General features: G+C 35.2%; 2 protein-coding genes across 3 annotated transcripts; one reads left to right on the plus strand and one right to left on the minus strand.

Moving 5' to 3' along the window:
• Positions 1–8845: 8845 nt before the first annotated feature.
• On the minus strand, positions 8846–48033 carry LOC136029029 (probable methylmalonate-semialdehyde/malonate-semialdehyde dehydrogenase [acylating], mitochondrial). Its single transcript, XM_065707062.1, has 11 exons — positions 47933–48033; positions 37370–37504; positions 36803–36952; positions 34611–34689; positions 30852–31006; positions 28570–28782; positions 26838–27084; positions 24315–24496; positions 22572–22751; positions 21105–21203; positions 8846–9014 (listed from the first exon to the last, which is right to left on the minus strand). Exons 1-11 carry the CDS (start codon positions 48023–48025, stop codon positions 8913–8915), a joined length of 1635 nt encoding a protein of 544 aa, XP_065563134.1. The 5' UTR covers positions 48026–48033; the 3' UTR covers positions 8846–8912.
• Positions 48034–59816: 11783 nt separating this feature from the next.
• On the plus strand, positions 59817–112969 carry LOC136028614 (pancreatic lipase-related protein 2-like). 2 transcript variants are annotated; one of them, XM_065706443.1, is made up of 7 exons: positions 59817–59951; positions 62457–62679; positions 81693–81841; positions 85496–85729; positions 107125–107343; positions 108524–108665; positions 112802–112969. In XM_065706443.1, the coding sequence occupies exons 1-7, from the start codon at positions 59849–59851 to the stop codon at positions 112920–112922; spliced, it is 1191 nt and encodes a 396-aa protein (XP_065562515.1). In that variant the 5' UTR covers positions 59817–59848; the 3' UTR covers positions 112923–112969. The 2 variants fall into 2 exon arrangements, with proteins under 2 accessions (XP_065562515.1, XP_065562516.1); XM_065706444.1 differs by lacking the exon at positions 107125–107343.
• The last annotated feature ends 7449 nt before the right edge of the window (positions 112970–120418 follow it).

The raw sequence follows: 120418 nt of genomic DNA on the forward strand, positions 1-120418 counted from the left end.
ATTTTCTTTTAAGATTAAATGCATAAAAATTAAACATATTATTGATTAAATAAAGTGATGCCTTTGCCAGGAACCCTTGCTGTTTAAAATTTACTCTATTTTGTTTCATTTTGCAAGCAATTTCACTGCTCTTTTTATTTGAGTTTTTTCCTAAAAGTATTTATATATAAACTTATTCCTAAAAAAAATTCCTGAAATATATTTCCTTTCAACCAACTACGTCTGCTATTTTGGCGTCTGGCCCCCAACCCCTAGAAAATTTCGTATCAGCGCCCTTGGTCTTTATCAACATCAGTATATCACGTGAAGCTTTGAAAATCTGAAGCTTGGATATGACCAACAAATTTATTCTTTATTGAGGAATCGATTCTAAAATCAGTAATTCATTTTTAATGACAGTTTTGGATGCAGTAGATAGGTGTGTTCGAAGCACAAGGGTGCAAGGTCTGTTTTTGCTCAAACAAAAACTTAACAAAAAGGATGCATAGCACCCACTGGCATTGTAAGTCCTCACGGGGGAAGGAAAAACTGACTGATAAAGTATTTTGTGTTTTTGTCTGATGGGTAGACAGAAACCGCAATTTATTGAGTCCTCCAAAAAAATTTAGACTAGCTTGTCTAATGGATGTTTCCTACCAAGTAGGTAAAACACACTAGCACTGTTATTGTGATGTGCAAGGAAGAAAGGTTCAAAAACAGGGAATCAAGATAGCCTGTAGTCCAGGTACCAATTGACAAGAATACGCTTATTTTCCGGTCCTCTGTCGTCATGACAAATCTGTTTTATGCAATCTGAAAGATATTTCTAGTTATATTGAATCTGCTAATTGCGATTATACACAGGAGTAGGTAGCTCCAAGGGGTGCTTGGCCCTTAAAAATGACTTGAAGGGTTAGAAAATACTACCGCGAGACTTTTCTATGGTCTTTTTTAAGTTCGCAATGCTACCTGTAACATGGCTCCTGCAATTTTAAGAACGGAAAGAAATCACTGGCAATAATTAATAAGTTTTTAACTTATTGCCAAAAATTTGTATTGGAAACAGTTAATATATACTACAGGTGCCTCACGTGTTTACCTTAGGCTGTGTGGAAATAATTTTTGTCTTGACGGCAATTTCTTGTGTTTGGGGCACCAAAACCTACCAATAGTAATAAACTACAGTCTACTCAGATAGTAAATTGCTGGGTAATTTACAGAGAAGCACAAAGCAAGAGAAGGATCGATACATTTGAGGTTCTTGAGCGCTTCATTGGTGCCGGGACAGCATCCCCTCGAGAGATGGCAAGAAAAGCCTCCAAGTAAAAACAAGGCTTACTAGGCGGGTTGTAGCTAGCAATTCGTTTCTGGTAGAATCGTTTCTCCCAACAAGATACTGCAAAAGTGGTGAAACAACTGTCGACCTTTTGATTTCACTTTTTGTAGGCACAAACGGACAACTGTTGCTCGACTCGGTCAAGTCTGCAAGAAAGGATTTGAACAAACAAGACAAGTTTGAGAAGTCAAAGCAGGTTGTTGTTTCCCCTTCTCCGACTGCCGTGACCGACCTCAATTGAACGAAAACCGTCTAGTAAGAGACTTAAGAAGGAGTTATGAAAAAGAGACCCTTCAAGGTGGAGTTTGCTTCAGTACTGTGCAAGCCCGCTCCTAACCTCAACCAATCAGAAGTAGCTCCATACTTTTTAGGGAAAAGAAATATTCCACTTCCCGTAACTCCAACGAATCGATGTTGTCAGCGTGTGCAGGGACATCTGTAGTTTCAATTAAAAGAAATAAATAAAATTCGAGAGACAAGTGACAGCAGTAGGTTTATTTGAATGAAAACGAACGGAAATAGAAATTGACAGAAAACAAAAAAAAAAGAAAAGAGAAAAAGAATGTGTAAATCCTAGCGATTATCCTCCTATAGTAAAAATTGACGCTTGACGGTACGCGTGCAAAATTTTTTTTTGAGCATTTAGTGAACAGATAGGATTTAGTAAGCTTTTCCTCTCAGATTTAGTAAATTCTTCCAGGCCAGGGTGACCACACTGGGTGTAGTTCCCAATTTTCTAATGTTGGTACCAAGCTGCCGAATAACTTGTTAGGATGACAGACTGGAATTATTTTAACAATTGCGAGCGAGGTAGAAAAATTCTTATTTTGAAGCCAAATTTCTCAACAATTTACCAAATCTCATATTTCTTTATTTTGTAAAATTAAAAAAAATCTGATCTCAAAGTCTGAAATTCATGATCACTAGCCTTGTAAATGGGTGCACAGAAGGCAAATTCAAAGCTTCCTATGCAATCAAGAAAAACTACCAAAACAGCCCATCAAAACATAATGTTTAACAAAGCAGCTAATTTTATGTCTCCTGAAGATAGTGACTCAAGTAAACAGCCGTATTGCACAAAATAAATTTTAGTGTAGGGGCTTTGACTTAGCTCTCAGAGTAACTTGAATTAAAAAAAGAAAAAACTAACCATAGGAAATACAAGAGTGACATACAACAATAGAATGAGAAAAGAACTTTAATAACACACAATTTTTCAGCACCAGAGAAAACAGCCGTGTGTACAGGGCAAGTTTTTTGGCTCGTTCCTTTCAACTCTTAATTTTTTACCTTTTCTAAGAATTTGCTTGTTCTTTTTTTTTATCTTAAATTCATCCATTTCACAAATATGTTAATGTATACGCTATCGAACTACAACAAGCCCACTCGCAGATATTTCCTTTTCATCTCGTTTCTTCATCACTAGTCAATTTAGTCCTCTTTAGAATCTACAAAGATGAAATTTGAAAAGGGCCTAGCTATTGTAATATATTATACTAGTTATCTTACATGATAGCCTGCAAATCCAGAACCCAGGGTTGCCAAAACCTTTTGGGACTCAAGTGTCATATTCAGCAAAAAAGGAACACTTTTAATGTCCTCCTAGAAAATTAGCCAATATACTTCAAAAGTTGACAGGAAAAGGCTTTAAATGGTTTTCTCGCAACTCCAGGGCCAGATTTACGTTCTTCTTTTTCAAGTAAGAGCAAAGCGGTTCTTCAAATAATTAAATCCCATGTAAAACCTCAAATCGCCTAACACGCGAAGAAGAAAAAGAATTCAGTACGAATTCTCGGGTTCTCTTGAACCTTTGGTTGTACTAGTTATTCTTCTTCCAAAAACTCAGTAAAGCCCTGTTTTTATTATGGCGTTTTCCGGCACCAGAGCCGGCTTTGCCGCTTTTTGGACGATAGTTTTCATTTTCGTCGTTTTTGGCAAAAAATCGAAAGTGCAGTCTTATTTCAGGAACTGCAGAAGATTCTGAATCGCTTGTGCTGCGTTTGAAGTGTTACAGGAACGAAAAGAAAAGTTGGAGTACAACTAAGATGAATGACAAAATGTGTTGTTTAAGGGCCCAAAAAGCATACAGAGGACCCCTAGAATGGTCCCAAGACCCACTAGAGCGGTCCCAGGGGTACCAGGAATTGCTCTAGGGCCTTGGGGTTGCTTTAGGGGAAACTAAGACCCCTCTAGGGGGACCCTACTGCGGTCCTAGGGTACTCAAAGGGCCCTAGAGCGGGGATGCCTTCTAGGCCTCCTATTCCTAGTGTCCCTAGTTCTAGTGCCAGGGGAACCCAGGACCACTCCTAGTCCAGTGCCCCTAGTCCTAGTGCTAGGGGCATCTAATACCACTGTAGGAGCACTTGAGCAGTCTCAGGGCACCCAAGAATTCCCTAAAGCGGTCCCAGGGGGGCCTGGAATGGCTCTAGGGCCCTGTGGTTGCTTTAGGGGAAACTAGGACAATTCTAGAGGAACCCTACTGCAGTTCCAGGTCACTCAAAAGGGCCCTAGAGTGGTCCCAGGGATGCCTAGGATCGCTCTAGGGTCCTGGGGATGATTTAAGGGAACAGCTTTAGGGGCCCCTGGTGCGGTCCCTGGCCACCCAAAAAGGTCCTAGACCATTCTCAGGGCGACCTAAGAAAACCTAGAGCGATCGTAGGTGCCCAAAAGCATCCAGAGGGCACTCCAAGAGGCTCCAGGGCCCGGCAACCCGGGTCGTTTTGCTACCGTGAGAACCTGTTCATATTTCTAGTATATTTGAAAATTTGGATAGGTCCCCCCAAGCCAAACGGCGTGAGAACCTCATTTCTCCAGTATATTTGAAAGTTTAGATAGGTCCCCGGTCACACGGCATGAGAAACTGCCCCCTTTTCCAGTAGCCTATATTTTAAAGTTTATATAGGTTCCCCAGTCACACGGCATGAGAACCTGAGTGGGATTTTCAAGTATACTTAAAAATTCTCAAGTATACTTGAAAATTTCGTGAAGTTGATCTAAAAAACACAAAAAAAAACACATAGTTTTTTGGTAAAATTGGTGCAAACAGTGTTACTGGCTTTCATATAAAGTGAATATACCACTTGATGCCTTTTTTTATGCTCTTTACAAATATAATAATCACTTCTACCGCAAATTTTGATTTAAGCACTTTTTGACCTCTTAAAAATCACCTATATATGGGGTCACTACAAATCTGTAATATTTTAGAAACAAATTTGGGCTATATATTTGCACATCAGGGGGGTGGGGGTAACGCATAGCATATATTAAATACGTAAACTAACCATTGCTGTATTTTTTATTTTTTTATGTGTTTGTGCACATCAAATTCTAATGAGAAGAGAAATCAACAGTGCAACAGCACAAACACATAAAAAAAAAAAAAAATAAAAATACAGCAATGGTTAGTTTACGTATTTAATATATGCTATGCTTTAACCCCACTCCCCTGATGTGCGAATATATAGCCCAAATTTGTTTCAAAACTGTTACAGATTTGTAATGACCCCATATATAGGTCATTTTTAAGATGTCAAAAAGTGATTAAATCTGAATTTGCGGTAGAAGCAATTATTATATTTGTAAACAGCATTAAAAAAGGCGTCGAGTGGTATATTCACTTTATATGAAAGCCAGTAATACTGTTTGCACCAACTTTACCAGTTTTTTTATTGCGTGTTTTGATCGGGTCCCTTGGCACCCCCCTCCCCAAGCACGCAAAAAAAGAAAATCGTGTTTCCATTAGGTTGTCTTTGGGAAGAACCTGTTGAGGTTCACCATCGTCAAAAAAATGATTAAGCAGCAACAAATCAGATCAGGATCAGATAGTTTGCTATTAACTACTATCCAAGCCGCACCTCTGCACACTCCTGTAGACTACAAATTATAAAACACCTTAAGCTTTTACTTACCAGTAGTTATATGCTTGCTTCAGTTTTTTATCAAAAAAAAAACCTTTTCTAAACTCCCTTAAGCGCGTCACATGTTTCACCACGTTTGAATTTTCGCTCTTTTGAAAAGGAAAGTAGTGCGGATACGATAAAAAAAAATCCATAAGACGAAAACGAACCTGAAAAGCACAAAGCACAAATTAAAAGCAGTTGCAGTTAAGCAGAAAATAAATGCATTTGGTATTGATTTTGAAAAAATGCCAAAAAACGTCCTTTTTTTCAAAAAGTTGCCTTTTTTCACCCAATAGTGGCACGGTGTCAACCAGAGTGAAAAAGTGTCAAAAAAGCGCTAAAAGTGTCCCTTTGGTAATCCTGTCCGAATCCTTATTTTAACTCAAATGGAACATGTCTGTGAACTCTAAAGCGAAGGCTTCGACTATCTAGTAAAACACCAAATTCTGAGTGTTTTTCAAGAAGGATCACAGATGCGTCTTTTTTTTTTTTGGCTCTTTTTTTCCAAGATGGAGCTGAAATTTGAATGTAAAGTAGTCTCTACCTAGGAGATACCAATACACAGAAAATCGTTAAAGGAAATCTGTGAGGGAGATATCTTGATTACAGAAATCTGAAAATATATAAAAATTACACAAAAACAGAAGTATGATGTAATGATAATTTAAAAGCGTGCAAAGGTTGAATTCTACAGCTTCTGGTTGTAGCAAGGAGAGTTAAAAGGTAAAGGATACGGCACTTGACTTCGAAGTCATTACCGGCAATTCTGAACGGCGTTTCTTGGCCCTTTGGCCAGGAAGTGAATGGGGGCTGAGAGCCAGCCATCCTCTGCTTCTTCATAGCCTGTTCACCTTACCATGATTTCTCATGGTAATCATTTGGAGTAGAGTTAACTCTAGCTAAGTTCACATGAGTCACACCACTAACCCCCGTACCAAAGCAAATAATCAGTGACACCATGAATCAAATTACCACCTGAAGCATATACAACGAGCAGATAGAGGCAACAACAAAAATTTTAATCTTTATACCAGTAATTTTTCTAATTTTTATTCCAGTAATTTTGTCTGTTCTAATCTATGCCATTCACAATTTCAGTTTATATTCAGTTAATTTGGTCAATTTCAAATTTTCGTTGGTGCAATTTTAACTTTTTTGATTTTTTTTTTGTTCAAGTAATTTCGCATTTTTTCCAATTTTTGTTTAAAAAGTTGGTTGTTTCTTCATTTTTTTTTTGTCCCAAAGGTTTCACCACTTCAATTTTCAGTCAATTAGTTTTGCCATATTAATTTTTTTTTTAATGGATTACGGTGTTAGTTTTCTCGTTTTGACTACACTACGATGTGCATTATTAGTTTCCCATTGTCAACCTTTCTAACTGTTTAGTCTTCCTTTAACCCATTCCGTCTATCTTAACCCCTTCCAAAGTCCTTCAGCCATTCCGATTTTCTTAGTCCCTTCTGACTATATCTACACCGTTTGGAATTCCTTTAGTCCTCTTAGCGGTTCGTAATTCCTTCCAACTTCTTCAGAATAATTTAGCCCCTAAGGTCATTCTTAGTCCCTTCTGAATTCCTTTACTCCATTTCGGCTTCCTTTAGTCCATACTGACCTTGCCAACTATGTCGAAACCCTTTGAGTTTCCTTCAGTGCCGTCCGACATTCTTCGTCCCTTGTACATTCATTTAGTCCCTTTGACTTCCTTTCGTCCATTTTGATAATCATACTTTTTACCGACATTTATGGTCTTCTCCAGCCTCGTTTAGTCCCTTCCAACTTTCTTAATCCGTTCCAACTTCCTTTAATTGCTTAGCACTTTTTTTTAGCCTCTTCTAACTTTCTTAGTCTTTTCTAACTTTATTCACTCCGTTTGGACTTGCTTCATTTTTCCTGACCCTCTCAAGTTTGTTTGGTCACTATTATTTAATTAAGCCATTTCCAAATTCCTTTCGTTTCTTTGCATTCCTTTCGTGCCTTCCGACATTTAATGCCCAAAATTATTATTTCAGGGTGGGGCAGCCACCAAGTACCCCCGGATTTTTTTCAAAAAACTAAATCTTATTTTTTCTAGCACCAATAATTCCGAGATTACACGACCCCAACATGGTAATATCATCCTACTTATATAATTATAATTAAATAGAAACTAAAATAAGACTTTCAATAAAAACTAAAAGTTATTTTTCCTAGTACCCAGAATTTTGTGATCGCACAATCACAACATAGTAATATCCTCCCACTCGCCTAATTACAATTAAATAAAGATAAAAAAGAAAAATTTCACAATAAGCGAAAAAAATACGCGAGCTTTGAAAGAGGGGATAAAATTGTGGTGAATAAATACCAAAGGACTTTAAAATATAAGTTTTTTTCTAAAAAGCTCAATTTTCTAAGCTTTTCTCGAGTATGTGGGACTAATTATTGCATAGAGTTAAACGAAAAGTTTAAAGTTTTAGATATGATAAAATAGAGTTTACAGAAAAAAATCAGCCTATTTGAGAGAGAAAGGGGGGGGGGCTTTTCAAATATGACAGTATTCTTAGTATAAAGAATTAAATAATGACAAAAGAAATGTAAAAATCAATGCCAGTAAATAAGACGATGAAGAGGGTGCGGTCTCCGTGTGAGCTTTACCTGCGGTAAAATAAAACTCCCCCCTATTTTATTTTCTGAACAAGTTCAAACATAGGTTAGTTGCATCATGAAACTAAATTCTTAGATAGGAGGGAAACAACACGTGTTTTACATTTTGATCTGTCAGCTGGGTTTAGTGCAAGTGCGTGGAAACCCATAGCTTTAGCATAGGTGGTATTAGAACCAGATATAGACATGTGTTGGAAAGTGATAGGGTCCTATAACTTTGTTTTAAGTTGATAAGGTCCTATAGCCGGAGTTTGAAGTATTGAAAAGTGTAGCATTTGTCATGTCCCCAAATCACCCAGTTCCCTAGCCAGTGAAATCCACCCATTTGTCACCTCCTACCACCAGGCAATTACAAATTAGCTGGTGTCATGAATGAAGTACAAGAGGTAGGGTAAGGCTTTATTCAGGCATGCCAAAAAAGCTTCAGTTTTGGCAAATAATGATGACTGTAACTGTTTTAAATGACCGTTTTTCAACTAGAAAAAGTCATCGTTTCTTATGTCAGAACCATTGCTCTAGGGATACTCTTTAGTTTCATTTCTAATTAAAGAAGTTTATTGTCATGTACATTTGGTCTCCTTATTTTAGTTCATAGTTCTATTTTCTGATTGATAGACTTAACCACCATTTTAAATCTTGAAACCACTATTACGATGAATATAAAAAAAAAGTCTAAAGTGGTTGGAAAATGGCTTCAATAATACCAGCAATACTGCGAAACAAATTGGCGTCTGTTATGACCAAGGACATCAGAAGCAGCTTTCTGCTGTAAAACAATAGTCAGCAACAAACAGCGTTCCTACCTGCGTTAAGCAAAAGTAAAGAAAATGGATTTGTAATAAGATCTTTTACAAAGCACAATTGTAATATATATATATATATATATATATATATATATATATATATATATATATATATATATATATATATATATATATATATATATATATATATACCTACAAAATAACTTCAATGTATTCACACACTGGTTTCAGTTCCACTTTGTGAGGTTAAATAGGGTGAAATTCGTCAATATTTTCAAAATAAATTTATTATTGCATAACAGGCATGGAAACGGCAGCTCTTGTGTCAGTCGCATCTTGTTCACGCCACATCTGGGTTACAGTCTTGATTTGAGTGTAGAAGTTTATCCCCTAAAATAAGATAGAAATATAGTTAAACATATCCCATAGTAAAAAGAGTAAAAGTTCTTGTCCTGGAACATCTGGTATTCTAAGCGAATTCAAACTGAATTTCTACAGCCAAAATTGTTCCAGCAAAAATTCTAGTGATAAGGCTACTTGGTCAAATAGAGTTATAGTCACTTTAACTTCAGAAAACAATCATCCTCAGAACACAGTTATACGCAAAAGTTTCAAATGGCTCCCACTAACTATTGGTTACTAAAAATATATTGATAATAAAAAAGAAAAGAAAAATAAATCACATCGTTAAACCAGATTTTATAAATACCATACGTTTTTGCTTATACCTACTGCATCCCCGGAGCTGCTTATAATGACGGGAGGCTTTCATGGTCAAAAAGTGAGATGGCCAAATCATCGATATCATCATTTTTTATGTTAAAATATGAGATAAATCATTCAGGAGTATATAAAGATATTTACTGGGAGGATCCTTCCAAATAATAAAAAAACATTGTTTTCCGCGGAGGTATTTTCGGGGGAGTAAACACCAACCACCATAAAAAACCTATGGCATAATATAGTCAAATTGTGCCGTAGACCCTTTACCCTCGTTTCTGCACGAGTCCAGCTATATTCGAGTCCGTCCGTTCTACTTTTTTGTACCTAGCTCATCTGTCACAATCTTTCAAAATGTTAAGAACGTGCAGTTTATTTTTATTTATTTTTTTTTTTGCACATAACACGCACCTTTCCAAAGTAAATTGTAGACCCAGAAATCTTGCAAACATAATTCAATGAGGTTAAATTTAATTTAGGCGATTAAGACATGATAGAGCCATAAGTTAGAAGAGTCATTTATCTTTTGATTTCAATAAAGACAACATAAATTTGAATTAATAAGGCGTAAACACTTTCATTTTTCATTATTTTGATTAAAACCTAATTGGTGCATGAAACGGATACACATCCATAATCAAAAAATTATTAGAGAGAAATGATAATAAAACCAAGCACAGGACCACATACTGGATGTGATATCATAAATAAAATATTATAAGAAAAGGTTAAAGAGAAAGAGAGTAAAAGGAAACAAAAGAATAATAGCGGTGAATAATGTTGCAGGACTAATACCACCAGCTGGGTCCTCTGCGCGATTATGGAACATATCATTGGCAAAACAAAACATTTTATTTTAATAAATACAAAAAGTCTGAATTAAAAAAAACTATAATAACTAAATCAAAACCTTGAATTAAAGTTAGATTTGAATGCAAAACAAATCCCAAACAAATGCCAGAAGATATCTTTAAAAAAAAGACCTTAAGAGCCATGTTACAAAATCGCTCGAAAGTAATTATTGTTCTCTCAATACAAGCCCCTTTGGTTTTCCTAGTAAAATTTAGGTTCAGGCTTCTTAAATTTCTAGCATCGAGGGAAATGAAAAACTCACTTTCCTTCCTTTACCTTTTTAAAAAGCACCAACAGATGAGTTGGATGTACCACCAGCATTGGTGGATCTTCAATAATACTTGTGAATATTTACGTATGGTACGTAAATATTCAGGAAGCTGATTTTCAGGAAGGTAAAAAGTTCTTGCCGGTCGGGATTTAAAATAAGAGCTCTGAGTCACGAGGTCCTTCTAAATATCAAAATTCATTAAGATCCGATCACCCACTTGCAAGTTAAAAATACCTCAATTTTTCTTCTCCCTTCAGCCCCCCTGATGTTAGAATCGGGAAAAACGACTTTATCAAGTCAATTTGTACAGCTCCCTGACACGCCTACCAATTTACATCGTCCTAGCACGTCTAGAAGCATCAAACTCGCCAAAGCACTGAACCCCACCATCTAACTCCCCCAAAGAGAGCGGATCCAGTCCGGTTACGTCAGTCACGTATCTACGACATTTATAAGTATTTTCCAAGATTTCTGGTTTCCCCCTCCTGCTCCCCCCAAGGTCAACAGATCCGTTCGGGATTTAAAATAAGAGCTCTGAGAGATGAGTTCCTTCTAAATATAAAATTTCATTAAGATCCGGTCGCCCTTTCTTAAGTAAAAAATACCTCAATTTTTCTAATTTTTCCAAATTAACAACCCCCAGCTCCCCCACAGAGAACGGATCCGTACCAATTATATCAATCTCGTATCTATAACTTGTGCTTTATTAAGTTTCATCCCGATATCTCCACTCTAAGCGTTTTCCAAGATTTCCGGTTTCCAAGATTTCTGTTTCCCCCCTCCAACCCTCTATGTCCCCGGATCCGATTCGAATTGAAAATGGGGCATCTGAGAAATAAGATTCTTGTATATATCAAGTTTCATTGAGATCCGATCACCCATTCGTAAGATACCTCAATTTCACGTTTTCGAAGAAATCTGGCTTCCCCCTCCAACTCCCTTCAATGTCACCGGATCTGGTCGGGATTTAAAATGAGAGTTTTAAGCACAAGATCCTTCTCAATATCAAATTTCGTTAAGATCTGATCACCCGTTCGTAAGTTACAAATACCTCATTTTTTCTAATTTTTCCAAATTACTCGCCCCCACCCCCCAACTCCACCAAAGAGAGCGGACCCGGCCTGGTTATGTCAGTCACCTATCTTGGACTTGTGCTTATTTTTTGCACCAAGTTTCGTCCTGATCTCTCCGCTTTAAGCGTTTTCCAAGATTTTCGGTCCCCCCCCCCCCCTAATGACACTGGACCCGGTCAGGATAAAAAAAATAAGAGATCTAAGTTTCGATGTCTTTCTAAATATGAAATTTCATTAAGATATGATCATTCTTTCGCAAGTTAAAAATACCTCATTTTTCCTAATTTTTTAGAATTATCCTTCCCCCAACTCCCCCAAAGAGAGCAGATCCGTTCAAGCTGTCAATCCAGTATCTAGGACTTGTGCTTATTTTTTCCACAAAGTTTCATCCCGATCCCTCCTCTCTAAGCATTTTCCAAGAGTTTAGATTCTGTCCCCCTTAGCATCCCCTTCACCAGATAAGGTTGAAATATAATATGAAAGCTCTGAGACATGATATCCTTCCAAAAATCAAATTTCATTAAGATGTGACCACTCCTTCGTAAGTTAAAAATACCTCATTTTTCTAATTTTTCTGAATTAATCCTCCCCCCCACTCCCTCAAAGTGAGCAGATCCGTCCCGGTTATCTCAATCACGTATCTAGGACTTGTGTTTATTTTTCCCACCAAGTTTCTTCTCGATCCCTCCACTCTAAGCGTTTTCCAAGATTTTAGGTTCCCCCCCCCCCACAATTCCCCACAATTTCACCGGATCCAGTCGGAATTTAAAATAAGAGCTCTGAGACACGATATCCTTCCAAAATTCAAATTTCATTAAGATCCGATCACTCCTTCGTAAGTTAAAAATACCTCATTTTTCTAATTTGTTCAGAATTACCCCCCCCCCCCCAACTCCCCCAAATAGAGCAGATCTATCCCGGTTATGTCAATCACGTATCTAGGACTTGTGCTTATTTTTCCCACCAAGTTTCATCCCGATCCCTCCACTCTAAGCTTTTTCCAAGATTTTAGGCCCCCCCCTCAATTCCCCCCAATGTCACCGGATCCAGTCGGTATTTAAAACAAGAGCTCTGAGACACGATATCCTTCCAAACTTCAAATTTCATTAAGTTCCGATCACTCCTTCGTAAGTCAAAAATACCTCATTTTTTCTATTATTTCCGAATTAACCGGCCCCCACTCCCCCCCATATGGTCAATTCGGGAAAACGACTATTTCTAATTTAATCCAGTCCGGTCCTTGATACGCCTGCCAAGTTTTATCGTCCTAGCTTGCCTGGAAGTGCCTGAAGTAGCAAAACCGGGAACGACAGACAGACAGACCGACAGAATTTACGATCGCTATATGTCACTTGGTTAATACCAAGTGCCATAAAAAGCTAAGAAGCCCATGAATAGAAACAACGGTAAAATTGAATGTCGTTAGTGAAAAATATAGACTGTTTACTGCGCCCTGTTTTACGACAATTACACCTTCTGTTTGAAACTGGTCATTTCGAAATCTTTGAGCTCCAGATTTGGCGAAATCAAAACACCAATTGCTAAATAATGTGAGATAGTATAATAATGATAATTTACTTGTACAAAAGCCATCAAAAGGCCGTGACAAAAAGAATAAGACACCAACCAACAAGTGACATCACTAAGCGTCAGGGGTATCGTTTCAAGGGGGCAAGGGGCGAGGACTATATAAGAATTTTATATAGCCAATGCCCTTGACTATCCAGATCCTTCTGCCCCCCATAAAATGTTGGAGCTAGGGCCCTGCTTAACGTCAAACATGCAACTGCACAAATGCGACCGAGTGTAAACCAACAGAAAAGACCCCTATAGTCCAGCCCTAGCCTTAGGGATTTCCAAAGCTTCTGAATTTCTCTGGCATCATTTTCCTCATCATTCTTATGCAATAATTCCTGTTTAATAAAAGGATGCCAAAGTTATTTTCTTAAGTCCAATCCTCTGCAAAATCCAAAATATTTACCCGACGCCCCCAAACACTGAGCTAAAGCAAGGACTAGCTTTCAACCTGACCTGACCCATTAACCCATGACCCATTCCTGACCTTTCCAGAAGCAGTATCCCATCCAGTCTCAAACTTGTCAAATAACCCTATTCATCCCACACACTCCCACCCAAAAATGAATATTTTCCCTGGATGTCTCTTTGGCCTATGGACACAAATGTAGTGACCGGGTCTTTGCCATCTCTTGGTACCATATGTGAATCTCCTGGTACCCCAACTTTCCCTTCACTCTTCCTGTTATCACACCGATATTCAATTCCGCACTCGTACCTTTATCCAGTAGCGGACTCGAACCCCAATCATCCAGTATTATCTGTATAGCACTTGGCTATGGACCGTTTTTATATCATTCAAAGGACCTATATACACTGCTTTCGCAAGACGGAGCCTAGGTACCTTCGGGAGCTTTTCCCAGAACCTAATCGCATATTTTTACCATATATATTTACTCCTTTTATGCAACATTAGTTTCTGACGTGTAATCAATAAGTGTAGACATTTTTTTGACGAACTGTGGTGAAAACTAAAAGTCACTGGGAAAGAATTCGTCAACATACTGTGTTTCGTACGAGGATATTCATACCAGGATTGTAGCACCCCATTGTTACTGAAATGAAAATCCTTGGATACGAATATTGGTGAAATTCACAGACGTTTTGCAAAATAACTGCTAGCCAAGTCGTTATTTCGGACTTCCAAATTTAAATATTAGCCTTTTTACCAATTGAGAACTATAACAATCTCAGGGCAACATTGCCATCGTACACCTTATCAAACAGTTCGTGGTAATGAACTGTAAGTAAGGAGCGACCCGGCTCAATACTAACCGAAACTCTAAAAAAACATTTTTGATACCAATAAATATATCATGAAAAGAGAAATCACCAATGCTACAGCACAAACACAAAAAAAAAAAAAAAAAAAAAAAAAAAAAAAAAAAAAAAAAGAGACAGAAGGAGAAAAGGAAGACTGTTTTCCTAAATTAGTGATTAATATAGACCAGCACTTGAATGAGGCCTTAACCCTACTCATCCATACAATCACATAGGTCAAACAGCATAGCCACACACAATCAACCATAAAGAATAATCCATGGACAGGCAGTCATGTCGTCAATAAGTATAAGTCGTCATTTACCGAACAATAGAAAAAATAATATAGACAAATAATTCAGAGGCAACACCCAACATAAGGGCTCATCAGGAGAATACACTGGCCTATATAGGGTTTCACCACTCTAAATTCTCTACCCAGCACAGTGTTGTGGCTACCACAGAATATCCATGGCATCCCCGCGTCAGGTATCACCCCCAAAATACATGCCTATGAAAAACAAAAAAAAAGCAAATGTAAAACAACCAAGTAAAACCAAAACAAGCTTATCCTGTTAATATATCCCTCCCTTTAGCAACAATAGGTAAACTAAATATTATAAATTTTACCAAATCACAAATATTAACACATTGCAAAAAACCTGAATAAACTAAACAATTATAGAATTCATCTTTACCATGTGGCTAATTTTTTAAAAAATCCGCTCAATTAGAAACACAATTCAAAATAAATGGCGCTGTGACAACATTTCTCGAACCTCCGAAATTAGTTAAAAATTTCTTTAAGTATTTCTAGATAATTCTTTTGATATTTATTTAAAAGTTCGTTATAATGAAAACTAAATTTTTTAAATTGCCAAGTTAATTTATTTGCAGAAAAACCTCTTGATATCAATTTTTGGCTTAAGATTTTACATCTATTTTTAAAATCAATATAGTTACTACAAATCCTTGCATAACGAAGTAACTGTGAGAAAAACGCTGAATATGTGATATTTGAGTGTATATTACTTTAAGGGAATGGGAAACTAATCACTTCAAAATCAAAATCATCCGTTTTATTATACATTTTAAAACTTAATTTATTATTATCACAAATATTAATATTTAAATCTAAGAAATGATCTTCATGACCAGCGCCATGACTAGGCTCAAGAATAAGCTCTGATGGATATATATTTTTAGAAATATCAATGAAATCCTTACAATTTAAGACCAAAATATCATCTAAATATCTTTTATTATTTGACAAAGCATGTTTTAAATTAATTGGATTATTCTTATCCATCATATATTTATATTCTAGTTGACTTAAAAACAAGTCAGCTATAAATGGGCTGGCATTCCCCCCCATGGGAATTCCCATAATTTGCTTGTACGCTTTGGTAAGGTTTCTTCTTTAATCTATACCCTCACACTTCAGCATTTTGAAGAGACTTTAGAAAAACTTCTACATTAGTATTTACACAATAATATCATGTTAAGGCGTTCATCCTTCTGTCTTTGATTGACAATGCTATTCTTCGCCAATTGTCTCTAACTCGTAGGCCTACTTAAGACCAGACTGACTAGCAGCTTCAATGTCTTAACATTTTTAAGGGTTTTGTTACCTATCTTGTCCAAAAAAATCCCAGCTTTTTTTTAACAGTAATTGTTTTCAAAATTGCTGAACACGACAAGAATTTTTTTCAATAATAAGTTCCACAACGCGAAGCCCATCAAAAAAGCCCGATATGCCGCCATTCCTTGGCTTAGTTCAACCAGTAAGTTTTGCATACTTATTAACTAATTTAAAGTTATAAATAAAACTAAAGTTTAAGTGAATTAAAGTAATCAACACATGGTTTTGGCCGAGCAGTTCCACTTCCCAAGGGAGACCGTTCCAAATACAAGTAAACCGTGAAATAAAACTGCTTTTCAGGTACCCTTTTCAACTTTCTTCAGGCTATTTGGGCGTGTCCATTGATAATAAGCTGAAGTTCTATAGCCAGAATGCATTTATAACTTCACGAGCAAGGCTTGGTAAAGCAAGACTACAAAATTCACGGGTGCTGGCTTGAGGAAGAATCGATGATCAGCGCTCCTCTTTGTTACTTTTGACGTTTCAATCTTTTGATAAGCACCAAGAAGCACCTTTATGACCACATTCAGATTTAGAAAATTGCCATCCCATACCTTTATATTCAAATGACAATAAATTACCGGAATTTTCCAAAGGTATGCAACCTAGTGCAGAAAATACCCAATATATGCCCTAAAATTTGAGAATTCTTGCACTGATATATCAGCAATAGTTTATCTTCCAATAACGAACGCAGTTATTTATCTGGCAATGTTTCTTCAAGAAGGAAACCACAATACCATTTAGTTAGGCAGTATGAGCGCATTTTACTATAAGCATTTGAAACCAGCAAGCCAAATTACAACTAGATCTACGTTGCATGGGCAACGCGAGGTGTCACGGCAACCTTTGTTCGGCTTCGCCGAATAAAGTGTCGCGAGAGCAACACTTTGGTTTTGCTTCCTCGCTTCGATTAAACGCAATTACAATCAAACTGACAAATTAGAGAGAAAAAAAGAAAAATTACAGCAATACCAATTTATGACTATAAAATTATAAAAAGGAACTTCAGAAGCTGAATAGGAACTGTGAGTCCCACCCTGGCGAGCTTCCTTTAAAGTTGTTACGTGAATTCGCTATTTTCCTTGGCAACCAATCTCCTTCATTATTAAGCAGTGTTTCCAAGAGCAAGTTTTCCCTAGTACTTGGAAGAGAGCGTACGTTAGCGTCATACCCAAAGTGAAGGGTCCCAAATCTTGCGACAAACTCCGACCTACCTCAATAGCCCCGAACCTGTCTGAGGTGGCAGAAACGTTTATATACCGCGAGCTGATGTCACGGGTTTCTCCTTCTCTTGCCCCATTTCAGTACAGATGCTTGAAGGGAAGCAGCACAACTGTTTACTTAGTGAGAATGTATCACTTTAGTGTCGAGTGGCTTGACCGAGGAAGTACGATTGTTGATCTTCTCTTAGTGGATTACCGAAAAGCCTTTGACCTTATTCGCAATTTCATAGCTATGACAAATTTACAGGCATTGGGTGCACGCAAGCATTTTCTCCTTTTAGTGATCGGCAAGACCGTCTCCAGTGCGTCTACATCTGGAGACACCAACTCCGAATGGACTGAGCTAACTTGTGGTGCTCCACAAGGCGCGAAACCTGCAGCACCGTTGTTTTTAGGAATTATAAACTTTGTCCTTTCTGATTTTGAGGTTATGTTTAAGTACGTAGACGACTTGTCAGTTCTTCTGAAACATCTCATTGGAAGCTCCGAGGCAGTTCCCCGATTCAGTGCTGCAATAATGAGCAACTTTAAAGACCAATGTACTATCAACAGCCTTCAAATCAACGAAGGAAAAACCAAAATCGTTTGCTCTAATCCTATTAAGAGGCACTTTGTTAGTCCTCCTCCACCGTATCCTAGTTTTTCTTCGGCTGTAATTCTCGGTGTCACATTTAGCGTTGACAGCTCGTTTAGTACTCATGTTGATACAGTCATTAAGAAGGCAAATGACGCAATGGGTACCCTCATCTTGCTACGTCGTTTCAATTTTTCTGTGTCCCATCTTAAGACGGCTTATCTTACATACATCCGATCAATTCACGAGAATACTTCCCCTGCATGGGGCCCTCAATTCAACAACAGAAGTTACCTAAGCGATCAACTTGAGTCACTACAAAAAAGAGCCTTTAAAGTTATTCTTTCAGACACATATCTGTCCTACAACTACCGTCCCTTCACGAACGGCGTTTGGGTTTCATCTGCAAATTTCGCCAATTTCTTCTTAGTAGTAAAAAACATAGAGAGATTCTACCACCAATTGTGAGGAATAAAACAAACACAAGGTCAGCTAACAAAGTGAGACTAAAATTGGCTACTCTAAGAACAAACCGTTTCACCAATTCGTTCGTTCCTTTTTACATGTCAGCGATTAATAAGTTATAGTCTCGTGTGTTTTTTTGTGTTGTTCTTTCTTGTTTTCGTTGTAAGCACTAGCGCCATTTAGTTGGAATTTTATTCTAAACTACGATTGCTTGTATAAATAAAATTATTCTATTCTATAATGAAGATTTTGGAAAAGATCTCTAACAAGCTGTCTTCAGGGCAAGGAAAATATAAAAAGCATCGAGGAAAAGACATAGACAGAGCGAAAAGACAAGCGATGATAATCGTGAGAAGTGAAAAAAAGTCAAATCCAAATAAATTGAAATACAAAAATAATTATTTTTATGCTCCTTTTTTTACATTTTTATTTACTTAGTATTGGCAGCGTTTTTTGCCTTTATTGAAAGGGAAATATTTAAAGAACAAAAAAGTATTTGAATTTTCTTTAAAAACTTTTCCTTTTTCATTTACTTTTTTTCTGTAAAAATTCTAAGATGTTATTCATTCCAAGCAATTCCTTAAAATTTATATGCAGCGGTTTCATGCACACAATCAAAACTTTGCGAATAGCAAAGAAAGAATAATTGGAACCAAAGGGCTTTGCTTTTACTTGAAGAGAAGCAAACCTTTCATATGAAAAAACTCCACCTCTTTTTAAGATTAAATAAAAAAAAAACAAGTTTTTTAAATGAAAGTAAGAAGCGACATTAAAACTTAAAACGAACAGAAATTACTCCGTATATGAAAGGGGCTTTTCCTTCTCAACGCCCCGCTCTTTACGCTAAAGTTTGACTCTTTCTCTTAACTCTACATTTTAAAACAGGAAAAAACTTTAGCGTAAAGAGCGGGGCGTTGAGAAGGAAAAGCCACTTTCATATACGGAGTAATTTCTGTTCGTTTTAAGTTTTAATGTCGCTCCTTACTCTCATTTAAAAAACTTGTTTTTTTTATTATTTAATTTCTGAACGTTTTTGAATCAACGCATGTTTTGATTTTGGCTCTCCGCAGAGGATTAATTAAAACGAAATTTGTATATTTATTTTTTTTTGGCTAAATGGCTTTCTCATAATTTTGATCGAATGATTTTGAGAAAAAAGAGCGGGAGAGGAAGCCTAGTTGCCCTCCGATTTTCGGTTAATTAAAAAGGCAACTAGAACTTTTAATTTTTTACGAATCTTTTTATAAGTAAAAGATATACGTAACTTATAAATTAGCTTACGTAAAGAACTTTTGTATTCTCATGTTTGTATTACATATATGAGGGGGTTCGCCCCCTTGTCAGTATTTCGCTCTTTACAGTAAAGCTTAAATTTTGTCCCAATTCATTAAGAATGACCCCTGAATCACAAAAGCCGCATAATAAATAGTTGAAATTACTAAAAATACTTTAGCGTAAAGAGCGAGGTATTAGGAGGAGGTGAGCCCCTCGTATGGGTAATAATTTCTGTTCGTTTTAAGTTTTAATGCTGCTGCTTACTTCCAGCTGAAAAAAAAAACTTTTTCATATTTATTTTTTCATTCTTTTTTTTAAGTAATGATAGTAAATCCTGCGCTCCCTTCATGGAAATTTTCTTCCCCCATGACAAATTCCTCGATGGAAAGTTCCCCCAGCATATACCCCTCTTCTCAAACCCTGCCTCCAACCAAAAAATCCTCCTGAAAATGCCTGTACACTTCCCAATAACCATTACTATATGTAAGCACTGGTCAAAGTTTTGAACTTGTAACCCCTCCCACGGGGACTGTGGGGGAGTAAGTCGTCCCCAAAGGCATATGGTTTTTCGACTACGCTGAATAAAATGGCTATCTAAGAATTTTGATCCGTTGACTTTGGGAAAATAATTAGCGTGGGATGGGGCCTAGGTGCCCTCCCATTTTTTTGGTCACTTAAAAAGGGCACTAGAACTTTTCATTTCCGTTAGAATGAGCCCTCTCGCAACATTCTAGGACAACTGGGTCGATACGATCACCCCTGGGAAAAAAAGCAAAAATAATAAAAAAAAACAAATAAACACACATTCGTGATCTGCCTTCTGGCAAAAAATTTAAAATTCCACATTTTTGTAGATAGGAGCTTGAAACTTCTACAGTAGGGTTCTCTGATACGCTGAATTTGATGGTGTGATTTTCATTAAGATTCTATGACTTTTAGTCATATTTTCTAAAATAACGCAAATTTTCTCAGGCTCGTAACTTTTGATGGGTAAGACTAAACTTGATGAAACTTATATATTTAAAATCAGCATTAAAATGCGATTCTTTTGATGTAGCTATTGGTACCAAAATTTTTTAGAGTTGGTTACTATTGAGCCGGGTCGCTCCTTACTACAGTTCGTTACCACGAACTGTTTGATGAAATGTAATTAGTCCTAAAAAGAGTTAAAGCACTTAACATCAAGTAAGTGTTAACCTACGTAAGCTTTTCCTGCACCACTGAAACAATAGCAGTTCTCAACACTTTTACCCTTCCATAGCTCTAAAAGAAATCAATTACTTCGAAGAAACCAGCAAAATCTATACCGTATTTCCCGAATATGGGCTTCTCTAAGGACTTTCTGATGAGACCTATGCCTACGAAATATCCTGGTTGAGAAGCCCTTGAACAGCTAAAAGTTCAAATAAATTAATAAAAATAAAATCCAGCTGAACAAATCATAAGAAAGAGCTTTAAAGCTTCCCTATGAAAAAATAAATAAAACATATGTTAAAACCAACAATAATACTGTAATAAAAATGAGTAAAACAAAGCTAGTTCTATACCTGTTTTCCATAGAAATTGGCATCTCCCAAAAAGGACCCTCTTGACCCGGTAAATGAAAACATAGGCAATGGCACAGGAATTGGAACGTTTACTCCAACCTGTAAGAAATAGGCTACACTTAAAAAGGAAGAAAACAAATTCTTACTGGATTTACAGTAATCGAAAGGGGAAACGTAGTCATACAGAAAAACAAACGAATAAATCTCTAAGAAACCCAATACATTTGTAATCTCAAAATAGAACATAATATTTTTCTAATGCTTTCATAAAACGAGAAAAATAATAGATTTTCTTTTTATTATGTAAAGTACTCCAAGCTTGAACCACCCCATAAATAAAAGAAAATGTTGATCTGGTCGTGACGGCTCGAAGAGCTCAACACTATCCTTTAGGCAGAATCATCCGCTTAAAAATTGGACATAATATGATGTATCCAAAATCAATTAGACAATTGATGTTATAATGCTTAACCATAAATGTTAATGTGGAAAAATCCTGAAGGCCTCTTGTTTATGGAATTTGATTTGTTCATATAGGCTACATTTCTTACTGATTCTTTAGCCCCTAACCAGATAATTTTCGGAGTTACAGTATTTTGAATTATTCTAGTGCACTTTACATGAATCAGAAATGTTACAATCAATGGAGTTGCACAATACAAAATATGATGATTGACCGCAAAAATAAAGGAAATTACACACTCTTAAGGAAGGTGTGAAACTTTCTGTCATATCCCGCTTATAAGAAGTGTAAGGCCGTATAATTTCTATTTGTTGGAGGGTTTTCATGTTAAGGACAAAAAAGGAGATAAGATGACAGTTCTCGGAAAAAAAAACTCACCCATTCTAGCCTTCTTGAAAAATACAAATTCAGTGACAAAGTAATTTTTTTAATATAGATTTTAGAACGGATTAGATCTTCTGTGTAACTACAACCCTGTAGGGTTGAGCTAGACAGCTCAACCCTGCCCATTGCATGAAGTATTTATATACTGATTTTACAAACTATATTTAAATAGGTAGTTTCAAAATAAACTAAATCTGAATGAACAAGCAATCAAGAATTCCCTGTCTATCCACTTGACCAAAAGTTAGTCCATAAATAATGAATCTAATAATATTATTTGTAATAGTATTTTCCATTATCCTACGTAGATTTCTGAGTCTACGTAGATTGATGAGTCTGCCTAATATTCAGGATAAAACTAGATTTCCCATTAATTTTAACACTCTGATCTGCCATTTTTATAAAACATATACATTTCTAAAGTTTTTTTTTTCCACATCACAGAAAACGATAAGGTGTCTTAAGCCTCCATCCCCAAAATTTTCTAGGCAGTTTTTTTCCCGAAAGCAAACATTTTGACTCCAATAATTTTCAACAAATTACATCCAAAATAAAATACATTTGCTGAATACTTCCACTAATAAAACAAGTATTTAAACCGGAAAGAAAAACCCAAATACCTGTCCGACGTCAACTTCACTGACAAATTTTCGTGCTGTGGCACCATTTGTAGTGAAAATTGCGGTACCATTACCATATGGATTCCTGTTAATAATATTAATCGCCTCGTCCATGGTGTCCACGGAGAGGATGACCAAAACTGGTCCAAAAACTTCTTCTTTGTAGCAAGTCATATCGGTCTATAAAATAAATAGGGTAGATTATGAATGAGCAATTTTGATAATCGAAATTATTACCAACCAACATCTATTTGATTTATTAAGCTTAGTTTCCACAGAAAAAAAATAAACCAACAGTGGGTTTTTTGCATTTCTACACTTTTCTATGAAATATAATGCTAGACGTTTGTACTAATTCTTGTCCAAAATGTGAATGGTAACTGTCGATATTTTCCGTTTACAGTTGACATCTTTAAAATTAATGTCCTCGGCTGAAGGCTCATGTTGCCACGCCAAGCAATACTAAAAATTAAAGGACGAAACATTTTCACAAAATCCATTCTTGACAAAAAAACTTATAAATATTTATGAACAATAATAAATTATAAGAATTATAAGAATATAGATGACTTTTTTTTTCTGAATCAAAAACAAATAAATTCAGAGAAAGGGTAACAGAAAGCAGTCGTAACAACTATCATTACGACATTAATAGCTGCTTTTTTTTCTTCCATTTTTATGCATAAAACCTGTTTTCAAAAAGAAAACAGTTAGAAATAACCATTGTAATGATGATAATTAGGTTTAGAACGCTTGTTTATTGAACGCTAGTGATAGACAAAATAAGAAAGCTACAGCCTAGTGATGACCAAACTTATTTACTGAAAATTCTGCATAGAACAAATCCCACTTTTAACAGCCACAAGATATATTGTAAACAGGTTTATTATATTTTTTTATTTTCTTTAATGAAGAAAAAAGGTGTCCATTCAGCATATTCCATTGAGACCCCGATAAAAGAGCAAGAGATTTAATAATTTTTTTTTTTTTTTTTTAACTTGTCATCTTCCGAAATAAGGATGCATCATTTAATACCAGTCGAAACAACCCAAAATGGAAGAACTTTCGAATTAAAAAATTAAAAATTTTCAGGATAAAACAATTTCCAAACAGTTTACTCTGGTAAATTTATACAAGTTAGTTAGAGTTAACTTATTAATTGTTTCTTAATAGAAGAAGAACAATACAAGCTTTTTCACAAAGTGTGGCATATGAAGTTTTTGTCAAAAATGAGTTATGTATGTAGCGTGCGTAGACTCAATGCGAAGAATCGAATTGTGCATTCAGAATTGTCCTGTCTTGTATCGTTATGAAGATAAAAAAAAAAGAGACATACGCTAGTTTTGACAGAAAAGGATTATCTGATGGAGCTATAATGGTATTTCTCTTCTTTTTCAATACAAAAAAAGAAGACATGCGCTAAAAATGGATTAATTTTGAATTTGCTCAGAATACTTTTGACAGAAGAGGATTATCGTATCTTAGGAAAAAGGACATATATCATAAAATGGAATAGCTTCGGATTGTCTCGGAATATTTAAATTTAATTTATACCACTGAAAAGAGCATAGCAAGTTGGTTTAGAATATGTTCCCTTTATCTAGATGAATCTCATCATTCAGAGCAACTACAGCCGATAAACCTTTTCTGCTTTTTGGCTCTCCAAAAAAAGTTACAAAATAGCCTATGTCGCCAGTCCGAACTCCAAACAGGTGAAAATTGTTTAAAAGAATGAAAACGTACGGTGACATTTGTCAGAATGGTTGGTCCAACAAAGTTCCCTCTTTCATAGCCAGGAACAGTAATATTCCTTCCATCTAGAATGCATTTAGCCCCTTCTTTGATACTCTTTTCAATGATATCCAATATTCTGTTTTTTGACTGAGGAGAAATTACTGGTCCTACATCTGTACCAGGTTCATGTCCTAAAAAACCAAATTGATTGACAGGTATTTAATACTACGAAGGATTATACGAGTATACTTCACATACATCAAATGGTTAAAGTTTACATATACGGCTCAATATACATTAAATAATTTTTTTTTGAATTATTATTCCTTTGAAGTGGAGATTTTCAAGACAAGAGTGCACCTCTTGTGTTGAAAAATTATACTTTCCATCAGGGAAATATCAAAATTTTATACTTTTCATTGTCGCCACGCAGCAAAAGATCGCACAGTTTTAGATAATAATAATAAATAATAACAAAAAAAAAAAATTAGGAGAAGGATTTCTTCAGACTAAAAATCTACTATGACTAGAGGAATCAAATTGAAGGTGAGTTATTAGGCACTACAAAGGATTATATACTTCAGTTCCGCTAAGTGGCTAAACTATACAATAAAGGGCAAAAACATACATATGACAGTTTTTTTTTTTAATTTCTTTCTAGTTTACCAACCTTTAATTGTTTCACTTCTTAGCATATCTTTATTCAAGAGCTGGGTTTCCAAGTTCTCCCAAATCCAGTTGAAAGAGAAGTCAAAATGTCCCGTTTGTAGAACAAATGCAAGGACAACCCGAAGGAGAGGATGAGCAAAATAAAACATGCAAAGCAAGTTTTACCAAGTACAGACTTATTCTCATTATAAGAAATAGACAGGAGTGGGTTAGGATCACGGGCCACTTATTACTCATAGTGCATATATGGCAACCAATATCAGATCTTATGGAACATGTTATTTGCCTTCAATGATTGGCTGGGAAACGTCAAAACTTTGGGTGACAGGAAAATAAACTATTGTAAGAACTAAACTTATCAACAGTTGAATTGAACATTAACCTGACTAACACCAACTTTTACCAAGGGTAATGTATTATTTTGATTAATTCACCATCAATTGAAAAGGCTAAGTTATGTTTTGCTTATAAAGTGCACGCGAAATTACAGCAAACATTTTGATTGCGCAGAGCTTCGATGTTACGCCATTTTTCACTTAACCTAAATTCTCAACCGCTTCACATTCACTTCAAGATTCAGTCTCGCGGTGACAGTTTTATGTTTTGAAAAACTTGAGGCATTAGTTTAAACAACTATTTTACTAATTAAGCGTTACTACTCAGCTCCAATTTAGCAGGTTCTCACATGCAGAATTATTACAGCAGTGGCACACGTAAAACATTAAGACTCAGTGTGCAAAATTTTACTTTGAGAATTAGCATGTTTTCGTGGGATAGTTAATGGAGAGTTTGTAGATCAAAGATTAATTTTAAAAAATTAAGAATTTCGGCCGAATCCTGGCATTAGCAATAGGACCATAGAAGCAAAATATAAGACATTTTTTCACTCCAAAATTATTATGAACTTTAGTTTCAAATGAGTTATTATAAATGTCTTGTTCTTTAAGGTTCCCGTAGGATATTAGCCAGTACTGAATCTCTTGTGTAATCCAATCTAAAGCCAGGCAGGGACGCAGCCAAAGTGAAGAATCCTTCTCACCAAATTTGGAAAAAAAAGCGCACGTGCCTAACCCCCTTCCTCCCACTAAACATCAATTCCAGGATACATGGCTGATTAAGAGCTTAGAAAAAGCTTAAACTGGCAAGATTCTTTTGATTTTTCCAAGTTCCGAAGTGAGCAGAATTTTATAACTTCTTAGATAAATGATAATGGAAACCCTTATTTGCATTACCCTTCTTAATTTCTATATGGTCTTTGAAAAAATATGTTTTATTTAAAACAACCTTTACAGTACCTACAATGAAGATATGGTGCAAGGCTTGGTAGCTATTATTTCCTTTTAAACGCTTGAAGCTACTATTTAAGGAATCTAAAGGCATGTGTGTATGGATGATTCTTGAAAGGTTAAACTTAATAGAAGTTGAGATTCTTTAATTTACCAGGGGTTCCTGTTGTTATAAACCTGTTGCAAAACCAAGGTTATGAGGTTAAATTCTAGTTATGCAAAACAGTTTAAAATACACTAACACTTTGAATAAGTTTTATACAGTTCGAACAAATTTTTGATGTATTTCTGGATTTTTTCATCTTTGTGACTCATAAATTAGTTCTACTTCTTTTCTCTTTCTCTCTCTCTCTCTCTCTCTAGCTTACTCGCTCCTTTTAGTGCCGTTTTAGCCTTTTTTTTGTTGCTTCTTTCCCTTTAATTGGCTTCTTAATTCATTTTATGAGACACAAATCAGGTCTTACAATCTCTAGAAACTAACATCTTGTTCAAACCTAATCTTCTCTTGAAAATATTATAAATTCGTTAGAACTTAAGTTTGCATAAAAAAAAGAAAAAAAGAAAAAAAAATGCTAACCTGCATTAACTTTTAGCTGTTTTGATCGCTCAATTAATTCTGGAATCCAGTTGTTAGCATTTCCAACAAAAATGGCAGTGCTGAGTGCCATGCACCTTTGTCCAGCAGCACCAAAGGCTGCACCAACAAGCTGGTTCAGCGTGTTCTCTTTACTTGCGTCAGGAATGATAACTCCGTGATTTTTTGCACCCATATTAGATTGAACACGCTTTCCGTTTTTAGAGCCACGTTCATAAATATGCTTGCCCTGTAAGAATTTAAAAAGAATAAAAATGAAGGGAATATTAGTTTGTCTTTCTACGATAGAAAAAGCAGTTGGAAAAGATGACAATTTACATCTATGCTCCGTAGGATAAAAAAAAGTTCAAGGACAGGGACAAGAAGCTTTGAGGGACAAAAATATTATACATTTATTGTAATACAGTTATAGTTCTTAGCAAGCAAGCAAAGCAAACTTTCGCATGCAAACCGATTAGGGTTCGCGTAGCGCAGGTGCCGATCTCCTGATTCTCAGCCCTCGGCCGGGGTGCAATGCGTGGTTGGGGGCAAGCCATCCGACGCTTTCCCGTGCTTTTCCCTAGATTTCTCTAGGTACCCATTTGAAGCTGGGTGGACTTTTGGCTTGTCTTACGGGGAAACGCCACTAACCCTCGTCCTAAACCAAACGGTCGGCACCACCGAGATTCGAACCAGCGACCCTTATAGTTCTTAGGGTAAATTATAATTTGCCTTTCATTTCTGGTAAAAACTTAAATATTTCGTTACATATCCTATAGCGACAAATAAATAAATGTATGCGAGAGCATGGATAAAAGCTAAAAGATTACTACTTGAAAAGAGAAGGATTTAGCATCAATCGTGCTAAAGCATTTTATATGTGTATATATTTAAAAATTCATAAATGTCTTGTTTTCAATTTTAAAAATAAAATAAAGCAAAGAAATAAATATAGAGCCCAACACTTAACATGAGAGACGTAGAGTGGTTTGTTGACAGAATTAGAAAATAATAATTCAATATTCAAGTTTGAAACTAATATTTGCAAAACTAGTTTCAAATTCCCTGCATATTATTATCAACATCTTTATGTTTGTATTGTTTAAAAGCTAAAAATAAAATTTTGGTTGTCTTAACGAAACGAGAAGGGTTTCAAAATAATTAGAAAAAAGACTAAATAGAGCATAAAAAATAGACTGTAGTTATTTTAAAGCCACTCAGTAACAGTAAGAAAATTGGCACATTAAATTCAATCAAAGACAATTAAACTCTGTCTAGTAGAAGATCTGCACATGTCGAACGTTTTGCGAATGGGGCATGCCTCTCCAATTTGCACAACATCAGTCATCTTGATACTGTCTATTAGGGTTAATGTTAAAATTATTCAATCATCTTGGAATCGTGTTTTGTCTATTTGGATAGCTGTTACTTACTGCTTGAATGACTTGAAATTAATCCACGAGAAAAGAGGTAGATTGTTATTAATTGAAAAATTTGTAACACAATCAAAAATTAGGTTAGCTGTTACCCACCCCTTCCCCCAGGATATTTTAAAATGAGAGTTGCCTTTTGGACAATAGATCAAGAGGTAATCCGACTCCTTAGTCTTTCGAATAATTGAAAGAAAAATTGGCGCTACATCTACACACTTTGGATTCATTAACAGTGTAAGAACTTTAAATAAAGAGCTTTAGATTATCTAATCATATAGACAAAAAGAAATAAAATAGCTTACCGCAATATCGGATCCAACAAACGAGATTGCTTTAATATCCGGATTGTCACAGATGAAATTCACTGCATCATGTGTGCCGTGTATACAATTAACTACTCCAGCAGGCATTCCAGCTTCTTTGAGCATGTCCAGTAAAAGCATGCATGCTCCGGGATCTCTCTCTGACGGTTTGATCACATATGTGTTACCACAAACAGCAGCCACTGGAAACATCTACAATACATTTGAAACCTCATAAAATTGTTTCAAACAATGTTTTCTACAAAAAAGGTAAATGGCACATCATGTAAAAGCCCAAATAGGATACCACTGGATACCTTCTTTAATTTCATTTAAAAGAATTAAAAACTAACCAAGGAGTAGATATCAAAATATTAAAAACAATTTGTTGCGTCTCAATCTTTTACCCAAGCAAAAGAAAATGTACAGGAAGAATCTCCCTTGTGCCAGATTCCCACGATAACGCTCATTTCCAAAATATCTTAATGGTGGAATAGAGGCACATTTTTGCAAGTAGATTCACATGAAATTGGATACTGATTAGAACAAAAAATTATGCTTTAGCATGGGCGCAATCAAACACTTCGTCGTAACAAACTGTGAGGAGGAGCGAGTCGTGCTAATAATAACCGAAACTAAAAAAGAAGGAGCTTTAATAGCAATGTATGTTTTCTCAGGGATAGTCACATCGAACTAATAATCCTAGAACATTGACAAAAATTACCAAAAGAATTTTAAAATTGCATAATAATAATCACGTCCTGTATAGTGAGTACAAATCGGTATGTTTATACATCACATAAGGGTAGCGATAATCAACAGGAGCCACTATCAATAAAACGCTTATTCTTTTATCGATAAACCACCATCAAATGTATTTTTATTATGACTGACGGTTAGAATTATTTTTGTAAGGGGGAATCACGTCTGGGTTCGGCCAAAGTAGGGGGGGGGGGATGGCCTGAAAAGTTTGAGAGCCTTCGATCTAGTCATTGTTATTATAGACCTAATAAATCCGTTATTGCCTAATATATTCAAACCATTGTTACAGCATTGTCATGTCTAATATCTAATATCATGTTAATAACATTGTCTAATGTCATTCTTATTTCTTAACCATCGTTATCGTATATATGTTACCGTCTATGTCCGAAATTGGCAAATGTGTGACTGTCCGATATACCTTTTTTTTCCTTCCTGGATTTAGTCAGCGTTACTAGTCAACTTTTTCAGTTTTATGCAAGGTTTAATGGTCACAGGTTGAGGTTTTTAACCCATTTCCGAGATTTATAGCCTAATTTAACCTAACCTAGCCTAATTTTAACTTTTATCATCGGAGCTTACATAACACGGAAAAATCTGATTCGCAAAGCTAATTGAATCCCAGCTGAAAAAAAGGAATGTTGGACATTCACCGGTGAATGTCGACATAAACCAGATTTTGGACATTCTGAGACATTCACAGTAACATATATACTAGATCATGCTAAAACAAAAGTTTGGAATTTGAAACTTATGGTAATAAGTTTCCTTATCAATAGCCAAAATTTTTTGGGGGGAATTAGTTTTAGTTTACATTTATCTGTTCCAGGACAAATAAAAATATAGAATGCATTAAACACATATGACCTGCAGACTTGGCTCTGCTTGGTTTAGTGAGACATCCAATTACAGATAAACTAGAATCAGACTTTGTTTATTTGTTCTTTTTCTATTCTCAGGAAGTAGTAGAAAATTGATTGTCAGGACTTACAGAGCTCCAAAACAACAACTTCTTGGTCCCTTGTTTAGGATAACAAGATTTCAACAATAGCGCTAAAGGTATACAAAATTATAAAGAGAAGGAACTCAAGTTGGTCTATGATAAAACAAAAAGCAACCTGTACTATCGAATTTTACGCGATGAAATTCCACAGTTAAATTATAAGGACCTAAAAAGAATAAGTCTCTTTTCGTCTTCTTTTCTCTTAATTTTGCTTTAAACTCGGAGGAGGATAAAAACAAACTTTAAACAAATGATATTTTACTCAATATCATTTTGGTCCTTGTTAGGCCAAAATTGTTGTTTGGTGTCATAAAAAGAAAAACCTTTTTTCGGACAAATGCTTTATTTTGTAATTCAAAAATATATTGCAAACAAAGCTTTCACGCCCAACCGTGTCCCACACCTTGACAACCTCTCAGCTTTAATAATTAGTGCAAACAATAAGATATAGTCAGCAGATTTATAAATTGAGTGATAAAATGAACCAAAATGAAAATTTGTAGAAGAACATACTAACCCAAAGTGGGATCATGGCCGGGAAGTTAAAAGGAGTAATGCCAGCACAGACTCCAAGCGGTTGACGAATTGAATACGTATCCATATCTTTAGCAAATCCACTCAAATGTTCACCAAGCTGTAAGTTTGTAATGCTGCATGTATGCTCGACAACCTCTGGAATAGTACAATTGAAACGCTTAGAAGAAGCTATTGGTATAATAAACACAGAACTGTGGAACAGACCCTTCATAAGAAAGGGCACCGATCCAAAAAAAATGTTGGAGCAAGGGGGCAAAAATTATTTTTCAAAATGTCGGAAGGAGGCAAGTGCGTTTCTTTTTTCAATTTTTCCTATAAAATAAAAAGTATTGTTTAATAAAAATACTCCAAAAAATGTTGTCTAAAAATCTAGGGGGGCAACCAGCATTAATTGTCTGTTGCTTCAGTTTCTGGATACACGAACAGTTAAAAATGAAGAATGAATAACACTTCTTTTAACTCTTTAAGGCACAAAAGTTGTTTTCAAACAATTAATTTTTATCTTTAATTAATTAACAATTAATTTTCGTTTATTATAATTTTCGAGATGTAAAAAAATAGAAAATAAAACATAAAAGAAGTTATAAAATGCTCGACGATCTTTTAGGTACTAATATGCACAGGAAGTTTTTAAATAATTGGGACACTTAAAAGAAGCTATTGGTTACGAGGCATTTTAAAGTCTATTTTGACAACATCTGAAAGATAAATCAACAAAAAAATCGTTCCAAAAGAAAAATATTTATATTTTGAAAGTACGTTTAAATAATTCTCTAAGAGTTTTATATATTTCATAAATTCTGACTTGGTGTATGGACAAATCCAATGACATAAGCATTTTTTTTTTCCTTTTGGTGCTATAGGTTTGTCAGAAAATCGCATATTTCGCAAAGAAACCGCATGTCTTGATTGTTAAGGGAGCATAAACCTTAATGACAACGAATCGTGCTCCATTTTATTTCAGAGAGGTATGAGAATTCTATTTAGAGCAGAGTTGTAATTCCTTTTGTTCATTTTACGTTTCAATTTTTTTTATATTATTTATGCTTTAGTAGAAATTTGGCTGGAAATTTAAGTTTTTAATTTACATGAAAAATACGTGTACGAATTTAAATCGGTACATATATTTTTGCTAGATTATATGTTACAATTGTTCCTCGCAAAACAGATGACTTTGAAACATGCCTACTGCTGTTATTTTCACTAAAAGGATAAGATTCTTATAAAATTCAATTCACTATTCTCCGATCTCTCCACTTATTAAGCCAAAATTATGATAATACGCAGACTTATTTTTAGAGAGTGAAACTTGCTTGATATATGGGAAAAAGTTTCTTTGGTCAATGATTTTACCGTATTTTCCAAACTGAAAAAAAAAAGAAGATAAAAGTAACAAAAAAAAACTACAAAGCTAATTTCGAAAACTTGGTAGAGGGATATAAAGCTGAATTTCAGCTAACGAACCACATCAGAAATTTCGTCTTTTTTGAAACATGCAAACCTAAAGGACTGCAGAAAAATAACATACCAAAACTTGCACAGTTAGCACAAATCTTAAATTTTCTCGTCATCTTAAAATCGAACAACGACTAACTTAAAATTTGATTATTTATGCCCATTTTCTTCCTTGATGGTTTTCGATTCAATATTTCCATTAAATAGCATCTTTCGTTTTTAAAACAATGGCTACTTGATACAGCTTATGCAAACAGCAGAGTTACATGAATGGGACTCTGTTGCTTGATTTTCTTTTTATTCTGAATTGCACGGCACCAGGTATAATTAAATATCTGATTTGCCATTAGTCTTTTATCGTGGTGTTTAAAAGACCATTAGATATTCTTTTGAAAGAATCAATAGAAAAACTTTTGGAGATAAATTCCCCAAGAAGATCAGTTAAGATCGAAGTGCACAGTCGGAGAAAGCTGTTCTTCAAGTACTCTTTTCTCGGTTTGCCAGCCTCAAGATAACTGGTTCGATTTGTGTGCCTTCGTGTCTGTCCTGTTGGTTGGACAATTAAAGGCACAATACGAAAAATCTCAAGAGAAGGAGGTGAATTTCAGTACTTGTGGAAAACAATCATGAACGCAACATCAAACCTCTCACTAACAGACTTTAGAGAATCGTCGGGAACGACTAAACCTTTCCTATTAGCTCTATTTTCGATTTTTTGGAGTGGTGCCAGCAACGTTTTCGGAGCACCAGCACACAACAGGTATTCATACTCGACAATGACTCTGATGCAAGACTTGTAAAGTGGGATGATCGAGTTGAGCGGTGGATAGTTCGTGCAGCCTTTGGAGTGGATCATTTTGGATCTTTTAAAGTGGTGCCAGCAACGTTTTTGCAGCACCAGCACACAACAAATATCGATGCTCGGCAATGGGTCTGATGCAAAACTTGTAAAGTGGAATGATTAAGCTGAGCGGTACCCTAATGAATGTAGCTTCAACCAATGAGGTTCCAGCAGAGGTAGGTAGGTGTTCCAACAGAGATCTGTGGAGAATCGGATTCCAAGAAGACGAAGCTAGTCGACTTTCTGTATAGTTTCGTTCAAGAACTGGGGTATATGTGTGGTACTTTTGATCGGAATATCAACATCTCTTTGTTTTTGATGTACTGAATCTAACCATCCAGGCCTAAGACCACTTTTCAATTTCCAAAAGATCTGTCAGTAGTGACAAGGAGGCTTTGACTCGGTCACCATGTTTTGCGATGACTAAATGTGTTGTGATGTCATATGCAAAGTGATGCAAAGGGCTCGCAAGGTTACCTCCCATGTCATTTATGTAAAGAATGAAAAGTATAGTTTCTCAATATAGGCCTACTACCCTAGGGTACGCCTGCCTCTATTGGATATTCGAGGTAGGTAAACAAGTCAAGAACAACCGGCAGTGAGTGATCAGACAGAAAACTTTCAATCATCTTTAATAAATGTCCATTGACACCACAAAAGAAAAGTTTCTTCAGTAGGTCGCAATGCCATACTCTGTCGAAAGTTTTAGCAATTTCGAATGACAATAACCTGATGTGTCCTTTCTCCCAGGAGGTCGATCCACACCTGAAGCTGGGCTATTAAGCAGTCAAGCGTCGAATGTTTCCACCAGAATCCATATTACTGGTCGCCTAAAACATTTCCCAATGCAGGAGAGGAGGCTGATAGGCTTATAAGAGACCACGCTCAATAGATGGCCTTCTGGTTTAGGTATAGAAATGACAGGCAGATTTCCATATGCGTGGGAAAGTTCCAGAGCCAAAAGACAGCCGGAAAGCGATGACAAAGGTCCAGTCAATTCCACACTATAGGTCTTCAAGACAATATTAGGTATAATGGCCCATAGATTTGGTCACATCAAGACTACAGAATGCGAAGAACCTTAGGAAAGCAGAATAGTTCACCCTCCTTCCTGCCACAAAAATTGTTCAAAAAATTTGGTGCAACTGCAGACAGCACCTATATAGAATACTGCAGGATAGGTTCCACCTAAATTAGATTATGTTCATTAGATGTTAAGTTTTAAATAATAGCTATTCTTTTTTTCTGTCGCTAGCATTATTAGAATAAATATCGTATGATATGCTGGAAAAGAAAAGAAAATATTTTCTTGGGAAAGAAAAAAAACACATAAAATAAAAGTTGCCTAGAAGAACACTTGGAGGACTCTGTCTAATCTAGAATTTTTATTGAAACTTTTCACCTTCTATATAAGTGCAATGAATGAGTTCAAATATCACTTACGAAGTCCACGTAGAACGTCACCCTCAGCATCCACAAGTGTTTTTCCTTGTTCTTTAGTGATGTTTTCTGCAAGAAGTTTCTGTAAAGAAAAAGAGATATACATGGGTATATCATCTTTTTGTGCAGAACTATCTTTTTACCTTGAGCACACAAAATGATTTTGTCCCTACCCCAAACTTCTAATACTACAAATACATTGCAGCGTCAAGCCACATATGACTGACTATCTGGTGAAGACTCCTCCTTCATCCCACCAGTTTCAAGGTATGTCCTTTGGCAACCTTCCACGAAATTTCCAAGCATTATAAGTCATCTTTTAAATCTCATGCCAGATTTTCTCTTTCTTTTGTCTCCTCATGGGAAAATTAGAAAAAATACTCTAAGGAAACATGCTTTGTTTGTCAAGAGGACATGACCAATTCATCTAAGCCAGTCTTTCATGAAACATGCATTGAGTGTATAAAATCTTAAGAAGAGATTCAAAATTAAACCACACATCCTTGGTTTTATGTTAGCTATTGCATTTGACGAGCAGATGAGTATAGAAATAAGTATACGAAACAGTATAACGAAAAAATATAGAAATAAGTATTAAAGCATCGAAATAAGAGCATTATCATTGTAGTGTCATAAAGCTATATGAAATGAACAAAGACGAAAAGAAGTAATCAGTACAGCCTCTACAGAAAAGAAAGGTTAAAAAAAATGTTACAAAAATGTTAGGAAACAAAACCAAGCACAAACTCAAGTTTTTATAACAATTTCATTCAGGTGACATATTGGACGATAGATAGATACTGGATAAATAAATGAGAAAGGTAATATGCAAACCCAAAAACAAACTAAAAAAGATGGTAAACTGATCAAAATGACCTACTTTTTTCTATCGACTAAAAGAAATAGTACTGAGGAAAGTATAAAACAATTTCATTCAGGTGACATATTAGACCATAGATAGATACTGGATTAGTAAATGAGAAGGGTAATATGCAAACCCAAAAACAAACTAAAAAAGATGGTAAACTGATCAAAATGACCTACTTTTTTTCTATTGACTAAAAGAAATAGTACTGAGGAAAGTAGCCTACCACCCAATTTTTTTATATTTATTTTTGTGTTAATTCTCAAGCCTGATAAGTTTGCACTCCATATAAAAATTTTATGGATAGAGAAAAAGAAATTTCGTAATGTATCATATGAATAATTTCTGTCAGATAAGAGAGGATTACAAGTACATAATTTGTTTGGCTATTTTCTCTAAGCCAAGTAACGAAGGTAGAAAACTTAAGCGTTGGAAACTATAAATTTGATATTTAAAAACTCTTTTATAAAATGCAACTGGAGTGTTTCCACTAGTCTAAGGTGCAAAATGTGTTCAATGTAAACAACAAATGCTATTAATTTTGATATGTGTAAAGAATAGATTTGATAAATCTTGTGAACACTAAACAATCCAATTGAAACAAAACCTAATTGCCAATATATAGATAAGTAAAAGATTTACCTGATACCCAAAAATACATGAAAACATGAATTTCTACATATACATTGCATGTTTTCCAATCTGATGTCTTTTTTATTTAAAATCTTTGCTATCTCAATGGCCCAAAAACTACTCAATACCAATAACTGTACAAAATATGTTTATTTGACAAGATATTAAAAATGAAAACAAAGTTCTTGGCAGTTTAACAGCTGTCCGCAAATGACAAGAATAATCCATACTGAGAGCATCTTTATTTTTTGTCCAGGTAGAAACTGAATATTACTATTACTCAAAAGCCGACTAGTTAGCACGCTAGACTTGAAATACCTTGTCCGTAAAGGACAGGGTTCGAGTCCGCTGGTTATTTCGACTGGAACGGAGGTCAGTGGCGTTATTCTATAAGCTCAGCCAGAGTTGACCCAGCTCTAAATGGGTACCTGGAGAAAACCGAGGAAGGTAAACAGGAAGGGCGTGCGAAATCACATGATGGCTGCCTCCCCCCCTCCCCATTGCAATTCCTGGCTGAAGGGCCATGAAACAGAGATCAGCACCACCCGTAGGGACTGCAAAGTCCAATGCTGTATTCTTCACCTTTTAAAATAAGGAGTCCAACTTCCAAGTAGATTCCCCTTGGACTTTGGGAGCGCAAGTCGCACTTGGTATATATAATTTACATGTCACCAATTTCACTAACAGAAAGATTTACCATGTTATTCCTGATAATATGTTGGTACTTGAACATGATTTGCTGCCTTGTGAGTATTGAAGTTTTAGACCAGGAGCCAAAAGCCGCTTTTGCAGCTTCAACAGCTTGCTCCATTTCAGCCTGACTGCATTTTGGCACTCTCGTGACGACCTACAACCAGAACAAGTCAGCTTAATAGGATAATTAAAAGAAGGAAAGACAATGATTTAAATAAACAATGTTAATTTCTCGAAATATAATTTTAAAGCTGTAACAAAATACAGTGTCAAAGGTTATATTAGTCTTACAAAATATACAATGACTGTTTATTCATATTTACAATTCTCGGCCACTCCCCCCTCTCTCTCTCTCTCTCTCTCTCTCTCTCTCTCTCTCTCTCTCTCTCTCTCTCTCTCTCTCTCTCTCTCTCTCTCTCTCTCTCTCTCTCTTGTCTACTTTATTGAAAACAATTCTAATTACTTAATCTAGAAAAGTCAAGAAGTATATCTTCTCTATCCCAAAGACTCGGGATTTATATAAAAATCTTCTCTGTATTTTCTTACTGATGTAAATTCAACAATTTATTACCTCATTTGTAGCTGGATTATGTAGATCAATCCATTCTGATGAGCTGGAATCTACCATTTCATTGTTGATGAACATTTTTGTAGTAGGAATGGTGGAATGCCGGAATCGAACTCCTTGTACTTGCCATCCTGAACCCTAGAAAAAAATCAATTCATAATACCACCAAACAAGAGGGAGAAGAAGATAGCAGGAATTCCCTACTTGGATATTTTGACTGTAAGCAGCTTTGGCCCCAAACTTGGAGCTCCCAGCCAGTGAAAACAGGTGTTTAGTCAGAATAAAAACGCTTGTTTTGACTTTCTAATCTCAAGTTACAAAAAGCTCTTTGGACTGGGCCAAAAACTGATCTATCTTATTTAATCAACATGTTTGGTCTATCGTAGAGGAAAATATCCAAACGTGTAGTTCAAAATTTGTTGTTGCTCAACATACTACAAAAATATGCAAAGGCGAAGTTAAAATGTGTTGTTGCTCAAAATATGATGAAAATATACAAATGTGATGTTTAAAAATGTGCTGCTGCTGACAGAAATGTCTGACAGAGGATATCAGTACTGGAACTTCAGGTGGATCAAACACATCTTGTAGTCACATTCGGCCTCGTAATCTAAAATGTGAATTAGTATGATAGAGGCAGCAGCTTTTCCTCTTCATTCTATAAGCTTAGTACAACAATTTCTTATGTTTCATACAAGGGGGTCTTCATAAACATATGAAAGTTTTTTGTCTATAAAGATCCTTTTATGGTAAATACAGACACAAGATTCTCATAGCTCATGAAAGAAGATGCATCCTCTATAATTCCTTCTGTTTCAATTCCACTAGAAAAGCCATCTAATAAGAAAAGGAGCCCTGAATTGACGACCCCTTCTTAAATCTTAAACTCTCTTTTCTGTGATAAAAGTGACTTGGAAAAGGTCTGCCATTCTAAATTGTTGTTATTCTAGGATATTAGCAAAAAAAATCACCCACACTACTCAACTGTCATCTAAAACAATGAAGATAGGTGACATTACTTTCAATAGAAACAGGAATGAATGTATTATTACACTAATTGTTTCCAATAAAACCACCAAACGAAATCAGACAGAATTAATATAACCTAAATTGAACAACATTTTTATTGTTCAACAATCAAACAAAAACTCACTAATCCTTTGTATTTGGCAATGTTGTTATGATATTAGTTAAATATCATATGTCAAATAAATATATACACCACCTATCTCTGTTAATTGCTAAACCTAAAAAATGCATATCTTTGATTATTATTACTATTTCTATGGCTTCTGCAGCCCATTACATTAAACCTTTATCAATAGAAATAGGTATGGCTTCATCAAGTTACATAAAACGAAAGGTTTAAACAAAAATATTCTCTACCAAATCAGAAACAAATATTTAGGGATGATATCTAGATATGACAGCTTTATCTATGGAAATATATTGCTCAATAAATCGCTCCACATATTCCTGACGAGTTGAGCCAATTTAGACTTGACACAAGAGTAAGTAATGCTATATACTTGACACTTTAAATTGCCATAATTTTCTACTTTTTAAGAATTTAGAAAGCTGCCCACAGGTCTCACTGATTTGAAACAATTTTCATTACTATATTCAAACAAGTTATTTGTAAAATCTATTAATATTATTTCTTATCACTTCCATCAAAACACGACCTCACTATCATACCCTTTAAATGGCAAGAAATCCAATCAAATATTTATTTTCAAAGTCTTCATGACGCTTATTTCATCTCAAAACATAAACTAAGTATTTCCCCTTACAATACATTCTAGAAATACACTGTTTCCAGGGGACATATGTGCATCTGGGTGGAGTCCCAGTACTCATACAATTTCTCTGGTCACAGTTTGTATTATCCTCACAATGAAACTGAACTTAGAAAATAGTTTTACAAGATGTTTTAAAATTTTGTAAACCCATCATCAGGTTAAAGAAGGGTAAAGGAAGTATTCCTAAGCTGCCGTCTTCATTTTCTCCATACTAGTAACACTTCGGAGAATTCTATAAAAAGATATGTATTAACAGAATCCCCCAAGCCTTATGATCAGGTATGAACCATAGAATCATTTAAGCCATACAAGTAGCAATATATTGGAGCTAGGAGCTTGAAAGCACCTTCTTAGGGACTAACTTGTGCTTTAGATTTATTTTTAAAAGTTTCACTGATTCATGCAATCACAGAGTAATTTTCTTAAAATTATTCCAAATGCATTTTTAGGCAATAAGTCTAGCCCAACATTTTACTAGGTTGTCGAAATTCATAAATCTGCACTTTTACCTTCTATATTCTTGCTATTTGTGGAGACAGATAGATGTACTGCTGTGTTCTTTAACCTTTTTGTATTCACAGCTACTTTTATATACAATTCATCATAGGCAGCACAATAGCATTGCCTGAGTAAAGAGTATTAAAAATGTGATATATATTTTTTTCCAGGGTAAATTTGTATGGAAGGATTTGTTGTAGAAACTTCAGAGGGAGCTCCTTTGATATGAAGTTGAAAATCATTGTGTCCTTTTGAGGGTCAAGTGATTGAAGGACAACCACCCCTCCTTCCAAGCCCTTTTTGGATGATCACCCCTCCCCACCTTATATCTCCAAAGATATCTGACAGAATTTTGGGATAAAATTTTTGTTTAAAATAGTCAAAAGGTCCAATAGGTATACCTCAAAGGATGACGAAACTCCCCAAAGCACTCAGGTAAGGACTGTAAATGATGCACAAGTTGTAACTTGTTTACATAGAGGTTTAATTATTGGTACAGGGGGCAAGTTTGATCATGAGTGTGGAAACAAAGCTGAGGATATTAAAGTTAAACTTTCAGGGAATGTTAAGGGATGTTGAACACATCTGGTAACCTGTCGAATTAAGCCAGAAATTAATTTAATATGAAAAAAAAAATTTATGACGCAAAATAAAATCATGGGTTTCGGATATACCACTTTAACAGGATAATTCAGTTTTGAGGAAATGCTGAGCAATGCTACAGGATGGAAAATCCTTCAATTGCTCCAAGTTGCAATTTAAGGTAAGGTAAGAAGTGAAATTTAACCATTAAAAATACCACAGATCTTGGAAAACTATCCTTGAATGTGGACATTCAAGGATATTAAGAAATAACCACTTCCTTGCTTATGTACGTCTGTGGTCCAGAACAATGTGGTTGACCTACGGTATAAAAGATGCATTTTTTGGTACTGAATGACTTTCCTAGGTCCTCTTTATTTAGGAATACCTTGGAATACTGTGTCTTAATGTCTTATAGCTTTTAATAGTATTATTGCATTTGTTCATTCTCTGTGGCATATAGTTGCATTGGCTTATGTATATGTGTACCTCGTACTGTTATGTAGTGAGTTAAATAAAAGTAATATTATTATACCAAACCTCTATCTGTAACATTATTTAAGCTTTTCAATGTCCCCAATTGCCCGCCTTAGATAATTAGTCAAACCAACACAAAGGAAATGATACCTTAGTTCTAATCATCCTAAGGATTGTACCCAAATCCCCTCCGAAGGCAAGGTGAACAACCATTATATTACCACCACAAAAACTAATTCACTACAACTGGTAGCTTGGAGAAATACTGGGTCGAGAAGATTAAAGAAAGTTTTAGGTTAAAACATAAACGACTTTACCAGAAAACAAAGTGACTTCTCTAACAATAGCACTGGTAATTGTAAAAACTATACCAGAATATGGAAGGGTTTCAGATGTCAATGAATCCATCAAAAATTGGGAGCTTAGAATGGAAGTATCTATATTTAACACCTCAACCAGTATTTGAGAATATGTGGACAAAATTTGTCAGTTTGTATGCTTACAATTAGATAAAAGCGGAAGCAATGAGACTATACAAAAAGTATAACTAGATACATTTACAAAAAGGTTACCAAAAAAAACTTATAGGACTAATATTATTTTAGAAGGTTGAAAATTTAGAGCAGACTATCACCATGGTTGAAATGGAGGCAAAAATCAATAAAGCAATGAAAAAAATTGATCAGATCTCCACAAATATAACAGGAAATCAAGATACCGTTTATGGTAAGCATGTAAAATGGGAAAAACTGTTGGCAAGGCCATGAGGCACAAGGAAGGCCAAAATCCCTTACTACAGAACTGACCCCTTCCCATTTGAAGACCAACCCCATGGTATTAGGTCCTTAAATGTCTTGGAACAGCAAGCATTATGGACACCCACCTTCTCCTCCTGAAAACCACAGCAGAAAAAATAGTGACAGGTCAAGAATATACAGAAAAAGCTAGAGACCCCACTCAGAACGGCAGATGACCAAGCAATATAGAATAAGATTTGATTGTTATTATTGTGGCAAACCAAATCGCTATGCCACATATTGTTGAAATAGAATACAAAAAGAAGGGCCAACATACAATACAAGAAATCAGTTCCAACCACAAGGTGGCAGGAATATTGGAAGACAGGGAACAAATAATACTTGGCAAACATCAAATAATATTCCTGAATTTATGCCTAGAAATCAAACAGTAAACAACACCCTAGGTCAAAACACTAACGTTGAAGAGAAGTGGGATACCCTCAAAGCTTTTGAACAACTAACAGTGGTGAACAACAGTTAGTGAACAACTAAACAGATAAACCAGTCCATAAGGGTCGCCTGTGTTTACTTGATATAGGTGCATCAAAGTCCTTAATTAGAGAGGAAGTTTTTAAGAGGTTTTAGTCCTAGTGTACAAAATCATGTTAGCATTTGCCAGAATGCTAACAACGAAGTATCAGTAACAGTGATAACGTGTAAACAGCTCCCACTCCCTTGTATTATTGGATTGGATGCTATAAGAAAATATGGAATCATATGGGAGCCACTAACTAATAATATTACCATAGCAAAGCCAAACAAAAATGAGAGACTAGTTTGCATAACCATGGATAATAATAGTAACAATCAAGAATATAATTTAAAATTAAACAGGAAAATAACAATTAAAGGAGGAACAACATTTCAAGTTTTAGCAAGGTCAGATACAAAAGGAGGGCAGCCTTTTCAAAGACTCCTATATAGTTTAGAATGCTGTGATATGGATATAAATAACAATTTACCAATTTTACATTGTTTTAAAATTGAGTGTTTTCAGAATTTACCGTGTTTACTTGACGCAAGGGCATTGAAATCTTAATTAGAGAGGAAGTTTTTAAGAGGTTTTAGTCCTAGAATACAAAATCTTGTTAGCAGATGCTAGAACACCCTGACATTTGTAACAGGTCACAAACTGACAATTTTGGGAGAATGCCATTTAAAATTTAGCACAGGGAATAATGAAATAACAGTAACAGTGATAAACAGCTCCCATTCCCTTGTATTCTTAGATTGGATGCTATAAGAAAATATGGAATCACATGGGAGCCACTAACCAATAATATAACATAGCAAAGCAAAACAAAATGAGAAACATGCTTGCATAACCATGGATAATAATAGCAACAAACTGGAATATAATTGAAAATTAAACAGGAAAATAATAATTGAAGGAGGAACAATATTTCAAGTTTTGGTGACATCAGATACAAAGGAGGGTAATAACCAAATAATTGATCCTATAATAGGAGGATACACCCTAGACGATTATCCCTCAATTTTCATGGAAAATCAAATTATAAAAATTGAGAAAGGTATCAAATATTTTAAGCTATCAAATCTAAGCAGTAATAAGGCAAATTAAACAAAGGAACATTAGGAATGGCAGAAAAGATTTCAAATACAGATACTAAATCACTAAGCAATCCAAAATAAACCATAAATTTTAAAGCCAAGAGCAAATTTCACCATAACCACAACCACAAAAAAATTACAGAATAACAAACATTGATTTTTTTAAACAGTTTAATTTGGAATATTTACCAGAAAATATTAAAACCCAGGTGGGAAATATTTTATGGGACTATAGGTGGACTTTCACAAGACACAAAGCTGATTACAGCTTAACCCACCTGATTACACACAAAATACCAATGCAAGGACCTCCAACTAAAAATCTCCATATAAGACCCCTTACTATTTAAGATCATGACTTGATGACGAAATCAAAGAAATTGAAGAACAGAGAGTTATTAAAGAGGGGCTTAGCAAGTGGTGTTTTCTACTAGCAATAGTTAGAAAGAAAGAAAATACATGGAGATACTGTGCTGACTTTAGGGTGCTAAATGCAGCTATGGTAAAAGAGGTAATGAAATTACCACAAATAGATATGATATTAGATTCACTTGGAGGATCCAAATACTACAGTAATTTTGACCTGATAACAGGATATTTGCAAATAGCCTTAGACCCAGAAACAAAATGCAAGACAACAGTAATTTTGTATGATGGAAGAATGTCCACATTTCAATGCATGCCTTTCAGCTTATCATTTTGTCCTAACTGTTTTAGCCAACTGATGAATTTAGCATTGAAAATTGATAAACAAAGAAAAAATACAGGATTCAATGCAAAAAGGAAAAAAAAAATACTTTAGCTTATTTGGATGATATTATACACTGAAAATCTAGAAGACCATTTAAACGGGCTTAGAAGAACACTATGAAAATTCAAAAAAGCAGGGTTAAAACTAAAACTTTGCTAAAAAGTTTACCTTATATATACATCAAATATCACAAATTTGGCTACATATGATGCAAAATACTTCAGCAAGACTGATAAGATTAGTTCTCTGCTTGCAAATGTATACCTATAATCCCATATATATACATATATATATATATATATATATATATATATATATATATATATATATATATATATATATATATATATATATATATATATATATGTTTATATTATATTTATATATATATATATATATATATATATATATATATATATATATATATATATATATATATATATATATATATATATATATATTATATATTATATTTATATATATATATATATATATATATATATATATATATATATATATATATATATATATATATATATATATATATATATATATATAATATATATATATAAACATATATATATTATATTTATATATATATATATATATATATATATATATATATATATGTTTATATTATATTTATATATATATATATATATATATATATATATATATATATATATATATATATATATATATTTATATATATATATATATATATATATATATATATATATATATATATATATATATATTGTTGATATGAATTTATTGTTAAATAAAAATATATCATTACATCAAGAAAAAGATGCATTCTGTGCAGCCAAGAAATCTTTTTTATCAAACAGGAAAGAACTGCAAGAACACTTCAAACATTTCCTGAAAGAGCTAGAATATTTTGATTTAGATGAAGGGAAAATCTTTTAATAAGATATCACAGTTCCTCAGGAGTATAGAAAAAGGAATAAATTAAAAATAGTTCCCATAGTTCTAAAGTCACTCGAGGGCAAAATATTACAAATGTCACAAGTTTCTGTGATAGGATATTTCTGAAATGTGTTTCAAGTTTGTGTTTTTCATTGACAGTCTTATTATAATCATTATTCCACAATACTTTGTTTGTCTTTTTAGATTGGAATAGGCCTAGTTTAGGCTGGTTGGAGGATCTTGAAATGGAGCCTAAAACATCCTTTTTAGGACACATGTTAGGATTCTGGCATTTTGGCATACCTCCAGAGCTTGAAGAACTGCTTCATAAATTTTATTACTTAAGGTATATTTGAGAATTTTCCAGTCAGCTTTCTTAAAATTAAATCTAAAGGTAGGTAGCACAGTTTCACAACTCATGTCATTCATTGTGGTCAGAATTGCAGAATAGTCTGTCTGTAGTTATTGTACATTATGGATTGTTGCATATGGAAGTAGATATGCTGGTCCTTTCTATAGGTCAATGGTCAAAAATCTTCTTTTCCTTATATTGTAATAGGCATTTAGACCAAACAGTATAAGGATTAAAGCATCTGAGACCTCTAGAATTACTTCTTCAATGCACTTCCCTGCAGTGCTTGACTGATTTACATCTTCCTACAGAGGACTATGGGCATTAAAATCACCACACAAAATTGTTTTTTGTCCAGTTAGCTGTTTACACAAAACATCAAAATTGAATTTCTTCCATTGGGATTATAAAAGGAACATATTTTAAGGTGTTCACCATTTTTTAGGTGAAGAATGCCCCTAACCATATCTAAATTGTGATTATATGATGAAAATGGCACTGTAGAGTGAGATAGATTATTTTTAACAAGTAAAGTAACATCTTTTCTATAAATTTTATAATTAGGTATAATTATCTATTTTAGCTCATATAGATTTATTTCTTGTAGAAATACAATGTTGGCATTATTTTTGCTTAGCCAATTTGTACAATCTAGAAGCTTAGTTGATTTTGAGAAAATCACATTCCATTGGTGGATTTTCAATTTTTTTTGAAGGTCCATCATTTCCTTCTAGATTTTGATAAAATATCACTCTAGTTATTGATAAAAGAGTTAAAGATTTCAAATCTTCTGCCAGTATGGATCTCTCTATTTTTATGATCTTATGATTGGCTTGTGATACTCATATCATATGTGTTTTCTATTATTATTGTGCTATGTTATGAACCTTATGATTTATGATTCTAAAAACTGCTTAGTTTTGCTCAGTGTACAAATTTACTTCTCTTATCTCTTTTTCCTCTTATGTTGCACTCTGTGATTTAGGGGAGCTGTGCCCTTTTTTGCTTTGACTAGTTATAAATAAAATGGAATAAAATTTAGGAAATGTATTTAGATTTGGAAACCTCACAAATTGGGATTGAGCAAATGTTTAAAGCTTAAAATAGTTTTCTTGTACTTCATTTAAGCAGAAGATCTATTTTTGTACATTTTCACTTTTATAGCACAAAGCTTTTTGAAGACTATCAAAAGTCACTCCTATTTAGAGGAAAAAGGAGTGAAGGTAGGCACTTCAAAATACCTCCCCAAGACATACTTTAGTCTGTAGGTCCATCCCTGAAAGTTTCATTTCCCCAACCTAATCCCTTTCCAAGATGGCAAAAAGTAGTTAAGCTAAAATTTTACCAGCTTACATACAATTTAGGCTATTTATTTGCAAATTACAAGGGATGGGGGTAAAGTGAAGGAGCCCATGTTTAGAAATGATATAAATGAGCATTTCCAAATATTTTAAATAGGCTAATTTCTAGACCAAAAAAGTTTCCAAAAAACATAAATTGTCACTTTAGGGTATAAACAAGGGCTTTAAATATGATCTGCAAATAAAATACTGGTACTTGTCTTTTATAGCACCTATATATATAGAAGCTAAGTAAAACTGGTTTTTATCTAGTTTCCATCAGCTTAGCATGAGATAAACAAAGACAAGTGAAAGAATAAATGGGAAATATGTAATTTGAGCTATATACTTGCACATTTGGGAGGTGAGGGTAAAGTATTTTGACAATGCAAAGTTAGAAACCAATTCTTACTTCATAATATGCAGAATAATTGTATCTAATACATTTTCCATGCAGTCCACTTTACCCCTACTCCTCCCTAATGTGCAATTGGCCTACATAGCCTAAATTTGTTTCTAAGTAGGCTATCTCATTTTCAGCATATTTTGTGGTATTTTATTAAGACTAGTCTGAGACAAGGCTGTTATGTATGGGAAGAGGGGATGCCCCCAATGTTTTTGGTCACTTGGTAAAGAGAGAAATTGACAAAATGATGCTGCTTCAAGCCACAATTTTTCAAATGCTGCTAAAATTCTTTATTCAGTTCAGTACAAATCCTGAAAATACTGACATGTCATCAACAGAAATTTTGAACTTGGTCAGTAAACACAGCAGATTTTACTGACTGCTGTAATGACTTTACAGAGGGTGCCACAATTGTACATTTGGTTAAATGAACAACATTAAAATAGGGACATGATAGGCTACCAAAATCTGAATCTTGGTAGGTAAATGCAGTAGTTTTACCAAATTGTGTAGTGATTTTACATATTGTATTCAGAATCTAGTCTATTAATAATAATTATTGACAAAAAAACAGTAAAAATGACCAGCTGGTCAGTAAAACCTGTTGCCCCCCCTTAAACATTTTGGCTAGTAACAACCCCTGGTCAGAGAAACAGTTTCTACTTAACTTCTATATGCAAAGGCAGTATAACATGGGTGCTATAACAGACAAGTACCAGAATACTTAATACCTAAGAAAGAGCAAAAAAGGGGCATCAAGTAGCCTAGTCTAGTGTCTTCACCTTTCAACTTTTTTCTATATCACTATGGAATCTGATAGCCTGTATATCAGGCTCACCCTGGATCTTTTCAAATAGGTGCACTAAACCAACAGTTTGCTGATTTGCATTAATTTTGTACTTAATGTTAAATAGGAATAAGAAGTTGGGTTAGCCTATTACTCTTTTGTTAGGCTATTTTAGTTGGTTCAGAAAAAGAATCCCACACCAAGATCGCCCAAACTTTACAAATTATCTTAGTTATGTACTACCGCAAGCATTTGCCACAGGTACTTGCCTTAACAACTAGATTTCTCAACATATTTAGTAACAGAAAATTTCTTAAGTTTTGATTTCTCAGTGTTGCAAATTTTCGCAGTTGCCGAATCATAAAATGTATTAAAATGACAAAAGACCTGTAAAAGCAGATATTTTGGCTGAATCTGGCTTGTAAAAAAGCTTGAAATCAGAGATTGATATAAGAAACAGTGATAGTGAACAGAAAATATAGTTTCCCTAAATTAGAGCTTTTTATTCCTAAAGATAGGTCTAATCAACCTAATTTTGTTTTTAAGTCTATATGTATATGTGATTGTTATTTTCCAAAACAACTTAACAGTTTGAATGCCCTTCAAAGAAAATTGACCAGATGACTTGCATGATATTAAAACAAAATTTAATGATATTTCCTACACAAACCAAGGCCATATTTGCAAAAGAGGCATAGTTGTATCATTGAATGTCATAAAATAGGCTATTATAACTATGTAACAACACATGTCCGGGTTGTGATTAGGGTGTATACACTTTATTGACAACCCGGTCATGTATTGTAACTATTGAGTTAGTTATAGCCCCCTTTTGTTTACCTGAAAGCTAAAAATTAACCCTACTTTGTTCCTGATTCACTGTATGTATGATGCTTTGACAGCCTGAATGCATTTAAACCCTTTTGAAGAAAAGGAAAATTTATAAGAAAAATTAAATATGTCACAATTTGTATAATTTTTTTTTCTATTTCATTATATACTACATGAAACCTATCTTAAGAACTCAGTGCTATTTTTTTCTTCTGAATATTTTGCCACAAAATGGTCATATAACATGACCAGATAATTTGGCTTTCCTTTGGTACCCTAAGGCTTAAATTTTTCTAAACTAAGAAGAATAAACAAAAAAAAATCTAAAGTTAAACTTTTCTTTGGGGAGCGTTTCCCAAGCTTTGAAGTAGGTTTACTCAAAAACAAAAATTGTAAGATACCGAAACAAATGGTCTGGATGGTTGAAAACTATTTACACTAAATGGCATTCACGGATTTTTTTTTGAGAATTCCTAGATGGCAAAATGCTAGAAGGTGCTTCCTTTTACTCCGTTATGTATTGGTATTAAATAAAAAAAAAAAAACAAGTTTTTTTAAATGAAAGTAAGGAGCAACATTAAAACTTTCTCTTTTGACTCTTTTGACGCTTTCTTTGACTCTTTCTCTTTTCTACTTACTACTTTTTAAAACAGTTGGAAACTTTAGCGTAAAGAGCGGGGCGTTGAGGAGGAAAAGCCCTTTTCATATGCGGAGTAATTTCTCTTCGTTTTAAGTTTTAATGTTGCTCCTTACTTTCATTTAAAAAAACTTGTTTTTTTTATTAAATTTCTAGACGTTTTTGAATTAATGCACGTTTTGATCTTGGCTCTCCGCACATAAATAATTAAAACAAAATTGCATAATAATTAATTGCAATTAATTGGAAGATTTTGACAAAAAAGGAGTGAGAGAGGAGGCCTAGATCCCCTCCGATTTTTTATTACTTAAAAAGGCAACTAAAACTTTTAATTTTTTTTACAAACGTTTTCATTGGTAAAAATTATACGTAACTTACAAATTAACTTAAGTAACTAACTTCTATATTTGTATATTTTTATTGCGTATATGAGGGGGTTCAACCCTCGACAATACCTTGCTCTTTACACTAAAGCTTAAATAACCCAATTCCTTAAGAATGACTTCTGAATCACAAAGACCGTAGAATAAATAGTTGAAATTACTAAAAACACTTTAGAGTAAAGAATGAGGTATTACGAGGAGGTAAACCCCTCATATGCGTAATAATTTTTGTTCGTATTCAGTTTTAATGCTGCTCCTTACTTTCAGTAGAAAAAAATTCATATATATTTTTTCATTGTTTTTTTTTTCAAATAAAGCTAGAACATCCTGCGCCCTCTTCATTGAAATTCTCTTACCCCATGAGAAGTTCCTCCATGGAAATATCCTCCCACGTAACCCCTTCCCCCTCAACTCTCCCCTCTAAACGAAAAAAATCCCCCTTAAAACGTCTGTACACTTCCCAGTAACCATTACTATATGTAAACACAGGTCAAAGTTTGTAACTTGCATCCCCTCCCACGGGGACTGCTGGCGAGTAAGTCGTTTCTAAAGACATAGTTATTAGGTTTTTTCGTCTATGGTGAATAAAATGGCTATCTCAGAATTTTGATCCGGTGACTTTTGGGAAAATATGAGCGTGGGAGGGGGCCTCGGTGCCCTCCAATTTTTTTGGTCACTTAAAAAGGGCACTAGAACTTTTAATTTTCGTTAGAATGAGCCCTCTTGCGACATTCTAGGACTACTCAGTTGATACGATCACCCCTGGGGAAAACAAAATAACAAAAACAAAACAAAAACAAAAAAAAACACGCATCCGTGATCTGTCTTCTGGCAAAAATATGTGAAATTCCACATTTTTGTAGATAGGTGCTTGAAACTTCTACAATAAGGTTCTCTGATACGCTGAATCTGATGGTGTGATTTTCGTTAAGATTGTATGACTTTTAGGGGGTGTTTCCCCTATTTTCTAAAATGAGGGAAATTTTCTCAGGCTCGTAACTTTTGATGGGTGTAACTGATCTTGATAAAACTTATATATTTAAAATCAGCAATAAAATGCGATTCTATTGATGTAACTATTGGTATCAAAATTTTAACCATTTTACACACCATAGCAATACATAACGGAGTATCAGGTGCGTTGCGGCAAGGATTATGCTGGCCGCACCAAAGCGGGCCGTGGGTTGCCGATCCACGCTTCATATTATTACATTGCACTAATATGCAAGTTAAATTAATTGAAATGTACAATAATTGGTGAGGAAGGATTCTTAATTCTCGGAGGCATAGCTTTTTGAGTGAAGGGGTTGTATTTCTTGATTAGCTAGCTTGCCACTATAGGATAATAATGTAAAAATAACTAACTAATATTGCTATGGGTTTTTTGTCACTGTTTTTCAAAAATTCTCTTGTCAAGAATATTATTCCAAGTGATAGGGCTTAGAGAAAGTTATCAAAAACAAAATATATGGAAACCAAAGTTTGTAACAGGGTGCTTTCCAAGCCCAGACTATGAAGAATTTAATATTTCAAAACAATTTATCATCACGACAAGGAATAAGTTTATTTTGTGACATTTAATGATACAACTATGCCTCTTTTGCAAATATGGTCTTGGTTTGTATAGGAAATATCATTAAAGTTTGTCTTTATATCATTCAAGTCATCTGGTCAATTTTCTTTGAAGGGTATTCAAACTGTTAAGTTGTTTTGGAAAATAACAATCACATATACATATAGACTTCAAAACAAAATTAGGTTGACTAGACCTATCTTTAGGAATATAAAAGCTCTAATTTAGGGAAAACATATTTTCTGTTCGCTATCAATCTCTGATTTCAAACTTTTTTACAAGCCAGATTCGGCCAAAATATCTGCTTTTTCAGGAATTTTGTCATTTTAATATATTTTGTGACTCGGCAACTGTGAAAATTTACAACACTAAGTGAAATCAAAATTTAAGAAATTTTCTTTTAGTATATCTCATGAAGGAATTTTTCTACCAAAAAAATGGATGACATATACATTGATCAGCTCATCAAGAGCTATCGACTGCAATCGAAAAAAATCTGTCTGTCTTAGTTCAAAAGTAGACTTTTTTGCCGTAGGCCAAGTTTCTAACGTCATCACTTAGAAAGGAGCAAAGAATCAACTGTAATTTTCTTAGCAATGAGAGAACTTTTAAAGTTTAAGAGGCACATCTGATACCATTTCCCTACCGCAATCCCAAGTGCAAAAACTCGAATGATAAACTCAGCTGAAATCACGAACAGAAATGGATAGAAGCAATAGATTTTTGGCCCCTGGCAAGAGCTCTACGAAGCTTTCCAAAATGCAAAGTCATATTCATCAATCCGGCCTAAGGTCTACATTTTCCATTAAAGCCGCAGAGGTTAGACCCTTACCACTTTCTAGGAATAAGCTGAAATCGGGGTGCTAGGAAAAAAAAACACGACAAAACCAAAGTGTTACTCTCGACACAATTAAAACTCTCACAACACAATTAAACAAACAATCATAGCTAATAAACGTTCAACAGGTACTAAATTAAAGGAATAAATAAATCTCATGACGATTAAAAATTAAATTGAATTTTCAAATCAAGCTTGAAACAAAATCACTACCAACAAGAGTTTGGCTACTGCCCACTTCCTTAACGTACAAGTATAAAGCCTTCTGCGTCATTGGCGCTTTACTGAAAATAGATTATATAACATTTATGTTCTTTGCCTTTCCTACACTAAATTTTACTAGGCTACGACACCATCTATCGATATTTTTAACAACATGAGCATAAGGCTACAATCAAACAGTTCGTGGTAACGAACTGTAGTAAGGAGCGACCCGGCTCAATAGCAACCAAAACTCTAAAAAACGGAAGTTTGATACCAATAGTTACATCAAAAGAATTGCATTTTAATGCTGATGTTAAATATATAAGTTTCGTCAAGTTTAGTCTTACCCATCAAAAGTTACGAGCCTGAGAAAATTTTCCCTATTTAAGAAAATAGGGGGAAACACCCCCTAAAAGTCATAGAAAACGAAAATTACACCATCAGATTCAACGTATCAGAGAACCTTACTATACAAGTTCCAAGCTCCTATCTACAAAAATGTGGAATTTTGTATTATTTGCCAGAAGACAAATCATGGATGTGTGTTTATTTGTTTGTTTGTTTTTTTTTTCCAAGGGGTGATCGTATCGACCCAGTGGTCCTAGAATTTTACGAGAGAATTCATTCGAACGGAAATTAAAAGTTTTAGTGCCCTTTTTAAGTGACCAAAAAAATTGGAGGGCATCTAGGCCCCCTCCCACGCTAATTTTTCCTAAAGTCGTCGGATCAAAATTCTGAGATAGCCATTTTATTCATCATAGTCGAAAAACCTTGTAACTATTTCTTTGGGGACGACTTACTCCCCCACAGTCTCCGTGGGACGGGCTGCAAGTTACAAATTTTGACGACCAGTGTTTGCATATAGTAATGGTTATTTGGAAGTGTGCAGACGTTCTCAGGGGGATTTTTTGGTTGGGAGGGGGGTTGAGAAGAGGGGTTATGCGGGGGAAACTTTCCATGGAGGAATTTGTCATGGGGAAGAAGATTTCCATAAGGGGGGTGCAGCATTTTCTAGCATTATTTAAAAATAAACAATGAAAAAATAAATATGAAAAACAATTTTCAACTGAAAGTAAGGAGTAGCCTTAAAACTTAAAACGAACAGAAAATATTACGCATATAAAGGGGTTCACCTCCTCCTAATACCTCACTCTTTACGCTAAAGTATTTTTAGTAATTTCAACTATTTATTCTACGGCCTTTGTGATTCAGGGGACAAAATTTAAGCTTTAGTGTAAAGAGCGAGGTATTGACGAGTGCGCGAACCCTCTCATATCTATCTATATATATAAAAATAAGTTGTCTGTGGATCTGTGGATCTGTGGATCAGGTGACGTCATGTTTGTCCGCATATGACGTCTGAATTATTTCACACTAATACAAAAGAAGAAAAAAACTAAAAAAGGTAAAAACTACAAAAAAAACTAAAAAGAAAAAAAAAACTAAAAAAGCTAAAAAACTAAAAAAAAACTAAAAAAAGGTAAAAATCTAATAACTAAAAAAAAACTGAAAAAAATAAAAAAAGGCAAAAACTACAAAAAAAATAAAAACTAATAAAAAAACTAAAAAAGCTAAAAAACTAAAAAAACTAAAAAAAAATAAAAAAAGGTAAAAAACTAAAAAAAACTAAAAACTAAAAAAGAAAAAAACTAAAAAAAAGGAAAAAACTGAAAAATAAAAGAGAAAAAGAAAACTAAAAAAATATGAATAAATATATATAAAAATAAGTTGTTTGTGGGTTATGTCTGTCTGTCTGTCTGTCGAGTGACGTCGTGTTTGTCCGCATATGACGTCTGAATTATTTCACACTAATACAAAAGAAGAAAAAAAAATAAAAAAGGTAAAAACTACAAAAAAAACTAAAAAGAAAAAAAACTAAAAAAGCTAAAAAACTAAAAAAAACTAAAAAAAGGTAAAAAACTAAAAACTAAAAAAAACTGAAAAAACTAAAAAAAGGCAAAAACTAAAAAAAAACTAAAAACTAATAAAAAACTAAAAAAGCTAAAAAACTAAAAAAACTAAAAAAAGGTAAAAAACAAAAAAAAAACTAAAAACTAAAAAAGAAAAAACTAAAAAAAAGGAAAAAACTGAAAAATAAGAGAAAAAGAAAACTAAAAAAATATTAATAAATATAAAAAATATAAATATAAATATAATATAAATTAGCAATCAACAAAGCACCGAGACACAAATGACGACCGGGACACAGGGAGTATAAATGACGACCAGGACATAAGTAAAAAAAAAAAACTAAAAAAACTAAAAAAATGGTAAAAACTACAAAAAAACTAAAAACTAATAAAAAAACTAAAAAATCTAAAAATCTAAATAAACTAAAAAAGAAAAAAAAAAGAAAAAAAATAAAGGAGAAAAACAAAACTAAAAAACGAATGTATATACAGACCGGGACACCGGGATACAAATGACGACTGGGACACAGGGAATATAAATGACGACCGGGTCACAGGGACACAACTACAATGGGGACACCGGGGGGCACAGGGGGATATAAATGACGACCGGGACACCGGGACACAAGGAATATAAATGACGCCCGGGACACTCAAAGAGAAATCACAGACTGGAACACCGGGACACAAATGACGACCGGGACACAGGGAATATAAATGACGACCGGGACACAGGGACATAACTACAAAGGGGACGCCGGGGTGCACAGGGGAAATATAAATGACGATGGCGACTCAGGGAATGGTCGATTAGCAATCACCATCAACAAAGCTCAAGGGCAATCATTAGAATCATGAGGTATAGATCTGAATACGGATTGTTTTCCCATGGACCATTATATGTTGCATGTTCAAGAGTCGGTAAACCTGACAATCTATTTATATGCACAGACAATGGGACAGCAAAGAATGTTGTATATTCGCAAGTTTTACGTAGTTAAAAACATATATATATATATATATATATATATATATATATATATATATATATATATATATATATATATATATATATATATATATATATATATATATATATATATATCTATATTCACAGGTGGGACATAGGGACACAACTACAATGGCGCGTAACTAATATGGCGCGTATATATGGCTGTAATATGTATGGCCAACAGCTAGTATATATATAAAAATAAGTTGTCTGTGTGTTTGTTGAGTGACGTCATGTTTATGTGTCGACTGACGTCATGTTTGTCGACTGACGAAATTACAGACCGGGACATCGGGACACAAATGACGACCGGGACACCGGGACATAGTTTTACGTAGTTATATATATATATATATATATATATATATATATATATATATATATATATATATATATATATATATATATATATATATATATATATATATATATATATATATATATATCTTCTATATATATAAAAATAAGTTGTCTGTCTGTCTGTCTGTGGATCAGGTGACGTCATGTTTCTGTGTTGACTGACGTCATGAAATTAGTTGTCGTCATTTTTGCTTTGACGGTGACGTCATTCAAGATATTTAAGACATTTGTTCACGGAAAAATGTTTAATTGAAAAATGACTGAAGAACCTACAATGGCAACAGCCGAGGAAGCTGCTCAAAGAGTTTATGCCAAAAAACTTGCTGCTGATAGAGAAAGTAAGAAAAGAAAGCGTTCCGAGGAATCACAAGAACAGCAAGAAAACAGGCTTGCAGCTGATAGAGAAAGTAAGAAAAGAAAGCGTGCCGGGGAATCACAAGAACAGCAAGAAAACAGGCTTGCGGCTAAAGAACGCAAAACCGCGCAGTTAGATGAAAATCCACCTGGACAGCGAGAGTCAAAACATATCAAAACTGAAAATGATAGCGATGATGATTGGCTTGGGGATTTTGACTTGGATAAGGTCATCAATGTCTACCAGATTTAAGTTAAAAAAACAAAGGTTCGTCGATATGTACTTCATAGTGACGCTGAAAAATAAAGAAGAAAAAGAAAACTGAAAAAGGAAAAAAGGTAAAAAACTAAAAAAAAACTAAAAAGAAAAAACACTCAAAGAGAAATTACAGACCGGGACACAAATGACGACCGAGACAGAGGGAATATAAGTGACGACCGGGAACCTCAAAGAGAAATTACAGACTGGGACACCCGGACACAAATCACGACCGGGACACAGGGAATAATGACGACCGGGACACTCAAAGAGAAATTACAAACTGGGACACCGGGACACAAATGACGACCGGGACACAGGGAATGTAAATGACGACCGGGACACAGGGACACATCATTAGAATAATGAGGTATAGATCTGAATACGGATTGTTTTTCCCATGGACAATTATATGTTGCATGTTCAAGAGTCAGTAAACCTGACAATCTATTTATATGCACAGACAATGGGACAGCGAAGAATGTTGTATATTAGCATGTTTTACGTAGTTAAAAACATATATTTATATCTATCTCTATTCACAGGTGGGACACAGGGACACAACTACAATGGCGCGTAACTAATATGGCGCGTAACGACTTACGCGCGCGGGGGGGGCTTGGGGGGGCGCGAAGCGCCCCACCAACTAGGTGTTGGGGTGGTGCGAAGCGCCACCCCAACAGCTAGTATATATATATATATATATATATATATATATATATATATATATATATATATATATATATATATATATATATATATATATATATATATCATGAAAAGAGAAATCACCAATGCAACAGCACAAACACAAAAAAAAGAAAAAGAAAAAAAAAAGAAAAAAAAAGGGAGACAGAAGGAGAAAAGGAAGACTGTTTTCCTAAATTAGTGATTAATATAGACCAGCACTTGAATGAGGCCTTAACCCTACTCATCCATACAATCACATAGGTCAAACAGCATAGCCATACACAATCAACCATAAAGAATAATCCATGGACAGGCAGTCATGTCGTCAATAAGTATAGGTCGTCATTTACCAAACAATAGAAAAAATAATATAGACAAATAATTCAGAGGCAACATCCAACACAAGGGCTCATCAGGAGAATACACTGGCCTATATAGGGTTTCGCCACTTTAAATTCTCTACTTAGCACAGTGTTGTGGCTACCACAGAATATCCATGGCATCCCCGTGTCAGGTATCACCCCCAAAATACATGCCTATGAAAGAAAAAAAAACAAAAAAAAACAGCAAATGTAAAACAACCAAGTAAAACCAAAACAAGCTTATCCTGTTAATATATCCCTCTTTTTAGCAACAATAGGTAAACTAAATATTATAAATTTTACCAAATCACAAATATTAACACATTGCAAAAAACCTGAATATATATATATATATATATATATATATATATATATATATATATATATATATATATATATATATATATATATATATATATATATATATATATATATATATATCTATATTCACAGGTGGGACACAGGGACACAACCACAATGGAGCGTAACGACTTACGCGCGCGGAGGGCTTGGGGGTGGCGCGAAGCGCCACCCCAACAGTCAGTACGTAATAAAAACATACGAATATAGAAGTTTGTTACGTAAGCTAATTTGTAAGTTACGTATATCCTTTACTAATGAAAACGTTCGTAAAAAACTAAAAGTTCTAGTTGCGTTTTTAAGTACCCAAAAAATTAAAGGGTAACTGGGCCTCCTCCCCCTCCTTTTTTCTTAAAATTATTCGATCAAAATTATGGGAAAGCCAAATAAATAAATTTGCAAATTTCGCTTTAATTATTCATCTGTGCAGAGCCGAAATCAAAACATGGATTAACTAAAAAACGTTCAGAAATTAAATAAAAAAACAAGTTTTTTTAACTGAAAATACGGAGCGACAAACGACAGTACGGACGGAACTTAAAACGAACAGAAATTACCCCGTATATGAAATGGGTTGTTCCCTTTTCAACGCCTTGCTCTTTATGCTAAAGTTTTTACTCTTTTAAAAAGTAGAGTTGAGGGAAAGATTCGAACTTTAGCGCAAAGAGCAGGTCGTTGAAGAGGGTATCAAATCACATACTTACCTGCACCAATTTGGAAAAGTAGGAAGGCATTCCAAAGGAGTAGTATTTTACCGATAAATCTTCTTAAAATATAAACATGCTTTCCTGAAGAATGATAATTAAAAATATATCCCTTGCTGTATATATTGTAATTAAACTTCTGTTTTTATTGTCATAAGTTGCTCCTAAATCGAAAACCCTGTTTGAGTGGTAAAGACAGTGAAAAACCTTCAAAAGCAGGATTTAGGAAGGGGTTGAGGAGTTTTGTTGTTTAACTTAGTGTTTTATGGCAGTAGAATCGGCTATTACTGAAAAAAAATTCCCCAAATCAATAAATTTGGTAGTTGCGAAGAATGAACTTACTTAAAAACTTCATGAGAACATTCGAAAGAAGATTCTAAATAGCATTTGCTGCGAAAACAGCAATGAATTATATTTATTTTGTAAACTTTGTAGAAACAACATTTCAGGACAAATTAAAGGTGGCAATGTCGACAGTTTAATATTTAATCTGTTTTTTAAGTAATAAGTATTTATCGGGTAGCATTTATAGAGAAGTAAACATTAACTATGTTCTATTTAATGTGAAACTAGTTGTTTTTGGGCAATAAAGGAGATCCACAATTCATCCTTAACCAAATCATAATTCGTATGAGGGGGAGGGGTATGGGAAATAGTGCATTCGTTATTAAAAATACCTAAATGGGTCATACTGCCTTCATAGACCTTTGTAAAGTATTGCGTAGTTGCGGATCAAATGTAAGGTAGAGGTCATTGAAGGTTCTATAAGGGGAGGGAAGGGTAAAAAAGGCAAAGGATATGGCAATCTTGAATTCGAAACCGGTGGTGCTGAGCTCTATTCCAAGGCACTTCAGCCAGGAATTGCAATGGGGGGGGGAGGCAAACATTAAGCTTGAAAATTGCTTGTTATGGTCAGATTTAAAAGTTGAATGAGAAGTTTTTCGCTTCTTCGTATATAGGATAAAGACCCTTGTATATAGCCGTTATGACCGATCGTTCTTTACATTAAAGTCAAAATTTTATCTGAGGGCTCCAGCAAAAGAGTAATTTAACAAAAAAATTGTTCCTCGGACAATGCTCTGATAGTTTAGTTGTAATTTCTTTTTAGAGTACAATTCTGGTGGCAAATTCTTTGAAAGGAAGTAAATAAAAGACTTGAAATTAACATGCCTTTAAGTTTTTTACGCTCTTAAATCCTTTCAAGAAATTGCTAGTCAAACTTTTCCTAGAAGTAGAGGCTGAAGATGTTGAGGTGGCCTAAAAGATGCCTAGAAGCTGAGGTGGGAAGAGACTCCCCTTTTATAACTTCCATTCACTTTCAGTTTTACTGTGATTCTCTTCTTAGTACAGAGAAGTTATTTTTGGCGAGTAATGAAAACGATTTGGAAACATTTAATATACTACACTGTCATATAATAGTTTACTATAATGTATAAAGCGTAATGCATAACCCTAACCACTACTTAAAAACTGCGAAAACAATTATAGTAAAGCTATATTTTTGAGTGATTGTGTCGCAAAGTCTTCCTTGGTTAAATACGTGCTTATTTAAGAAACCAGTTATTAATCACATAATTAGCCGAGAATGAGCTGAAAATCCCGGCAATACAAAAATATTCTGGTGACCTCAGCTGATATGATCAGGAGAACAGTGATACTAATTCGCAACTTTTTAGTGTTTGATAGTGCCTGAAAATAATCTCTGAGAATGAAAAGAAAAATTAGTAGTTTTATATTGTGTTTGTTATGTGCCACCGAAACAATTTGCCCTGGGGAAATTACAAATGACCAGATTTATTCAATACCTCATCGTAAGACATATAGAATTGATTTTTATGCACATATATATATATATATATATATATATATATATATATATATATATATATATATATATATATATATATATATATATATATATATATATATATATATATACTAAAATGGATTCATTTAATTTGTTTTGTTTATTAATTTTTGTCATATTTAATTTATTAATTTATTAATTAATTTATTAATTTTGTCATATTTTTTCAGTTTAGTAATTTTTATATATAAGTAAAGTGTGAATATATAGCAGTAGTAGGTTATAAAGATGGAAACAACCATTCTATGCAAACCAATGAGTTGCGCTGATGATTGTTGAAAGCTGATATAAGCGTTATTTTGCTATTAAATTTATTTACCCTCTCCTTCTAGTCTGAATTAGTGAAAAAAATATATATATTATGTTAGTAGCAAAATATTTATGTTAAAATTATTGATGCAGTTGCTGCAAAACACTCATGGTTGAACCTTCTCGAGTTTTCGAAATTTATACGGTTTTCCCTTTAACTCCTTATAATCTCCACGTGCGATCCCGAGCTTAAGATAAGTAAAGAACCAAACCAAGTTCTGGCTAAAGATGCTGATTACTAGTGGTAGACCTTATAGTGGGCAAGTTTGTTTTTAATATTTTAAACAGGAAACTAAATTGACTTGTAAGCAGCATCTTCTTGCAGTAGGATTTTTGGGTGTTGAGTTTCCAATTGATGGTAAACAATTGAAGAATGTGCTGAATGCGTCAAAAATCAAAGATTCATTTCTAGTAATTCTATACCAAGGTTGTTTTGTATTTATTATTTCACGCCAATTTTTTCGGCATTAATTATGCTCAGTACAGCCGGTTTACAGCTTTAGCTGTGGAGGTTCTTCCTAATACTGTGAGACAGGGACATGTTATACCAAATTTGGCGGTTACAATAAACACCATTAACTATTTCAGAGGGTGACCAGCGTTTGCCTCTGGAAAATACTCCCCCTCCCCGCAGAAAATAGACTATTTTCCCTGTAAATGACAATGTCAATAAAAAGCTCTTTTCACATTACAAGTTTGTCAAAGAAAAGTAAAGAACTCCATTGCCGAAAAATAAGTAAAACATAAATTCAAATAAACAAACAAAAACTAGAATAAATAAGCGAGTCAAACTAAAGAAAGCAAAAATTAACATGGGTAGAATTGACAATCTTTTTAAGAGCAGAACATAATTTGCACTTTACTGAAAACTAAATATATTTTTAAAGTTTCCACTTTCGGACTTTAATAAATAGAGAAGTATTAAGAATTTCAGGAACAAATATAAGAATATGTATATTAAATTGACAAGTCTTTTTTTTAGTAAAGTGTAAATTATGTTCTTGTCTTGAGAAGACATGGGGGTTGTCAGCTCTACTCCTTTTGATTTTTGCTGGTTCTGAGTTTCACTAGGTCATCTATTGTAATTTCTGCTTGCTTTGGATATCATTTATTTATTAATGGTGACTTGTAGTAATTTTACACTTAGAATATTAGAAAAGCTAACTCGTAGAATTTGACAACGCTTTCGTAAATAAAAACTTAAACAATAATAACTTGTTGGTTCCCAAGGCCAAGTATTCTTTCAAAGGAAAGTAAACGTCCTTAAACCTTTTGGTGCCATATGTTTTTAGCTTAACTTTGATGATTTTTCGCCTAAATTTTTTCTTGTTCTTCTTTTTTTTTTTTAATTTGGCACCCACTTCTGCCACAAATTGTAGAAGATTTGATTTTTTTTCTAAGTTTTTAAGACACTAATGGTGTGTAAATTCCTCTTTTTCCCTTTACTTAACACATCTCAACGAAGCTAAAAAACAACAAAAAACACACAACTAAAATAAAATCCTCAACTTTGGTAGACCCTATTTTCTGCGGGTGAGGTGTGTTTCTTCCCGGGGGTATTTTCCATGGGGGGGTATTTTCCTGAAGGTACTCCCCAGGGGTTATTTTCTGGAGGGGTGGGGGTAAACGCATAGAACCCACTTCAGATATGCTTTTCAAGATATATTGTCCTTGTTTCATTTTCATATGCATTAACTATATATAATAGCCTCATTTTGCTTGACAATTTTTTGCTGTTTTTTTCAATTTTTTTAAATGGTTGGTGTTAAGAAAAAATTTCTACCATACTTTAATAAGAGAAATGAATGCATATTAGAAGCATGCCAGTATCCTATTAGAAAAAAAAAAAATACTATATCCTATTTTTCAAGTCTTTTACCGTATTCTTATATTTTTATGGTATTAAAAAAAACAACGAAACAAACATGGGGAAAAGATAAAAATAACTCGCAATGTATTAAAAAATTTTGCCTGTGAAAGAAGTTGGAAGTTAACTAATAAATTACTGCCTCGACGAGATTATTTGAAAAGTTTACAGAATTTCGCTTTGGTTGATCAGAGAAGGTTTTAAAGTGAGCACTTTTCCTTTCAATTTTAATTGGTGAGATTGCTTATAGCTTTTATTTTTGTTCATTTCTAGAAGCTTGGTGGGCTCGTGATATCCCGTCATCATATATTAGCTTTTTTCAAAGGGCGAAGACGCGTGAAGACGGATCACACTTAACAGCGGAAAATATTTGGCCCTTTGGGGTTTTGACACATGAAGGTTACAAGGCAAGGTACTTTTTTGGTGATGCCACGGACAGGACTGCTGGATTTCCACCAATTCGGCCTTCTAGTATAAAATTTCTTCTTTATACAAGGTAAAGTCTTCCCTTCTTTTCTTAGATCCAGATCGTGATAAACCCATGCTGAAAAGGTAAAGCTTTAAACTAACGAAAAGAAATGCCTTTTTATGGCAATTGGTATTAACCAAGTGACATATAGCAATCGCAAATTCTGTCGGTCTGTCTGTCTGTCGGTCCCGGTTTTGCTACTTTAGGAACTTCCAGGTAAGCTAGGACGATGAAATTTGGCAAGCGCATCAGGGACAGGACCAGATTAAATTAGAAATAGTCGTTTTCCCGATTTGACCATCTGGAGGGGGGTGGGGGGCCGGTTAATTCTGAAAAATAGAAAGATGAAGTATTTTTAACTTACGAACGGGAGATGGGATCTTAATGAAATTTGATGTTTGGAAGGATATTGTCTCTCAGAGCTCTTATTTTAAATTCCGACCGGATCTGATGACGATGGGGGGAGTTGGAGGGGGGAAACCTAAAATCTTGGAAAACACGTAGAGTGGAGGGATCGGGATGAAACTTGATGGGAAAAATAAGCACAAGTCCCAGATACATGATTGACATAGTCGGAACGCATCCGCTCTCTTTGGGGTAGTTTGGAGGGGGGTAATTCTGAAAAATTAGAAAAAATGAGGTATTTTTAACTTACGAACGGGTGATCGGATCTCAATGAGATTTGATGTTTAGAAGGATATCGTATCTTAGAGCTCTTATTTTAAATCTCGACCGGATCTGGTGACATTGGAGGGGATTGGGGAGGGGGAAGCCTAAAACTTGGAAAACACTTAGAGTGGAGGGATCGGGATGAAACTTGGTGGGAAAAATAAACACAAGTCCTAGATACATGATTAACATAAACGGAACGGATCCGCTCTCTTTGGGGTAGTTGGGGGGGGGTCATTTCTGAAAAATTAGAAAAAATGAGGTATTTTTAAGTTACGAATAAGTGATCGGATCTCAATGAAATTTGATATTTAGAAGGATATCGCGTCTCAAAGCTCTTATTTTAAATCCTGACCGGATCTAGTGACATTGGGGGAAGTTTGGAGTGGGGGAACCTAAAATCATGGAAAACGCTTAGATTGGAGGGATCGGGATGAAACTTGGTGGGAAAAATAAGCAGAAGTCTTAGATACGTAACTTACATAATTGGAACGGATCCGCTCTATTGGGGGGGGGGAGGGTTAATTCTGAAAAATAAGAAAAAATTACGTATTTTTAAATTAAGAAGGAGTGATCGGATCTTCATGAAACTTCATATTTAGAAGGACATCATAACTCAGATCTCTTATTTTAAATCTCAACCGGATCAAGCGTAATTGGGGGGCAGTTGGGGGGGGGACCGGAAATATTAGAAAATACTTAAAGCGGTGAGATCAGGATGAAACTGGATGGGAAGAATAAAAACCTGTCTAAGATACGTGACTGACATAACCGGACCGGATCTGCTCCCTTTGGCGGAATTGGCGGGGGTAATTTTGAAAATTGAGGTATTTGTAACTTACGAAAGGGTGACCAGATCTTAATGAAATTTGATATTTAGAAGGATCTTGTGCTTTAAAGCTCTAATTTTAAATTCCGACCAGATCCTGTGACATTGGGGGGAGTTGGAGGGGGAAACCGGAATTCTTAGAAAACGTGAAAATTAGGGTATTTTTATCTTACGAATAGATGATCGGATCTTAATGAAATTTGATTTTTAGAAGGAATTAATGTCTCAGAGCTAAATCCCGACCAGTTCTTTTGACATTGGGGGGAGTTGAAGGGGGAAATCTTGGAAAAACACTTGGAGTGGAGGAATCGGGATGAAGCTTGGTGGATAGAATAAACAAATGTCCTTGATACGTGATTGACAGAATCGTACTGGATTCACTCTCTTGGAGAGTGAAGTTGGGGGGGACTCCTCCAACTCACTGGAGGAGTTGGGGGGGAGGGGTTCATTGATTTGGCGAGTTTGGTGCTTCTAAACGTACTAGGACGATGAAAATTCGTAGGCGTGTCAGGGAGCTGCACAATTTGACTTGATAAAGTCGTTTTCCCAGATTCGACCATCCGGGGGGCTAAAGGGAGAGGAAAAATTAGAAAAAATTAGGTATTTATAACTTACGAGTGGGTGATCGGATCTTAATGAATTTTGATATTTAGAAGGACATCGTGACTCAGAGCTCTTATTTTAAATCCTGACCGGCATTACCCTCTTATTTTCCTTTTTCAATCAATCTATTGATTTATAGAATTTTGTTAGAGCTCATACCATATGATCTTTTGGCTCTTAGCTCTTCTCGCCTCGTCACAAGTGCCATATGAGCTCTTAGCTCTTGTTCTTTTAGGTGTTGCAAATTCAAATGAGGTAATATTAATATATTTTGGCTGGTAGAGTACTTGGGACTTTTTTGGATGCCCCCTCTCCCTCGCCCTTAACATAACTCCTTCCTTAATTCATTACTTGTCAACAGGTCTGGAATTCACTACCTTCTTCAGTGCAGAAATGTTACTCGTTTGGGACTATTAAAAAGATTCTTAAGGATCATTTAGTAAAGAATCAAATAGAATAGCATTTTTTTGTTTTTTTTTCCTTTTCCTCTGAGGAGTTGATGTCTCCAGATTGTTTGTTCATGATGTATGGTTGTCCCCTCTGCGCTTAACTCCCAGGCCTCAGGTATGTCTCTTTTTCAGTTTATATGTTATTTGGCTATTGTTCTCGCTTTTTGGTTGTTGCTTATATTGTATTTATTTTTATCCCCCTTCTATCCCTGGCCACGGAGTTTTCGAGGAGGAATAAGAGTGTTGTATTCCCACTTCGTATTTTTGGTGAATAAAACTCTGAACTCTAAACTCCTCACTTTCAAGGTGAGCCAAATACTATAGTTTTCTCTATGTCAATAGGCCTATATTTGCTATGTCTCGGAGGCTATATAAAACTCTTCTTTTAAATAAAAGGTCGTTATTAACGATTGCAAAATTTTCAAAAATCAAATTTTTATTTTTCACTTTCTTGCCAAATCTATAGTGTTATGTACCGCCTATAGAATCACAGTAGCAACATAAATCACAAAGGTACACTATTGAATTAGACTGGCTAAAGTGCACCCTAGCACCTCGGTATATTGGTTTACATTATTTTTTTTTTACTATTATTAGTGGATGATGAAGTGCATGATAATGTGGCACATGAAAAAGTTGGCTTTAATGGATCAAGCAGAATGCAACCCTGTTAATTCACGAAAATGCGAGGAAGAAAAGGAGCAAAATTTACTCTGTACAATAAACTAGGAGGCTCTTTCTTTTTTTTTCAATTTTTAACCAAATATACAAGAAAAGATATCTTTGAGTGAAAATACTGTAAAAGAATATCCTGAAATCCAGGGTTGGGGTTGTTTTCTGCTCCCGGCTCACGAGCCCTCCTTCTTCACTTAACGTGCCATTCGTACGACAGAAGATTTTTTGAATAAGATTTATTACAACGGAAAACAAAGGCCACTTTTAATGTAATAGAGTCAATTTCTGTCTTTTATATTTTTCGTTTTTACTGACTCAATTGGCATTTTTTCAAAAGTGTAAGAAAGCTTGCTTCTTAGAATTTGATTCTGTAGCCTCTTTCGAGTTTCAAATATAAGCTTTTTGTGGAATGCTGGCGTAAACATATTTTACAATCAAGGAAAGCCACAATTTAGAAGCGACCGCAGAGATAACTATTGTTCATAGCAATTTTTTTTGGACTGTTTCATAGTTATACAGTATGATTTAGAGATGAAATTGGAATAATAAATATAGTTTAAATCAGTGGGGCAAATACTAAATCCAAACGAATCATCCTTTTATAACCGACGCTTCTCTATCCCTGATTTTTCACTTGTCCCTAATCTAACGCTTGATTTATCCTCTGAACATCTTCCAACAAAATTGTATCAAATCGAAAAACTACAAGGTAAACATGCCAACATTTTTGTCTTTTGACGTAGTTTCTACGTGTCGCCCCTTAGGTGTAATATAATATACTATTTTTTTTCTTACCTTTGATTTATCCCTTTGACGTATTCTGTCCCACTATTAGGTCAAGTTAGACAGGTAGTAAGTAAACAAGCCAAGTTTCTGAAGTTTATAACCTGTATTCTACAAATATTTTTCACCTTGTATCTTGTGTAAATACTTCCATTTTATTCTTTGATCAGCCCCACCCAATTCTAATAAACAATAGTCTAGCCTAGAATGCCTTTTCCCGTGTATGTAAAGAAATTTGTAGACAATTATTTCAAGGAAGGAAATATTTTTTTAATATTCTTTCTATAATAAATAAACACTTACATGTTCTAATTTAATTAATCTTAAGATGACACATCGTCTCTTCTAAACTGGGTAATGTTATTCAATAGCCAGCATTTGCAAGTAAAACTGATGCTTCCTGGCTCTCTATTTAAGGCTAATAATCTTCATTCTTTTTTCAAAAAAATCTGTTAAAAGTGAATACATCTACTCAAAGGGAATATATTTTGAATATAAATTGAGAAAAGGGTAAAGACTTGCCTTTGCTCTTTATTTCCTCCCATAACCTTTCCTAATCTTTTTACCTCTATTTTTTTATTGTGCCTGAACATGCTACGAAACCTAACACATCTAAATGTCTATTTAATTCCTTTAATTACCTTTCTAAATTTATTTTTCTCGACAAGAATAATTTTAAATAATAATTATTGTTCACATTGGAGATCTCTCATCCTTACAAGAGATTTTTGCTTTCTTTTGACCCATACTTTTTATAGAGTCACGAAAGTTTGAATCCCTTCCCAAAACTCCTAAGACGCTTAAACACATCAACAGTAATTTAATATTTATTTAATACCATCACTTGGTTTCCTATCGTTACTTTAATTTCTATTTATATTGTTAATAGTTATACCTCGTCCTGTCAACAGCCCCAAGACTTAAGAACCCTAGGAAGCTATATGCGCGTTTTTAACTCTTTAATTATACACTATAATTGCGACTTTCCATGATTGTATATTTCTGAGACAGTTAAACTTCAGGTTTCATCGAATAAACTTTTAACATTTTATAAAATTCAACTTTTTCATAATTGTAGATTTCCACGAATATACATTTTTGTTCATTGACAACTACAGCCTTCGTATTTCAAGAAACATTATGTTTTCATGATTTTGTTGTTAGGTATGAGTGTGGTAATTATAGAAAAATTAACCCAGTTTCTGTATATAGCAGATTACTTAGTAGGGCGATACTTTTAAGACTTAGAGATGCTGTAGACAAAGTTTTAAGAGAAGAAGAGTGCGGTTTAAGGAAGAATCGAGGATTTGTCTACCAAATTTTTAATCTCAGGCTAATAACTGAGAAGTACATGAGTAGCCAAATATCTTTAGCCCTGAGTTATATGGATTATGAGTAAGCATTTGATTCAGCTCATACAAGAACTTTAGCGAACGTCTTATCTTTGTATGGTCACAAACTTTTTTATTTTCCTCTATATCTTTCCTTGTACCTCTATCCCGGTCTAGCATATTCTTAAAATGTTCTGACAGTCTCTCTTTAACTCATCATAACTCTAAAGCTTACTTTTCCTATTTTCACAATTATTTTCTTCACATTATAGAAAATAAATCTTTTTCTAATTTCGGACCCCTTTGACTTATGATTTTAGAATTCGACAACTAGACCCTTAAGATTTGATAAAGCATTTTTATTTGCAATTTTGGAAATCTAACCCCTTTAAGTCTTAGATTTTAACTAATCAAGCCTCCACATTTAAAAAATTCCACTTTGTCGTATTTTTGGCTTAAATGCTTTTCAATTTTTAGATTTGATCAACTAAATCATTCAAATTTCAAAAAATTCAACTTTTCTAGAATTTCAGACTTCCAAAACTTGTTTACTTTTCAGTAGGCTCAAAACTTCTTACTTTATGAGTTTACTTCTATGGAGGGCCTCCCCAAAGCCACTCAGTGTGTTCTCAGGCGGCAGATGGGGGAACGCCCTACATATATATAGGATATATTCCATAGGAGATACGGACCAAGAGGAACCTATTCCGCAGGAGTTCATAATAGAAACTGGGGCACCCTTACCCAGGAGCCGTAAATACAGGTGGTTGATGAAGAACGCAACTTGAGTGTGTACTCAGGAGGGAACATTGGCATGTGGACGTGTCCTATGACTTACAAACCTTCTCCTCGCAACGGGTTAAGCTGCACAGTGATGCAAAACACAGCCATGGGAAAATCCTTTATAGAAGGACAACTGCGGCAGGCAGTAAGCCCCAGACCTATGAACAACGGCTTCTGCAAAGGGCTATCTTGACCCTGTTGGGGCTCCCGCAAGATGGAGACTTTCCGGTCAATTCTATCAAAGTTGAGCATTGATACCCATCGAGGAAGTTATAGCCTAGGAAACGACGCAGCACTTTCACTGGATTCTGATTACTGAATGTTTCTTTTGGGCTTGGTAAAGCTTGGTGGGCTCAGCTGAAAAACCACTTCCTAGATAATTTATCCACTATGGACTGCCTCTCCATAATAGTATAATATTTGTAGGCTTGAATAAATAATTAGCCGGAAGTAACAAGTTTGAATTAGATCTGGATTTGGATTAAATAAAAGAATTTTATTTAATTTCTGAAAGTTTTTGAATTAATACATGTCTGATTTTGGCTCTCCGTACATAAATTATTAAAATGAAATTTGCATATTAATTCTTTTTTTGGCTAAATGACTTTCTCTTAGTTTTGATCAGACGATTTTGAGAAATAAGGGATGTGGAAGGAGGCCTAGTTGCCCTCCAATTTTTCGGTTACTTAAAAAGGCAACTAGAACTTTTAATTTTTAACGAACGTTTTTATTAATAAAAAATATACGTAACTTAAGAATTAACTTACGTAACAAACTTTTATATTCTTATATTTTTGATTATATATATGAGGGGGTTTGTCCCCTCGTTAATACCTCGCTCTTCACACTAAATCTTAAGTTTAGTCCCAATTCTTTAGGAATGACCCCTGAATCAGAAAGGCCGTAGAATAAATAGTTGAAATTACTAAAAATAATTTAGCATAAAGAGCGAAGTATTTATCTCCTCTTCCTAAATACCCCTCTCTTTATGCTGAAGTATTTTTAGAACCCCTCATATGCGTAATAATCTCTGTTCGTTTTAAGTTTTAATGCTTCTCCTTACTTTCAATTGGAAAAACTTTTTCATGTTTATATTTTCATTGGTTTTGTTTTAATAGTAATGCTAGAAAATCCTGCGCCCTTTTCGTTGAATTTCTCATCCGCCATGAGATATTCTTCTAAGGAAAGATCCTCCCATATAGCCCCCTCCCCTGAACCCCACACCCAAACCGAAAAAATCCCCTGAAAACGTCGGTACACTTCCCAATAACCATTACTGTATGTAAAAATTGGTCAAAGTTTGTAACTTGCAGCCCCTCACCCAGGGACTGTGGGGGGGGGGGGGGGTAAGTAATCCCCAAAGACATAGTTATTATAGTTTTCGACTATGCGGAACAAAATGGCTATCTCAAAATTTTAAGCCGGTGACTTTGGGAAAAAATGAGCGTGGGAGGGGGCCTAGGTGCCCTCCAATTTTTTTGGTCACTTAAAAAGGGCACTAGAACTTTTCATTTCCGTTAGAATGAGCCCTCTTGCAACACTCTAGGACCACTTGGTCGATACGATGACCCCTGGGAAAAAAAAAACAACAACAAATAAACATGTACACGTGATTTGTCTTCTGGCAAAAAATACGAAATCCCACATTTTTGTAGATTGGACCTTGAAATTTTTTCCATAGGGTTCTCTTATACGCTGAATGCGATGGTATGATTTTTGTTAAGGTCCTATGACTTTTAGGGGGTGTTTCCCTCTATTTTCCAAAATAAGGCAAATTTTCTCAGGCTCGTAACTTTTGATGACAAAGACTAAATTGGATGAAACTTATATATTTAAAATCAGCATTAACATCCGATTCTGTTGATATATCTTTTAGCATCGAAATTCTGTTTTTTAGAGTTTCGTTTACTATTTAGCCGGGTCGCTCCTTCGTTACCACGAACTGTTTGATCTGAGACTATTACTTTTCCTGGGACCAAAATAATTTCAATGATTTGAAGAATAAGAAAATTTCAACTTAGAGCTTTATAACGTTAAAAAATAGCTATTTTATCAACATTTGGACAGATGAACTCGGACGCAATGAATTGGACTTTTCGGAGTTTCAGAAACTCATATCCTAGGGGTAGGAAATATGAAATTAGCTGACATACAATTTGTTTACTCAGGCAGGAAGGTTGGGGCACATAGACAGGGAATAGAGTTTATGATGAATAAAGAAGCTGCTAAGTCCTGTTTCGCTTGGGAAGGTACTAATAATAGGTTGCAAATCCTTATTTTATGACTTGAAAGTGCAGAGTATTAGTCATAGTAGTATATGCCCCTGTAGAATTTTGTTCATTGGTCTTTGTGAGACTTTCTTTGATTCGAAAAATGAATCTCTATTTTTATATATATAGATATATAGATATATATATATATATATATATATATATATATATATATATATATATATATATATATATATATATATATATATATATATATATATATATATACTAGCTGTTGGGGTGGCGCTTCGCGCCACCCCAACACCTAGTTGGTGGGGCGCTTCGCGCCCCCTCAAGCCCCCCCGCGCGTGTAAGTTGTTACGCGCCATATTAATTACGCACCATTGTAGTTGTGTCCCTGTGTCCCACCTGTGAATATAGATAGATTTATATATGTGTTTCAAACTACGTAAAAATTGCGAATATACAACATTCTTCGCTTTCCCATTGTCTGTGCATATACAAAGCCGTATGTACTAATAATGACGTCATATGCAAACGCTCTTTTTACAAACAAACAAACATGCATACACACAACTCGTTTTTATATAGATAGATAGATAGATAGATACAATACAAATTAACTGCGTAAAACTTGCGAATATACAACATTCTTCGCTGTCCAATTGTCGCTGCATATAAATAGATTGTCAGGTTTACCGACCCTCGAACATGCAACGTACAATTGTCCATGGGAAAAACAATCAGTATTAAGATCTATACCACATTTTTCTAATGACTGACCTTGAACTTTGTTAATGGTGATTGCAAATGCTAATCGAATTGGGAATTGCAATCTTTTAAATTGAAAAGGCAGATCCGTTGGAATCATGGGAATGCGAGGAATAAGAACAGCCTCACCCTCAAAAGGCCCTGTCAAGATTGTGGCCTCTATTAGGTTTTCCATTGTTTTTTTTTACGGCAAGTCGCGTGCCATTGCAAAGCTTTGGTGGGTTGATGCTTCTTAAAAGTATTATTGGTACGCCTATTTTTAGTTGTAGCATGTGTGGTGGAAACCCTGAAAGATCTATGGAATTTAAAAATTCAGATGGATAATTAACCGCTTCATTTGGTTCCAAAACTGTGTCGACTTACTTGTAAAGGACTGCCTGGTCTCGAATCTTGGTCAAAACAATATTGTTGATTTCGTGGAGGTCTATATTTTCGGGTGCGAGAATCGCTCTTTCACTTAGCCATTTATTATTTTTATAATTTTTTAGAATATTCAGAAATACTTTTTCAATCAATTCATTTTTGGACGTCACTAAATTACAGAAATCAGCAGATAGTTGTATACGTCCTGAAATTGAGTCTACTGGGAGCTTTCCGTTTCCAATTGCCAGCAATTGATCTGAAAATGTTTGACCAGAGTCATCGTTTTGCAATCGGACACGCATATTTGTAGTTAATTTTAATAGTTTTACGTGTGCCCATAAATTAGAATTTTTCAGGCAAGCATTCATTTCGTCTGCAGGAATTGATCTAGGTATTATAGGTAATGTTTGCCTGAAATCTCCCGCAAGCAATATTAATGTGCTGTCAAAGGGTTTCGACTTCCCTCTCAAATCTTTCAAGCATTGATCCAGAGCCTCGAGCGATTTTTTGTGTGCCATTGTGCACTCATCCCAAATAATAAGTTTGCATTGCTGCAATACTTTACCCATCCCAGATGATTTGGAAATATTGCACGTGGGAGTTTCTGTAGAATGCAAATTCAGAGGCAATTTCAAAGCGGAATGAGCAGTTCTTCCACCAGGCAGCAATGTTGCGGCTATTCCGGACGACGAAATTGCCAACGCTATATCATTTTTTGATCGAATTGATGCCAGAATCAGTTTTATCACAAACGTTTTACCAGTACCTCCTGGCGCATCCAAAAAGAAAATTTCTCCAACGTTGTTATCGACACAATGCATTATCGTATCATAAATGTCTTTTTGTTCCGACGTTAACTTGGAAATGTTATTGTGTACATACGACAATAGATCACTCGTACTGTAACTTTGTTCACGATCCAATTCTACACATGTCGAAACAGCAGCGATACGGTTAGGTGAAGGCATTCCCAAATCCTGAAGAGGTTTGTTTGCCATACGTACGCACAAATCTTCTATAATAACTAAAGTGTAGTTATAAATTTCTGATGTAAAATCAAAAGTCATATCTGACGTCTCTAACTGTTTTCGTTGGAGTATATCTTCGGACATTTTTGACTTATATTTTTCCCATAACTCTGTAGGAGCTGATGGAGAGCAAGTTGTTAAAATGATGCCAAACAATGCACGAATTTGACTTGGGGTTGACGTTTCGCACGCGTCATTGATGCAGTTATCCCAGTGTTGGTCATTCTCCGATAAATTCAGAGCTTGGCATGCACTACGGTAAGTGTCATGTATAGTACCGTTTACAGTTCTTAAATACTCAAAGGATGTCGGACCGGGTACATTCACCAAAAGCAGGCGTAGAAAGAAGCATTCATGTTGATTGGGGTGAACGGTGTAGAGTCTTCCTATCGTGGTATCTTTGAAGATGGTAGGTTGGCCGTCGACTGACTTACCCTGTTTCCGACGTTCAAATACTTTATTTTTAGTATTCCCCGTGTAATACGAAGGCACTTCAGTATACAGCAGTTTTTTTGCAAAAGAATCATTTTTGCAAAGCGAAAAAAAAGCTGTTAATGTTGTATCCGGTGGATTCAGGGCTCTTTGTTGCACGTTGGTTTCCGTGAAATAAACACGTTGACCATTCTGTAAATGTACCGCTAAGTGAACAACAGCTGGACTACGTTCATGTATCGGAAATGAAAGAATTCGCCAAACAGCTTCATTACTGCTTATGTATCTTCCAGCCTGATATTGTACGATTTCGTCGAAATCTTTGATTTCGGGCTGCAAGCCAAAAACTGCCATGTCACTGCCTTTGTTGACGTATTTACATATGTATTTGATTGCCTTTACGGAGTTACAGTATTCAACGTTTATGTGTGCATTAAATGTTTTTGATAATAATGGGGAATATGGAACAACCCACTGGTTATCTACTTCGATGGTGGTACCGTTACGCTTCTTTATTATTGCTGTTTTACCGCCATCTTCAGTATATCTTCTTCTATATTGTGGGTAACCATCATTGCCAGTAATTGTGTTTGATACTAAAAGTCGAGGATATTGCTTTGTGCACCTTCCTTTGGCCATGCATGGTAAATTTTCGTTCAGTGCACCGCAAGGTCCATTTATCATATTTTTTACAATAATATCATGTAACCCCTTATCGACATTTTATCAGGTATTTCAGCGGAAATCACATCATCAATTTCGTTCGAAGTAATTTTTTTATGTAGCCAGATTAGTATATGTGCGTGTGGCAAACCTCGTTTTTGCCATTCCACTGAGTACATCCAGCATCGCACTGACCCAAACACTTCAAGTTTTACTATGTAGTTTATCAGTGATTTCAACTTTTGCCGGAAGACACGGGCCGTAATGTCATGCCTATGAACCGCCGATTGTCCTTGAAGTAAAAGCTGCAGTATCTCGTCCCAAGATTGATTACATGTAAATGTAATAAATAAAACTGGACGACCATAGAGACGAACATACGCAATAGCATCTTGAGCATATTCATGCATATGACGGGGACTGCCAGTATATGACGAAGGTAAAATTGTTAATCTTCCAATGTTTGTGGTATTACCGTCATTTATAACTGTATCTCGCAAATGAATGTATTGTTCAGAGTGGAGCTTGGTCTGATTCAGGCGGATATATAGCAAACGTTCTGATTCAATTTTAGCATACATATCAACGACAAATTGGTGAAACAATTCACGGCATTTTAAAATATATTTTTCTTCATCCTGCCGAATCATTAGTCTATAGGAATAATAATGCATTGCACTGCATTTCTTATTCATTTCTTTATTAGTGGCTGGATTCATCAATTTAATATTAAAGTGATAGCCGTCGGCTCCATCCCAAAAAATGATAGGATATTGTAGGGCATCGTAGCATCGATGAGTTTCAGCAATTCTTAACAACTGAGCGTTTCGCTTATGAAGAATAATATCTCGAGGTAAAAACTGATCACCGACCATAACGATTGCCACTTCGTCGATAGTTGGAGCATTGTATCTACGCACATGTTGGCCAGGAGACGTTTTGTCAGCGGAAATAACAATTTTATGCGTATTAGTAGGCATCAAATCGATGGCTGTTTTGAACAGACGCATTAAATTATTATTTTCGTGGAAAAGATGTTGCAATTGGGAAACGATTGTCCTTTCAACGTTGGGAGAAATTTCGCAACGTGCATTCAATTCAGAATTTCTATCACTGATGAAGTACAATTGTAAAAATTTATGATTCTCGCCTGAGAATGGTAGAAGGGACCCTGCTCTATGATAAATTTGCCCTTTTACTTTGAAAGTAGACATAAATTGATCTGGATTTTCGATTTGGGCTCCAAACGACGTCATTTGTAAACATGAGTTGTATTTTCTGATTTTTGACAAAAAACGCTTAGATTCTGACGTAGTTCCAGTAAGGAAAGTCTTCAATGGCTCTGGTGGTGCAGCCAATAGAGGAAGTTTAACTTTTCCTGAGGCGCAACACATTCCCATGGTTTCACCATTGAATTTCAAGGCCTTGCAATAGGGACAAATTTTAGACATTATCCCGATTTGAACACATCTACTCAAGCTATAATTATCCACTGGGCTGTACCTGAATGCCAGGCGATAACTTTCAGGTTGCTCTGATTCCTCGGCACGCTTTCTTTTCTTACTTTCTCTATCAGCAGCAAGCCTGATTTCTTGCTGTTCTTGTGATTCCTCGGCACGCTTTCTTTTCTTACTTTCTCTATCAGCAGCAAGCCTGATTTCTTGCTGTTCTTGTGATTCCTCGGCACGCCTTCTTTTTTCACTTTCTCTTTTAGCAGCAAGTCTGCTTTCGCGTTGCTCTGGTAGTTCCTCGGCACGCTTTCTGTTCTTTCTTTCTCTATCAGCCTCAAGCCTGTTTCCTTGCTGTTCTTTTGATTCCTCGGCACGCTTTCTGTTCTTTCTTTCTCTATCAGCCTCAAGCCTGTTTCCTTGCTGTTCTTTTGATTCCTCGGCACGCTTTCTTTTCTGACTTTCTCTATCAGCAGCAAGTTTTTTCGCATAGACTCTTTGAGCATCTTCATCGGCTTTTGCCATTGTAAGTTCATCAGTCATTTTAAACTTAAACATTAATAGATTTCTACGTGAACATATATGTCTTAAATATCTTTAATGACGTCACCGTCATAGCAAAAATGACGACAACTAACTTCATGATTAAATATCTTTAATGACGTCACCGTCATAGCAAAAATGACGACAACTAACTTCATGACGTCAGTCGACACAGAAACATGACGTCACCTGACAGACAGACACACAGACAGACAACTTATTTATATATATATATATATATATATATATATATATATATATATATATATATATAAATAAGTTGTGTGTCTGTTGCCATTGTAGGCTCTTCAGTCATTTTACAATTAAACATTTTTCGGTTCAAGATCTTCTTACAATTAAGAATTTGTCTAAGCACGATTTTCTTAAATACTTTTAATGACCTCATCGTCATAACGAACATGACGACAACTAACTTCATTACGACATGATGACATGACGTAACTCGAAAGTTGTGTGTCTGTTGCCCTTGTAGGTTCTTCAGTCATTTTACGATTAAATATTTTTCCGTCCACGATCTTCTTACAATTAAAAATTTGTCTTTGAACGATCTTCTTAAATACTTTTAATGACGTCATCGTCATAACAAACATGACGACAACTAACTTCATGACAACATGATTAAAAATTTGTCTTTGAACGATTTTCTTAAATACTTTTAATGACGTCATCGTCATAACAAACATGACGACAACTTACTTCATGACAACATGACGACATGATGCCATGACGTCACTCGACAGACAGACAGACAGACACATCCACAGACAACTTATTTATATATATATATATATGTGTGTGTATATATATATATATATATATATATATATATATATATATATATATATATATATATATATATATAGTTGTCTGTGGATGTGTCTGTCAGGTTACGTCATGTTTGTGTGTTGACTGACGTCATGAAGTAAGTTGTCGTCATTTTTGTTATGACGGTGACGTCATTAAAGATATATAAGACATGCGTTCACGTAGAAATCTATTAATGTTTAACTTTAAAATGACTGATGAACTTACAATGGCAACAGCCGAGGAAGATGCTCAAAGAGTCTATGCCAAAAAACTTGCTGCTGATAGAGAAAGTCAGAAAAGAAAGCGTGCCGAGGAATCAAAAGAACAGCAAGGAAACAGGCTTACAACTTGCTCTCCATCAGCTCCTACAGAGTTATGGGAAAAATATAAGTCAAAAATGTCCGAAGATATACTCCATCGAAAACAGTTAGAGACGTCAAATATGACTTTTGATTTTACATCATAAATTTATAAATACACTTTAGCTATTATAGAAGCATTAATATTGCTTGCGGGAGATTTCAGGCAAACATTACCTATAATACCTAGATCAACTCCTGCAGACGAAATGAATGCTTGCCTGAAAAATTCTAATTTATGGGCACACGTAAAAACATTAAAATTAACTACAAATATGCGTGTCCGATTGCAAAACGATGACTCTGGTCAAACATTTTCAGATCAATTGCTGGCAATTGGAAACGGAAAGCTCCCAGTAGACTCAATTTCAGGACGTATACAACTACCTGCTGATTTCTGTAATTTAGTGACGTCCAAAAATGAATTGATTGAAAAAGTATTTCTGAATATTCTAAAAAATTATAAAAATAATAAATGGCTAAGTGAAAGAGCGATTATCGCACCCAAAAATATAGACGTCCACGAAATCAACAATATTGTTTTGACCAAGATTCGAGACCAGGCAGTCCTTTACAAGTCAGTCGACACTTTTGGAACCAAATGAAGCGGTTAATTATCCATCTAAATTTTTAAATTCCGTGGATCTTTCAGGGTTTCCAACACACGTGCTGCAACTAAAAATAGGCGTACCAATAATACTTTTAAGAAATATCAACCCACCAAAGCTTTGCAATGGCACGCGACTTGCCGTAAAAAAAACAATGGAAAACCTAATAGAGGCCAAAATCTTGAGAGGGCCTTTTGAGGATGAGGCTGTTCTTATTCCTCGCATTCCCATGATTCCAACGGATTTGCCTTTTCAATTTAAAAGATTGCAATTCCCAATTCGATTAGCATTTGCAATCACCATTAACAAAGCTTAAGGTCAATCATTAGAAAAATGTGGTATAGATCTTAATACTGATTGTTTTTCCCATGGACAATTGTACGTTGCATGTTCGAGGGTCGGTAAACCTGACAATCTATTTATATGCAGCGACAATTGGACAGCGAAGAATGTTGTATATTCGCAAGTTTTACGCAGTTAATTTGTATTGTATCTATCTATATATCTATCTATATAAAAACAAATTGTGTGTATGCATGTTTGTTTGTTTGTAAAAAGAGCGTTTGCATATGACGTCATTATTAGTACATACGGCTTTGTATATGCACAGACAATGGGAAAGCCAAGAATGTTGTATATTCGCAATTTTTACGTAGTTTGAAACACATATATAAATCTATCTATATTCACAGATCGGACACAACTACAAATATGTAGCGTAACTAATATGGCGACCGGGACAAATTAGCAATCACCATCAACAAAGCTCAAGGGCAATCATTAGAATAATGAGGTGTAGATCTGAATACAGATTGTTTTTCCCATGGACAATTATATGTTGCATGGTCAAGAGTCGGTAAACCTGACAATCTATTTATATGCAAAGACAATGTGACAGCCAACAATGTTGTATATTCGCAAGTTTTACGTAGTTAAAAGTATATATATATCTATCTATATTCACAGGTGGGACACAGGGAAACAACTCCAATGGCGCGTAACTAATATGGCGCGTAACAACTTACGCGTCCGGGGGGGCTTCGGGGGGGGGGCGCGAAGGGCCACCCCAACAGCTAGTGATGAAATAATTCAGACGTCATATGCGGGCAGACAGACAAACAACTTATTTTTATATATATAGATATATTTATATATCTATATATATATAAATGAGTTGTCTGTCTGTCTGTCCGCATATGACGTCTGAATTATTTCATCATATACCAATTCAAAAACGAAAGTATTCAAGCCGATGTAGCTGAGTTGGTAACGTGTTATGTTCCAGATTCTAGGTTCGAGAGGTTCCAGGTTCGAACCTTGACTTTAGCATTAATACAAAAGAAGAAAAAAACTAAAAAAAGGCAAAACTACAAAAAAACTAAAAAGACTAAAAAAGCTTAAAAAAGGTAAAAAACTAAAAAGTAAAAAAGAAAAAAACTAAAAAAAGGTAAAAACTACAAAAAAACTAAAAAGAAAAAAACTAAAAAAAAGGTAAAAAACTAAAAAAACTAAAAACTAAAAAAGAAAAAAAACTAAAAAAGGAAAAAAACTGAAAAATAAAGGAGAAAAAGAAAACTAAGAAAATAAAAATAAAAATAAACTAAAAAAGGTAGAAACTACAAAAAAAAAACTAAAAAGAAAAAAATTAAAAAATCAAAAAAAGGTAAAAACCAAAAAAAAAACTAAAAAGAAAAAAGGAAAAAAACAAAAAATTTATTTCAAAACTAAAAAAGAAAAAAACTAAAAAAGGAAAAAAATGAAAAATAAAGGAGAAAAAGAAAACTAAAAAAATAAAAATAAAAATAAACTAAAAAAGGTAAAAACTACAAAAACATAAAACTAAAAAAAACTAAAAAAGCTGAAAAAAAGGTAAAAACCCCAAAAAAAATTAAAAGAAAAAAGTAAAAAACAAAAAATTTATTTCATCATATGGACACCCAAAGAGAAATTACAGACTGGGACACCGGGACACAAATGACGACCGGGACACAGGGAATATAAATGACCGGGGCACAGGGAATATAAATGACCGGGACACAGGGAATATAAATGACCGGGACACAGGGACACAACTACAACGGGGACGCCAGGGAGCACAGGAGGATATATAAATGACGCCGGGGACAAAATGAATGTTTGATTAGCAGTCACCATCAACAAAGCTCAAGGGCAATCATTAGAATCATGAGGTATAGATCTGAATACGGATTGTTTTTCCCATGGACAATTATATGTTGCATGTTCAAGAGTCGGTAAACGTGACAATCTATTTATATGTACAGACAATGGGACAGCGAAGAATGTTGTATATTCGCAAGTTTTACGCAGTTAAAAACACATATATGTATATATATATATATATATATATATATATATATATATATGTGTGTGTATATATATATATAATATATATATATATATATATATATATATATATATATATATATATATATATATATATATATATATATATATATATATATATATATATATATATATATATATATCTATATTCACAGGTGGGACACAGGGACACAAATGCAATGGCGCGTAACTAATATGGCGCCTAACGACTTACGCGTGCGGGGGGTGGGCGAAGCGCCCCCTCCAACTAGGTGTTGGGGTGGCGCGTTAGTTAAAAACATATATATATATATATATATATATATATATATATATATATATATATATATATATATATATATATATATATCTATATTCACAGGTGGGATACAGGGATACAACTACAATGGCGCGTACGACTTACGCACGCGGGGGGGCTTTTGGGGGGAGCGCGAAAGGCCCCCACCAACTAGGTGTTGGGGTGGCGCGAAGCGCCACCCCAACAGCTAGTATCTATGTATATTTCTATATATAAGCATATATCTATATACAGAGGAGAAAAGTATCGTATTCAGAGTTTTAGTTAAAGGACTGAGAGTTTAAATAAGATAAAGCATGAAGTCTCACGAAAATGAAACTTTTTTTCCTGGTGCTATTATAGCAGAACATAGGTTCTGTCAAAAAAAGTTTAGTGATACGTCTCATCAATTCATTAAGGCATATTGAGTAGTGAATATTATGATATTATGCTCAAAAACCTTGGTAATTTCATACCTGCTCATGGGTCAATATAATCTTCATGTATCTCTGACTTTGAGGCAAACTTGAAAAATTCCAGTTAAGAATCACACATTGAAGTCTAAGTGATTGATATATATGGTTGTAGCGGAAGATTTGAACCTTTATTTTACTGACAGAGGTGAACGCGACATTAATGTTGACAATTTTATGTCTGTTTGTTCTTTTTCTGACGAATACTAAATTGGTGATCTTACTGACTGCTGTCATCATAATGCTATGCTTCTTTTGTCACCAGATATTCCTCTACAAACGCTTGTAACGTGTCAAAATTCAGATATGGACTAAAGAATATTTCTCTCTATAGCCAAATATGTTGCTGAAAAGTTTGATAGAATCGTAGTTCACAGATTTTCATGCCTAGCCCTAATATTGCACTTTTAATCTTAGCATTCATGAAAAAATTCGGAAGTTTTTGAGCATGATGACTTAAATCTGAAAAGATTATAATCCATTTTTAACGAAAAAAATTTCAGAATATTCAGCTTTTCCTTCTTTCACAGTAAGACCCAACTGAATCCTGAAAGATTTACCTTATATACTGTAACACGACTGGTAACTTCAAATTTCAACAGAAGACGTCCAACAAAAATTATTATTCCAGGACTGAATAGCAATCCTGCTTTTGTGGTCTACATAGAGATGAAAAAAGGTAGGTAATCTTTTTTCTTGGTTATCTATTTCAAGTATATTTTCAAGGAAACATAAACTTTTATATGTTCTTTGAATTGTAATATATATATTGTCCGATTTTGAAAGGTTAAACGGAGACTTAAGTTTAGAGGCCTTAGAAAGTGTATCGTGATTGAGAATTTGACATAATTTTATATAAAAAAAAAATTAAACTAAAATATGGATCAAGTATTATTAGGCTGACTATTGTGTGGCGAAACCATAGTAGAAATCAGACGACTAGAACCCAAAAGGAAAAGCAGAAATGGTTGTTTGTGGAATTCTGGCTTCGAATTTTCTAAGACTTCAAGTTGCAACTCAAGTTGCTAATATCTATTTATTATGCAGACAAGAAGTTTCAAAAGGTGCAACATGACAAACAGTGAAAAGAAGGGTTACTCCAAGGGGATTTGAAAACTTGAAGGTGAACATTACTTACCAAACGTCTAAATTGATGTAAACTTTAGTACATGTTTGCCAAGATCTGTTCCACAATGGATCTTTCGATTTCTCGGAAGATTTTATCCCCTCCCTAAATACAAGGAACCATCTGTGTATTTAGGCAAGGAGGTCATTCCAGTGACCTAATGTCTCAAAGGTATGGTGAGCAAAGTAAAAGATTCTTGGCATATCTCGCAAGAAAGAATATGTGACAGCAAAAAGAGTGATTTTATAATCGACGAATAGACCTAAATTATACTTGATTTGGTATCAGATTTGAATACAAATCGTAAAAGACTTGAATCAGTTGATAGGAATTTGTACAAATTTGTAAAGTCATAAAATTTTCCAAAAAGTCTTATTTGGAATCGACATGTTTTGAATCGATTAAGGGCATATGGCCAAATATGAAAAAATCTTTTCAAAGCATTTCGGACAATTCTAGCACACCAGGGGGGGAGGGTGATTATTCAAAGGATATCAAACGAAAGCGTCTTAATATCAGTTCATCATCTATTAGTAAGCAAAAATTTAGTTGATGCTTCACACCGTGTTTAAGTTCAAAACTGCTCAAGTTTTAAGGGGAGTTTATGAAAATATTGAGGAAGTGGGAAGTTCAAGCTGCCCTACCACACTTGCCCACGTCACTGGAGCTGAAAAGAAGCAGATGACATGGTATATACAGGATGAACCCAGTTACACTCTTTATAGACTATTACAGTACATAGAGTTTGCGGTAGTCATTATCAAATAAATCAAGCTGAATAAAAGGTTTATAATCATAGTAAACAGTATGTTAACAGCGTTGTCGTAAAAACCAGACTGTTTTACTATTCCAGCAATTGAAGCATAGACCAGGTTCTTCCTCCGAATATAACTTAAAACCACGACGATATCAGTCTCTTAAAAAAACTAAACTCATGTTTAGGGTTTTTTGCAATCATACCAGGGTAAATACTTTCCCATTGATCACATTTATCTTAGTAGAAGCGGGAACAGAGAAAACCTCTAGTAAAAGAGTCAAAACAACTACAAGACAGGAATCACAATGTTTAATTTGCTCTGCGTATCCTCTTTGCAGTTTAAATGGATTATACAATCCACACTTTTCATTACAGTCATCAATAATAGTATAATTCTCCAAGAATGACCACCTGCTCCGTGTATACTAACATAATAGACATATGTAAAACATTTTTTTCAATGTTGACTGTCTCATCACCAAAAAAGATACTGACTTGCGACTGATAAAATGAATGATTTTGACTATCACCAGTCACTCATGCTGATCGCTTATTGGGTTACTAGAGAAATGGGAGGAGTAACTGAAGCTCTGGGTCTCTCCCAGACCAATGCGCAATACCATTTTGTTTTGTTTCGATTTGTATGTTGATAATTTGACTAAATTACTCGGGACCGCAATACATGGGTGAAGATGCTCTTCAGTTCCGACAATCCTTGAAAATTATCATCTAGAATTAACCATTTTTCCAAAGTAACAAGAAATCCTATAAGTTTCTGTCGGTCCACTTAATGATTTTTGATCCTGACACTCTCACTACCGATTAGAGACTAACAATGAACGAAGAATCTTTCTCGCTTGTAAAAATCTCACTTCTTTTTCATAGATTGATTCATGGTTCAATGAATGTATCCGTGGGTGAACTATCATCGACGTTGGTAATGTTTGCATGGGGCTTGTTCTTTATGAATTCATCTTTAATTTCCTTCGTGATAATCTCCGCTAGTGCCATTTAATTTTACTTGCAATTCCACTGTCTGTTACCACATTATTTTTGAATAGGTAACAGTTTCAGTACCTAGACATGATTGTTGCATGATACTGGTGTGTGGGTATGATTTCCTTCATTCTATCTTTCGTCAAATGGTAATAGAAAGAGGATGGTGATAAGATTTATCATTGTGATAACATGTTATCAGCAGTAGTAGCAAGAAGTTGGCCTTCGCTATCAACTAAAAGTTTTAGATTTGCGGCCTCTTTCAACACTAACTTCTATGATAATATTACACTATAACAATATTCACCTCTATAACAATTAAATTTTCTTGGTATACCAAAGAAATTTAACTCCTTACTGTCATGAAAATGCACGCATACACATCCAACAGTATTACCATTAGTATTTGTTTCATAATTCAAATATTTCTCTATGTCGGCTTTCAATGCTACATACAAGACTATCATGTATCATGTACACACGTCTTCTTGGCATATTTTATCTTTACTTTTGTTAAAAATAAGGTGTAGAAGCTAGGGAAAAGATTCCCTATTACGTATCAGGGACCTGCATCTTGAAAACAATTAATAGTACCTGTGGTTTTCAAGAAGCTTTATAAAAAGTTTCGGGACTGAGATTTGGAGGGGTTGGGCTCTGCTTGGATCTGATAATAGTTTATTACTCGGAACTTTGATTAGTGGCAGAGCTCCAGTACTATTATCAGGGGTAAGAAGGGTCTCCATCTTGAGAGTGAACGGGCTTGGGTGTATAAAATTTCCACCAAATTATTGGGTAGGGGCAACTGTCTCCTCCCTCCATGTCCTATCCTTGAAAGAAAGCTGCTGGCCTTGGTGAAGGCTTATCACTTATAGAAGCTGATTATACCCTGCAAAATCCCACTAGAAAGGCTACTATGTCCAACGTAACGTCAATTTTTCCATTGTGTATTGAAGTAAGCTAAAGAAGAATTGAGTTCTTTTGTATTTAAAAAATAACTACAATTTATTTCATAACCTACAATTAATCTTCAAAAAACGGAATAATTAATTAGCAATGCTTATAATTATGAAATAGAGGGAGGGGAAATTATTTAAGAAGACATTGTGCAAATAATATTTTTTCTAAAAAAAATATAAACTTAACTGTGCCTCATTCTAATGAAATAAACATCCAAAAACAACTGTATGCCTAGTTGCATAAAGCTGTATAAAGCCTAGTTGGTACACATGATAAGAGACACTTTAAGCTGATCGACGGATCTAAACACAAAACTGGCTTTTTTGGCATTTCTGCAAGATATTTAACCAAACTTTTAAGTTGACAGGTCTAAAAAAGTCGAAAGCTAAAAAGAGTAACCGAATAATTTAAATAGAAGATACAAAAGGAAACTCATTATTAGCCATTCAATACCAGAAAATTAAAGAGAAATGACTGACCCTTGTTTGTATTTATAGCCTACGTGCAGCACGAAGACGTGAACGTGATCATTGTAAACTGGGTTGCAGATGCTATGTCTCCCAGCTACATAAGAACAATGCAGCGAATGTGGACTATGGCCAAAATAGTGGCAAGATTTATCGAAAGAATGCCCCCAACCCCTGAAATACACATTCTATCAACCAGTCTAGCTTGTCATGGTGCAGGGTTCGTAGGGAAGCTCAGCAGAAGAACTATAAACAGGATAACAGGTGATTTAATTTAAGGAAAATATTACTATTTCTTATTGTATTGATCAGGACTTAAGATTACAAATCAATTTACGAACAAATTTACTTCACACAATAAGTGGCACGCAAAGAAATTGCATTATTGATTAATTTTTTTCTCAGCATGAAAAGGTTTTCAATTTCAGTCATTTTTAAGTAGATTGAAAGACGTTTTATGTCAATATCAAACAAATATGCACTATCTTGTCTTTTTTTGGTAATTCGTTTGAAAAATGAGTGAGAATGATTGTTATGTTATGTTAAAAAAATCAGAAATCTTACAGATTATAAGGTATAACTCTAAGTAACTTTTACTTCGAGTAACTAAACTTCAAAAACGTGAGCCTCACATAACTGGACTCGTACACTTCTGTAAACTATCCAAGAGGAAAGTTTAATATTAGCATTTTATCGAAGGTCTTAGATAAATAATCTGCACTGTAACAAAATGTTAATTGCATAATAACCATCTACCCATGACCCGAACGATACTGCGGTGCAGATGAGTTGCATTTTGTGCAGCATAAATATCCTGACGCGTATGTATGTTGGAGAATTTCCTCCTTTTTTTTTACGGTGAACCAATATCAGTCCCTGATCTGGCCTGCCTTTTCACTCTTCCCAATCGTTCAATAAAATAAAGTGTTTTTTTTTACCTTGGTTTACTCGATATATGACTGCACAATTTACATAGTTGTGGACTGAAGTTTTGGTAACCTCGGATCCTGTGTCAACAGGCCAAGTGCAGAGTTTATTGTTAACGTAAGCGTCTTTCTTGTCAATCCACATATTGACATGTTTCAGTTTTCTTGGACGTAAACATTACATTATACTACCCTCAAAATACACTTGTAACAAAATTACATTGCCACTTGAAAAATTGAAGAAGTGACTGTCTCACTACTGAAACAATTGAGAGAGAGAGAGAGAGAGAGAGAGAGAGAGAGAGAGAGAGAGAGAGAGAGAAATTTTATTATTAAATACAAGACAATATAAAATACAATTCAAAATTGAATTACATTACACTTAATCCCCCTCGAGACGCTCCGTGGCCAGGAATACAAGGGGGATAAAAAAATACAAGCAACAACAAAAATATGAGCAATATATATAAAAAGGATACAATATAAGCAACAACTACAAAAAAACAACATAGAACATAGAGAACACACCTGAGGCCTGGGAGTCAAGCACAGAGAAGACAACCTCACACCACGAACAGAAAACAGGGGACATCAACTCCTCAGAGGAAAAAATTTTATTCTGTTTTATTCTTTATTAAATGGTCCTTAAGAAACCTTTTAAAGTCCTAAACGACTGACATCTCTGTACTGAAAAAGGTAGTGAATTCCAGACCTGTTGAACCGCAATGAGGGATTGGAATTAGATCGAATAGTAGGGGTAGGCGGAATGTAGATATCATTCGAAGAACGAAGGCTATATGGAGCTACAGCAGAAATAAACAATGGATTTTGCAGGATTTTGGAAGATTGACGTGAAGCTGATGAAAGCCAAAAGAAGCACAAGAAATAATGTAAATAGACCGTAGACTTAAGAGCGGTGTTGGTGAGGAAAGGTTGGTGTCCATAACCAGACGCCGTGCTTTATTATACATGATAGAAAGTGACCACAGCGTAGACGGAAAAGTAGACATCCATACAATGGAACATATGACTGGACAAGGCAGAAAAAAAGAAGCTTCAGAATAGACCCTGGAAATGTGTCAAAGTATTGAATGACACCCAAACTCCGTGAGACGTTAATCATAATCATGGCTATATGGTTTCTAACAGAAAGATTCTCATCATGGAGGATACCAAGAAACCGGGCTACCCGACTCTCTGATCAACACAAGAAGCCTTGTGACAAATAAAAGTTTTTAAGCTGAAGAAAAGCTATACCAATTCGAGAACAAAATAGAAAATGTGACTAACCAACATTCAAGACCAAGTAATTCGCATTAAACCATGAAAAAGCACTCTCGAATAATGCCACAAGATTAGACTTGATATCACATTCCGTCTTCCCAATTGTCCCAAGAGTGATATCATCAGCAAAAGCAACAAGAAAATCTTTGTTAGAAGTAGTATTAGAACACGACCGAGCATCAGGATGACACAGCTTACAGCATGCCAGAGGACTGGTGTTTTTTTACCGACGAAATCAGATCATTAACATAAATCATAAATAAAATGGGACCAAGAACAGATCCTTGAGGGACGCCATAACATACTTCAGAAGGGCTCTGGAAAAGTGGATCAATTGAAATGAGCCTACCAGAAAGATATGAATCAAACCAAAAAAAGCGTTTGATCTTATGTCATTATCCGATAGTTTATAAAGAAGAATCCGATGAGTCAAGGAATCAAAAGCTTTACGAACATCCAAAAATAAAACTGCCGGGATATGACCAGAATCTATTGCCGAATGAATGAAATTCGAGAAAGCTGCGCAAGCCTGCTCCATAGAGTGACTCGCTCGGAATCCTAACTGGAAATCTTGCAAAAATTCTTTTGCATCCAGAAAACTAAGAAGCCTGGATAGCATAGCCTTCTCAAAAATTTCTCTGAAAACCGATAGGAGAAAATTGGCCTATAATTAGCAGGATCCCTTCGAAAACCGCCTTTATACAGAGCTACAACCTTAGATTGCTTAATAGATTCAGGGAAAATTCCTTTCTTGAAAGACAGATTGACAAGCTTGGTCAATGGTGACAGCATAGCAGGCAGAATGGCACGGATACCCTTATAGGAATTTCGTCTGGTCCTGAAGAGGATGATCCTTTAAGAGCATCCACGATACGAGCTACCTCAAATTCAGGAACAGAATTCAAGACGATCGACTTTAAACACGAGCGTCCATTATAGGCTGTAAAATCGCAACGGGAAGTCGCAGAGCTTGCAGAGGAAGCAATTTCCTTCCCTGTATTAGCTAAATAAGAGGTAAGCTCTAACTGAAATCTGCATCTCCTTGGACGATTTTACCATCGAGTATCAGCATTGATGGAACTGAAGGCAGAGGAGGAGTAGTTCTAAGAACTGAATTAATTAAATACCATATTTTCCTAAGATCAGTCATCATCTTTATTGGCAGTAGGATAACAACTCTAAAGTCACGAAGTAACTCAGCAAATTCAACGATGCCGTCAAAGAAATCAAAATCACAGAAGTCGTCGAGCCATTCAAATTGTCAAGTCCTCTGATTCACCAGGCCATTGAGACGTAAAAAATTTCCTGTTTCCAAAGCCCCCAAAGAAGCGAGTCAGTCAGAATCTGTAAAAGTCAAAGCCTTCTTGTTTGGATAAATTGAGAAAGTAACTGAAAAAAAAAAGTAAGCCTGAGGTATGTATTGATTGTGTACTTAGGGCCTTCATAGACAGTATTTTGCATTGTCTGCCATATTTTTTATCTTTTGAACAAATAAATATTCTTTTACAACTTTTTTTGGGGTGTATTTTGTAAGAACAGTGAAGAGAATAATTTTCGATCTCTAAATATTATACTATAGTGCCAGTGTCCAATTAAATTACATTGACCTACAAAAGCAACTGAGAATGAGTATTCCAGTCACTTTTGACTCTAGTCACACAAATCACTGTAAGGAAACTGTCAACCGATATTTCCAATATGTTTAGAATTGGGAAGTGATGGCTTTCAGCCATTATTTTACAAAATAATGTAAAATTACCCCCTCAATGTAATGTTACCCCCTCAATTTAATGTTATTAAAATAATAACGTAACAAAATTACCCCCTCAAAGTAAGCCACCTAGATATAGCTCAATATCTAAAGTAAAGAAATACATCCTAAAAGGAAAGTCCAAATTAATGAATTTTGGTTATTTGGATTTATTATCCCAAATAGCACCTCTTATTGACTCCTCACAATCATGGCGTCTATTCAAAAAGGGCCTATGTCTAGTTCTTTATGGCACTTGGTATTAACCAAGTTACATATAGTAGTCGCAAATTCTGTCGGTCTGTCGGTCCCGATTTTGCTACTTTAGGCACTTCCAGGTAAGCTACGACGATGAAATTGGGCAGGCGTATCAGGGACCTGACCAAATTAAATTAGAAATAGTCGTTTTCCCGATTTGACCGTCTGGGGGTGGAGTGGAGGGGGGCGTGAATCTGGAAAAATATAAAAAATTTCAAGTATTTTTACTTACGAACATTTGAGAGGGGGGAGCTGGGAGGGGGAAACCTAAAATCCTGGAAAAAAATTAGGGTGGAGGGATCGGGATGAAACTTAGTGGGAAAAATAAGCGAAAGTCCTAGATACATGATTGACATAACCGGAACGGATCCGCTCTCTTTGAGGTAGTTGGGGGTGGGTTAATTCTGGAAAATTAGAAAAAATGTGGTATTTTTAACTTACGAACGGGTGACCGGATCTCAATTAAATTTGATATTTAGAAGGATATTGTGTCTCAGAGCTCTTATTTTAAATCCCGAGCGAATCTGGTGACACTGGGGGGAGTTGGGAGGGGAAAACCTAAAACTTGGAGAACACTTAAGGCGGAGGGATCGTAACGAAACTTGGTGGGAAAAATAAGCACAAGTCCTAGATACATGATTGACATAACCGGAACGGATCCGCTCTCTTTGGGGTATTTGGGGTTAATTTTGGAAGACTAGAAGAAATAAGGTATTTTCAACTTACGAACGGGTGATCGGATCTTAATGAAATTTGATATTGAGAAGGATATCGTGTCTCAAAGCTCTCATTTTAAATCCCGACCGGATCTTGTGACATTGGGAGGAGTTTGGGGTAGAGGAACCTAAAATCATGGAAAACGCTTAGAATAGAGGGATCGGGATAAAACTTGGTGGAAAAATAAGTAGAAGTCTTAGATACGTGATTTACATAATTGGAACGAATCTGCTCTATTGTGGGGGGGGGGGGGGGGGTTAATTCTGAAAAATTAGAAAAAAATGACGTATTTTTAAATTACGAAGGAGTGATCGCATCTTCATGAAACTTCTTATTTGGAAGGACCTCGTAACTTAGATCTCTTATTTTAAATCTCAACCAGATCAAGCATAATTGGGGGGGAAGTTAGGGGGGGGCGGAAATCTTAGAAAATACTTAAAGTGGTGAGATCAGGATGAAACTGGTTGGGAAGAATAGAAACCTGTCTGAGATATGTGACTGACATAACCGGACCGGATCTGCTCTCTTTGGTGGAGTTGGGGGGAGGGGTCATTTTGAAAAATTGAGGTATTTGTAACTTACGAAAGGGTGACCAGATCTTAATGAAATTTGATATTTAGAAGGATCTTGTGCTTTAAAGCTCTAATTTTAAATTCCGACCAGATCCTCTGACATGGGGGGGGAGTTGGAGGGAAAACCGGATTTCTTGGAAAACGTGAAAATTGGGGTATTTTTATCTTACGAATATTTGATCGGATCTTAATGAAATTTGATATTTAGAAGGAATTTATGTCTCAGAGCTCTTATTTTAAATCCCGAGCGAATCTGGTGACACTGGGGGGAGTTGGGAGGGGAAATCTAAAACTTGGAGAACACTTAAGGCGGAGGGATCGTAACGAAACTTGCTGGGAAAAATAAGCACAAGTCCTAGATACATGATTGACATAACCGGAACGGATCCGCTCTCTTTGGGGTATTTGGGGTTAATTTTGGTAGACTAGAAGAAATAAGGTATTTTCAACTTACGAACGGGTGATCGGATCTTAATGAAATTTGATATTGAGAAGGATATCGTGTCTCAAAGCTCTCATTTTAATCCCGACCGGATCTTGTGACATTGGGAGGAGTTTGGGGTAGAGGAACCTAAAATCATGGAAAACGCTTAGAATAGAGGGATCGGGATAAAACTTGGTGGAAAAATAAGTAGAAGTCTTAGATACGTGATTTACATAATTGGAGCGAATCTGCTCTATTGTGGGGTGGGGGGGTTAATTCTGAAAAATTAGAAAAAAATGACGTATTTTTAACTTACGAAGGAGTGATCGTATCTTCATGAAACTTCTTATTTAGAAGGACCTCGTAACTTAGATCTCTTATTTTAAATCTCAACCAGATCAAGCATAATTGGGGGGGAAGTTAGGGGGGGGGAATCTTAGAAAATACTTAAAGTGGTGAGATCAGGATGAAACTGGTTGGGAAGAATAGAAACCTGTCTGAGATATGTGACTGACATAACCGGACCGGATCTGCTCTCTTTGGTGGAGTTGGGGGGAGGGGTCATTTTGAAAAATTGAGGTATTTGTAACTTACGAAAGGGTGACCAGATCTTAATGAAATTTGATATTTAGAAGGATCTTGTGCTTTAAAGCTCTAATTTTAAATTCCGACCAGATCCTCTGACATGGGGGGGGGGAGTTGGAGGGGAAACCGGATTTCTTGGAAAACGTGAAAATTGGGGTATTTTTATCTTACGAATATTTGATCGGATCTTAATGAAATTTGATATTTAGAAGGAATTTATGTCTCAGAGCTCTTATTTCAAATCCCGACCAGATCTTTTGACATTGTGGGGAGTCGGAGGGGGAAATCTTGGAAAACACTTGGAGTTGAGGAATCGGGATGAAGCTTGGTGGATAGAATAAGCAAATGTCCTTGATACGTGATTCACAGAACCGTACTGGATTTGCTCTGTTTAGGGGAGTTGGGGAGAGGGTTGAGGGATTTGGCGAGATTGGTGCTTTTGGACGTCCTAGGACGATGAAAATTGGTAGGCGTGTCAGGGAGCTGCACAATTTGACTTGATAAAGTCGTTTTCCCAGATTCGACCATCTGGGGGGGCTAAAGGGAGAGGAAAAACTAGAAAAATTAGGTATTTATAACTTACGAGTGGATGATCGGATCTTTATGAATTTTGATATTTTGAAGGACATGGTGACTCAGAGCTCTTATCTGAAATCCTGACCGGCATTAAGCCTCTTATTTTCTTTTTAAATCAATCTATTGATTCATAGAATTTTTTTAGAGCTCATACCATATGATCTCTTAACTCTTCTTGCCTTGTCACAAGTGCCATATGAGCTCTTAGCTGTTGTTCTAATGTTAAAGGCGAGTAAAATGAAAATAAAAACGCATGATGAAAAAATGGTTTTTACAAATTAGAACTTATGAAAGTTGAAACTCTAAAAATAGAGTCCTAGTCATCTTTTGGGAATTCACTGGAAATTTCCAGATTGCCAACTGTTCATAACTTACAATATAAGGGACTTACGCTCTTTTTTACGCCTTTATGGAAAAATCTATAACTCAATCAGAATTAAAGATTGACCCATTTTAAATTGATCAGTCGAGAGATCTGTTCTAGTTTATTTCAACCATATGTTTAACTCGTTTTCGGAAGAAGGTGGACTTAAGCCCTTCTTTAAAACGCCAAAGAATTATGTTGTTTCAAGCGGCAGTTAAAGAAGGATCTGAACAGTTTAAATTGGTCCCATAAACAATCGGTCTGGGCACCCATGCTGTCAATGTAGGGAGGATTTGCTAGTTTTCTTGATGACATAGAACATTGCTAATTTATTAAACGACTTTCATTCCAAACTCTTGAAAGCCTTCAGACCTGGATGAAACCCTGCTAAAATTTATCATTGTATATTAATTTTGAACAAAGAGGAGAATAAATGTATATTATTCCTAAACGAGTTGAACAAACTGGGGAAAAGCACTGTAACTAGTAGTATTGCTATATGAACTCCCATACTGACCCCATTACCATAACCATATTAGAACAAGATATGGATGAACGACCTACATATTCGTGTCAAGAGATGATTAACATTTATTTGACCTTCACTGAATGAGAAAAATAACCAGATATTATGATACTTAATTTTCAGGTTATCAAAATTCTATCAATGATTTTTTTTTTGATTGTATGAAACTGGTCTTGACATGCAATTGGGTAAAATAAATCGGGTGGGTTTTATAATACTAACCAAATTTTTTTATGAATAAAAGTACAAAAAATCTGCTACCCCTTATTTCTTATGACACCAGCTTAGGTAAAGTAAAGCAGTGAACTTGTGTTCCCCAATGAATAAACACTTTGGTGGCATATTTTTTTAGAGTGAACCTATGGTAATCCATGTCTGTCCCAACTCCAAGAGCCCCCAAGAAACTTCCTCAACTTTTACCCCCCCCCATATTCTTAGAACTAAGAATAATTTTTTAATTAGATATTTTTTTATTGTTTTGGAGGAAGTTGAAAAAAATTTTCAACTTTTTTGTATATGTCTTAAATAACTTTAAATATACTTATAACAACCTAAATTTATACATATATATATATATATATATATATATATATATATATATATATATATATATATATATATATATATATATATATATGTGTGTTAGTCGTGATTTTTACTATTAGAAAAATTATGTTTGAAGTGGAAATTTATCAAGATTCAGTCAGAAAAATTAGCTACTACTAGCTCAAAAGTGATATACAAGAGTCTAAGACGAGTGAATAATGTTTGAAGCAATATTTTTCTTTTTTTTTACTTACTGTTTTTTTAACTTTTCATGGTGAGGTTATTTCAAAGATGAAATTTTCATCTTTTTAATTACACATCTTAAAATGACATTATAAGACATTATATGCTAGATATGGCATACTAGAATCTAAAATAGATGAATTAGGTTTTTAAAGAAGCCTGAGAGTGATTAATCCGATTATAGACACTACTACCAGCTCACAAGCGGTAAACTAGGCTCTGAAATAGGTGAATTAGGTTTTTTTTTTTATCAAAGTCTGAAAAAGATGGATTGGATTCTTTTTAGAGTTAGAAACAAATTAAATGGGAATTGATCGAGATTCAGTCAGATATGGACACTACTACCTGCTCACCAGTAGTACACTAAAGTCTGAAATAAGTGAATTACGTTTTTACCAAAGTCTGAGAGAGATGAAACGGATTCCTTTTAGAGTTACCAAAGTCAGAGAGATATGAATGGGAAACGTTTTACAGTTAGAGACATATGAATTGGAAATTTATCAAGATTCAGCCAGATAAATTAGCCACTACCAGCTCAAAAGTGATATACAAGAGTCTAAAACGAGTGAATTAGAGTTATACCAAAGTCTGAGAGAGAAGAATCGGTTTCTTTTTAAACGCACATGCACAAGAAGTGGGAATTTGTCAACAACTTCACAAATAGTATTCTAGAGTCTGAAATAGGTTGATTATGTTTTTACCAAACACTGGGGAATATGAATTGGATTATTTTACAGTCAGAGACATATAAATTGGGAATTTAACAATATTACTCTTTCACTGAAACAACTACCAGCTCACAAATGGTACACTAAAGTCAGAAATAACGGAATTCGGTTTTTATCAGACTCTGAGAGAGATTAATTGGATTCAATTTTGAGTTAGATACACATGAACTGAGATTTTATCAATATTCAGTCAGATGCGGACATTAGAGTCTGAAATAAGTGAACTAGGTTTTCCCAAAGTTTGAGAAAGATGAATTGGATTTTTTTTAGGGTTAGAAACATTTGAAGTGGGAATTTATCAAGATTTAGTCAAAGATCGACACAAATATCTGCTCACAAATAGTATATTAGAGTCTGAAATAGGTGAATTAGGTTTTTATGAAAGTCTGAGAGAGATGAATCGCATTTTTTCTAGAATTAGAGCCATATGAAATTTATCAATATTAAGCCAGACAAAGTCACTACAACCTACTCAGAAGCAGTTTTCTAGAGTCTGAAACATGTGAATTAAGTTTTTCCAATAGTCTGAAAGAGATGAATCAGATTTTTTTAGAGTTAGACACATATGAAGTGAGAATTTATCGAGATTCAATTAGAAGCACACATTAAAACCAGCTTTAAAGTCCTATGCTAGACTCTAAAATAGGTGAATTAGGTGTTAACCAAACTCTGAGAGAGATGAATCGGATTCTTTTTAGATTTAGAGACGTATGGTGCGGGAATTCATCAAAATTCAGTTAGTCACAGAACTGCTACCAGACAAAAAATGGTATACTAGAGTCTTAATACGTTAAATAGGTATTACCAAATTCTGAGAGTGAGGAATCGTGGTTCTGGTTAGAGTAAGAGACACAAGAGGTGAGAGTTTATCATGATTCGGACAGACAAAGACTCTACCACCAGCTCACAAAGGGTGTACGAAAGTCTGAGCATACTAACGTCTGAAAAACACATGAAGAGGAATTTATCAAGATTCTTTCAGACAAAGGCCTTACTACCATTTCGCCAGTGGTATACTAGAGTGTGAAATAAGTGAATTAGGTTTTTACCCAATTCTAAGTGAGTTTATTCGGGTCCTTGTTACAGTTAGAGACCTATGAAGTGGGAATTTATCAATATTTAGTCAGAAGCGGACGCAAGTACCATTTCACATATGGTATACTACAGTTTTCAGTAGGTGAATATTAGAGTTAGAGACATATGATGTGGGAATTTACCAATTTTAAGACACAGACGTTACTACTAGCTCAAAAGTGGTGAACTAGAGTCTGAGATAAGTCAACTAGGTTTTTACTAAAGTCTGAGAGAGATAAATTGGATTGTTTTTAGAGTTTCAGACACAAGAAACGGGAATTTACCAAGATTCAGTCAGACACTGACACTATTACCAGCTCAAAAGTGGAATACTAGAGTCTAAAATAGATGATTTTGGTTTTTACCAAAGTCTGAGAAAGACTAATCGGATTCTTTTTAGCGTTAAAGACATATGAGGAAAAAATTAATCAGGAGTCAGTAGAACAGACACACTACTATCAGCTTAAAAGTGGTATACTAAAGTCTGAAACAGGTAAATTAGGTTTCTACCAAAGTCTGAGAGAGAATCGAATTCTTTTTAGAGTTAGAGACATACGAAGTAGGACTTTATCAAGATTTAGTCAAACACAGATACTTCTACCAGCTTGCAAAAGGTGTACTTGAGCCCAAATTAGGTGAATTATCAAAATTCAGGTTTTATCAAAGTCTGAGACAGATGAATCGGATTGTATTAGAGTTAGAGACAAATGAAGTCAGAATTGATCAAGCTACAGTCACAAACAGACGCTACCACCAGCTGGCAAGATGTATACTAGATTCTGAAATAGGTGAATTAGGTTTTTACCAAACTCTCTTTCAGATACAGACAATACTACCAGCTTAGAAGTGGTATACTAGAATTTGAAATAGGTGAATTAGGTTTTTACCAAATTCTGAGAGAGATGAATAGCATTATTTTTAGAGCTAGAGACATATGAATTTAGAATTGATCAAGATCAGTCAGAAACAGGCACTACTTCCGGCTCACAAAGGGTATACTAGAGTCTGAATTAGGTAAATTAGGTGTTTACAAAAGTCTGAGAGAGATGAATCAGAATCTGTTCAGAGTTAGAGACATATTAAAAGGGAAATTATCAAAGTCAGTCAGATACAGACACTAACACCAGATAATAAGTTGTATACTAGAGTGTGAAGTAGGTGAACATGGTTTTATGGAAGTCTGAGTGAGATGAGTTGGATTCTTTTTTGAGAGTCAGAGACACATGAAAAGGGAATTTATCAAGATTTAGTCCGACACAGACACTAATCCCAGCTCACAAGTGGTATACTAGAGTCTGAAATAGGTGAACCCTGTTTAAATACTATGAATCAGATTCTTTATAGATTTAAAGACATGTGAAGCGAGAATTTATCATGACTCAGTCAAAAACAGACACTATTATCACCTCACAATTGGCAAACTAGAGTATGAAATACGTGATTTAGGTTTCTACCAAAGTTTGAGAGAGATGAACAGGATTCTTTTTAAATTTAGAGTCATACTAAGTGAGAATTTATCAAGATTCAATCAGATACATAAACTAATACCACCTCACATGTTGTATACTAGAGTCTGAAGTAAATGAATTAGGTCTTTACCAAAGTCTGAGAGAGAGAGAGAAAGAGAGAGGAATCGGATTGTCTTAGGGTTTAGAGACATATGAAGTGGTACTTTATCATTATTCAGTCAGACACAGGCACTCATACCAGCTCATAAAAGGTATACTGGAGTCTCAAATAGGTGAATCAGGTTTTTATCAAAGTCTGAGAGATATGTTTCGGATCCTTTTAGTATTAAACACAAATTAAGTAAGAATCTATCAAGATTCAGTCAGACACAAACGATTCTACTAGCTTGCAAGTCGTATGATAGAATCTGAAATAGGTGAATAAGGTTTTTGCCAAGAGATAGAGGCATAGGAAGTGGGAACTTATCAACTATTCGATTTCTTACGAAAGTTTTAGAAAGATGAATCGGATTCTTTTTAGAGTTTAGAAATATGAAGTGGGAATTTATCAAAATTAGTCAGTCACAGACACTAACACTAGCACAAAAATGGTAGACTAGAGTCGGAATAGGTGAATTAGGTTTTTGCCAATCTCTGAGAGAGATGAATTGTATTATTTTTAGAGTTAGAGACACATGAAGTGAGAACTTATGAAGAATCAGTCAGGTACAAGCACTACTACCAGCTCACAAAGGGTGTGATTGAGTCTGAAATAATTGGATTAGGTGTTTACAAAAGTCTCAGAGAGCTAAACGGTTTTTTTTTAGAGTTGGATACATATTATGAGGGAATTTATAAGGATTGTCTCAGACAGAAAGACTTAAATCAGCTCACAAGTGGTGTACTAGAGTGTAAAATAAGGGAATTAGGTTTTTACCATAGTCTGAGAGAGATGATTTGGATTCTTTTTAGAGTTAAATACATATGTAAAAAGATTTTACCAAGATTCTGTCAGACACTTCTACCAGCTCTAAATTAGTGTGTTTAGTCTGAAAGAGGTGAATTAGTTTTTAATCGAGTTTCAGAGAGATGAAGCGGATTGTTTTGTTTATTTAGAGACTTAGAGGTTGAGAATTTGTCACGATTCAATCAGACACAGACTCCACTATCAGCTCAAAAATGGAATACTAGAGTCTGAAATTGGTGAATTAGGGCTCTACGAAAGTCTGAGAGGGATGAATTGGAATATTCTAGAGTTAGAGACATAAGATCTGGGAACATATTTTGATTCAGTCGGGAACAGACCCTGCTGCCAACTCAAAAATTGTATACTAGAGTGGAAATAGGTGAGTTAGGTTTCTAAAAAAATATGGGAGAGATGAATCGGATTCTTTTTAGAGTTAGAGACATTTGAAGTATGAGTTTATAAAGATTTATCAAGACATAGAAATTTCTAAAGTTCAGAAGTGATATATTAGAATGTGAAACAGATGAATTCAGTTATTACTAAAGTCCGATATAGATGAGTTAGTTTCTCTTAGAGTTAGAGATATATGAAGTGGAACCGATTAAAGATTCGTCAGAAATAGACACTACTACCAGCTCAAAAGTGGTATACTAGAGTCTGAAATAGCTGAATTAAGTTTTTACCAAAGTGTGGGAGAGATGAATTGGGTTCATTTAGAGTTAGAGACATATAAAGTGAGAATTAATTAAGATTCCGTCAGAAAAAAACCACTATTTCCACCACAAAAGTGATATATTAGGGTCTGAAATAGATTAATTGGGTTTTACCAAGGTCTGAAAGAGATGAATCGCATTCTTTTTAAAGTTAGAAACATGTGAAGTGGGAATTTATCAAGATTCAGTCAGAAACAGACAATACTACCATCTCAAAAGTGATATAATAGAGTCTTAAACTGGTGAATTAGATTTGTACCAAAGTTTGAGACGAATGAACGGTTTCATTTTAGAGCAAGAGACATATGAAGTGGGAATTTATCAAGATTCAGTCAGTTACAGACACTACTGCCAACTCACAAATAATACACTAGAGTCTAAAATAGGTGAATTAGGTTTTTACCAAACTCTAAGGGAAATTAATCAGATTTCTTTTAGAGTTACAGACACATTAAGTGAAAATTTATCAAGAGTTTGTCAGACAGAGACACTACTACCAGCTTACAAGGGGTCTAGTAGAGTCTGAAATAGGTAAATTAAATTTTACAAATTCTGAGAGAGATGAATTAGATCCGTTTTAGAGTTAGATGCATTGGAGCTGATCTGACTGAAATACATAGAAACATCTGACTGAGTCTGCGTCTGACAGAATCTTGATAAATTTCCACTTCATATGTCTCTAACTCTAATAAAAATCCAATTCATCTCTCTCAGACTTAGGTAAAAACCTAATTCACCTATCTTAGACTCTGGTATACCACTTCTGAGCTGGTAAAATATCCCATTTCATAACCCATTTCATACTCGAGTATACCACTTTTGAGTTGGTAGTAGTGTCTGTGTCTGACTGAGCCTTGAAAAAGTTCCACTCTATTTGTCTCTAATTCTAAAAAGAATCCGATTCATCTCTCTCAGACTTTGGTAGAAACCTAATTCCCTTAATTTAGACTTTAGTATACCACTTCTGAGGTGGTAGTAATGTCTGTGTCTGACTGAACCTTGATAAATTCCCATTTCATGTGTATCTAACTCTAAAACAATCCAATTCATCTCTCTCATATTTGGTAAAAATCTACTTTATCTATTTCATACCGTAGTATACCACTTTTGAGTTTGTATTAGTGTCTCTGTCTGACAGAATCTTGACAAATTCCCACTTCATATGTCTCCAACTATAAAAAGAATATGATTCATCTCTATCAGACTTTGGTAAAAACCTAATTCTTCTATTTCAGACTCTAGTATACAACTTATGAGCTGATAGTAGTGTCCGTGTCTCAATGATTTTTGATGAATTCTAACTTCTATGTCTCTAACTCTAAAAAGAATCCTATTCCTCTCTCAGACTTTGGTAAGAACCCAATTCACTGCTTTCAGATTCTAGTATTCCACTTGTGAGCTGGTGATAGTGTTTGTGTAAGATTAAATCTTGATAAATTCTCGCTTCAGTTGTCTATCTCGAAGCAGAGTCCTATTCATCTCTCCAAAACTTTTGTAAAACCCTAATTCTTTCGTTTTAGACTCTCTTATACCGCTTCCGAGCGGTACACTCTAAAAACTAAACTCTAAAGATTAAAACTCTAAAAAGAATTCTTAGTTTAAAGAAAATAGGTCGGGAAAAGAGTTGGGGGAAGGGTGTCGGGGGTTGTTGGATCTGCAACATGGATGACCAGAAGGTCCCTCTAAAAATGACATTGAACTTATTAATTTCGGAAAATAAGTTCGTAGGATTACTCTACCCAAGTGCATGTCATAAGAAAAGAAGCGGTAGCAGATTTGTTACTATTTTTATTCATTAAAAGTCATTTCGTATTATAAACTCCTCGGATTTACTTTATCCAAGGGTGTTTCAAGACCAGTTTCATACAACCCAAAACAAAAAATTTATTCATATAATTGTCAAGACCTAAATATTAAGTATTGTAATAACTGGTCATTCCTCTTATTCAATGAGCGTTGAATAAATGTTAATCATGCCGTGACAGGAATACGTAGCTTATTCACCCAAATTTTTTTCTAATACGGTTATGCTAATGAACTTATCATGAGAGTGCATATAGCAATATTATTACAACTGTACATGCCATAAGATATATTCAGGGGATTGATTGCTTGAAACTTCACTCACATTTTACGGAATTGAGATAGGTCTCTGACGTTCATTCTTAGGAAATGAAGGAAAACTTTCAACTTGGACGAAGCTTCAGATTAAGAGAGACCATGAGAATAAAGCTGGGGTTAAAATATTTGGAAAATTTCCTGTTGGGTGCAAGAACAGCATACAATACCCTCCATCCACCGCAGGAAAATATCGTAAGCGTACAGAGTTTGGGGAGAGAGAGAGAAAGCCCTTTAGAGAGGGGGAGATAGTGGAAACTCTTAAGCAAATTAGGGCAGGCAAATAGATGAAAACTCCCCAGACCTACAAGGTCTATGTCACCGGGAGAAACACTAATATCTTTTGAAGGGACTCAGGGGGGGATTAAGACCGAAATTACTGCACTTCAAAAATTCTACGATATGTATGTCTCTCAGTCAAAATATTGGTGGAGATTTGGGAGGAAAGAGGGGTATGAAAGGATTGTGGGTTCATTTTTGCCTTCTCACAATTCTGGATGAAAGTCATAAGATTAATTTTTATTTATTTATTTTCTTTATTTCCCTCAAAAAATGAGAAGTACACTACAATATAATATAAAGAAAAGACAAATGATAACACTTACAATCAAAACCTATCAAATATTGATCAAACACTTAAAAAGAGAAGAAAAAAAAGATTCAAAGACACTTGCTAAATAGTTTAGCCTATGAATCAGCAAGAGCCAGAACTGTTACTAAAAAACGGAGATAAATTGTGGCCTGAAGGTTAATTTTCGCCTTACCTTCAAATGTTTTATATTTTTTCTTTATACAGACTACAAGATCCTTCACTTTAAGCTTTAAAACAATCTCAGTGTTACTAGAAGAAAGGGGGAAACACAGTAAAAATTTACAAAATTTAAAATAAGAAACCTTAATGGGCGAAAGATCAGAAGGTCTGAAATTACAGAAGAGGAAGGACGGGAACAATACGTGAGGCAGAACAACAGCGCTATACATACGACCAATGACGTCCCGACGATAAAGACCCCGAAAACGAATCAAAAGTCCAAATGCCTTGCGTAGTTTCATCTGAACATGCTGAACCAGGTCTGGTTTAAACTCTTTTTTCGAAGCAGCATAAGGTAGTACCAAATAATTGACTTTTGGCGACGATTGAAAAATAACACCATTGCCGCAAACGAGAGTCGCCCTGACATTATCCTCTAAACAATTTACAACAAAAAATTGGCATTTTTCAAAACTGATAGAAAGGCCCAAACCTTTTAAACAATTAATTAAAATATTAAAATTAGAAACAAGACTAGACTTGGACCGGCTTAGAAGGATAATGTCATCAGCATATGCAATGTAAGACAGATTTCGAGATAATGAAACAAAAGAGCATGTCAGAGAATTAAGGGCAGTAGCTAAACATGAATTGAATATATAAGGAGAAATAATTCCTCCCTATCTAATTCCTCTACCCACTTGAATTAATTTGGACTGAGATGAAGACGAACTCGGACAAATACGGATCTTCCATCCAGAATACCAAGAGCGAAGGACTCGAATGACAGCTAGGGGCAATCCAGCATGGATTAAAGCGAGCAGTGCAGATGCACGAGAGATGTTATCAAAGGCCCCTTTGATATCAATCAAGAGGACGTATAGCGGTCGACCAGAGATTATCGCTTCTTCAATAACTTTTCTGAAAGATGCATGGGTGTGGTCATATCCAAAACCTCTCTTGAAACCAACTTGATTAGAACCAGCTTCAAGAATTTCAAGGAGATCCTTCAAACACAACTCAAACACTTTACCAATCATAGAACCCCTAGTAATTGGTCTCCAGAAACTACAAGATGACAAGTCTTTTTTCCCGCTCTTAGGAATAGGCGTAACTATGCCAATATAGAATGACGATGGTACTAAACCAGTAATAAGTAAAAGGTTGAAAAATACCAGTAGAGCAATAAGAAAAGAAGAAGGAGCAAGTTTAAGGTGATTAGCAAATACGCCATCATGATCCTTAGCCGACTGCGCCTTTAACGTTTTGATTGCTATACGTAACATATCCTCAGAAATCCTGTAATCAGTTGAAAAATTCTCCAACCTTTCATCTAATTGCAACACAACACTGTTAGAGTCGTGCGAAGTCGAGAACTTAGAAAAATAATTTTCCCACTCTCTTAGCGATGGTGTGGAATTAGTATCAGGCATGCTAGTCCGCCTATTGCCTCGGAGAACATTCCAAAGGAGATTCTTGTCCTTGTCGTTATCAGTTTTTGAAGAAGCTTCTTCTATGATCAGGTTATTATGACGACGGAGCTCCGCTTGGAATTCGGCCTTTCTCTTTTTCATTAGCAAAAAAGCTGGATGCGAGTCTCTAGGCTTACCAAGCGCCCGCCATTCCCAATACGCTTGTTTTGTCGCCTTATTAAAGTTTACCAAAAAAGGATTGAGGCTCCAAAAAGGTTTCTGCGCGCCCAATTTTATCCTATTAGTAGGAAAAACTGCCGCAGCACCATACTTTAAGCAATGGGTTAATTCAAAATAAAGACAATTAATACTCAAAGAGGGATTACGGTCCATTGAATCCAAACTATCAGGAATAAAAACATTATCAATTAAAACATTTTATCCCCATTTTGTTTTTATCAATTAAAACAAAATGGGGAAGGACGAGAAGGCAAAGGGGTAAAAGGAACTGAAGCGGCATGTGGTCACTAACGGGGATATCTTCGATTACAATAACCACAGGCAAAGGATCACTTGGGTTAGAAGAAAAAGCATGATCAATATTAGTTGTACTACCAATCCAATGAATATAAGTAAAATCCTGGGACTTCGGTAAAACAGAAAAATTAGGAAGACAAGATGATAAAATTGTACCCCTTTCATTTGCTATGTTTGGATCACAGTTAAAGTCACCTAAAATATAAGTACGCAAATTTGACTGTAAACTAGAGACAAAACGTCTAAGATTAAAACAGCATTGAGTAAACGCATCAAAAGAAATATCATCACGGTAATCAGTCGGAGAATAACAATTAATTAAAACTACGTTTGAAAAGCTACAAGCTAAAAAATTTGTATCAATTGCTAGAATAGTTGCATTAAAAGACTTGGGTAAAATAGTAGCTAAACCACCGGAGGGACGCCCACCAGTCGGTGTAGCGGGAACAGCAAAAATATCATGCTGAGTAGACAAACTAGAAAGCAGATTCAACGAATGATCAAGGAGGTGGTGTTCTTGAAGACATAATAACGATGATTTTTCATTCAAAAACTATGAAGTACAGGTAATTTCCCTAACACACCATTTGAATTAAAGGACGTAACACGAAGTAATACATTCATTTACAAAACTTCTTTAAAATCGGACTAGTTATAGGAGAGGGGACGGTCCCGCTCTGTCATCCAGTCTTCTATATATATAAAAATAAGTTGTCTGTGTGTGTGTGTGTCGAGTGACGTAATGTTTATGTGTCGACTGACGTCATGTTTGTCGACTGACGAAATTACAGACCGGGACATCGGGACACAAATGACGACCGGGACACCGGGACATAGGGAATATAAATGACGACCGGGACACTCAAATAAAAAGCGACCGGTACACAAGGAATGTTCGATTAGCAATCACCATCAACAAAGCACCGGGACACAAATGACGACCGGGAAAAAGGGAAACAACAACAACGGTGACGTTGGGGGGCACAGGGGGATATATAAATGACGACGGGGACACAGGGAATGTTCGATTAGCAATCACCATCAACAAAGCTCAAGGGCAATCATTAGAATAAAGAGGTATAGATCTGAATACAGATTGTTTTTCCCATGGACAATTATATGTTGCATGTTCAAGAGTCGGTAAACCTGACAATCTATATATATAAAAATAAGTTGTGTGTGTGTGTGTCGAGTGACGTCATGTTTGTGTGTCGACTGACGTCATGTTTGTCGACTGACGAAATTAACGGACCGGGACATAAGGACACAAATGACGACCGGGACACCGGGACATAGGGAATACAAATGACGACCGGGACACTCAAAGAGAAAGCGACCGGGACACAAGGAATGTTCGATTAGCAATCACCATCAACAAAGCACCGGGACACAAATGACGACCGGGACACAGGGAATATAAATGACGACCAGGACACTCAAAGAGAAATCACAGACCGGGACACCAGAACACAAATGACGACCGGGACAAAATGACGACCGGGACACAGGGAATATAAATGACGACCGCGACACTCAAAGAGAAATTACAGACTGGGACACCGGGACAAAAATGACGACCGGGACAAAGGGAAACAACAACAACGGGGAGGCCGGGGGGCACAGGGGATATATAAATGACGACGGGGACACAGGGAATGTTCGATTAGCAATCACCATCAACAAAGCTCAAGGGCAATCATTAGAATAATGAGGTATAGATCTGAATACGGATTGTTTTTCCCATGGACAATTATATGTTGCATGTTCAAGAGTTGGTAAACCTGACAATCTATTTATATGCACAGACAATGGGACAGCCAAGAATGTTGTATATTCGCAAGTTTTATGTAGTTAAATATATATATATATATATATATATATATATATATATATATATATATATATATATATATATATATATATATATATATATATATATATATATATATATATATATATCTTTTTTCACAGGTGGGACACAGGGACACAACTACAATGGCGCTTAACCAATATGGCGCGTAACGACTTACGCGCGCAGGGGGGCTAGGGGGGCGCCACCCCAACAGCTAGTATATATTAAAAATCCCCATCCAGTGTTGGTTCAAACAGATCCACAATACCTTGTTTTCGGCTAAAATAGTAGCATAGTGACTGCATTAGAACACATGCCTTTTTGAGTGTCATTTTGCTACAGGGTTATTTTAGTCCTAGCTTTCTGTTAAGAATATAAAAACTGAAATTTTAATGTTAAAAAATTCAAAAGTTTATATTTATTAGAAAAATATTTTATTTTTTCAACACAAAACTTAAAAAAAGAGATTAAAAAATTTAGAGATGTATGAAAATATACCAAAAAGCTTGGAAACATGAAAATCTATTTTGAGATTTTTGACAAATTTAAACATATAGACCGTAAGAAAATAAGATAGAAAAGTAATTAATTTATATGATTAGAATTACAGTTCTAAGTTATATACATATGCTGATCAACTAGTGGTTATTGTCAAGTCAGCACCTGGAACAGCTAAACATTGCTGTTATTCTAGATTCCTAGGTGCACTGTCTTGTCTGTTTAAGGCAGCGGAATTGCATTCGAGCTATACTCTCAGCCTTGAGTTACCTAATATTTTGTATATATTGGTTACATTAAAAGAACCTTGAACCTTGTCTTTTTAAGCGTCATTTTATTTTCAACCATAGAGTTATTTCAGACTTAGCTGGCCATTAAGATTATAAAATTGAAATAAAAATGGAAAGAAAAACTTGAAATAAAAACAAATTTTAATATTAGAGAAAAATTTAAAAATAAATGCTTATTAGGAAGACATTTGATTTTTTTTAAGGCAAGTTTTATTATTGAAGGAAAAAGAAGTTTCAAAAGTGAATTTTTTTTTAAATATATCGAAAAACATAGAAACATAAAATACGATCCAAAACTTTGGACACATACAAATATTGTAGACTTTTGAAAAATGTACATAATATTAAATTTCGAATAATAAAAAAAGTATTTTGTAGTTCTAAGCGACGTAGTATACTGATGATTGTCGAATTGCATGAAAATAATTTGTGAAATTATTCTTTTTATTCCAAGTTCTGACATATTTTTTTGAGTGATAAGACTAGATATTTTTGATTAGCTTTTGACCCTGCTGGCCCAATCTATAAAATCCTGCCACCAACCCAAAGATTACATCGCAGTGATGCCACATTTGTTGATGTTGTACATACAGATGTTGGACTTGCAAAATACGGGCATTTTGGCATACAGCAATCACTTGGGGATGTCGACTTCTACGTTAATGGAGGAGACAATCAACCAGGCTGTGGAAGACCAGGCATTCACAATGGAGCAATTGGTAAATTTAAAACTCTTAATGTCCGAGCTGTTGTTAGTTGGTAAAGCATTTTATTTAGTTTCGAGTCACGGCAAAGGTGCCTTTAAATTCGATAAAGATAACACAAGAAAAGATATGTTTCTACGCCACAAGTGTTTACCTTATTCTCTGTGGTCCTTTGAGTTAAACATGGGAGGGAGGGGGATCAATTTTCATCTTATTCTTTCTCCTTGTGCCGATAAAGGTCCTGAGCCTTTGAACAATTAAATTCATTGTTTCCTCACAGTTTATTTTTATTTTAATCCTTTTTTATTCACTATACCTTCTTAACCTTGGGCGAATGATGTCACCAGAAATTAAAAAGTAGCAAATGCAGTTCAATACGCCCAATCAATAGGAGTGTAATTTGAATCTCTGAATACAAAAATAAACAAAGAAAAGGGATAAACATAATGAATAAATTGAAAAATATCTATCCATGGATTGAGTTTCTTCAAAAACAAAACACTCTAGTTCTTCTCAATCTCGGAACTCCTTAGGAGCTGATAAACCTCATTTTCTGACGTAAGGCCACAGCTCTTCTAAAATGGACTAAAATTGATATCCCTAAGTTTATCCACAGGAAAACTTTAAGTTAAAAGACCTGTGTTTTCTCAACTTTTAATGTTTTCTGTCTGATTTCTGTTCTGATTTTGTAAAATTAGTGTATCACGATGGTTTAATGACTGGAAGTCAATTGAGTTGCTGGAAAACGTATTTATCATAACAAGATCAACGGAGAATTACAATGGTAATTTAATATTTTTTTTTCAGGATTAAGAATGGACGGGGGAGTGGTAGGGTATGAGATTTTTGCTTGGTTCAAATTTCAGAACTATCAAAGGTGACACATAACATGGCTAAGCAGGAAAAGAGATCTGATCATTATCTTGAAAAATAGGAAATTATACCCGTAAAAGTCTAATCTGACAGAGATGACAAAGAAGAGGTATATAATTTACCCAAATAAGTTGTAATAGCGACCCAGAGTTATAGATAGATTTAATGTTATTTTTTCATGTGTTTCTGGTCTAGACTTTTGAGCTGAAGTTAAGATGTTTGGTAACAGAAACCAAGATTAAACCTAATTTAGGCCTAAAAAAATTCATTTTAGTCATGTTTAAACCCTACACTGACCATTTATCTTGCTTTCCAATTTTAGGTTTTTGTAGTCATTGGAAGTCAATAAAATATTTCACCGACACAATAAGAGGAGAACAGTATGTTGCTTATCCTTGTTCCAATAACCAAGCCATTCATCATTTACACACAATGATACCATTTGGAGAGCACGTGCCTCACAGGTAAAAAAAAATCCTGATGTTAATGGCCGTGTTTTGCTAATTACTTCTTTAGATTTCAATTTTTCCTTGAGGTTACCAGTTTAATAAACATATCTTCTTGCAGGAATTTCTATTGACTTAGAGGCAATTTGTGTCATTTGCGTTTCATTAAAAACCGGATGTGTCTTGAACGGTTTGCTTTTGTTTTTCAAAGCATTGACGACAAATATAAAATAAATAACTATAATAATCAAGATGATAGGAAAGAACTAATGAAAATAAAGTGAATATATGATGTACAATGATGTTAATTGTTGAAAACTAAAAAATTCAAGACTCTATTTCGCGGTAATTTTTTTTCATTTTTAAATATTTTAAATATACAAAAATGTTTGTAATGTGATACGATTTCAGAAAAGCACAAAGAACACAATAGGCCTTAGAATTCTCCGGTTAGGGAAAGGGGGCAACAGCTATACTCCTGTTTGAGTGATTTTTGTTAGTTTTAAGTTTGACTTGAATATCTAATTTAATTTATTGGAAATCGAACAAATGTTTATCCAGTTCTTCACATCTCTGGTGTAATAATTAAATATGATTCTAATTTATTATTTCTTATTAATTTTACTTTCATTTATTTCAACATCCTCCACAACATTCCCTAAAATGTTCGACCGAGTGCCTTTACCCATTGCTGGGATATTACAGAGATGCCCAATCTGATAATCGAGATGCAAATAGTATCTTTGATTTAGCTCAACATTCTATGAAATTTTAAATTTGATACCCTAAACTTTTCCCAAGAAATTGTACCAGCCATTTTAACAAACGGTATGCACATGGATATTCTTATTTAGTTCAACATCCCCTGGAAGTTTCGACTAAATACCACCAACCAGTCAATACACTCAGACATTACGCATGCACACTTGACAACTATGGTAGAAATATTGGTAACTTACGTTTAACATCCCATCCAAATCTGAATGTTTCAACTTACCATCCTTGTCCATGCCGGACTACACAAAGTTGTATATTGATGAAGTTCAACCACGTCCTCAACATTCTCTGAAAGTTTCAACTTAATACGTCCACCTATTCCTGAGACATTGCAAGCATGTTATTTTGACAGCTACAATGCATATGGTATGTTTTGATTTAACTTAATATCCCATTCAATATTTCCTGAAATTTTGAACTTAATAATTTCAGCTATTCCCAGTAAGAACTGGGATGCACACAGTGTCCTGAAATTCAGAATCTGCTCAAAAATATCTGAATGTTTCAAATTGATATCTTTCCCTAACTTCTCATGAAATATTGGAGATAGGCTGTTTAGATAACCTGGATGCATATTGCGCCTTTTGATTCTGTTTAAAATCCCTATTAGTGTCCCATGAAAGTTTCAACTTAATACCCATAGCCGTTCCTGATATCAATGCAAATACTCTCAGATACGTCCTTTTGACAACTTGGATGCACCTGGAATCTATTGATTCAATACAATCCATCCACCTCAATTTTCCATGAGATTTACAATATAATATCCTTAGCCATTCATGAAATGTTGCAGACAAGACCTTTAGACAACTTGGATGCACTATACCATTTTGACATGCCCTTTAAGTCTTTTGGTTTAGTTCTATAGTTCTTGTTGTAATGCTAGAAGTCGCAGGAGTACTTAAAGTCGTATCGATAACCTGGATGCAAATAGAGGACAACGTTCTGGTCTCAAGTAGAGGTATTTGAAGTCACAAGTAGTCATTCTTACAAGCAGCCCCAAGTAGACATAGTCACAGTCACATATAATCATAGTCGTAATTATTCGCAGTTGTAGTCACACTAGTAGCAGCAATAGTGTCATTATAGTATAAAGTTATTACCCTTAATCGCTCTGGAGATATAGCTTATATACTCTTTTGATAACCTGCATGCGTTTAGTGTCTTTTAGTTTGGTTTAGCATCCCCCTCGGCATTCCCTAAAAGTTTAAGTAGTCTTCAAAATGCCCTGAAAGTTTCAGCTTTATGCCGAAAGGCGTTCCTGAGATATTTCTGATGTGCCCTTTTAATCATCAGCTTGTATATTGTATGTTTTGCATTTGTTAAACATTTACTTCGATGTTCCGTGAAAATAATCACAATTGGATGTACAGCCAGTCACAAAGATTCGTAATTACAGTCACAAGTTATCGCAACTGGAAGTGGTCACGGTCACAGCCACATCAGTTGCATTTGTAGCCGCTGTAGTAGTAATAGTGGCCCTGAAAGTCTGAAGTAATAGTAGTAGGAGTCTTATACAGTAGCAGTAGTATCAGTAAGTTAGTAGCACTAGTATTAGTAGCAGTAGAAGTAAGTACATGTTATCTTTGGTCAGTTGAATATCCCCACATGATACCCTGGAAGTTTTAGCTTGATATGGACAGCAGTTCCTGAGACATTGCTTATGCATCCTTTTGACAAACTGCATGCATATAGTGTGTTTTGATTCAGTTCAATTTTACTCTCAATATTCTCAAATTCTCACCTTAGCCTTTACAAGTATTATAGTAGCAGTAGTCGTAGTAGTAGTAGTAGTAGTAGTGGTAGCAGTAGTAGTAGCAGTAGTCATAGAAATAGTAGTTGTTTTAGTACTTGTACTTGTAGTAGCAGTAAGTGTTGGAGAGTAAGATTGGTAGCAGTAGTAGCAGTAGTATTAGAAGTAACAGTAATATGGACATATTGCCTTTTGGTCAGTTGAACATCCCCCTCATGATGTTCCACAAGTTCCAGCCTTATACTGTAAGCCGTTCCTGAGAAATTGCTGATACGTCCTTTTAAAAATCTGCATGTATGTGGTATGTTTTGATTTAGTTCCACTTTCCCCTTAACATTTCCTCAAATTTTCATCTCAGTATCCTCATCCTTAGTAGTAGTCGCTACAGAAGCAATAGTTGCAATAGCAGTAGTAGTAGCGGTAGGAGGAGTGAATTTATCATCATTCCCTTAAAATTTCAACTTAATAACCTCAGTTATTCCGAGTTTTGCTCTTTTGACAACCTATATGTACATAACAATGTTTGGATTTAGTTCAGCACTCTCCTTATTTTCCGCTATTGTATTTAATACGCCACTCACTCAAGTGTATGTTGTGTAAATCTTGAGAACAAGCCAGTTTGTTCGGTAGTTTCCTTTTTCTTTAGAAACAAATTGCCCTATAGATTTGCTTATTAGGGGGGGGGGGGGGCTATTGCGCTGCCTGTGATTTTTGTTTCGGCTTTATGTGGGCCGCTGATATCAATGCTATTTATTAACATAGATCGGCAAAACACAAAAAATCCATGTAATAAAAGATCATAAACAATATTACAATAACTCATATATATGCCTATTGAAAGTTTAGTACAACAATTTAAATCTTACAGAGTCAAAATCCATTCAAAATTCCGAGCCAAAGAATAAAAGGTATAAAAAAAAAAGGTAAAGGATACGGCATTAGACTTTACAGCCCGTACCGGCGGTGCTGATCTCCGTTTCTTGGCCCTTCAGCCAGGAAGTGCAATGGGGGGCTGGGAGCCAGCCATCCTGTGCTTTCGCACACCGAGCCAAAGAATAGCATGATACCCGGGGCTATTAGAATAGAGCATGGTTCAATTATGAGACTGAGCATACTGTGCTGGGCCTTGGGGTTGGGGGATGTAGAGGGAGGTATATATTGTAGTGTTAGAGGTGATTTTGGCTGAAAAAGGCGAGAATATATGTCATTCATCTTCGCCTACCCAAAATCTGGTTTTTGCTATACTACTGTCATCTGCAGCAGCTTATTACTGACAATTTTAGTAAAAGCTAAGCACCAGCACTTATATTTATTTTTGTTTAATTTGTGTTTATAATGTATTGTGTAGCGCTTTTAAATTCACCAATTAGTGTGCTTGTTAAATAGTTAATTCTCTTCACCACCGCTTGAATAGCACCTACTCAAACCCCCTTTTACCCCCCCCCCCCCCAATAAAAATACTGTAACTATGCCCCTGATGGCAAGCTAGGCTTTGTCACTACTTAAGTTTTATCATGAAATTTATCACACATTAAAGAGGAAATTAGTGTTACATTAATCTTTTATGTGTTGGTTACGGTAAAAATAAGTTTGAGCCTTATTCATGTTTCTTTTTTTTTTGCAGCGCCACTGGAGATTTTTGCTTGGCTGTAGATAGATCCGAAGATAGATCGCCCCAGAAAACTGCTTTCCAGAAACTTGCTGAGAGTCTTCCAAATATTGATTTGAGATCTGTCATATTTTAATTCATGATTTGCATTTTATTTATGAATATTTAAAACATTTTGTAGTAAATTACTTTATAATTCAGTAAGTATTTGCAAGATTTAGATGAGGCTACATCTCTTCCATGGTGGAGCTACAATACAAAAAGTTCGAAAACCTTTTGAAATTGAAAGGACAAACAGCGTTTCATGAGTTTAAAATAAGTTTTTTTTTACGTAAGAAGTTGGAATAGATTTATGAGTTGCAATTCAATTGACTACGAAGCATTTAAAAATGAATGAAAATTTTTTACTGAACACTGAAATCTCATGGATGTGTTTTTTTCGTCATAGACTTTGTTTTACGAGTAAACAAAAAATAAAATAAAGTATTGGGTCCATTAGGAATAGGCCATTTTTAGTATATCTCATTATTCCAGAGATTAAAAAAAAACAGATTTCTGTTAAATGAAAAATGCACGCAACCTATCAAAGGTTAATCAAAAGATATTTACGAAGGAATAATTTCAGAATGTTTTTCTTTTTAAATAATAGTGATGGCCTAGTAAAAAAAAAAAAAAGAACGACATCAATTGGTCACTCAGCTAGAGCAATCTCCTGGATATGATAACTGATTGAAGATTCGTGTCAGTTTTGACTACGCACTACGAGAGGGGCATAGAAGTTTGACAAAAAGCACAGAATTTGGCATATTAAATATATACCAACTGCCTTTGCAGCGGAGCTTTTGCTTGTACGGATGCACAAGGCCTACTTAAAATCTACCAGGAATAATTATTCAGCGTTCTTCTACATTAAAACTGCTTTGGAAGGGTTAAATTACAATTTACTTATAGTTACCTCTTCAGATAGAAATCTCCAGATAACCACATTTAGCTATCCCTAGATATCCTATTGTCAATCCTAATGCTCAAGTCATCTATAAAGCTTTTTTATGGTCCAGCAGGGTAACTAAAATCCCAGAAAATATACGTTATTCAGAAGACTTCATGTAAACAAGCACATTCTTTAAACAAAAAAAAGCATTAAGGTCTGTTCTAGACGTTCAACGCATCTCTCTGACATTGAATATTTGCTACGACTCTTTTGTGCGTGCGTATAGTTGGAGCAGTTGGATAGTAATGAGTAGAGAGGTATTAGCACCAATAAAATCTTTTAATGGAGTAGGGTCTGCAAAACTATGGGAGTAAGGAGTAAGGTTCTTTAAGGTTTTTTTGTTGTGCAAAATTAACTTATTTGTGTGTTTTTGGGTAGTTTTCGTTTGCCCTGCTGAGCTTAGCTATTAAATTAGATGTCTTTCGTGGCAGTAATGAATTCTTTGTAATCGCTCTTTTCCTTGTTCATAAAAATAAATTATTTTTTTTTTCGAATCATAGGCAGTGCAATAGGCATAAGCAGCGCAATCGGTTAAAAATCGAAGTTTGAGTTACCTTTTAAGAGTCAAAGTGATAGAGGGCTTCTAGCCCTCCTCCCGATTACCGCTCTTTTCACCAAACAAATCTGATTGAAATTGTGACAGAGTAATTTTGTTCAAAATAGTTCATAGAAAATCTAACAATGCCTTTAAAATTGACACAACCCTCAAGTGACCTAAGGATAGGTTTTAAGTCATACCCTGGGGCATACAAGGTTTTCATGGAATGGGTGGTCGTAAAACCTTCGGATATGGCTAATTTGACTTGAAATTGGAAGTCATAGTGCCCTTCAAAAGTGATTTGAGAGTAACCAGCCCCCCCCCATATCCCCATAGTAGCACCAAAGGCATGGTCGTATAGGCTTTTGAGGGATCCATTGGAGTTGTAATGAGAATTTCTAGTGCCCTTTTTAAGAGTAAAAGTGATCAGAGGTGGTCTGGAAATTATGTCTTCAAGGAGCAACCCCGGCACCCACAGATCTCAGGGTAAAGATTGCAAGTTAGGCCCTGGGGCATATTAAGTTTTTATAGAAAAGATGGTCGTATAGGCTTTGGAGGGATCCATTGGAGTTGTAATGAGAATTTCTAGTTCCTTTTTTAAGAGTAAAAGTGATCAGAGGGTGGCTACCCCCCTCCCAAATGTCATTTTTCCCCGAAATGCACCAAAAAAAATTTTACAGTCACTTCGCTTAAACTAATCCAAAGGTCACATAACAAGGGTGTTGGGGTTGACACAGACAACCAGATTCTTGGGGTGATGGTTATAAGCTATGCCCAGGCTTGAAAGAGTTCAGAAAAGAGCTCTAATGATAGTTTCGAAACAGGCAGAAATGTCGTATGAAGAGCTGCTGACAAAGTTTAAAATGCAAACTCTGGAAAAAAGAAGAGAGAAACTCTGCATGGATTTCGGAAAAAAAATCTCTGATCCACCCAATGCACAAAACCCTTTTCCCCCTCAATTTACAACAAAACGCCTTCCGTGTAGGGTTGCATTGCCTGTTGAGAAACTTTAGCCGGTACGCTGTGCCCACCAGCGGTTAGCGAAGAGCTTTATACCTAGTTTTCTAAAAATGTATAACGAAAGTCCAGAGGATTGATTAGTATTTTTTTTGGGGGGGGGGTCGCTTATTAATGTGACCATACCAAAGAAATTTGGCAGTGCCATGAAAATTTTGGTAAAAACAAAAGTTTATCTATCTATCTAAAATGCCCCGGGGGCATCAAGATTTGTATGGAAGGAATGGTTGTTTAACTCTAGAGGAGGCTCATTTGGTTAGAACTGGAAGTCCTGAGTCGCTTCCAAGAGTCAAAAGTGGTGGAAGGTAGCTAGCCCCCCCGACAACCCCTCTTTTCACCAAAAAAAAATCTGACAGAAATTGCGAGCTGGCTATTTTGTCCAAATTGTCAAAAAATATATAACAACCCCCAGCACCCTGAGGATAAAATTGTAAGCTATGCACCAGAGGCATATAAGGTTTTTATGGAACGGGCAGTCATTTAAACTTCAGATGGGCTCATTTTATTTGAAATTAGAAGTTTTAGTGCCCTTTTCAAGAGTCAAAGGCCATTTGAGAGCATCCACCCCTCCACCCCACGCTCATCATTTCCCCAGACAAATCCAATCAAAACCAGTTTTGTTCCTCATAGCTAAAGGCTCCAGAAATTTTGTCCGTGAGGAAGACAGCCCCTACCGTACAGCTCTCATAGCAAGGGTTTTAAGTTATGTCCTGGGGGCATATAAGGTTCTTATAGAAAAGGTGTTTGTATATGCTTTGGAGGAACTCATTGGATTGGTAATGATAAGTTCCACTGCCATTTTTTGCGAGTCAAAGTGATCAGAGCGCAGCTATCCCCCTCCCCAGACACAAACACGCGTGTTTTCCCTAGATGCATCCAATAGAAATTAAGTTTCCAAACACGCGCTTCAAAGATATTCCCTTTGAACCACTTTTCAAGCTTTTTTTATTTCCACTACAAGCGCCAGTTTTTGTAGCTGAGTTGTTTATGTGAGTACATAGTGGAGTCCTGGCAGGTAAACGGACTTATCATGTTGCTGGCTACAGCCAGTTACAAAGTGAACACTCCTTAATTTTTTTTCTTGAAGCAGTTTCTTAAAAATGGTCATTGTTGGGTTGATTTGGACACCATTGCCGGGCTGTTTTGGATGACTTTTTGAAAGTGTCCAAAACAACCCTGTTTTTTCAAGTTAACCCAGGAGGGGGGATTCAAGACCAAAGAGAAACACAAAGGCAGTTTATAATTTCTAATACATTGCATCTGTGTTTAGCCCTACGCTGTAGGCTACGGCTTAGCTATTGAGGTAATGGAGCAGTCTACATTTCTGACGTATGAATAAATTGAACATGCCACTTGATGCCTTATTTTATCCTCTTTCATTTTTTCATCTTTGAAAATCAAAGGACAAGCTTCGACAGACTGGATGACTACATTCGTCAAGCGGAACAGTGAGATTTCTATCTGGTCCTCCAAGACAAAAGTTCAAGCTAAAGCAAGTGCTTTCAACGAACTGGTTGTAGGGATATCATTCTATACCTTGCCTTAGCCTATCCTAAATACTAAATCCATCCGGACTCTATTTGTAACACCGACGAAACAGACCTAGACGACACCAGTAGAACGTGTTCAAAATGTAACCATATTCTGTTTTTGTTTTTTTTTAGTGTGATAGGTAAGTACTAACCTCCAGTTAGTACTCACTTGAGTTGTCTTCCCAAGGGTTAAATTTCAACCCCGGATGCGGAAAGATGGACCCCCTGGGTACTTTGGGACTAGCAGATTTATTTGGTTAAATCAAGCATTTGCTGACGAGCCACTTAAAACTACCAAGGGTAGAGGTGTAAAACAAAGAGGAATAACTAGAATACTTGCAGAAACACCGTATAAGGAAGATTGAGCGAATGGTAGAAAATATTTCAAGATCTCAGAGGAAAGTTGTCAACACCCTTCCAAAGAAGGCAAAAAACATGAGCGTCGCTGACCAGTCTTTAGATATTGAGGATGGGTTAAAGAATGTATATTCATGGATGATAGTTCTGAAATCTCTAAGTCTCGGAGAAACGGAAACAGACTACTGTTTAATTTAAATATCCTAGCTGCTGATGACTAGGTGCTCTTGACATTCGTCGTCAGTAAATGAAACATTTTCATGTTGCACGTGTTGCAGAAATTGGTGATGATGACATGGAGGTGATATTTCTAAAGCGCCCAGGGTGCCCATCTTTCGGCATCTATGGTTGAAAATTAACCCTTCGGAAAACAAAAGCTGGAGGTACATGGTTGCCTATCACACTAAAAAACAGAACATAGTTACATTTTGAACACGCTCTACTGATGTCGTCTAGGTCTGTTTTTTTGGTGTTACAAATAGCGTCCGGAGGGATTTGGTATTTAGCATAGATTAAGACAAGGTAATCGAGTAGTCTCCCTACAGCCACTTCATTATTCCGCTTAAGGAATGTAGTCATCCAGTTTGTCTAAGCTTGTGCCTTGATTTTTTAAGATAAAAAAAAGAAAAGAGCATAAAAAATATGGAAAGAGCATAAAAACAGGGTTATTACGGATACTGTAAAAAAAAAAGTCATCTGAACCAGCCCGGCTATGGCATCTGAATCAACCCTACACTGACCATTTCTAAAAAAACAAATCTAGAAAAAAAGTTAAGGTGAATCTAATTTGTGACTAGCTGTAGCTAGTGATATGATAAGTCGAAGTAACTGCCAGAACTCAATTGTACACTCGCGTAGACAACTCAGCAACAAAAACTGGCACATGTTGGTGGAAATAAAAAAAAAAAAAGTGGTTCAAAGGGAATATCTTCGAAACGCGTGTTGGGAAACTTTTGAAACTTATGCACAAGTCAGTCGATACTTGATAACAATTTTTGGCAGAATATTTCGCGCAAAACTCGATTTTATAATGGCAGTGTCCGAACCAACCCCTTGTTGTAAATAAACCCCAAACTCAAATATATTGACACTTCTTTTTTAAGGTTTTTGATAATTTTTTATTTTTCAAAAGCTTGGGTGAAAAGGTGAAAACATTTCAATCATACTTTTTTCAGCAAAGCACAGTATGTTCTGTTCTTATGAAGAATTGGCACAAAAAGGGCACTAGCCCTTTTAATTTCCAATTGAATGGGCCTATTTTGAAGTTTCTACGACAATACGAGGCCATCTTAAAATTTCTACCAGATACATTATGGGAAAATATGAGGTTCTGAGGTATGGGGGTTATCCACCCTTAGATCATTCTAAATCTTAAAAAGGGCACTAAAGCTTCTGATTACCAATCCAACGAGTCTTCTTGGAAGATTATACGATCACCCTTTCTATATATTCCTTATATGCCCCTAGGGAATAACTTATAACCCAGGAATACACCCCGGGGCATAACTATGCACCCCATCCTTCCTGCTGGCCCTGAGGGATTTGGGGGTTTTAATTCTAAAAGATGTAATTTCCGGTCCTTTCAATTACGTTGAACAAAATAGCTATCTCAAAATTTTGATTGGATGTGTTTGGGGAAACGATCGTCGAGGGAGCAGGTTTAGTTGCCCCCAATCATTTTCGACTGTTAAAAGGGGCACTGGCTCTTCCAATTTCCAATCAAATGAGCAGTTTTAGAAGTTTATCCGACAACAAATGGCCGTTTGTAAATTTCTATTATATGCATTTCGGGAAAATACGAGTTGGGGGGTATCGACCCTCTGATCACTCTGAGTCTCAAAAAGGACACTAGAATTTCTGACTACGAATTAAATGAGCCCCCTCTAAAGTTTATGGGACCAACTTTTCTATATAGACCTTATATATCTCCAGGGTAAAACTTACAACTCTTGCCCTGACGGCTGTGGGGGTGGGTTGCCATCCTCAAAGACATAATTTCAGACCTTTCAATTACGTTGAACAAAATGGATATCTCAAAATTTTTATTGTATGTATTTGGGGAAATGGAGGGCGTGGGAGGGGGGTTAGTTGCCCTCCAATCACTTTTGACTATTAAACAGGGCACTTACCCTTTCAGTTTCCAATCGAATGAATAGTTTTAAAAGTTTCTGCGACAAAAAGTGGCTGTCTCAAAGTTAAAATAAGATGCATTTTAGGAAAATACGAGATGTGGGGGGGGATTATCCACCCTCCAATTACTCTGAGTCGTAAAAAAGCATTATAACTTTTGATTGCTAGTCTAATATGCCCCCTTTGAAGGTTATATGGTCACCATTTCTATATATACCTTATTTGCCCCCAGGGCATAACTTAAATCTTTGGCTTGAGGGCTTTGGGGGGGGGTGTCATCCTCAAAGGCATAATTACCAGACCTTTCAATTACGTTGAAAAAAAGGCTATCTCAAAATTATTAATGGATATGTTTGGGGAAATGGTGGGCGTAGGAGGAGGATTACTTGCCCTCCAATTACTTTCGAATATTAAAAAGAGCACTGGCCATTTCATTTTCCAATCGAATGTGCTGTTTTAGAAGTTTCTTCGACAACAAATAGCCTCAATGATGACAAATGGCGACATCTTGAAATTTCTATCAGATGCATTTCCGGAAATTACGAGGTGTTGGGGGGGGGGTATCAATCTTGTAATCACTTTGAATCTTAGAAAGATCACTAGAACTTCTGATTACTAATCGATTGAACCTCCTCCAAAATTTATCCGATCACTCTATCTATATATACCTTATATGCCCCCAGGGCATAACAAACAACTCTTTCCCTGAGGACTCATAGACATATTTCGAAAAATTTACATTGGATGGGTTTGGGGAAATGGTTGGCGTGAGAGGGGGTTAGTTGCCCTCCAATCGAACGAGCTCTTTTCGAAGTTTATAAGACAACAAATGACCATTTAAAAATTTCTATAAGATGTATTTCGAGAAAATATGAGATTTAGTGGGGGGTTATTTACCCTCCGATCACTCTGAATCTTAAAAAGGACACTAGAACTTTTGATTGTCAATCCAATGATCCCCTTCTGAAGTGTATACGATCACCCTTTCAATATATACCTTATATGCCCCCAGGGCATAACTTACAACCCTTGCCCTGAGGACTGTGTGGGGCTGTCATCCTCAAAAC

Source organism: Artemia franciscana, chromosome 7 (assembly GCF_032884065.1).
Source record: "Artemia franciscana chromosome 7, ASM3288406v1, whole genome shotgun sequence".
Lineage (NCBI taxonomy): Eukaryota > Metazoa > Arthropoda > Branchiopoda > Anostraca > Artemiidae > Artemia > Artemia franciscana.

Coding starts and splice junctions, on each gene's coding strand:
- LOC136029029 (XM_065707062.1), bottom strand. CDS start 48,025: ATGATTCGGCAACTGCGAAAATTTGCAACACTGAGAAATCAAAACTTA. Junction 28,783..30,851: donor CGGCCATGATCCCACTTTGG/GTTAGTATGTTC, acceptor AATGTATTGTAG/ATGTTTCCAGTGGCTGCTGT. Junction 21,204..22,571: donor GTGAAGTTGACGTCGGACAG/GTATTTGGGTTT, acceptor TATTTCTTACAG/GTTGGAGTAAACGTTCCAAT.
- LOC136028614 (XM_065706443.1), top strand. CDS start 59,849: ATGAAAAGAAAAATTAGTAGTTTTATATTGTGTTTGTTATGTGCCACC. Junction 59,952..62,456: donor GATTTATTCAATACCTCATC/GTAAGACATATA, acceptor GTTCATTTCTAG/AAGCTTGGTGGGCTCGTGAT. Junction 85,730..107,124: donor AACTATAAACAGGATAACAG/GTGATTTAATTT, acceptor ATTTTTGATTAG/CTTTTGACCCTGCTGGCCCA.